The 135,845-nt window shown below is 43.8% G+C and overlaps 4 protein-coding genes and 1 long non-coding RNA gene across 6 annotated transcripts; 2 read left to right on the forward strand and 3 right to left on the reverse strand.

Annotated features, from left to right (window-relative positions):
* Window positions 1-29,387: 29,387 nt before the first annotated feature.
* On the reverse strand, window positions 29,388-38,452 carry rraga (Ras-related GTP binding A). Its single transcript, XM_037540611.1, has 10 exons — window positions 38,351-38,452; window positions 36,509-36,608; window positions 35,438-35,504; window positions 35,014-35,236; window positions 34,564-34,659; window positions 33,567-33,689; window positions 32,132-32,223; window positions 31,885-32,000; window positions 31,515-31,655; window positions 29,388-30,140 (listed from the first exon to the last, which is right to left on the reverse strand). Exons 1-9 carry the CDS (start codon window positions 38,375-38,377, stop codon window positions 31,552-31,554), a joined length of 948 nt encoding a protein of 315 aa, XP_037396508.1. The 5' UTR covers window positions 38,378-38,452; the 3' UTR covers window positions 29,388-30,140; window positions 31,515-31,551.
* On the forward strand, window positions 38,404-39,995 carry LOC108443110. The gene is made up of 2 exons (XR_001859110.2): window positions 38,404-38,543; window positions 39,701-39,995. It is a non-coding gene; the product is annotated as an uncharacterized LOC108443110 (long non-coding RNA).
* Window positions 39,996-42,539: 2,544 nt separating this feature from the next.
* LOC108443111 (fibronectin type-III domain-containing protein 3A-like) lies at window positions 42,540-80,894 on the reverse strand. 2 transcript variants are annotated; one of them, XM_017723537.2, is made up of 26 exons: window positions 80,717-80,894; window positions 73,537-73,666; window positions 65,609-65,684; window positions 65,444-65,520; window positions 65,079-65,280; window positions 64,488-64,766; window positions 63,035-63,093; window positions 62,766-62,935; window positions 61,518-61,577; window positions 61,257-61,395; window positions 60,757-60,810; window positions 59,996-60,120; window positions 59,706-59,889; window positions 58,853-58,939; window positions 58,087-58,225; window positions 57,683-57,745; window positions 56,814-56,932; window positions 56,581-56,686; window positions 56,293-56,468; window positions 54,280-54,393; window positions 54,036-54,185; window positions 53,656-53,942; window positions 53,361-53,573; window positions 49,705-49,871; window positions 49,468-49,589; window positions 42,540-48,734 (listed from the first exon to the last, which is right to left on the reverse strand). In XM_017723537.2, the coding sequence occupies exons 2-26, from the start codon at window positions 73,633-73,635 to the stop codon at window positions 48,423-48,425; spliced, it is 3,579 nt and encodes a 1,192-aa protein (XP_017579026.1). In that variant the 5' UTR covers window positions 73,636-73,666; window positions 80,717-80,894; the 3' UTR covers window positions 42,540-48,422. The 2 variants fall into 2 exon arrangements, with proteins under 2 accessions (XP_017579026.1, XP_017579027.1); XM_017723538.2 differs by lacking the exon at window positions 80,717-80,894 and adding an exon at window positions 80,025-80,682.
* Window positions 80,895-83,381: 2,487 nt separating this feature from the next.
* On the reverse strand, window positions 83,382-87,294 carry cysltr1 (cysteinyl leukotriene receptor 1). Its single transcript, XM_017723525.2, has 2 exons — window positions 87,041-87,294; window positions 83,382-85,822 (listed from the first exon to the last, which is right to left on the reverse strand). The coding sequence occupies exon 2, from the start codon at window positions 85,810-85,812 to the stop codon at window positions 84,772-84,774; it is 1,041 nt and encodes a 346-aa protein (XP_017579014.1). The 5' UTR covers window positions 85,813-85,822; window positions 87,041-87,294; the 3' UTR covers window positions 83,382-84,771.
* Window positions 87,295-117,910: 30,616 nt separating this feature from the next.
* Window positions 117,911-119,438, forward strand: LOC108443104. The gene is made up of 2 exons (XM_017723529.2): window positions 117,911-118,112; window positions 118,554-119,438. Coding segments are annotated over exons 1-2 (678 nt in total). The 5' UTR covers window positions 117,911-118,110; the 3' UTR covers window positions 119,230-119,438.
* The last annotated feature ends 16,407 nt before the right edge of the window (window positions 119,439-135,845 follow it).

Consider the following 135,845-nt stretch of genomic DNA (forward strand, 5'->3'; position numbering starts at 1 on the left):
TCTGAAATTTGTGTAAAGACTTCAAAGTTTCTACTGCTCTGAAAGTGTTTCACTGATGTGTAATCAAACAAATTGGGATGACATTAGAAAAGAATGTAAAATAAAGCATTTTCATTAGTGCCTGTTTCTGCAAATATAAACCAGATATATCTCCACAGCAGGGTAACTGTGGGAGAAAAGCCCCCCAGAGTAACATGCACCCCCTGCCCCCCCTTTCTCTCCTGAACAATGATGGAGAGAGCAATGCGTTTGGCTTTAAAAGAAGAAAGAAAATGTTATGAAGTGAACAGGGTTAGTAATCTGCCGGTACAAGGGAGCGTATCCAAAAGTACTGTTGAGTTAGACTGTATTTAGATGTGTTGTTGTTTATTAATCTAATTATTATCTGCTCTTTTTGTGCAACAAACAGTTAAACTCAGCAATTCAATTGTCCCCATGGATTCATGAGGTTCTGTCTGACAGTTAAAATGGACTTATTCACAGTTTCTTAATATTTTGTGAGTCGTTTTTTCTTAATTTGTGTGTTGAAGTCGTTTTTTGACTCTTTGTCCAGAAAACAAAAAGGTTCTCCAAAGTCAAACTCGAACGAGAGGCTCAATCAGGTTCTGCTTCTTTGTGACGTTGCTGCTGTAATCGGTGACGGCGGGAAAAGTTCATAAAACTTTATGAAACATGAAAACATGCTGCTAAAACTCTGCCTGTCACCTTATGGCTCTTCAAAAAAGTCTTATTGCCTTTCATTGTCTGGACAAAAGTCTCAAAGGCGATTAAACAGTGAACATTTGAATTAATGACCGTATAAACTTCATTTCATTCAAAACTAAAACTCGCACGGCCGTTAGACTGACCCGCTACACTGACCCGCTACACTGACCCGCTACACTGACCCGCTACACTGACCTGCTACACTGACCCGCTGGGACAGTTTATTCTAGTAGCTTCTGTCTGACCAAAGGAAACAAACTAATGGTTCCTAAAACTGACCTCTGCACTGGACACAATATTAGCACTGACCTTTATACTTCATCTGCAAAAGTTTTTTTAATTAGAAAAGGATAGTTTTTTTCCTGAAATGAGAAATAAATGTTATAAAAAATAAACAAATAATAAATAAATGCCAAAAAATGTAAATAAAACGTTCTGATAACGTCGACGCTCTGGCCCAACACTAACTTATCTATATAAACAGTTTGTCTCCCTTAAAATCGTTGCTTCTTTTCATATTTTGTCAGACAGAGCCTTAAAACTCTTAGCAGAAAGTGAGTTCGTAGGAGAAGATTTGATAGGATTTGATAGGATTTGATAGGATTTGATAGGATTTGAATTTCATAGGTTTAGAGTAAATTTAGGATGTCGGTCATTTTCGCGCGTGAAAGTCCCACATATCACTCAAAATCTCAAACCTGCTCAGAACACAGAGAGAACCTCATCATTTGAAGGAGGAATTCTAAGCATTATTATTATTATTATTATTATTATTATTATTATTATGGCTACAATAAAAGAAAGTAATAATGTGTTTAATACGATTCCATAATTCCATCAGGAAATTCATATAATCACAGATGAACAAGCAAAGCTAACGTTTCCATTCTTTCTCTTCTACTGTCATTTATCTTTCATCGTAGCTCATTAAGATGAAGTGAAATCAGGACACTGGCACATTTAATATGATAACATCATAACATTGTTACACTGACTGATAAAAATTTGTCGATTTGACATATTCAAGGTTTAATTTGCGTGTTGTTCCAGTTTATTTGCTGTTACTGTGTGCAGGTTTATGCACTGTTATCCTCTAAATGCAAAACTCACACACAGATATGATTTAGCTTTATAGGAAGGACATTGTTTTTAGGGGCCTCCCGCCATCCCCCCCCCCCACCCCCCCCACCAGTCATGAGACACTGTACCCTTAGAAAGCTGAAGGAAGTGCACTCTCTCTCTCTCTCTCTCTCTCTCTGTCTCTCTCTCTCTCTCTCTCTCTGTCTCTCTCTCTCTCTCTCTCTCTCTCTCTCTCTCTCTCTCTCTCTCTCTCTCTCTGTCTCTCTCTCTCTCTCTCTCTGTCTCTCTCTGTCTCTCTCTCTCTCTCTCTCTCTCTCTCTGTCTCTCTGTCTCTCTGTCTCTCTCTCTCTCTCTCTCTGTCTCTCTGTCTCTCTCTCTCTCTCTCTCTCTCTCTCTGTCTCTCTCTCTCTCTCAGAGTAGGGATACAATCGTTTTACTCCTCCATATCAGTGGCTCTCCACCCTGAGGTTTTTCCTGCTCCCAACACTCCTGACTCAGCTAATCAGCTAATTAATAAGCTCTTTCTGCGTCAAAGTTGGTGTGTCAGAGCAGGAAAACACCACAATATGCCAGGTTTACTCCACGACTCCGGCTACAGCAGAGGAAGTGCAGCGTTTGTCCTGGGAAGCTCCGTTTGTATCACAGTGTCTAACAGATAAAGCAGCTTCGTCACACCATCTGAATGCTAGTAAGCTGGCAGGCGATGCGCTGATGTGGATTCATGTAATGTGGCAGGTGAAACATTCGTCTGTTTGAAATGCTCAACTCATTGAAAGCTTTTGTGCCTTTCAGACCCTGCATTCAGTTCACGCTCTCAACAGACGCACAACTAACACTAACGTACTGCACAGCTTGGCTCAGAGAAAACGTTTCCACTGGCTTTACGATCTTCTTATGATCTTATCTTGTCCTGCAATGGACTGGCGACCTGTCCAGGGTGTATCCTGCCTTCCGCCCAATGACCGCTGGGAAAGGCTCCAGCACAATTTTCTTCTCAATCTATTATTGAGCCTTCTTGGGCCCAGTGCAAGAGCCAGCCTCCACCCCTAGGCAAGCTGGAAAACAGGATGCTCAGGCCAGCCTAACATTGAGCACGGAGCAGCGCAGCCCTACCCATCCCGGCTATTTGTTTAGAAACACTTGGACAGGACTTTATTATTCATTGTTGGGAAGGGGACAAAAAGGTCAGTTTTCCCATCCAGCAACAATATGAAAGCAAAATGAGTGTGAATCAGGATAGACGAGCAATTCCTTTCTCCTGCGCTCTCCAGGAGGAGCTCCGCACATTGGAGAGTAAACAAGGGCCAAAAGAGAAGGCCGACCACGTCCAGAGAAAGACCTGAAAGGACGTCTTATTAATATGAAAATTAGGAAAACTTGGTACCATGCCTGTACAAAACTTGGCAGAATGGGTGGTATAGCATGTGATGAGAGCATGACTAGAGAAATCAATCCCACCAGCACTTGAGGCAGCATCAACAGAGGTTTTGAAAGGCCTAGTTTGCTTATCTCTTGCTTTTACTGCTGACTGCCATTATTATTTACTACCTTCCGTTATTACGTTTGAACAAGTTAATATCAGGGATCTTGGAATGAGGTCATCTTTTTATATATGGAAGTCGTTCAAACAAAACTGCACACATTATATCAGTAACTACAGCCACGTCCTGAAACTAACACAATAGTGATTGTTACTGTTGCCAATCACGTCCACTGCAGCCCAGTCACAGCCACATCGTCGAGAACGTGTGACTTAACAGCCACGTTATCACAAACAGAGAGGCAGAGAAAAAGCAGAACAGAATGGAGGAACGACAAACGTCCGGACACATAAACCAAACCAGTAGACAGTTTAAACTGAAGTTGCCAAGAGCAAATTTCACCTAATTCATATCATCTTGATTAAACCTTTCCTGCCAGTGCCTAAGCGTATAATCCCCAAACAGAGGCTCTTCAGAAGGAAAAATGTCGGGAAAGCTGGATAAATTCAGATGTGCTTCAGCCAAGAAGGAGTCGTCTTAGCTTCTAGAAGAATGACATACTTATGGGCTGAGCACAATATTCTTATCTTCCCAGTTTAAGACTCTAACATTAAAAATGAGGTTCAGTTTTTAGGCCTGTTTCCATCCACAGACCTTTCTGTGTTTGTATTTGTCCCTGTTGGTTCCATGGTTTAATGCGCACTCATTAATTCAATTTGTCTCTGGCAGACGATTTAATTTCATTGGAGTCACAATTCAAACAGTCTGGAGACTCACTCCACAAACATGGAGCACTGACCAGCAGAGCCGAAGTCACTTGGAGAGGCATTTTTTCTTCATCATCACTTTCAAACAAATCCCTTTCAAGCCTGTTTCTTAAGGCATTCCTTCAAATAAAGAAAGGTTGTTTAATACGTGTCCCAGATTAATTAGAAGCTTCTATTCAGGCAGATAAACGCATTCAGAAGATCTGTGACAGATCATTCAAGCGTTTGGGGTGTGACATCACCAATCATTAAGATTAAGAGACCCTTATTAGTCCCACAACGGGGAAATTCCACCTCCGCATCAATCCATGCAGTGAAACACCACACACACTCTAGTGAATACACACACACACTAGGGGGCAGTGAGCACACTTGCCCGGAGCGGTGGGCAGCCCAATCCGCAGCGCCCGGGGAGCAGTTGGGGGTTAGGTGTCTTGGTCAAGGACACCTCAGTCATGTGCTGTCAGCTCTGGGGATCGAACCGGCGACCTTCCGGTCACGAGGCCGGTAACCTCCAGCCCACGACTGCCCCTCTGTCAACCCATGTCAGTGGTCTCTGCTTATAGCCAGCTGTATATGTTGCATCTGCTCTCCAAACAGGGAATGGCAGATAGCCTGGTGTGTTGAGTCCAGCTGGGAGAGATTTTAATGATTTATTAAACAACACAGCACTTTTATGAAGGAAGTCTAGCAAGACAACATCAAATTTCTGAGGATAGACAAGAGAAGCTTTACAGGATAGCAGGTTGGAGGTCAAGAGACATCTGCTTCTTATTGTGATTCCTCTGATTTATCGTGAGGAGGCTGTAGTCCCCTGATGGGAGTGTTAGGAATGATCAAACCCCCTGAGGCCTAAACTCAAAGCAGCAGAAGGCCAGAGGTGAGATTTTGCTGATTATGCTGATCACCTTCATAGAATATAATGCATGAAACAGGAAGACAGATCAGTGCACAGCAGGGTTACAGGGTACAGTGACCACTGCACGTTATGTGGACAGCCCACTGTAGATGTTTACCTTTAGCTCGCATTTGACTAATTGTGTATTAAATTCATCTTAAATTAAGGCTAATTAGGTTTAATTAACACACTTTACCCCAACTCTAAAACTAAGCCTAACCCGAATCCTTGTGCTAATCCTAAACCTAACCCAACCGGGTTTCAGCAGATAGTGTGTTATTAATTTGAACATCTTTAGATCATCTTCAGGGGAATATCCAAATAAAGCAGGATGCAGTGGTTTAGTACATTCTCTGATGGTTCTGACCTTGGCTGTGCAGGTCTGACCTCTATAAAAACCTCTATAACACTTTACATTATGTAGAGGATCTTAAACAGTAAAAGTTCTTCACATTTGCCCGTCTCATTTAGAAAAAAAGAGAATTAAAAGTGGTCTTTTTATGGTTTCAATCATATTTTTAAGAGTGCAGTTCCAATACTGCGGTCACCTCATGCTTTAAATAGAAATTCCACCGATTTTTCAAAACGTCTCCATAATTAAACCATTAAGATGTAAACTGTGTCCTTCAGAGTGATTTGATGTGAAATGTGCCAAGCTTGAAACACTGTTTTATGGTAGTTTTGAGAAGATTTTCACATCGAATAGATTTTTATGGGTCATTCCCGGCGGAGGGCCACGCGCAGTGTTTACCACTCTTATGCTGTTAACAACATTAGATACAACAACTCAGAAGAAATGTGTAGGTTCACTTGAGGTTTTGGATAATAAATAAAATGGAAAAATCAGCATTGTAGAGACGGCGCCCCCTGGTTCCCATCACCATCCCTCTAAAAAAATCTGGAGTTGGTAAATTTCACTACAACATACCATTTCACAACGAACCACTCGTTTACCATCTTAACAATTATTTTACACTGAAATGACCCTTTACTGTAAAAAGAAGCTCCTCCAATACGGAACATGGGAAAGGAGCAGCACAATGCCTCCAAATACTGGTTAAAGCCAGAGAGGTCAGTCAATGAAATGCACATTGCCAGTGTCAATCAACACCCTCGTCAATAGTTGACATACAATAGCAAACAGCTCCCTGGAGCTCGGGATGAGGCGCTGCTGCAGGACAGAAAGGCTTTTTTTCTACAAAACCGTTTTTCCCCAAACTTGATTCAGCAAATCAGACAATGGGGTGTTTTTGGATGACCGGATGGAATCGTACACGGTTTCCACAAAATGTTGAAAGCGCAGGTTAAACAAAAGGAAAGAAAGGCTGACTAGGATTTTATGCCAGGAGAGAAGTCAGTATTCTCCTGTCGGTTATTCTGGCTCCAGGATTTCCTTTCCACGCCGATCACCGTTGCGTGAGGAGATTTAGCGTGACAGCACCTCGACGACCTGTCTATTGCATCAGGAATAATCTGAAACAGAGAGCATGTTTTAGAAGAGCTGTAACGACTCAACTCTAACTCACTGCAAGGCAGTTTGACTGTCAAACACAATTCCACAGTTTCTCCTCTTATTGAAACACTCAGATTCGAGTCGGCGTTTGATAAAAGATCTGAACTTCTCCGTCCCAGAAGGCCAGGTAAGCTGAGCCCACATGAGTGTACTGTGTGGTTCTCTGTTGTTGTTGAGTCCACGCACCCAGTTCAGTTCATATAGCGACGCACACTTGTTGTCATCCAACTTTCTGATGTGAACATCTGGTTTAGGTTTTCTTTTTTTTCACTCTTTATATTTGGGGTCCTTGGAAATTGGCCAGTAACACAGAGTCCGAGAACAACAGTCCAGACCATTTCATATACGACAGAAAGGAGGAAGGAGCGAAATATAGGAGATACATAGGAAGAAAAAGAGGAATGACAAGAATCAGGACAGCAGGAGATGCCTGACTCTAACAATAAGACAGCAGGAGATCATGTGTTGCATGTGTAAACATGTGATGAGCAGATGTAGCAGAGCGAGGCTGATGGATAAGGAGCTGAATTTAGAGTCAGTCCTTTGTGCAGTTCTACTGTCCGCTGTCTTTAACTGACCTAGTAGAATATTTGGTTACACCGTTAGAAATGAAGGATCTGGTCAGGAACATTTTTCCTTCATCAAGGAACAAACAGTGTAGATGTTCCCTCAAAGCTCCAGCAGTGGTTCTAAGGTCTGACTGTGGAGCTTAAATCAGTTCCTCCAGGTGAAAAGTTGGTATTTGTTCCTTTTCATAACCGAATGTTTTAAAACAGAGCAGTAGAGTAAAAGCCTGGAGGTGAGGCGAGGCGGGGTGTGTGGAGTCAGTCCAGCTTAGAACAGATCATTTCAGTGGATTACGGTTCAGTTATGTTCCCTGACTGAAGATGCTGAGATGGAGCTTTGAGGGTTCCACCCCAGTGACAGTTCAGTGCCTTTATTTCTGAGAGCGCACCGATACGGAACCTCGGTTATTGGCTGATGCTGATGCTGGGAGGTGCTGGAGCCTATCCCAGCTGTCATCGGGCGGAAGGCAGGACACACCCTGGACAGGTCTGATGCTAATACAGATATTGACATTTTTTTACAAAACAAAACCACTGAGCTCCAAAAGGAGCCACTTAACTGCAGCTCTTCACTTAATCAGGCCATCTAAAAATACCAACTACTGCTCACAAGTCACTTCATGCGACTCAGAGTCAAGTCCTGAGTCTCGGGTATGTGGGTTGATGTCCAGTCTCAAGTCCTTAGCAGAGGATTTTAATTAGGTCTTGTTATGAGCTGCAGGCATTAACCTGCCTTCAAATAACAAGTCTAGTACAGAACAGTAGAAAAACCTTCAGCTGCTTTAAAGCAAAAGGCAAAATAATCTGAAACGGCCGGTTAGGCTGCAGTTTATATGGCCTGTCAGCTGGCTAGTTGGTGTGAGCGCTAGATTAACTATTGTGCTAACTGGCACAACTGCTATCCAAACCTCATGCTGGTCAAGTTCTTTTGCTTCTTTTCCTTTAAACATCTTATTTACTGTGTGCAGAGCTTCAGTTCCATCATTCCAGCTGAAGAGTTTCCTACTAGGCTCAGTTATTTGAAGTTATATTAAACCTGACGCCTTTCCTGTCCTTGAGGATCTTTGACAGTTGATGTGTTTTTGGTCGTGTCTTATTACATCACCACTTTTAAAATCGAGCAATGTCCTTGGTGTTAAATTGAAACTTTAATCGTAACTTTATTGGAACGCAACATTGCTAATGAAATCCTACTGTGACACAGAGACCTCGCTGTTCTTCTCATTACTGTCAGTATCTCAATCTCATCTCAATTTATGGTGTCATTTATTTATTCATTCGTTTAATGCCAATCATTTGACAACACCAGCTGCTTTTCAGAGGGTGTCAAATAGAAATGATCCAAAATCACTTGTCTGAGTAAAATCTTGCTACATGACCTTCCTTGAGGTTTGTGTGCCTCCTGTAAAGTTTCTGTTCTACAGATATGAGTTTGTGTTCTGACAGCGGAATTTGGCCAAAAGTGAATCAGAAATCATGCAGTTTCCTTCCAAACCAGGATGTATTTTGGAGTGAAGAGGGTATCAGGGAGGGTCTCTGAGCTGATTGACCAATCAAAAAACAGAAGCTGTTTTAGAGACGGAAAAAGACACGACGCTCAAATTTTATAAAGAAACAAATCTTCAAATCAAATTTATTTGTGGCAGTTTTTACAACTGATGTTGTCACAAAGCAGCTTCACAGAATTCCAGTAAAGCCAGAGTTTTAACAGGAATGTAAAACCCCCAGGTGAGCAAGCCAGGGGCAACAGAGGCCAGGAGAACCTCCCTCAGAACTGAGGAAGAAACCTTGGGAGGAACCAGGCTCACCAGGGGGACCCGTCCTCCTCTGGTCACACTACCTACAGTTATTACACACAGGTGGGCAGATGTTTACTCGGAAAAAGGTATCTTGACCTTTAAATGATGGTGAATCAGACTTAATATGGCGTGTGACATGTCATGTCTTCAGCGTTGGGTTACACGTTATCATGCTCTCGTCTTCACTTTGCCAGGCGATGCCGCCACACAGGCAGATCTGTCTATTTCAGGCAAGATCTGTCAGAATTCGATCGGGTTCTTTTCTTTCCTCCTTCTGACACCCAGCCCGGCATTTTCTGCTGGAATCTGTCCGGCACTGATAACAGGTACGGGATCAGTGCCATGTCCGGCTTGGATGTTTTTCGAAATGAACAGAATCGCATGGTCATCTGAAAAGATTCTATGGTCAAGTTTTCCACTGATGCTCAGGCAAGGCGACATGAAATGCATTTTTATTTGCAGAGCTGACAAACGTCCAACTAATCCATCCAGCTGGCGATGCTGCTGACCAGCTGGATGAGTACAGATACACTGGCATGCTAACTTCAATATTTCATCTCCATCCAGGACAGAAGCAGCTGCCACGGCTTCACAAATGCTCTATTGTGAAAAGACATTGTGAGGTTGCTGGATAACTCTTATGAAGACTGAGTGACCAGGTATCATGTGATGGGAGGTCAGAACACAATGGACACTCTGTGAGAAAGAAGCCAAACAACTACAACCCCGGCTAGATCATCCGTATGGAGTTTACAGCCACCAATTCTGTGTGATTTTCTGCCTGTGAGTGAATTACTACTAACGTATCTTGCGTAGTTAATATTCAGCTGCGTCCCAGTGAAAAACGAGATGTCAAGCTCACTCAAACACTCTGAGGAACCTGACCGCTCTAATAAAAGCTGATTTAATTAGTATGAAAGGATAGTTTAAATGGATCATACAACTCAAGTAATTTATACAAGCTTGTTCAAAGATACAGTACAATCACTTTCATACATCGCCCCAATTTCTAAGAGCTCAAAAGTAAATGGACATAAATTTTTAATAATTCACTGTAAAACTAACTGCACATCTCAATGAAAGAACTAAGTTAACACAACTTAAATACTAGAGAAAGTTGGAGTAACAATCTGAAAAAATCTAACTCAAAGATGAATGGTTGAGGTAGTAATTGGGTCATTTTGAGTAAGATTGTTTATTTTGAGGTAGTTGAGGTAGCTTTATTTAAACATATTATATTCATTGTTTTTATTTAACTTGACTTTCCATGCAAATACAAATCGGCCCGTAATGCGTTGCTTTTACAGACTGTTGAAAATTTAAAGTGGCTTAATTTGATAAACAGCATAAATGTTTACATTTAGATGATTTGGACTTTTGTGCTTTTTCATAACTTTATTTTGATGATTTCAGGCGCAAAGATTCCATCAAACGGGATCTTTGAGTTGAATAAATGATTGGAATTTAGTTTAGATTCTCAGCTTTACTTGATTAATGGTCAATGCAACCTTCTTGAGTAAAACTCATCATTCCTATTGGTTTAGTACCATACATTTACAGAAGGGGGGTGGGGGGGGGTGTTCACCATCTGTGGTGAATGGTGAATTTAATTTACAATTAATTATATTCAGAGGGAACAGCTCAAATATGTCATTATATGTTTGAAATAATTCTAGTATCAACAAAATAAATGGAGTTAGTACAATTTACTCAAGTTAAGTGTAAATGAGTTACTGAACTTCAAACATTTGAAGTAATCAGTTTCCTCAAATCATTTAAGTTGACTGAACTCATCCGGTTTTACAGTGTTAGTTGCTAATATTTCCAGTCACTGCCCGAAGTCTAAAACCCACAGACATGATGATGAGTTTCTTCTCTAAAGACGATGGCGAGGCCTTCACTGCATCTTCAGTTCCTGTTTGTTCTTATAATGTTTTACTTCCATTTTTCCTTCAGTAAGTGAAACATGAGCTCAGCTGGACTGAGGTCAGGTGACTGACTTGGCCATTGTACATTATTCCATTTCTTTGCCTTCAAAAAATGCTGAGTTGCATTCACATGCTTCAGTGTCTATCTGCACCATGAAGTGCTGTCCAATTAGTTTTGAAGCATTTGGCTAATGTGGAGTAGATCATTTAGCCATGAACACTTCAGAATTCATCCTGCTGCTTTTGTCAGCAGCCACATCATCAGTACATCCAAGGGAACCAGTTCCACTGGTGGCCATACTTGACCGCGCCATGATACTACCTCCACCATGCTTGACCGATGGAATGAAGTGCTCTGGATCGAGAGCTTTTACTTCTCTTCAACATACTCCTCTCATCCATCTTTCTGGTAGAAGTTCATCTCTGACTCATCGTCCAAAAGATGCTGTTCTACAACTGTACAAGCTTTTTTAGATGTCTGGTCTTCCTGTATTTGAGGTTTGCCATCTTTATATCTTGTGGTAAACACTCAGTATTTATTGTAATGAAGTCTTCTCTTGATTGATCTCCTGGACAGTGTTCTTGGTCTCGCCAACTACTGTGAAGCAGTTTTTCTTCCAGGAAAAGAATTCTTCTGTCTTCTACCACAGTGGTTTTCTGTGGTCTTCTGGGCTTTTTGGTGTTTCACCAGTGAGCACTTTCTTTTTAAACATGTACCAAATAGTTTATCTGTCTACATCTAATGTTTTACTATGTTTTGGTCTTTCAGTGTAATGATGGATGCCATACTTGAAATCATCTCCTTTATTTGCTGCATTTTGAGCTTGTATTCTTTGTTTAATTTCAACTCCAATGCGCAACAATAACCATGAATATTCAAATATTTATACAGCTATTTAAAATTGCAAAGTTGCTTTAAACCAGCACTTTAGAACTATTTTATAAATGTGCATTAAGTTAAGTGATACTTTTTTAATCCCACAACTGGGGAAATTCCACCTCCATATTTACACACTAGGGGGCAGTAAGCACACTAGCCTGGAGCGGTGGGCAGCCCTATCCACGGCACCTGGGAAGTAATTGGGGGTTAGGTGTCTTGCTCAAGGACACCTCAGTCATGGACTGTCGGTGCTGGAGTTCGACCCGCCAACCTTCCGGTCACAGGGCCAGTTCCCTAACCTCCAGCCCACGACTGCCCCACCAACCAAACTGGTTTTACACGTTTGAAAAACGTGTAAATAATGTGGAAATAATGCATTTCCTTTCAATCAATTAAATTCAGTGCCTCACGTTGCTCGGTGTCTGTCTGAGCTCACGGGAGGTCCTGTTAGGACTTCAGTGACATGCCAATACATCCCATCTCTCAGCAGGGGCTTGTTCTCTCTGCCAGGCATGTACAAAAGCTGCCCTCTGATGCAGTCCAGGCTCCCGGGAGAACTGACTCGAGGGGCTGGCCTGACCTGGCTGTCAATCGCTACCTAGTGCTAGTGAAAGATAAACTGTGACACAACATGGAGTGTCAGCCCGGTGTCAGAGGTTACAAAGCTTCCAGAAATGACATCAAAGGCCATATAGAGCATGTACGGAATGTGCCCTCGGGATCTGAGAATTACAATGGAATTCACACTGAGAACCGGCTAATTAAAGACAATGTCTTTGTTATAAAGAGGAATTTTTACCTGTGCGATATTTAATGGTTGGCGTATAATCCTAATAATCTGAGTGCAAAATGAGCAAATGAGTCACTGCAGCTCATCTCTGACGTCAAATTCACCAGAATGTTGTGAAGATTTTCCAGAATGAGCAAATTTAAGTACTGGCGAGAGTCTGTTTTAACAGCTGCAGAACATTAATGAACAATGATATTTCTGACCAGATAGCAACAAATATCTTCACTAATGCAGCAGGAAGGAAACATGAAGAGTCAGTGTGAAACCGACAGAGCATCTCTGAGGTCATCCACTGTTCATTTATGGGAAGTTGGGTGACAATGCACAAAATAAGAGTATGCACTGGTGGCTTTTCTTAAATAAGCAAACAGCTCTATAGGAACAGGACATGCTTTGGCCAGTGGCAGCTGGTGTTAGATGCTAATCCATGTGTTTCAGGTCAATTTCCGAGCAGGAAGGCATATGAGCCTGCGCTGCTAAACTGGGAAATAGTTGCCTTTTGTTCCTTTACTGAAAGCCTTGCTCATACAGCTCTCATCACGGGCAATAAATACCACCACCAATTACCCGAATGGTCTGCCTGGGGCGGCATCGCAACTTTCCTTCTTCCTTGGCCTCGGGGGAAGCGTGGACTCTTGACTTGGACAATGACTGAAACGATCTCTGTTACAAAATCACACTCGCCACTATAAGGCTAAGGCTCCTCTCCATTTGGGATCAGATGGAAAAACAAACAAACAAGACGGGGCACTGATAATGTGGAACACCATGCTCAGGAGGAAGCCCCTGGGATACCATTAAACATGAACACGGCTCTTTGAGGAGTCCGTATGGATCAGCATAGAGCTGAACTGTAAAGTCACATGAGCCCTACCTTGTGATCCATTAGTACAACCCAAAGACATCTTCCACTTTACAGAGACCACAGTATGCAAACTGCTGGCAGTAACACGCTGAGCTCCACTGCCTCGCGGCAAAGATCCTCATAATCACTGACATACTTGTTTTAAATGACTGCCTTGGTAAAACCCTAACAATGCTGGAGAACCACGCTGAGCTCTGCCTTCTGTTCAGCTGGTGGGTAGAACTTGCTGATCAGTCGGTCAATTTCACCCCAGGAACCCCATCAAAAACATATCTGCTCCCATGTTGTTGAGTTGGGCCAATATCTACATTATATATTACATTTATCTACTTACGCTGGTCAGGCATAACACTCTGACCACCTCCTCGTTTCTACGCTCATTGTCCACTTTATCAGCTCCACTTACTGTTGCAGTACCTGTGCAGGTACTATTTGGGTGGTGGGTCATTCTCAGCACTGCAGTAACACTGACGTGGTGGTGGTGTGTTAGTGTGTGTTGTGCTGGTGTGAGTGGATCAGACACAGCAGTGCTGCTGGAGTTTTTAAACACTGTGTCCACTCATTGTCCACTCTATTAGACACTCCTACCTTGTTGGTCCACCTTGTAGATGTAAAGTCAGAGACGACAGCTCATCTGCTGCTGCACAGTTTGTGTTGGTCATCCTCTAGTCCTTCATCAGTGGTCACAGGACGCTGCCCACAGGACGCTGCCCGCAGGACGCTGCCCACAGGACGCTGCCCACAGGACGCTGCTGGCTGGATATTTTTGGTTGGTGGATGATTCTCAGTCCAGCAGCGACACTGAGGTGTTTAAAAACTCCAGCAGCACTGCTGTGTCTGATCCACTCACACCAGCACAACACACACTAACACACCACCACCACGTCAGTGTTACTGCAGTGCTGAGAATGACCCCCCACCCAAATAGTACCTGCTCTGTGAGGGTCCATGGGGGTCCTGACCACTGAAGAACAGGGTAACAGAGTATCAGAGAAACAGATGGACTACAGTCTGTAACTGTAGAACTACAGAGTGCAGCTATACGGTCAGTGGAGCTGATAAAGTGGACAGTGAGGGTAGAAACGAGGAGGTGGTCATGATGTTCTGATGTGTGTAATGAGCCCTTGTCCACTTGGCCTCGTCATTTCCTGTCAGGGGAATGCCCAACGCCATCTTCAGTGCCATTCTATTACTTTATTAGTGAGATGATCCACTACAGGGCAGCTCAAATAAACACAAGTGGCAACTTCAGCAGCCGGATTTGCCCAAAGACCACTATGACCTGAGACTTTCCCTTTTCAAACCCCAAAATAAAGGCAGACGAAGCCGTTTAAAAGCCATAACAGTAACTTTAGGTTCCAAAACACTCAAACTGTTATACACGGCGTCTGACACAACTTCATTCATCAGGCTCTACAGCACAGCTGGGAACGCAGTTATTTACCAATTTTATGTAAGTTATGCATAACTAGCAAAGCTGCCCACTGCCCCCTCCTTCACTTCTGCTGCAGGTGTGCCACACATCCGAGTGGTGGGTCGAAGGCGTCGAGGTCAAATTATCGTAAGTATTGAAACAGGACCATAGTTAATGTTTTCCTTCTTGGAGACGGAGTTTGTTCTTATAACAGAGACGATACGCACACACAGTTCTGACCGCAGGAACAAACCGTCGGCCAGTCAGTCAGGAGGAAAGATGACGTGTGTCAAACTCCACTCAGGCCACACAGGGGATGAGGTCATATTAAACATGTTACATCCAGTTACATCTTGCTTAGCTATGATTTCATCTCAGTAGATTTGATGATATATGAAGGAAAATGAGCCCCTAAGGGGCCGTGGTTAAAAAAAGCTACTGACATTGTGTTCCCTCGCAAAATACATGGTCATCAGACAGCAACCAAACCTGAGCTCGTCAGACAGCAACCAAACCTGAGCTCATCAGACAGCAAGCAAACCTGAGCTCGTCAGACAGCAAGCAAACCTGAGCTCGTCAGCCAGCAACCAATCCTGAGCTCGTCAGACAGCAACCCATCCTGAGCTCGTCAGACAGCAACCCAACCTGAGCTCGTCAGACAGCAACCCAACCTGAGCTCGTCAGACAGCAACCCAACCTGAGCTCGTCAGACAGCAACCCAACCTGAGCTCGTCAGACAGCAAGCAAACCTGAGCTCGTCAGACAGCAACCCAACCTGAGCTCGTCAGACAGCAACCAAACCTGAGCTCGTCAGACAGCAACCAAACCTGAGCTCGTCAGACAGCAACCCGACCTGAGCTCGTCAGACAGCAACCAGACCTGAGCTCGTCAGACAGCAACCAAACCTGAGCTCGTCAGACAGCAACCCAACCTGAGCTCGTCAGACAGCAACCCAACCTGAGCTCGTCAGACAGCAACCCAACCTGAGCTCGTCAGACAGCAAGCAAACCTGAGCTCGTCAGACAGCAACCCAACCTGAGCTCGTCAGACAGCAACCCAACCTGAGCTCGTCAGACAGCAACCAAACCTGAGCTCGTCAGACAGCAACCAAACCTGAGCTCGTCAGACAGCAACCCAACCTGAGCTCGTCAGACAGCAACCAAACCTGAGCTCGTCAGAGAGCAACCAAACCTGAGCTCGTCAGACAGCAACCAAACCTGAGCTCGTCAGACAGCAAGCAATCCTGAGCTCGTCAGACAGCAACCAAACCTGAGCTCGTCAGACAGCAACCCAACCTGAGCTCGTCAGACAGCAACCCGACCTGAGCTCGTCAGACAGCAACCCGACCTGAGCTCGTCAGACAGCAACCAAACCTGAGCTCGTCAGACAGCAAGCAATCCTGAGCTCGTCAGACAGCAACCAAACCTGAGCTCGTCAGACAGCAACCCAACCTGAGCTCGTCAGACAGCAACCCGACCTGAGCTCGTCAGACAGCAACCAAACCTGAGCTCGTCAGACAGCAACCCGACCTGAGCTCGTCAGACAGCAACCCGACCTGAGCTCGTCAGACAGCAACCCGACCTGAGCTCGTCAGACAGCAACCCGACCTGAGCTCGTCAGACAGCAACCCGACCTGAGCTCGTCAGACAGCAAGCAAACCTGAGCTCGTCAGACAGCAACCCAACCTGAGCTCGTCAGACAGCAACCAAACCTGAGCTCGTCAGACAGCAACCCAACCTGAGCTCGTCAGACAGCAACCAAACCTGAGCTCGTCAGACAGCAACCAAACCTGAGCTCGTCAGACAGCAACCCGACCTGAGCTCGTCAGACAGCAACCAAACCTGAGCTCGTCAGACAGCAACCCAACCTGAGCTCGTCAGACAGCAACCAAACCTGAGCTCGTCAGACAGCAAGCAATCCTGAGCTCGTCAGACAGCAAGCAAACCTGAGCTCGTCAGACAGCAACCCAACCTGAGCTCGTCAGACAGCAACCCAACCTGAGCTCGTCAGACAGCAACCCAACCTGAGCTCGTCAGACAGCAACCAAACGTAGGACCAGAGGTGCCCAACGCCACTGCCTACATTAGAGCTTTGCACTAACGTTAAAAGCTGTTTTCCCGGCTTCGCCGGTCTGAGCTGAGCTTATTCAGCTATTGTTCTCTGCCGTGTCTGTAAATGTAGCTTTCACTGTGCGAGGACCCTCGACCTCAGTCTCAGTTTGCGTCACTGAGAGCGTGATCCTGTTTGATTTTGAGAAGCGACGCCATGTCTTTATATTTCAGTCCAAGATCAACATAAAATTCACTGAGCTGCTCCGTGTCTGAGCTTAAGCAAAGCACAGCTTATGCAAGTGAACACAAACCAACGCATCGTAATGCAAAACATTTGAGAGGGAACAGCATTTTATTTGAGAGGGTTAGGGTTTTTTTAAGATAAGATAAGTTAATCCTTTATTAATCTTTATTAGAAAGAGTATAAACATTACAAACATTATAAATAATAAAAATTAAAGTTAAATCTCGACTGTTTACAACAGAATAACAATAAAATAAGAGTTGCATAAGATCTGTGTTGCACTTATGAACATATTGCACAATGAAAACTCTTTGCATTCTGGGTATAAGTGTATAAGTGTAGGTGTGTATTAACCACGGCCCTTTAGGGGCCCCGTAGCGTTCTGACCTGAATAGAGAAATAAAAAATCTTTCCATGTTCATAACATTTAACATCTCCATTTCAGTAACTCTGGGTAAAGCCCTGTCAAGGTCAACTAAACTAAGTCATCGTCCCTTAAAGGGGAATTCCACAGATTCTTCAAAGTTTCTGCATAAATTAGTCACTAAGATGGTGAAGTCATTCAGATGGTTTGATGTGAAGTGAATATGGACTCTGATTTACAGTGGTGGTGATGCAGAGATCTGCTATCCAAAATAATGTTCCTGTCCACAAAAACACTAAAAATCTCCATTTTTATTTCTCCATCATTTGAGCACAACAGCTACTCTACAGTGTGTGAGAATGTCATGATGATTGGACCAACACAAATACTCCACGACTGTCTGGAATAAAATCTTCACCTGTAAGATTTGGAGATTTTTTCTAACAACAACGCGTAATGTTGATGATGGTAGAACAGCGGCAAATCTAAAAAACTCGCCTATGGCTTTGTTTAACTTTCCCTGGCAGGCACCTCTTCACCAAAAATGTGTTTCATTAAAGCCCAAAGCTTCTCAGAACTGTCACACAACAGTGTCTCAGGCATCAGGCCCTGTATTTCATATACTAACGTTCTGTAGTGCTGACGTCTCTGTGGCTAACATTCCCGTTCCACCTTAAATGGTGCAGCAGTTACACTCTGGCATCACAGGTGTCAGAACTGCTGCTCCATTTAAGGTGGAACGGGAAAATTCTCAAGAATCAATTATTCCATTCTTTCCAAATTGGTTCTTGGACAACAGGCTCAAGTTTCTCAACCTTCACTGAGATAAACATTCAACAGAACAAGCCAGGGTTTCTGATCTCCGCTGAACCCACACATATGGCCATGCTATCCTTACCGCGCTGCAGTGATGAGGTAAGTCACCAAAGTCAGAGATACGTGAGAAAACAAAAAACAAACCCAGTGAAACGGCACATGTTTCTAATAAAGCCCTCCTCTCCACCGTTATGTGATGTTCAGTCCACCGAGAGAGAGCAGCCTGTATAGCCCTACATTAAAGCCCACGTATGCTGCTTTCGTCATGTGTTTGATGGGTCAAAAGATCATGGGAATCCAAAAGGGACCTGGAAGGCAGGCAGATGTGTGAAATAGATCCCAGCAGTCTTCCTTCAATCTGTGGAATTAAGTCATACCGCTATTATGGGCAGTTCAGCCCATAATGGCAATGAAGACCAGCGTTTACCGCACTTTACACTTTCCAGAGCCATCAGGCAGCAGCACAGTTATGCCAAAATGATTCAAGGACTTTGTCGTGTGACAGTAGGCAAAGCTTTGTTGCAGGCAGAAAGCATCTACTGGAAATACGGAGGAAACAGTCACAATAAAACAGTTAATCGGCTCCTCCAAGGCATAAATGTGCTCGGTGTCCTCAAAGACTTACCAAACAGTATTCCTCCTGGGAGACAGCGTGATCTCCCAGTGATCTCTGCTGAGATAAAGATGAAAGCCTGGAGGTTGGGATGAGAACGACGGCAGGTTTCCAGGCAGATTATGAAAATAAGTAAAATGAAATTCTGTTAATGTCTATTATGAGTGACCTACTCGCAGGACCCAAAGAACAGAAATAGAAGGTACAGAATAAATGATCTAAATCACAGGCCTCAACTTACCGCCTCCTACCTTCACCTCAGTCTCCCAGTGTGACGTCACAGGCTGCCACAGCTGGACACTAAACAGGAGGAGGGACCACCTTCGCGTAACTGAATTGCTTCCCAACTCGTTTTGGGATATTAACCTGATGCGACTTCTTTAGGCAACGGTTACTTATTATTTCTAATGACTAATTACAGATTATAAATGAACTTTTCTTGTACAGGGAATAAACTTGGATATAGCACGTTTGTGCAAATTTACTAAATAATTTCTATTTATTTGTTGAATTAAAAAATAGAAAAAGCAGGTCCACTTTTACACACGCATTTTATATTTCATTTTTTATATGATTAATTTTGTAGTTAAGCAGTAATTGTGCATTAAAATATGCAGGAGTGTGCTTCCTGTAATAAAACGTTCATTTAATTAAACGTAGGAACCTCGACTTAATTAACAGATCCTTTGATCCAGATGTTTGCGCAAGACTGAACGTATCTACAGTAACTGTGGATGGAACAAACATCACTTTTAAAAGATATACAACAGAAAAGACGCGACTCTGAACATCAACTAATTAATACAATCAACGCTGACCTCTCACAATAACTCGACCGGCAGCTCACGCTCTGGTCCTGAAGATCCCCTGCACTGCATATTTTAGTGTTTCTCACAGCTGATACAAATAATCGGCTCATTAACAGGCCCTTCATGACTGGCAGTGGAGGTCCCTGGACAAAAAAGGACCAGGGATTGGGAACTGCTGTAAACGATAATCGTTTGTCTAAATTATCCTCCAGGATCAAGAAGTTCAAACTTCTAAAAATGGTAAGACATAAAAAACATATCCACTGATAAAGGCTTTGCTTTTTCCCTCAGACAGCACTAACATTCACTGCCACAAGGAATCCAGAATCACACGTCAACCTTTCCCTAACAAAATTAGGAATTTCGTCCACTACTTTATTCCCTGTGATTTTTGCAGTAGGAAGGTTCTACACAGTTTAATGTCCCATTTCTAATTTCAAACAACCGACTCATTGGATTTCATTTCCACGGTGGCTAAGCTAGCAATAAAGCAGGCGTTTCTCACATTAGCAGGTAGAGCCTAAATAAACTGCGGTTTTCCCACGCCTGCTTCAGGCCCGGTCTGCACATTCTGTCATCCTCCTCTACCGTAATCGGATTCTTGGTGAGCTTAGTTTGGTATTTGGGATCTAAGAGTTGTTTTCAGCCTTTTGCAGGAGTTTTGACAACGAGCAGACAAATAGACCTCATCACACGACGCTTGGCCAGCAAGTCTTGGTTTATGAACCTACGGGATCTTTGGGACTGAGCCAGGCCAGCACCACACAGGCACGTCAGTTATGGCAATTTCTTGCTCGTTGTTGTTTGAACCCCTAAATGACACTGAATCACTCAGTAACACCTCAGATGTTCATCCAGAACTCAATTTGAGGTTTAATCTGTTCAAATAAGCACCCAAACGACACCACTAATCACACAGTCTTACAAAAATGATTTTAGTGAAAATGTGTATGGAAATGCATGAATGGCCATGATGTGCCTTGTACTGTCCACAGTCCCTGAACCGGCACCACATCCAACATTTCGCTCTCGATCGAACTCCAACTCATGACCCAAAAAACCAAATGGCATCAATCTCAGTCTGTGCGCCTGCACAGCGTCCAGGCCATTCCCTGGGTAAAGACGGACAGCTCCGGCTCCCAGCACTGGCGTTAGCCATGCACATAAAATCAGGCCTCAAGAACGCAGCCCAAACCACAGCAAAGCGTTCTGAATGCAAGGAAAAGCCACATCAGTGCTGCATATGACACACATCCACACACAAAGCCCTGAAAAGCAATCACTGCTTCATAAGACACGGTGTGGCTTGATACGATTTACCAAAGGATTCAAACAAGATAACATTTTCACTGGAGGGTCTGATACACTGTGGGTTCTTTCTCTTTCCAGGCGGATTTGCGTCACGGCCAAACATTCAAAGCACCAGAAATACACACACAGACAAAAATACTCTTCTTCCTGGTGGCTGAGAGGCAGCGGGAGTCAAATAATTAGTCATGAGTACCCATTCAGTCTCTCAGCAGCACTGCAGACTGTTTTTATACGCTTTCACAACTGGCTGCATCTGAATTCACTATGGGAGCTTTAGCAACACTGCAAACACCGTTTTATGTTTATTACTGTAATAAAAACAAACTATGCATATCCTTTACTACACGATGATGTAAACAGGCATTGTATCTATGCATATCACAATGTTATCATCAGACAAATTATTGCCAATTCATTGAGAAGGTGATGAGTTTCTAATTTAATTGAGTGATCATAACAGCTCTACATCCACTACGTCCCACTACACTCCACTACTGCCAACACGGGAAATCAAACATACAGCCAGGCGCTCTCCAAAACATTTTACAGACAAAACATTTTAGTGTTTCTTTTAACACAAAATATGTTAAATATGTTTTTGTGCCCAGTTAAGTAACACAAACTGTGCTAAAGCAGGAAACAGAAGCAGGTCTGTTGTAATATAACACATCACTTTGCTAGAACTGCCCCAGTCAACTGTAAGTACTGTTATTTTGGACACGTCTACAAGCAACATCAGCTCAGACTCAAAGCAATAGGCCACACAATCACAGACCAGGACTAACATGAAGTGCTGAAGTGCGTAAAAACAACTGTCCTCAGTTGAAAGACTTGCTGCTCCGTGGCAAAAGCCTCTGTAAGGAACGGGGCTAGAACTGCTGATGGTCTGGATTTCCTTCACTGAGCCGCAACACGCAAGCCTAGGATCACCTGGCACAATGCCAAGCATCAATTTGAGTGGTGAAACACGCCACCATCAGACTTGCCAGTGGAAATGCACTTCTAACACTTCACTATATGGCAGTTTAATAGAAGCACCTGACTTTGGTGAATGCTCAGAGAAAGGCTGCCCAAATGCATAGTGCTGACAGTAGTTTGGTAGAGGAGGAATAATGAGTTGGGACCCTCAGTTCCAGCTATTGATAATGTTAATGCTACAGCACATGATGACATTCTAGAGATCTGTTTACTTCCAAACAGTCTGGGAAAGGCCCATCACACTGATGTCCATGAAGAACTGCCTTTCCACATTTGGTGTGGAAGAACATGACTGGACTCATTTCAGCCCGGCTTTACATGGCCAACATCACTAATGCACTAGTGCAGGGGTCGACAACACATGGCTCCAGAGCCTCATGCAGCTCTCTTACTGCCCTGCTGTGGCTCCACAGCTGAATCAGATCAGCAGGTAATAATAAAATAATCCTCCTCTACAGTAAAATAAAGCTCTGCTGATCCTTCAACACAGTTTAACAGTAAATGGGCTTAAACGCTGGAGTTAATGTAGAACTGCTGATTCACCCTTTAACCCTGAAGATCAGTGCAGACGGCTGGTCACCATAGCAACACAGACAACAGCCTCGCCCAGCTAGTAGCTACGAAACGGCAAAGAGAGAGATTTAAGACGAACATCGATGATTTGGAGATGAATGGGTTTGGAGAATGGAGTGGCATGTATAATCAGTCCAGCTGGTTTCCTGATACATTTAATCTGCAGTGAGAAACTGACAAACACTAAAAAGTCAGTTTCTCAATCGCCAGCTTCTCATTCTAATTGTCCCGTTCCACCTTAAATGGTGAGGCAGCTTCATTCTGGGCCTCAAGCAATTTAAGGTGGAACGGGAAAATTTGAACTATAAGCTGGTGAATGAGAAGTGACTTCAGCCTTGTAAAAAGTCAAACATTGAGAGAAATTTTACAAGAAACTGTTTTACTATTGTGGGAAAGTTTCGTGCTGGAGATGCGAGAAAAGTGGCTACAGCTGAGCTTAAAGCAGAAGTGAGTCTGAGCTGTTGTTTATATTTTTTAGTCTATACTAGCACATCAGCACATACCGGGACATATTTACAGCCAAGATCGTAGAATGGACATAACACTTTGTGGCTTCCAAGGTGGTTTGTTTTTATTGAAAGGACAAAATGTCTTTTCTGAACATTTAGGTTGGCGACCTCTGCAGTGTCATGTTCCAAAATTCAGCAGGAAGCCTAGAAGAATGGAGGCTATTATAGCAACAAAAGGAAGGACCAACTTCATGTAAGGCTCATTCTTTTTGAACATAGATGTTCAAGCAAATATGGATGTGGCTCAAGTGTAATTTCACTATTTACGTGTCAAAGTTACTGTGCAACATTTTCAATGACAATGTTTTTTCAGTTAAGTCGTCCTAGATAGTAGAACAGGTGTAATATTAATGCTCATTATGCTGAACAGATTATTATTCAAAAGAGAGTCAAGTACATTCACTGCATTGTTTGAGAACAAGCTTAAATACACAACCATCATATGTAAACTGCCCTAAAATCTATACGTTAAATTACGTAATTAATCTTGCATAGATTAAAACCCTGGAGGGTGTAAGAAAAGCTAACTGGGACACACTGTCTACGTGAGCAAAGCCAAAATATCTTCCCGGTAGCATTAAGGAAATCATTAGAGTCGTGACACACCGCCTCGTCATGTCCTAAGCTATGGTCACATTACAGTGCTGAAGTGTCAAGTGTGTGTTGGTGGACATTTGATTTGCATTGTGTGGTCACTGCCCAGTGCTCACAGCACGTCAGCTTAACCTGATAAAACATGAGCCCCTATCAGGGCAGAGGTGGATTCCCCTTAATGACCGAGACGGGCCGGTCTGACATGCAAAGGAAAACTGTAAAGGAAAAGAAAGACACGATGTGAACACGGCCTTAAATGCTGAGAGACAGACTCCAATGAAGCGTTGGAATGAAACTCTATTAAGACTCCTGGACAGTGTCCAGATGTTGCTGGCTCCACACCACAGCCGGCTGCAGAGTGGCTCGCCGGGACATTGCTCTGGGGACAGGAAGCGATGGGAATCAAAAGCTCATGCAGAGGAGAGGTCATTACCGCTGAGGCTGCCTCTGACAACTTGGAGGATCACTGAGGTTGGAGGATCCACACTGAGCCACAAGCACAACAACTCCAAGAAAACTGAGAAATGACTGGGTGAGAGCATCAAATGTCTCCCTTCATAAAAACACCACAAAGTTAATTATCTTCACGATGCCACAAACAATGATGTGTGAGGACGAGGGGCTGGAGGGAAAGGCGTGCTGGAGTATAACGCAGAACGTGTCCATCACGCTCTCGTATCTGCAGGGTGCCTGGGGTACGTGCTTTGCGGTAGCTTCCTCTTGACTTTGCCAGTGTGAATGTCCTCTTTGTTATTCCCTCTGCTTTTGAGATGCTTTGATTTTCTGGAGGGAAACACACACACACACACACACACACACACACTTCACTGCCACATTATCGCTGTGGGTAAAGACAGCTGAGGATCCTCAACTACATAAGAAAGAGGTACTTGATCAGTCCAGATGCTGATTTCTGGAAGGCAGAGGCAGGAAACTACTTGGTTGTCCTAAACCTTGAATTCACTGTCAGTTGTTGTGTCTGAAGCACTGAAGACTCTGAAACAGAGTATAGTGAGTAAACTATGTGTATGTGTTCGTTGGGGGTGGGGAGGTGGGGTCTAGTGTGCCTGGATCACATGCCTCGGCTTTAAGGAGCAGCTGCAGATGGGCGGTAAACTGTAGATCTTCACTCCATTAATGATGAAGGTAAACCTTGGAAAGTCCTTTAATGGTTTACGATGTTAGTTTAAAAAAACGTGAACCAGCTACTTTATCAGATACACGTACCACTTACGTAGGGGTGGGTAATGATGTCATATCTCATTACTGTGATAAAGAACATCACATAGCAATACGCTTTTCAGAGACCAGCCTTTCATTTACTGACTATCCAGTTCAAAGAACCAACAAGTACAAAATGTTCATTTTTCAGACTATATGCACAAATCGGGCAGAACTTTCTGACCACCTCCTTGTTTCTGCGCTCACTGTCCACTTTATCAGCTCCACTTACTGTATAGCTGCACTCTGTAGTTCTACAGTTACAGACTGTAGTCCATCTGTTTCTCTGATACTCTGTTACCCTGTTCTTCAGTGGTCAGGACCCCCGTGGACCCCCGTAGCCTGACTTTTGCACAATACTGAGTTTATTTAAAAAACAAACATCTCAGTGTTCTCCTAATTAATGATGTTTCCTTCTTTAAGATAAGGAATGAGGAATTTCCCAAATATTTACTGTCTCAGCTGTTCTGTATACAGTGTTGGTGCTGCTCTGAGACATTTACCAAACTCCAGAGCCCTCAGGGTCTAAAAGCACATTTACAGCAGGGGATAATTTATGTGATATAAAAACGAAGCCATGCTTGTTGTTTCTGTGTTTGAGTGTTTCAAAATCTGCATATTTTGGTTTCACAGCTGTTAGAGGATCCCATTTTTCTTAATCAACCATAACGTTTGAAGTTGAATCACTATTCATTAAAAAGTATTCATACTTGAACAGTGATTTTATTTTTGATAGTTTCCAAAAGTTACGCATCTGCAACCAATAACAGCCCAGCGTGGCTCATCACTGTGGAGGCTGTGGAAAAAAGTACATTTTTCCTCAAATGAAGTTTGTTCTTTGATTAGACTTTATGATCAAAAGTATCTTTTCCATGTGTGGTTTTGTTTATACAGTTTGGTCAGTACTTTTTATAGCTGTAAATGTCCAAGAGGAAAAAAACGCTCAAGGTTGATCTGTTTTGTCCAACAAAGCACAGAAAAAAATCTAATTTACAGGAATTGCATGACGGAAAACTGAACACTGAAAGGCAACACATCATAATCACAAGTCAGTTTCAGGCAACATTAGATCATTTTACCAATTAAAAAATATACCAAACAATATTTTGATCAAAGCCAAGTGTCTGCAAGTAACGTTCAACTACATGCCACTAAATCAGGAGGATTCTGAAGCACTCCACCCTCCCAAGCCACCGTCTGTTCTCACAGCTGCCGAGCGGGAGGAGGTACAGAAGCATTAAGTCCAGAACCGGCCGGTTCCGAGACAGTTTCTTCCCCCGGGCCGTCAGGCTGCTGAAGCCAGTAGTGCTGGGGTATCGGTCTACAGGCCCGTCACTGCACCTCAGAGTCACCATCATGATGATCCCCATGGACAAACCAGACCTCATCCACACCATCAGACTCACTCTGATCTTCTGCACCTTCAATCCAGCACATCTGTACTCACACATACAGACTGACATCTCGTACGTCTTCTATCCACATCCTGGACAGTCTGGAAGATTCTCTATCAGTGTCCTGTCCCTGAGAACCTGCATCTCATCTATCATCTCCCTCAGACTGACCGCACATTCGGAACGTGAACAGCAGCACATTCCATAGTTTTATTCCAGAACTTATTACTGTACAGCTGCAACCTGGAGTAGTGCAGTACTAGTGTGTGTGTGTGTGTGTGTGTGTGTGTGTGTATATTTCTTTTTCTTCTTAGATATTTCTATATTTTTGTATTTAAATTCTATAAGGGGGCTACACACCTCAGATTTTCACTCTTTCCACCACCTGTGTAAATGTGATGTGACAAATACGATTTGATTTTACCTGATTTTTTACTATTATTATTACTTTTCATATTTTTTCAATTCAATTCAATTCAAGTTTATTTATATAGCGCTTTTTACAACAAGGTTGTCACAAAGCAGCTTTACAGAAAAAAACAGGTCCACGCCTCTTATGAGCATCACCACAGTGAAGCCAATTTTGTGGTGACTACAGTGGTAAGGAAAAACTCCCTTTAAGAGGAAGAAACCTTAGAAGGGACCAAGGCCCAGTCCGAGGAACCCAACCCCCGTGGGTCGACCCGCACAGAAGAAACAGAACAGAAACAAGAACAACAGTACAAAGAGAGTGCAAAAAGATGGCTGGAACGCTGGAACCACGAATGGGGCACCTCCAGACAGGCCAACGGGGCATCTCGACACATGTGAGAGAGATAGAGAGAGAGAACGGAGTGGGAGGGAAGAAAGATAGGTTAGAAGGGTTGTGTTAATCCCTGTTGAGCGGGACAGGGCCGATTCCAGAGTGCTGCAAACACGAATCGGCACCTCCAGACAGGCCAACCGAACATCTCGACGCATGCGAGAGAGACAGAGAGAGAGAACAGAGTGGGAGGGAAGAAAAAGAGGTTAGAATGGTTTTATACTTTGCTGAAGAGCGGGGCACGCCTGTGAAAAAGCACAGGGACCCTGGATGGACACCTCCAGACAGCAGCTCAGGACATGAGGGGAAAAAGAGAAAGATAATGATTAGAACAGGGTTTGTGTTTGGTGTGTGAGCTGTAAGAGAAATCGTTAAAGGGAGACCAACAGTACAGACTAAGTTTGTGTGCACTGGACAATAGTAGAATAGCTGCAGGCTACAGCTAGAGAGAACCGCTATGATAAATTTATCTAAAAGCTTGTTCAAAAAGAAATGTTTTGAGTCTGGATTTAAAGACTGAGAGTGTGTCTGAGTCCCGTATATTAATAGGGAGATTATTCCAAAGTTGCGGAGCTTTATAAGAGAAAGCTTTACCTAATGCGTTGTTTTTTCTAATACGCGGGACTGATAATAAGCCGGCCTCTTGCGAGCGGAGTGTACGTGGCGGGTTATAAGGGATAAGGAGTTCCGCCAGATATTGCGGGGCCAGCCCTTTAAGAGATTTATACGTCAAAAGGAGTATTTTATAGTCTATACGGAATTTAACAGGTAACCAATGTAGGGATGAGAGGATTGGTGTAATATGATCAAATTTTCTAGCTTTGTTCATTATTCATATTCTGATTCATATTTTACTTATGATTTTTGATCTCATCTTCCTTTTATTTCAATGTATTATTTTGTTTTATATTTCCTAGCTCATTTTTAGTCATTTGTTATTAAATGTATTTTTATTTGATCTGTTACACATTATGAACCCCTTTTCCTGCATCAACTGGGTAACACTGTAAATGAGGTTCACCCTCCATGTCCTCTGAGGGTAAATAAAGATTGTGTATTATGTTTTTGCTCCGTCAATATTTTGTCTAGACTCCAAAGCAGGCTCGTCACACTGGACAGCTCTCGGGTCAAAGCAATGCAGATTAGTGTTTACCCTCATTTAACTCTGAGTAAAGGCCTTACTAATTACCTGATGAGCTAATTCAGGTGTTTAATGAGGCCGTGAGCTGAAGTCTGCAGTGTTTTGACCTGTGAGGATTGGATCCTGACACATGCGTCACAACCGTTGAAGGCTAATAAACTCTTGTCAGTCATCAAATAAAATAATGATTCTCTTTATTTAAACACAAAATGGACACGAGAGATTTTACCTTTCCACCCAGAGAAAAGCAGCCCAACTGAGGAATCTAGAGAGTTAACGTTCTCCTCATTTCTTGTTCTAGAGATCTGCCTTCCTGGGGAGTCTGGCACCAACTCCTGCTCCAGCTAATTAACTCGTTCAAAAGTCCTTGACTGGCTGGACCCGATGCACCAGTTCTGGGATAGAGGGGCATCGCATGTCAGATGTAGGTTGGAAGGAAACACTGCAGGAAAGATGATCTCCAGGACAGTTGGAGACCACTGCTCACCATTTTGCTGCATCACGTCGTTTAGGACAGTTCAGAATTATTTAGAACGGCCTGATGACGCCAAAAGTCTGTCTGCTCAAAAGGAAAAAGTCTTTTACCATTTTTTTTGTTAAGCAGCAGTTTTGACAACATAAACAGTCAAAAACGTGCAGCATCAAACTGTTCCTCGCATCACTACTGCACCATGAAATACAGCGTGAGGGCAATTCATTTTCTAGACAAATTAAGCCTGGTAGGACCTCCAAATGAGATTTGCTACTGACAATGTGACTTAACACAGGACTAGGCCAAATCCATGTCCAGAAAACCAGATTATTTACCCCACAGTGGTCAATTCCCTAGACAACCTACCAAAGCGCAACTCGCTGGGAACCCAGCCAAGACACTTGCAAATTTATGGCGTCCAACAGCGCTGGGAAATTAAAAAGGCTGGATGACCCTGAAAAAGGTGAAATCTCTGTTTCTGGCACTCGATCCAAACGCTTGAATTCCACAGTCTGAATCGTTATCAATTAAGAGCCGAGGAATGAGACTCAAACGTTAGTTATCCAAAGCCTTTGACGCAAGCAGCTCAGACGGGGCTCCATAAATCTGATCCATCGTTCTTATTCATGTGAAGTCCAATAAAAACACAGTACTCGCCGCGTTTATCAGACGCAGTGCTTGTGTGAACTGATGTTTAAAAGCATAGGTAACCAGGTCGAGTCAGATTTCACAGGAGAGCCTCATCGAATTCAATATTCACAACCATATTTAAAAGCAAACATGGACTCAAGGAACATGCAGGACAGGAGTTCATTTCCGAGGACAATCATATTTGCTTTGATTTTATTTTGTTTTGCAATCATCAAGATAATAAATATGGAAATACGAACAGTAAATCCTTTATAAAAAGGAGAGATGTGACCATGTGCTTCATTTGAGACCACTTTTTACCAACATTATAGTCTTGCAGGTTTCCTTAGACTCTTCCTTAGACTCGTGTCGCTGTTGTCTTGTTCGACGTTCAGTGGAACAGACTGTACTGTGAAAAGCGGCAACACATGCAGCACTTAAACAATGCAAAACCATGAAAAACTCGGTGAACAGAGGGAACAGAAAAACAAACAAACAAACAAAAACAAAGTGAACGATATGCCCACTGCGTTTGTTGGGGGGGTTGAATACAGGTTACTGTATGGCACTAATTCTGTGTTAAGGGGACATTTAATTGTGCTTCCCCCTCCAGTTTTTTCCGATTTATATCCCAAACCCCAGGCACCAGCACCCCCCGCAACCCAGAAAGATCAGCGGCATAGATACTGTGTGTGTGTTTGAGATCCCAAGCCCCACCCACTATCCCACCTTGTAGGTCATGATTTTGTACTTGTGGCCAGATCTCCTTTAATCCCAACCGATATAACGTTCAAAAGTTCCAGGACCAAGCCGGGTCAAAGCCTTTCATCTTAAAGCGGGAAGAAAAAGTCTCTAAAAAACACCCTGGATGCAGTGAAGTCAGCAGATATGAGGAATTCCCGAGGGTGTCATTCCCCTGGCACGGACGCCCTCTAGTGGATAATGGAGAAAAGAAAAGAAGTCATCAGATATATTCCCAGATTTTTATAGGGAATACGAGTCAACATATGCAGTGGACACACTGGTCTTAACTTGTAGGACGACTCAGCACAACACCACCAGCGTAACAGACGTCAATGAAAGGTTTAATTCTGATCAATACATTAAAGAACACTGAACCCTTTCCTGCTGGACGATTAAAAGACCCTCCATTTTTTTCCTTTTATTCTTCAACTTGAACAACTGATGCGCTGGTTTCTGATCATCATGAGCTGAAGAGAGCATCATAGATTCAAGGTCTGAGGCCGGATTATAACGTCTAAACGCTGATTAAATTTGAATTTATTAAAGTAAAATTTGAAGCGTCACCAGATGCTAAGGCAGCCGCAACCACCTTACCCTGTTTCACATGCTGTCTACTGCAAAGATCGTCAGTGTCAATTAAACACGATGATAAAATGTGAGCAATCATCTCATCATGTAACGCTTAAAAGGCGTGGATGTAACAACGTTTGGGGGCTCTTAGCTTAGCTGTTTCTCTCAAGCCATTTCTCCTGATGAACAAGAGCTGAGATGTGACTTAGTCGTCTTCAACCTGGCACCGCGATGTGAAGATCTCCTGAATTAAACACCAAACCATATCGGCATCTTTTCGTACAAGGACGTTATCTGCCTGCAACACTGAGCGCGTTTAACCCTTTGTTACTAAATGAAGGCTAAAGCAGAGTAAAGCATGTCTGCAGCTCAAACCGCTCTCGAGGTTTGAAGACCAGAAGCTACTTATTATCTTTGGTCCTGAGGGTTAACACAGCGTGGTATTTGAGTAGGATATCAAATCACAGGGCATTCATGGAGGTCAAGGAACTAGCCTTGTGACCGGAAGGTCGCCGGTTTGATCCCCTGAGCCGCCAGTACGTAACCCCCAACTGATCCCTGGGCACTGCAGATAAGGCTGCCCAAGTGCCCCCTAGTGTGTGTGTTCACTAGTGTGCATGTATGTGTGTGTTTCACTGCAGGGATGGCTTAAACGCGGAGGTCTAATTCCTCTGTATACAAACACAGCTGGCCAGTGGTTCTGAATTCTGAATCATCACGCAACGTTTAAAGCTTCAGTTTTGTTTACATGTGGGATTACGGCTGACTTGCTATGGTTTAATTACGGCTTAAATAAATTAACCTTTTTTTTTTTTTAAAACTGGTGGCTTTTACAGGAGCAACGTGATTGTTGATCACCAAGCATGCACCAAACTGTAATATATATTTAACTAACACAAAAACGGTACAATCCCACAACCACAGACTGAAACTAACGTCCAGACATCATACCAGTCGCGTCTACAGTCTGGGAAGCGCATTTATGGTCTTACCCGTTTAGAGAGCACCCACGTAGGCAGGGTCAGATGTCTAGCGCATGCGCATGTGCAAGCTGTGTTTGGGGCCGTCCACCCTCTCCAACTTCTCAAAATGCTTCCTGGCATTGCGAATGTTGATGAGAGTGGCAGCAGAAGCTAGAGGGCAGAATGAAGAAGAAAGGGAGTAAACAGTCTGACGGGAAAAATCCCCCCCATCAAGACTAAGTGATTTAAAATACTGGAATTATGCGCAATTTCAGAAAAATAACAAAAAGAAACGGAGAAGAAAAAAGTTCAAACAGAAGACATGACTCCACACGCACAGACACCTACAAAGGAAACTGCCCAACCGGAACCCCTGATAACCCTGCAGAGCGGTTCTTACGTATGGAGGGGTCAGACATGATCACCATGACGTAGGTGTTGGAGGTGAATACGTCAATGAAGGCCGCAAAGTTGGAGTTGCGCACTTCCATGCTCTGGAAGGAAGCAGCCAACTTACTGTGGGGTCAAAGACGAAGACTAACTGAGTTTGGCACCAAAACAGTTTTGTGTTTCATAACTGCTGAGTTTACACAGCAGCTCAGCACCACAGTGTAGACTATAATATCCAAATGGGGAAAAACCATCACCTGCAGCTTAGCTTGAACTGTTTAATAATGTTGCTGATCTTCTCAAAGCGATGGGCATCTCGTTGCTCCTTGCACTGATAGTGTGAGATCACCTGAGGAACAAAGACATAATTTAAACCTTCTGATAAACTCAGACAACAAACTACAACAGTAGAGACGATGGCTTTTCAGTTAAAGCTCCACTATGTAACACTGCTCTATTACAACTGGAAGACCGCACACATGCTGATCATCATCTATATAAACACCCCACAGTGCGAATAAACAGGTACACAAGACAGCCGGACACGTCAGTCAGGCCTTAGTTTTGTGTTAGCTAAGCATATGGAGCTGCACTCCGATCTGGAGTCAGACAGCTGTGCTTATGCAGTCTCCCAGGAAATGGCTTGGCGACATCCCATTTCTCTATTGCTTCACCATTTGGATCAATGCGTCACGCCAGATAACCGTGAAATAAACCAGGACCGAGGATGTTCCGTTCCGGATGTTCTGCGCCATGACGGCAGTAAATGTCAGGAAAATGTACAATGTTGGAGAAACTCGCAGCCTGTGGTCTTTACTGAGACTCAGATTTTTGTGTGAAGACTTTTATTACCAAGTGAGAATATTGATCACAAATGTACACAACTGTATACACAAGCCCAACATGTAGCCACAACAGCCATAAGAGTTATTAATTAATATTGGATACTAACGGTAGAGAACAGTAATGACGGATTATCATGCCAGTCAGCATTACACTCATTAAAAAGAAGACATACAAGACAAAAAATGAAGTAAAAGACCTCAGCAGGAAACTATACTGCGTATCCTGATGGTTATTCAGCTTACAGGTCATCAAGCTCTCATTACTACTAACAGTTCTCTTCCGGTTTTAAAGCAGGAGCAATCACTCCGGCTCCGTACGTATTCAAGCAGTCAGAAACTCTAGAAGGGTGATGTGTCGAAAATAAGCAAGCCAAATAAGATGAGCAGGAGATTCTAACACAACTTTAATTATTCTGACAGATATTTTCATCGGCGCTGCCCCCACTGACAGAATGTGCATAAGTGGTCAATACTGGCCGATAACAGAGCATCACTGCGTGTAGACGGTACTGCAGTGTCACTCACTTGGTTATATATATTGTGTGCAGCAACGGTGCAAAGGCAGTGAACTGAATGTGGTTAAAAGGTAGAACAAGTGGAACTTGTGACTGGGAATGATCCCGTTTGCCGGATCTACTGCTCAACTGCAGCTGCACTGCGATTTCAATCCAATCAAACCACCAGTCCTTCTTTCTTCATCGCTCTGGAGCTGTTCAAGCCTTCATTTCCTCACTGCGTCTAACACCCAACCTGCACTGCTTGATTCAGAGAAACTGTCAAAGTGACGATGACAACTAACAGTAAGCTACCAATAACATGACGGTGGTCTGGTTTTATTCGTACTTACCAGGAAAGTGGCTCTTTCAAAAAGCAGCACCTCGTCTGCCTCAATGATCTGGGCAAAATTGCGCAAGTTGGATTCCAGCTGTTGCACGTTGGGGATGAGCTGATACACAATGCTGGACCAGGCCTAAAAACACAGACAGACAGTCTTACACTGAAACACTCACAGACTCAGACAATCACATCATTTTAGATCAGCTTTTGGGCCCTTCTGACTCTACATGTACAAGGCCACAGTTCTCCAAGGCTGACCCAACTTAATACAGCCTTTTATTGCAAAACCCTGAATCTGGGCATTAGGGAAGAATGTATGCAATGGGCCTTTACATCTACTGCCTGCGCCAGGACCTCACAGGAAACATTACTCGTTAATACACCCATTATAGATGAATCACTACATCATGCATGTCTTGGAACTGGCACAGTTGAGTTGAGTAAACTGCTGGACTGTTTGACTGCTGGACAGGCCTGTTACTACCATGGTAACGCTTTTCTGAAGCATTTACTCGTTCACAGACTGCTGGGTCACAACTACACATACCCAATAATATCCGTGTACCACTAGTTTGAAAACGTCTTTCAACCAGAAAATATTGTGGAAAGTACAATTTATCTTGTGGTCTTAATATAAGCTCTGATTTTACTCCCTTCACTCCATAACATTCTACTCATACGCTAAGACACGGTCATACCTACACAGCGCACACCGTCCTGTCTTTGATTTGCAGTATCATAATGCATTGTACACCCCCATTATTAATTATATTAAATAGCTAATAATAGGGGTGTAAGTGAAGGACGTCAGTTTGTGGCAGGGGGTGAATGTGGCAGAGCAGTAATCAATTTTAATTCATTAATTAATTAGAGTAATTAGAGTAATTACAGCCTTTTCTGGCTGTTTAGACTCCCGGCTTTAGGTGCGCTCTCTAGCGCGGTTTCAGTTTCTGATCTTTCCCCCAACTTTTTCATGCACACAAACACAACCCAGCCCTTACGCTTACCTTATAAAGTGTCTCGTCCCAAATAGAGGTTCTAAAACAGGTGCACGCGAGTGGGCGGGACAATCTCTTTAGGTCCTCTTCACGTTCTTTAAAGATCTGTAATGTAAATGTTGTGAAACAACACAAAGTTGTGGTCTGAGACATAAGAAGAATAAAGAGACAGGGAGAGCGCGCCAGAGAGAGAGAGAGAGAGAGAGAGAGAGAGAGAGAGAGAGAGAGAGAGAGAGAGAGAGAGAGAGAGAGAGAGAGAGCAAGGGAGAGCGCGAGAGGGAGAGCGCGAGAGGGAGAGCGCGAGAGGGAGAGCGCGAGAGGGAGAGCGCGAGAGGGAGAGCGCGAGAGGGAGAGCGCGAGAGGGAGAGCGCGAGAGGGAGAGCGCGAGAGGGAGAGGGCGAGAGGGAGAGAGGGCGAGAGGGAGAGAGCGAGCGCGAGAGCGCGAGCGCCTTTTCTCACCAGGTCCCTCTGGTCTTCCTGAACGAGGTCCATTTTGTGCACCAGGCAGAAAACCTTAGCATCAGGCGAATTCTGAAGGATGGCTTCCAAACAGGACTGGTAGTAGTGCATGTCTTTCTCCAACTCTCGGCTCTCCACATCAAACACGTAGATCAGCACCTCCACGTTGCGGAAGATGTTATCTCTCTGACTGGTGAAGTAGTTCTCCATGAACGTGTCCTGTCTGAAGAGAGTAAAGCCCCCATATCATTACCTAAAGATGCAGAACTACATGCTGAAGAGGAAAAGTAACGACAGAAGAGTTCAGAATAAAATGGGCTGTTTTTTTAATGAACTCAAAGCTGGACAGACGACGACACAAAATCATAGATTAGGTTGGAAAATGGTCTAAAAATCTGTCGTGATTCTGAAGCAACACACTCACCCTCCACAGTCCCACAGGTTCAGCACCAGATTGCCCAGGAAACGCACGTGGGAGTGCTCCACATCAACTGAAAGGAACGCAAGCATAGCTGTTACGCCTCTGCTGTGGTTGGTAGGTGACGAACATTTAACCAAATGAGGAACAGAGGCGTTGATGCTGCATCTGCACTTATTATAAAACTGAAATCACTCCAGGCAAAACGGGAACTAAGCAGTGCGCTGGATCATTAGAGCCCATGTTTCTGATCTCCTTCTCAAAAGCAGCAGCCTGGACCAGACACACACACACACACACACACACACGACAGTGCAATTGCATCTGCAAAGATAGTCAGACAACATGCGCTTCTTCTTACTGATAACACACCTTTACATTTTCTGATTATGTAGGGATTTAAATAAATGAATTAAAATTTGAATAAACAGAAGAATTATAGAGTAGAAAGCTGCAAATCTAACAAGCAGAACTGAAGTTGTTAAAGACTCAATGTTATTTCCAAGAATATCTGACTTGGGCGTTTTGATTAAGACAGGCCTACAGAACTCAACAGGCTTCATTAAACATACCACTGAATGTAATTAAGTGGGTTATCATGTTCTTTAGAAGGAGTTGCTGATAGACCAATAGCTCAGTACTAATTACCTGAAATTAAAAAATAAAGAATCTCTCTACAGAGCATTTTTTAGTTTAAGCTGTTTTTTATGACAATGCTGCTAATCTTGTCCTACAAAACCAAAGGTGACTGCACCCCCTGGTGGCTTGTTTTAACCTCAACAAAAACAAGACATTAAAATGAACGATTAATGACACCAGGATGTTGAGAGGTTCTCCAATTCTAACATTATAGCTCCACATCTCTACACATCGTGTTACTTACCTGTACAGGAACTAACGTTCAACACTGTCTGTGGTTTCATGCAGATTTTTGCGAATCTGACTGAATACATTCCGATTGTAGATTAAGACTGAGGTGTTTATTCTCACTCAACACTGATGGAAAATATGTTTATATTCACACAAGTAATCCGATCCAAAATGATGTGCATGTGCGGAAAATCTAAGTCATCTTACTCGTGGCTCCCAGTCGCCGAGTGTCTCTGGCAATATAATTGGCGAAGATGATTGATCTCATGCTGGTCTTTCCCGACCCACTCTTTCCCATCAGCAACACCTACAAATAATGATGAGACACAGAATTTAGTGAGGTACCTTCAGAACTCCGGTGCAACAATAACTCACATTCACAAATAATATTCCCTGCAACTTAATTCTGTTAAAAGAAACGGACAATATGCCTTAAAGCACATCTCAAAGTGCACCGATCAGACAGGACATGACGCCCACCTCGTTTCTACACTCACTGTCCACTTTATCAGCTCCACTGACCGTTTAGTTCCACTCTGTAGTTCTACAGTTACAGACTGTAGTCCATCTGTTTCTCTGATACTCTGTTACCCTGTTCTTCAGTGGTCAGGACCCCCATGGACCCTCACAGAGCAGGTACTGTTTGGGTGGTGGGTCATTCTCAGCACTGCAGTAACACTGACGTGGCGACAGTGTGTTGTGCTGGTCTGAGTGGATCAGACACAGCAGTGCTGCTGGAGTTTTTCAACACTGTGTCCACTCACTGTCCACTCTATTAGACACTCCTACCTTGTTGGTCCACCTTGTAGATGTAAAGTCAGAGGCGACAGCTCATCTGCTGCTGCACAGTTTGTGTTGGTCATCCTCTAGTCCTTCATCAGTGGTCACAAGACCCTGCCCAAAGGACCCTGCCCACAGGACCCTGCCCACAGGACCCTGCCCACAGGACGGTGCTGGCTGGATGTTTTTGGTTGGTGGACTATTCTCAGTCCAGTAGCAACACTGAGGTGTTGAAAAACCCCAGCAGCACTGCTGATCCACTCAGAACAATGGATTGGGGGGGGGGTCCTGATGGTATCGAGGAGTTACTGAACTCTGACGTTCCTCTTCACCACATTTTAGATGTGACTCCTGTAATTCACCAACTCACTCACATTTAGCCAGTTAATAAAGATTCTATCCAAGGGGAGATCATTTCACCTTCATTATGTGGTGTTCACACACATGTGGACAGTTACATTAATTAACAAGTGTTAAAATGCCCTTTGATCTCTTTGATTAGCTTTGTTTTTACATGTACGGCATTTGGCTGACGCTCTTATCCAGAGCAACTTACAATTTGGTTATTTTACACAGGTAGGCGAAGGTGGTGTTGGGAGTCTTGCCCAAGGACCCTTATTGGTGTAGTGTAGGGTGGTTACCCAGGTGGGGATTGAACCCCAGTCTACAGCGTAGAAGGCAGAGGTGTGACCCACTACACTAACCCAAACACCTAATGTTTAAAGGCTGTAAAAGGTAACACAGCACCTGTGTTAGTTTATTTATCCAGACCTGTAAGCGTAACCAGACCTTATTAACATTTCTGTTAAATGCACAGTGATGTGAGAAGCTGTGCGCCAGTTTGCTCAGGGAAACGTGTGAGAACCTTCAGATCCTAACGAAGGCGATCCCACTTTCATCCTCAGCTTTTACACGCTATGAATATAGTATAATACAATACACTAATTCAGCTTATTCAAATATTAACACCTCAACATATAAACACAAACTACAAAAAACACACTCTAAAAACGTGCCTAAGACTTGTAAGACTACTGTGTGTGTGTGTGTGTGTGTGTGTGTGTGTATCAGACTCTCAGACTTGCTGTTTTTTAACTGGTACATGTTCTCAGACGTTTACAGACTTGTGGACGGACTGCAGGTGAACGTGATGGAAGGTTCTAGACGTGACCACATGAGACGGGACTCTAATGGAACCAGACAGCAGCGATTACAGGAGAACCGTGTAAGGAAACGGTCACTTGCGAACAAGACAGGTAAAAAAATGACCTTTTTCTTCATGGCTGTGCTGGACATCTCCCCGTGTGTGACCGAGTCCACAATCTCAGGAAAGCGCCCCGGGCTGCAGCGCTGGGATCTCACTGGGTTTAACAGCTGCGACAAAAGGAGAAACAGGGCAGCTGATCAGAAACACTGGACACCGAGGACCGCGGCACTGTCCGCCTGACCACAGCGTGCGGAGGTTGGAACACACACAGGGCACTCACTCGGTATCGGGAACAATAACAACAATGATAACAATGGCGTTAATTATTATTGTTATGCTTTTTAATGATGTTTTCCAGACTGTTGGTCCACTTTCCCCACACAGAAACAACATGAACCCAAACAGCCCAGACCTGAGATCCAGTCAGGTGACTGAACAATCACAGGTCGTCGTGTCAAAGTTGCGAAAAGAGGCTTTAGACTCGTTAAAATGGCTTGTGTAGAGAATCAAAATATAAAACCAAATATTCCGAATATTTTCACGCCTTAGTTACAAATGCAGCGCTTATAAACGCCCCGCTGCTACAAGCCGCCGCGGCTGAGGCGAACAGCGGGCGTTAGCGCGCTAGGCTACCGCTAGCTTAGCGAGCCAGCCGACTAACGGCGGAAACACGTCCAGCGAACAAACTGAGAAGAAACACGATAAACCGGGGAAACCGGGGGGGAACCGGGGGAGGCGCCGCCGTGCGCTCGGGGTTTAATCCGACAAGTTCTGGTGTCGATCCGTTTTCTCACAACTATGCTAGCCAGCTAACGCTAACTCCCAGCGCGACAGGGGAGTAACGCTAGCTATGTTATGCTATGCTAAGCTAAGCACCGTCCGTCTTGTTACGCGAGCGGCTTTAGTTACTGACTAAACTCACCCGCAGTCAGTCCTCACACAAACTTAGGAGGCCTAAGAAACGAACCGTAACCGAACCCGCACATTAAAGCCCACAGACCCGCCTGCCCGGCTGAGCTTCTGTGCGCAGCCGAGTCTCTCCTGGAAACAAACCGGCCGACTTCCCTCTGAAGGAGCCCCACCAGCACCTGGAAGCCGAACCCTGGTAGTTCAGCGAATTATAAGCCCATTCAGACAGACCGATACCTATTAGGGCCGCAGAGGCTTTAACATCCTCGTCCCGTGATCTGCTCAGTCTCGGAACCCGCCGCTCCAACAAGCCCCTGAAGAAGCTGCTCGTCAGGCTGAGCACGTGACCGGCTGTAAACACGGGCTGCGCTCAGACGTTCAAACACGCTATAAACAGCAATGACACCGATAAACAACAACAAGCGTACGGATAGTGTATATAAACACCCGAGGCGCTATGGAGCCCCCAGGTTTTGTTCATTGTCTTTCTCCTCGCACCACAGATGCAGCTGTAGAGCAGCTCTGGGCCTGGAGGCCTGGTGTCCAGCAGTCTGGAGGATCCCTCCTCAAACACACCCTCGACCTGACCGCTCACAGAAGACTGTAACCAGGTGTTCTGGGCCTGGTAAATCACCGACCTGTGCTGGACAGGACACAGAGCTGTGCACCCCTGATCTAGAGCCTTTCCGAGCCATTGTTGTGTCCCTAGCATTTACAGATCTATTATATTTGAATAACATGTCTGGGTTACAACTTATTAATACGTTACAATAAAACAACACACTATTTTAACAATTACACCTTCCTGAGCCTCAATTTATCAATATTAGTTTTTAAATCAATCATATAGAATTCCAGTCACCACAGAAGAGCTCGTCCCCACAGTCGTGTGTGAAGCCGAGGCCGCATTTGGAGGTAAAACACGGTTTTCTGACATTTTAACTACAATAATCTCTACATGACTGTGGAATATATGCTTTAAATGATAAAGAAAACAAACACCACATAAATATGATAAAATATGTAATGAAAGTCCTCCAGGAGTCGAGTCTCTGGTGTTACCGCGTAACTAAAACTCTCTTATTCTGAAATAAGAGTCACACCGATGACGTCACTCGACCCCCTTCGACCGGTTTTCTGAGGATCTATGGAGAAAAGCTCATGGTGAGTCCACTGTGTCTCTCAGTTCTCAGAGATCTTCTCATTCAGCTCATGATCTCATATGAAGCTTCTAGCTGACGTCACTGGTGTGACCGACTTTATTCTGAGGTCATTATGTAAAATAATTAGAACACAAATGGATTAAATTCCATATTTTAGTGGACGTTCCCTGATTGACAGCGTGTGGTTTGATGCTCTGTAGCAGTTATTTAGTAAAATGCATTGATCATTAAAAACGTCTCTGGTGTTTATTTTGAGTCACACCAGCGAGGATCGATAAGACCAGTGACTCCTACAGAGACAGAAAGGTGGACGTTTCTGTGGAATGACCCCTGTTAACCGTAGTCTTTTTGAAGGTGGAACACTCAATGTCTTGGCAGCTATACTGGTAAACAATCACCCAACAATAACATGTTATGAGTATGAATCAGTGTTTATTTTATCTTTGTCACATGGAAGATATACTTCATTAAATGTACATGTGAAAAAGATTAAACAGTCAGGTGTCCAACCTCACCCTTGAAGGGCCGGAGTGGCTGCAGGTTTTCAGTGCAGTAAGGCAGGAACGCGCGTGATCAGGTGCTTAAAGACTGAGACTGACTGATTAAATGAGTGGAATCTTGTCTGGCATGAAAACCTGCACCCACCCCGGCCCCCAGCGGATGAGATTGGTCACCCCTGCTTTAAACCGATGTACTGGACCTTATTCTGGTCTTCAGTCACAGCCTAATAGATTTCAGGTGTGAGTAAAACCAGTTAAGGAGTGTTTTCATGACTTATTCATAATAAAATGGACGCAGGAACCAAACTACGTTCTTCAGTTAAAGAAACCCAATCAGCTCCCAACCGAAGGGCCTGGCTCAGGAGACACCCATTCCATTTGAATATACGCTCATTAACTCTTCAGAGGAACCTCCGATTCCATCTCGAGGGCTGTTCCGTTACTTTATCAGCTCAGGAGGAGGTTGTTAGATGAGCCCTTGGAGGGCCGAGGGCGAGCAGGTGTAGCAGAACCTGCACAGCCATGATTCTGATTCTGATTTGATGCATTTCCCTTTTCAACAAGCCCAAAAAGGCAAAGATGTTTATAAAAGCCAATGAAATACTTCACAAAACATCATATTTAAAAACATCATTTAATTTATGTTCAACCTGGGATTTACACAAGGCTGCTCGCTTGCTGGTTAGCAAGCTAAATGCTGCACAGCCAGACAAGAAAAATAAATACATCACTGTCCAAAACCAAAACGCTCACAGCCTGACGAAGCAGTTAAATGTATGCAGGTCTAGAATTCTCAAAATCAAAATCTTATTTCTTTCACTTTTCTCCCTCATTTCCACACGGCAGCTGTCCTTCACACTGTGTGGGGTTTTCATGACGAATGGACCAATACAAATGCTCCAAAATCTGGAGCCTATCCCAGTGGTCATCGGGCGGAAGGCAGGATATACCCTAGACAGGTCGCCAGACAGACAGACACACTCACACAGAGGGGCAATTTAGTGTGTCCAATTAGCCAGACTGCATGTCTTGGACTGTGGGAGGAAACCCACGCAGACACAGGGAGAACATGCAGACTCCACACAGAAACGACGCCGGTCACCCGGCTGGGAATTTATCCTAGGCCCTTCTTGCTGTGAGGAGACAGCGCCACCCACTGGACCACCATGCCACCCTGCCCCAAAATCACTTGGGATAAAATCTCTTTACATTAACTTACACTGACAGTAAAGAACGTTTCTCTCTTCTTTAAAGTTAAACGACCCTTTATAGTCCCACAACGGGGACATTTCACCTCCACGTTTAACCCATCCGTGCAGTGAAACACCACACACACACACACACACACACACACACAACACCACTAAACACACACACACTAGGGGGCAGTGAGCACACTCGCCCGGAGCGGCGGGCAGCCCTATCCACAGTGCCCGGGGAGCAGTTGGGGGTCGGGTGTCTTGCTCGGGACACTTCAGTCATATACTGTCAGCTCAGGGGATCAAACCAGCAACCATGTGGTCACAAGGCCGGTTTCCTGACCGCTCTACTAACTGAAGATTGTGCAAAAACACTACTTCTGAACACTTTTGGCATGAAAACATCACTTATACGTCAATGCATCAAAGTAAAAGACAGAAACAAACAGCATAAGATAAACACACGTCACACTGAGGACATATAATGACTATAATTTATTTGCCATATTAAATATATTATCTATGATTGTTACAAGTCAGTTATGACATACAGTACATGGCAGTCTTTTAATGTGAGTTTTAAAAATAAGAAAAACGTTGATGCAGATAAATAATTTTTGGAATGTATAATATTTTTGTATTTCAAAATAAAATGTTCAGTATCAAAAAGTGTGGTCTAAAAATACTGGCATGACAGGTAACCTAGAGCCTCTAAAACAGATTGACATCAGATGATTACATGTACAGGCAGGCATACAGTAAAGGCTATTGAATGCTTTTGTCCATGTTGCCAATCTATTTCCTAGTTTCTATAAGACGATAACACAACGCGACGCTAGCTAGGCAGTTAGTTTAGGGAGCTAAATTAAAAATCATAATGCGTTCATTACAATTCGTTTTAGTGTGACTTATTTTAGCAGCGAGCCACAGAGAGACGCGACGGTCTGAGTCTCCTCTTTATGGCTTTAAATGCTTGGTGACCGTCTTCGTTCTGAACTGACAGCAAGTTTAAACTGACCGAGACGACAGGAAGTCAGTGTGAGCACAGTAACCTCGGTGCCTGGTAACAGTCTTTCCACTGGCTTTGGTTACATTTCCGGGAAACATGACATGAGAGCAGAACCTCGGGAGTTTACGCCCAGATTTAAAGCTCCCAAAAAAAAAAAAAAAAAGACTCAGCAGAACTTTTGAAAAACGCCGGACGCCCCCTGGCTTAGAGCTACAGCACCATCTACGGGGGGGAAACCTAAGTGGGCCGCTTTAGAGAGACGTTTCAGGTAATTGACTGTATATCACAGGTTCATCATACAGAGTTCAGCTGAAAAACGCTGCAGTATTGAGTTCTTTTAAAGGAGCATTCCATGCTGGTGGTCTACCAGCTCCAGTCCTGAGCCTTATTTTGCAGTTTTGTGTTTTTCCAGCTCCAACACCTGATTCAGCTCACAAAGCCGGACTCAGAGAAAGTACAGAACTGTGGATCAGGACCGGAGCTGGGAGTTTCGTATGTCCTTTGACCTGGAAGACAGTTGGGAAGGTTCAGTCAGGGGCTGTTTGGATCACGGAAATGAGCTCACGGAGTCTTAACAGTCTAACAATCAGCTCTTCTGCTTGTGTCCTACTGACGGTCTGGGAACGTTCACCGGCAGAAACCAATTCAAAATGACCGTTAGGTCAGTTACGCATCAGTCATATAGTCCACCTGGAGGACGGCCTTAAAATGAGTGATCTACATGTCCTGAATGTCTTTGGTTCTGAAGTCCATGTGTGTTTCCTGGTCACTGAATGACTTCCCTGTATTTTACAAACTCAACGCGGTTCAATTGCAAAGATTCTGACAAATCCGGGCTGTTTAAAATAAAAGTCTAGGCTATTTCCTGTTACGCTGTAGATCCTAAATATGTTCTACTGTTGCCATCAACTAGACGTCAAAAGGGTTCTAGCTATGTTTGGTAAGGGTGAGGGGACAGTTTCCTGAAACTACAGTGCTTTGCCAAAGGCTTCATTTCTTTAATTTCCAATCATGTCTTTAAGTACAAGGCATTCCTTATTCAGCATCAGGAAAAAAGGAAACCTATTCAACAGAAAATTACGCAGGAGCCTCAACAGCTACACAGAATATCAGAGATTTCGGTATTTCGTGTCTTCACTTTGGCTTTATTACAGCTTCAATGCTTTTTTGGAGACTCAGTTCTTCAAAAAGGTCTGCTGGGATATTTTTCACATTTCCGAAGTTCTGCTTTTCAGATGATCCCAAACAGTGATGTCCGAGTGATGCTAAAGTCTGGACTCTGGGGTGGACAGTCCATTGTTTTAAGAACATCAGCAGATTCTTTGTTTAATGTGCAAATTGTCTTAGTTTTTGTCTGTTTCCTTTTCCCTTTCTTTGACAGTGACCACTGTTTTCAGACCCACAGTGCTGAGTGGTCTTCTCACAGTGGAAGGATGGACAGAAACACCTGTGGATGTTTTCAGATCTGAAGCAGCTTGATCTTCTCCTCTCTCTCAGAGATCAAAGCTTTCAGTGCTGTTTATCTGACGGGGGCAGTTTTGGGGTCGACCAGCTCTGATGTACTTGTTAGGTGTCCTATTTTTCTTTCAATCAGCTTTTAAATCCCAGTTCAGGAAACTCCAGTTTTTTTCCTCCCTTTTCTTTAACTTTCCCCACATTTATACAACTGGATTATTTTACATCTAATCTCCTCAGAAATATCTCCTGACAAAGTGTATCCCTGGTACTCGGTGGGCGAAGCGACTGCAAGTAGAGCTAAGCGAAGGGTGCTCTCTGACTTTGGCACGGTCAGGAATTACAACTTCATGGTCAGGAATCACATGAAAATATGAATTTTGCATGATATGCTCCTTCAATACAAACACATACTGTACTGTTAGCTCACCATGGACAAGCTCTGATTGTTTGAGATATTATGCTGCCTCTTATTTGCTAGTTTTAGTATTTTTTCTTGGCATAATAAAGGTGTTCTAGACCAGCAGGTGTAGAAAGCATTCGGAGTGAACTAGACGTCTATTAGGTACAAAATATAAGACATTCAATATGTCAGATACACTGAAAGAGAGATCTGCAGTTATTGGATCCAATAAAAAGCTTACATGTAAATATGAAAGTCCCCAAAGCAGAGCCTGATGACCGTCCCGAAGGTCAGTGACAAGCTGAAGAAAAAGCAATGACCAAGAAACAAACACACACGTTGGCCAGGCTCGGACTGGCAGCATTCAGCCTGATCATGAAGATGAGCCAGTCTAGAACGGCTTTTGCACCATGAAGAGGTATGAAGAGCAAAGAGTTTACACTATAAAGTAGAAAAAGACAGCAGCTTTTCTCCGTAACCCAGAACAGACGCAAGCAGATCTATAAGGATGTCAACAACTATAACCGGTCAGAAACAAGCTAGAAAGGCCTGAGCACATGCGCATCAGTCCCAGCAGATCTACGATCAACTCTACATGGTATGTTTAATTTCACTCATTCAGATTTAAAAGGCAATGATTCTAACTCAGCACTGTGACGGATTTGATACACGACCCCGGTCAGATAGAGGCACTTCACTCTGGTTCTATTATGTCCAGCTCGATTTACTACCTTCTGGATGTTTAACAAAACCACTACTAATAATGTCGGAGTACAACGGATAGTTACTCTTTAAAGGGGAGGATGTGAAATCACTAAACTATTCCTTGTATTTGCCATTTCAGGTCGACGGTGCCGCCTCAGCTACACAAACAGGGCCCAAAAGCTCAGATCAGCTAAACTACTAATATGGTCACGATCTATAATCTGACTGGAAGTGATGGTAATGTAAACCACATGATGCTCAGATAAAACTGACTACTCTTTTAGTGCAATGTTAAAAACGGTTTAAAGCAATAGTTCAGCAGAAATGACAGCTTCTCCTTTACCCTGATTGTAGTCGATCAGCAAAGACATGAGCAAAGTTTGCTTTTTCAGTTTTGTTCTGGAGCTCCGACGCAAATGTAGGTAACAAGCAATGGAGGCTTGTACTTTACCACTTAGCATTATTAAAACTGTATGCCTAAACACACCTGACACACCGGCTTCACGCCACAGCGAGCTCTATAGTAAACTCATATAGACCTGCTGATGTGGTGACTGACACTCTGACATGCAGTTACAGTTACTGCAAGCACTTGAGCTCCAAAGCAAATCGACAGAAGCAAACTTCAGACTCCGAACACGTCCAGGCTAATTTAGTACATTTTGGCTGAGTTGCCAACTTTGGTGTAAAGACTGGAGTGAGATTTTAAAATCCTGCTGAAGGAACTTGAGTCGGTAGCTGATCCGAGGAATGCCTACTTTGTCTACACTAACGATGTAAAAAGGTGGGGCTGCGAGGGATTCAGCCCATCTCTTCTTAATGGGCTACGATATGAGCCAATCAGATGTTAGAACACAAAACAGCTGGTATGAGTATGCATGCAGGTTGGCTTTAGATTTCGTAGAGATGGAGAAAAAAAAAAAAACTAAATGATGAGTCTCATGCCAAAACTTTGAGATTTGGCAACCCTGAATTTTGGGTAACAGGAAAGTTGGATACATTTAATTTTTCACCAAATTACTGAAGCTACCAAAGACCTGAATCCCTACTGTGCCAACCTCAGTACGTGGCCATGGGTCCATGAGAACACAAAGGTTTTCCACCGCTGCATTGCTAAGTATCTACATCAGGGTGGGTAACTGAGGGGTAGTACAGTTCCGTATTGCTCTTCAACTAAACCTGACAATTAACTGATAAGATGAAAGAGGTGGTTTGAACAGGGAAATCACTAAACGGAGGAGGAATCCAGGAACAGATCTCCCCACCCGGTCGGCATGGCGGCATGGCCGAGCTTTTATCTGAGCACAAGGAGTTTCTCGACAATTCCGGGCTGCGAGTCGTTATAAAGAGCGGCAGGTTTTGCTGGTAATGGAGGAGGCGTGTGCTACCAAATCAGTAGTGTTGGGTGAAATGTGAGACGACAGAGAATTCACTACGAATATAAAGTGTTAAAGCACATAGTAAAATAAAACTCTCGATCAAAAGCTTCTCTAAGACTGCAAAGGGACTACTATGCTCAGTTTGAGCTAAATAGAGAGACATTTATAACAAATGCATATCCATACAGGCTATCTACCCAGTACTGCCATATCTGTATGTACATGAACATAGCTAGAATGTATGTATACTCTACTGTGTAAGCACACACTGGTGATAGCAGAACATAAACATCTAGCTCTCCCAATGTCTCAGATAAATGGAATATTACTCACGTTGCGATTATGATGTTACAGAGCGGTCATAAAAATGTGAAAATATTTCTTATCTGTCGATGAGAGAACGCTGAGCTTTAGTCCTGTATGAGGGCGCTTTTTACTATATCTATGAAAACTTTGGCACTGTCTCCCTTTTGAATTGTGATAAAAACAGGAAAACTGCCTGAGAGATAAGCAACAAGCTCATCTCTGTGTGAGGCAGTGAGTACTCAGTCCCCAAGACTTACTTTCCATCAAGGAACAAAAACCCAGTACAGCATCCTCAGGAATGTCCTGGCTGTATCCCATGATGGCCAAATGATGAAGGAGGCCAAAAAAAAACAAAAAACAAACTACTGTGTACCAAATACCAGCCAAGGTCATCAAAGTACTGAGCTTGGCCTTGTCTAGACGCAATTCATAACAAATGATCTAAATCCATAGGAATATATAATTTGGCCACCACCATATACAGTAACCCTCTACAGGAACATAAGGCAGCAATCGTTTTGTCCCATTTGTCACAGTTTATGTTGGTCATGACAGAAAATGTGTTGGAAAAGTACTGACTGGCATCAAATATAAATGATCTTTCTTCCATGCAATACTAGTAGAAATCATAACAAAACTAAGCTCAGTGTTTGTTGCGAATGGGTTACGTATCTGTGCTAGTCCACGCGAGCGTAGCCTCTTTCCCATTGTAGAGTGAAATGGAGCCAAAACACCGAACCGTGTTAGACTAGGAAGAAAAACGATGGTGACGACAGTGGACCAGGGCTCCTCGTTCAGTTTGGAGGACGTGGAATTACACTGAGCTCTTACTGACCATTTTTGGTTTTGATGAGCCGTCACACGTGTGACTTACAAGAAAAACCAATCAATGAATAAATATGTCATTACGCTTACAGTTCTGCTGAAACGAGCACGGGTAGCAAGCCGTAACAGGCACAGTGAGCATTCTGTGCCAAACCGTGTCCTTGTGGAAATGCCACTGGAAGGGTCACTCTCTGTGCTCAGAACCACAGTGAAAAAGAGGCTAATGTGCTACGAGGCCTGCTCTGCTCTAACACCGCTCCCTCCTTCCCCTCCCGCTTCCTTCACTCTCTCTCAATGACGAAGTACTGGATGAGCACCGCAAAGAGGACGGCCAGTACGACGAAGCCGAGGAGCAAGACGGTGGCAAAGGGCTCGTCGGTTAGAGGCCAGCTTCTCCTGGGCTGAGGCTCATGACAGCTGGAGATCCTGTGTTCCCTCGGCGGCTCAGTCGCAGGCAGGCCTGTGCTGAGGCTGCACTGACCCCACAGCTCGCTGCCATCCTGGCTCCGGCGTCCAGCGTAGACTCGTAGCCGACATGCGACACCGGCCGATGTGTTGTGCCATGTGTAGGAGGTCACTGGGCCCTTGTATAGCTAGAAAAGAAACAAGACAAGATGCTTTTACTCACAGAACGGAAGGAAACAAGCAATCAACCAAACATTATTCACACACTACCATGAAACTAACGTGCGAGTTATGAATTTATGAGACTGAGTAAATCTCTGGCCAGTAAAGAACATTCAGTTCATACAGCATTTTGTGTTGCTTTGGGGTGATTTGCGTCGCCGATCAAATCCTGGTCTAACTGATGTTCCCACAAAGAACATCTGGACATCCGGTGGTCCAATAAGATTTTTCTCTTCACTTTTTTCTGAAAGTGACACTATTAAAAATTAAGCTGTGAATTCATTATAACCAATACTCTTTTAAAAAGATCTCCATGGTGTAAAGACTTTTTGCTGTTCTATTTATAGTGTTTATATTGTTGACTCCTCCCATGTGTAATATAAACCAGTACCTCGGGTGCAAGACAAATATTAGTGTAAATATTTGAGCTTTTATTTATTTATAATCCTTTATATTGTTCATTTTTGTGAAGGATAGAGTTTATATTTTTGTCTACTGTCTATAAAGTAACAAGTAACGAACTGTAAAACCTTGTTAAGTAATTAATAAGTATAATTAATTGCTTGTTGATTCTCTTCTTGTTACTCTTGAGTGTCTTCGTCTGACTTTGCTGCTATAACACTGAGAATTTCCCCAATGTGGGACTAATAAAGGATTATCTTATCTTACAACTGCATGATTAGGCAACCTCTTCCTTACCTGTTCCACTTCACGCCCCCTCAGCATCTGCAGTTTGTACACAATCAGGTCTCCTTTCATTGGCTGATGGGCCTCCCATGTGACTGCATACTTATTCCGCTCAATGAGTTCCACCTTTGGGGCTATCAAAAGTACAAGGCCCCAGGTATCATTACCAACAAGCTGAAGGGCAGCTGCTTCAGAAAGATTAGTCAAGATTCAGCCACAGAAAAACGGCTAAAGGTAATTAAGTCTTACCTTTGAGCTGTGGTGGGGGGGAGCGGGTGGTGCTGAAGGTATAGGAAGGGGAGAGGGGGCCCATTCCTGCCTCACTGTGAGCTTGAATGCTGAACTGGTAATCTGTGGCCTCACACAATCGCTGTACTTTGAACGTATGGCTCGGACCACTGTAGATACAAATCGACCTGCAACACAGAAATTCAGAAAATCTACTCTAGTGCCTGCATTGTAATGCGATGCTGTAGCTTTAGATAAGGACTAAAGTGATCTTAGAACTTTTACACCTTAAAAGATGAATCCAAATTTCATCACATAACATTTATTCTGTTTAAAGACCATATATTGTTTATGTGCTTTGTACATATACAAATGTATTGGGACACCTACACATTATTATATTTAATATATAACTATACTACGTTATCATTAATAATCACAGCCGTGATGTTATTGGCGATAACACACTCCGAGTGATCTATTGCATTTATACCACAGTTAAATAAATAAAGTAATAATTTAATAAACGTGAAATTATAGTTCCTTAACAAGCAGCTTGTTCCTACGTCAGAGTAATGACCTCCACCCACTCGCTGCTAAAAACTGACCCAATATCAGGTTCAGCTCAGTTTGGTCAGTTTGTCCAGATCAGTAGATAGATTAGATAGATAGATTCAACTTTATTGTCATTACTCAGTATAAGTACATGGCAACGAAATGCAGTTAGCATCTACCAGAAGTGCAAATAGTAGCAAATAGTGCAAAAAGAGAGTGTGCAAGTGTGCAATAAATAGGCATAGTGCAACATTACAGTATATAGAATAAATTACTTATAGATATGCAAAAAAATAGATTATAGATGTGTAGATATATACATGAACATGTTGGAGATGTACACTGTATAGAATAACTGTTGCGATGTGTTATTTACATGGCAGTAGAATGTTACATTTGTGCGATGGTAATAATGATGAATAAAATAAAATAAAACAACAGCTCTGATTGGTGAGTGTAGTATGAAAGGCAGTGTTCATAGTCCGCTGTGTGCAGTATGAGTGGTAGTGATATCAGCGAGGTGTGGAGTTCAGCAGAGTGATTGTGGAGGGAAAGAAGCTGGTTCTGGCCCGGATGCTCTTGTATCTCCTCCCGGATGGAAGTAGGTTGAACAGTTTGTGGTTGGGGTGGGAGGGGTCCTTAATGATGCTGTGTGCTCTGCGCACACAGCGCTGGTGGTGAATGTCTTTGATGGCAGGGAGCAGCACACCTGTGATGCGCTGAGCAGTCCTTACTACCCTCTGCAGGGATTTCCTTTCCGCCACAGTGGAGCTACTGTACCACACGGTCACACAGTTGGTCAGTATGCTCTCGATGGTGCATCTGTAAAAATTTGTGAGGATCTGAGGAGACAGCCGGTCTTGTTTTAGTCTCCTCAGGAAGTAAAGACGCTGCTGTGCCTTCTTGATGAGAAGGGAGGTGTTGAAGGACCATGAAAGGTCTGCCGAGATGTGGATTCCCAGGAACCTAAAGCTGGACACACGTTCTACCTCTGCTCCGTTGATGTAGACAGGAGAGTGTGTGCAGCCCTTGGTTTTCCGATAGTCCACGATGAGTTCTTTGGTTTTGCCTGTGTTCAGGATGAGGTTGTTGGTGGTGCACCAGGAAGTCAGGTGCTGGATCTCCTCCCTGTAGGCCGATTCATCGTTGTTCCTGATGTGGCCAACCACTGTGGTGTCGTCTGCAAACTTGATGAAGATGTTAGATGTGTGCAGAGGAACACAATCGTGAGTGAACAGGGAGAAGAGCAGAGGGCTCAGCACACAGCCTTGCGGCACACCAGTGTTCAGGGTGATGGTGGTAGACATATGACTGCCCAATCTCACAGACTGGGGTCGGTCTGTCAGGAATTCCAAAACCCAGTTACACATGGGGGTGCTGATTCCCAGGTCGCTGAGCTTGGTGACCAGCCTAGTTGGGATGACCGTGTTAAAAGCAGAGCTGAGGTCGATGAACAGCATGCGGATGTAGGTGTTCCTTTCATCCAGATGGGTGAGGGCAGAGTGAAGAGCAGTGGAAATTGCATCCTCAGTCAACCTGTTTGCACGGTATGCAAACTGGTGGGAGTCCAGGGATGGTGGGAGCACTGTCTTTAGGTGGTTGAGGACCAGTTTCTCAAAGCACTTCATCACAATGGGGGTGAGTGCGACTGGGCGGAAGTCATTAGGACATGCAGCAGATGAGCACTTTGGCACCGGTATGATGGTGGATGTCTTCCAGCATGCCGGAACAGCAGCCTGGGCCAGTGATAGGTTGAAGATATCGGTGAAGACCTTGGCTAACTGTCCAGCGCACGCTCTGAGGACACGTCCAGGGACGCCATCTGGACCAGCAGCTTTGTGTGCATGCACCTTGCTCAGTACAGACTGTACATTATCAGTGGAAAGTGTGAGGGGGCTTTCATTGTGGGGAAGACCACTCCACGTGCTGTGTTGGTCATTCCTCTGGTCGAAACGAGCGTAGAACTGATTAAGCTCATCTGGGAGAGAGGCACTGCTGGCTGAGGGGGTCAGGGATGGAGGCCTGTAGCCGGTGATTGCCTGAATGCCCTTCCACATGCGGCGGGGGTCAGAGTTGTGGAAGTTCTCCTCAACAGACAGTTTGTAGGTGTACTTGGCTTTCCTAATCCCTTTTTTCAGGTTTGCCCTGGCTGAGCTGTAAGCCTCGGCATCACCAGATCTGAAAGCAGCATCACGTGCTTTCAGCAGTAGGCGAACCTCTGCATTCATCCAGGGTTTCTGATTAGGAAAGATTTTCAGTTGTTTGACGGAAGTGACGTTGTCTATGCATGAGTTGATGTAACTCATGACTGCTGAAGTGTACGTGTCCAAATCTGTGTGAGATTCTGTGGTGGCTTGAGAGGAGAACACACTCCAGTCAGTGTTTTCAAACTGACGCTGTAGTGTAGAGATGGCCCCCTCTGGCCATACCTTAACAGTCTTTGTTGATGTTTTCACACATTTGATGAGTGGCACATACTTCGGGAGCAGGAACAATGAGAGGTGATCAGACTGCCCCAGGTGGGGGAGGGGTACAGCCTTGTATGCCTCTGCGATATTTGTGTAGACAGTATTAATGTTGTTTTGTTCCAGCCGGTCTGTAAAGCTTCTTACAGCCCGTTTAGTTTGGTGAATGGTGTTGGGTTCATTTCTGGCTGATTCCAGGTTGTTCAGCTGTTCTTCTGTCACAGCTGCCGACTGAAAAGCTGCTCAGTGGTGACGGCAGTTTGGGAATTTATTGTCGTCTCGTCTTCAGAGTCGGACCAAATCGGCTGTCGGTCAGATGTGACCTTAACAGTGTCCGTTTTCTGTTTGTGTCAAAGTGAGAAGTAAAAACGTTCAAATGGCTCGAGCGTCTCCTACAGCGGTCAGAGTCGTTGCTTAGCAACAGCGTCTCAGCGAAGTGATAGTGTTTGTGGAAAAACCTGTGAACGCAGCTCAACCCATCAGCTCGCGCGGCTGGAACTAACTTTATATTATATAATACTATACAAACGTATAATTGTTTGTTTTTTTTTTTTATTTATTTGCAAGAATTGGTTTTATATTTGTGACCCTATCATGTACATTCCAGTTGCCACTGATAAGACTGCTGTGGAAGAAGGTAGTAACTAGTGTCCATACCTGTCAACGCCAAGCTGCATGTGCAAACAGTAGTGCGTGCCTCGGCTGGTCTGTGGCCTGATGAGACCCTCTCCCCATTTCAGCTTCAAGCTCTGAGGACCTGCCACCGCACATTCTAGCACTGGGGGCTCTGGAGGCAACGCTCGTGTCCTGAGCTTCAGCACTGAACTAAAAGGACCAGCACCCATGCTATTCACCGCCTGCACCCGTATCCTGTTGGAGGATTTCAGCTCATCAGTCAAAGCAGTAAAATCGATACGGTTTCTAATCATACTCATTTACTATCTGCTCATACCTGTATGTGGTGTCTGGTTGCAGATTTTCCAGTATGTGGTAGCTGGTCCTCCCTGTAGATAGAGGGAGCTCCTCTCCAATGTCTATGTTATAGCTAGAAATTTCTGCTCCGTGGCAATTAGGCTCCTTCCACCGCAAGGCCAGAGTGGTAGCCGGGCTGTGAGCCATGACGTCACCCAAAGGACCCTCCCTCATCTCCTCAACATGCTCCACAGCTGCTGGGACTGAGGCTGGTGTGGTTACCGTGGCAACATCGCTGAAGAGGCCCGCCCCAACAGCACTGACTGCCTGTATTCAGAGAAAAAGGGGCCATTAGTCACTACATGTGACATTTATGAAGTTATGAAGAATCAGCAAAACCCCTTGAATAAGAGCTCCTACCTGCACCCTGCAGCGATATTCTGTGGCTGGCTGCAAGTCACTCACTTCATACTGAGTTAAGGGGCCAGAATACAGCAACTCCAGAGCGCCTTCCTGTAGCCCCCACTCCATCCTGAATGCACACACCTCTGCCCCATTGCCCTCTGGGGTCTGTAGTAGGTGAAGGAGAAAATAGATTTAGTTTAACATTCACTTTTTCATCTAGAAAGAAATACAGGCATTCCGATCTGGCTCGCTTCCTCACCTGCCAAGTAGCCAGTCCGCTAGTAGACGTGTTCAGTATAAGCTGTGGGGCGCTGCACTGCTCTGGAGGTCCTGGGGCTGTGGAGGCCTGGCACATTTCTGACAAAGGACCCCACTTTGGAAGAAAATACACAGCTGTTCATAACAATGCAGAATGACAGCTCTATACAAAATTAATTTCATGTGCAACAGCTTGAAATGGCTATGGAAGAAGCCTGAAACGCACCGAAAATCAAAATCAGAAATCAAAAGTTTTAACAGGAAGCAACAGCCTCCAGACAAGGCGAGGCTATTTACACACTGTGGTTATTCAAAGTGCTTAATGGAAATTAAAACATGATTAAAACAATGGAGAATAAATGAATGAGAGAGAGCTGAAAGCTGCTCCAACAGGAACGTTTTCAGGCTGGTTTAAAGTGTCCAGTTGTCTAACGCTCTCTGTCCACTGGGTCCATTTAAGAGCGGCACAGTGTCTAAACGCTGCTTCTCCATGTTTAGTCTTCACCTTCGGCAGGACTGACTGACCAGTTCCTAATGATCTGAGAGTTCTGCTCGGCTCATATCGCTCATCAGATAAATACACTGCTCCTGCACCAGAAAGGCAGATAGTCTGTGCCTCTCACTGGCCTCTGTTTTATCTCTTTGTTCAACTGCAGAAATTTTTGTTCCATCCAGTGTTGAGCACAGAGTGGGTCAAGGGGACTATAGTTGTTTGGGAAGAGGGTGGAGTAAATCTGAGTATCATCTGCATAGCCGTGGTAAAGCATCCCAAAGTCTGGTAGTATTTGACCAAGAGGAAGCATGTATAAATTAAATAAGAATGGCCCAAAAACTGAACCCTGTGTCACCACAAAGTAGTTCCTTCCTTGTAGTTATGAACTGAACCATTTTAGGGTGGTTCCTGAGAGCCTAACCCAGCTGTCCATCTATGAGAATGTTATGGTCAATGGTATCAAAGGCAGCATTTATATCGAACAGCAGTATAATAAATAATTTTCCAGAGTTTGGATTTGAATAAATGTCATTGGTAATCTTATTAGAGCAGTTTAAGGACTATTATTCGGCTGAAATCCTGAATGAAATTTGTCTAGAGAACAGAAAGCCAGTAAGTTACTTTTCAACAAAAAGCAGATTTAAAATGGGTCTGTAATTATTTAATAGGGTTGCCTTTAGACTTTTCTTTAAGAGGGGCTTCATAACTGCAGTTATTAATGTGTTAGGAAACAACGTCCAACAGGAGTGAGGTGTTTACTACGTGAAGTACGTCCGCTGCTATTGAGTGAAGCACATGCTTTGGAGAGATGGAGAGATGTGGGTCACCGTTGGCTACAGATGTACTAATGGCTTGTCTACTATGGATTTTGGTGTTAATAAATATGCAAACTCATTACATCTCACAGCTGATGCTAATTCAGAGGCCATTTATGTACGTTGTTTCATTAGTTTGTCAACCACGGCGAAGGATATTGTGCCTTTGTTTATTTTACTGTTGATAATGCTAGAGACACACTGATTAAGATGAAGTGACCCTAATTAGTCCCACAACAGGGAAATTTCACCTCCGCCTTTAACCCATCCGTGCAGTGAAACACCACATACACACCAGTGAGCAGTGAGCACACTTGCCCGGAGTGGTGGGCAGGCCTATCTGCAGCTCCCGGGGAGCAGTTGGGGGTCAGGTGTCTTGCTCAAGTGCACTTCAAGTCATGGACTGTCAGCCGAGGGGATTAAACCAGCGACCTTCCGGTCAAAGGACTGGTTCCCTAACCTCCAGCCCACGACAGCCCCAGTCATTGTTGTAATTTATGTTGTGCTTTTCTATGATGATTTTACAAGCTGTGTGCTCAGCTGAATGTTGGTGTCAGCAATGGTTTTACCCAAAGAAGCTGAATTCACTGCTCAATAGAGACGTCTGGATACCTTTAGGCACATAGTGTAGCTACTCTGCAATCAAATTTTGGCCACTCTTTCAACTCTTATGTGGAAACAGTTAACCAGACTAGTTGGAACTTGCCCCTGCTGGATTGCAGGCCTTCACCCAGAAGAGGTAGGTTCTTCCAGGTAGCAGCTGGCTGACAGTACAGCAGCGATCAGAGCCACAGAACACTTGCTGTTGATACTCCTCTGCTGACTGGGTCATTTCCACGCAGTACTGGGACACTGGTGCCCCACCATCACACACTGGAGGGTCTAGAAAGCACACAGAGGTAGTGCATTTTTATATTAGAGGCCCACATGCTGTTATATTTTATTAAAGTTCTTGGTCCTCGTGGTTGTTATATTTCGAATGACCATGTCTCACCCCAACAGAGTGGAATCTCTGAGGTTGCGGCTGCACCTGCGGTGCGCAACGCTTGGCACGGCCCAGGAGGCAGAGGTGGCGTCTCAACAGAGAAGATCTCTGACACCTGAAGAAAAGAAAAGGCTTATCCGTCGCTCAAGCAGAAAACAAATGGAAATAAATGTTTCTATGTCACAGGATTGAGCTCAGCTCCAAAATCTTTTACTGAAAAAGCCTTTCCGTGCTGCACTTACCTGACTCTGCCCTCCCGAACTCTGGCAGTGCACTCGGAGCTTGTACCACGTCCCTTCCTGCAAGCCCTCACACACATGCTGCCTGAGAGACCCGCTGTACACAGCTTCCCACTCATCTCCTGGGCAGACACATACGGACGATTATACTGAATTAGTGCAAACTCCAGTCTCACACTTAAAAAATACATGTTTAAAAAACAACGATTCAGACCTTAGATATTAATAAGAATAAGATGAAAATTATGTTCTGATCTAGTCAGTTCACACACAATGGAGCTCATAACATCAGCCTCAGTACCATGAGGTGCAGTGGATACAGACACTACAACAGTTATGAGCTACTAGCACCTCCAAATTTTAACTTTACAGGAAAAGGCAAAACTTTTATTTTTAATAAGGCAGAGCCTTAATTTTTAGATAAGGAACTGAGACTGCACCTCATGGCCACATGGTGAACGATTAAATTCCACTGTAAATGTGTCCCAAAATCTGAAAATCAGTGTGTAAACTTAAGAACTGTCACTACCGAAAACAAATCTTTTTTGTGTTTTAGTGAAAAATATGATTTCATGTGTGGATAAGTGTTCACAGCTGTGTTTGTTAGTCATGTACTGACTAGAACTTTTGAGTTTTGTGAAAATAATCACTACCGAAACATTTGGTAAAGTTTCAGCAGAATTATGGTTGTTTTGATCTAAAGTACAAGTCAGTTAAAAAATCTGAAATTTGTTTTCAACTCTGACTTTGAACCAGTTCAGTAGAATGATCCCTATAGGAAAACAAGGTACATCATCAGCATGTTTAACATCTATGATGGTAAATACACTTTGGGTCTATGAGGTGTAATTCAGGCAGAAGCCAACTCTCACCACTGTGACTGAGCTCCAGCACATATTGAGTGACTGGTGAGCCCCCATCATCCTCTGGTGCCTCTGAAATAATAGCAGACACTAGTGTTTACAGACAGAGATATCACAGATACATGACGCAAGCAAAAGTAGGTTTTGTTAAAATTCATACTATTGTTTTCATACTAATTGTATATATTACAGTCTACTGCAAACTCAAGCCTATGTTGCCTAAAATCGACTAAAAAGAAGTGTTAGGATTTTCTAGAGGACAGTATTAGACTTATTTACACTACCCAATTACACTGTAAATTAGGATTCTGCCAGCTTTCAACCAAAAACAGGGCATAAGCAATGTCTAGAAATGAGTTATGATGTTAAGCACAACCTGCAGTTAAGCCTCGTATCAGTTAGACGTAACTTACCCCAGATAACATGCAGGCTGTGCGGCTCTGCAGGACAGCGCAGTGATGGTTTGCCTGGACTACCAGGTTGGGCTGGTTGGGTCCTGTACTCCACTGCTGAACTGGGCTGACTGGTGCCCTCTGAGCCAGCCACCAACACCTGCTTAAACATGACACTAGCATGTAGTGCAATAACCTTCCAGGCAGACACCTGCAAAGACTTGTGTAACAATAACTACCTAAATAAACTGTAAATCTGTTTCTGATGGAATCGTTTGTCATTCTACTCCTCAGTTTGTCAGCAAAAACTTCAGTAAAAGCTGCATCTGTACACTAGGTGGCGATGTCCACCTATTGCTTGCTAGACAAGGCGTGAGAAGAAATCCCACATCATGCTGTAGTCAGCGTCAGGCCCATATCCATCAACTCTGGGTCTAAGCTGGTTTTGACTATAAGAAAAATGAATGCCGTTTTCCAAAAACTGCTGCTGTTGCATCCAGTGGAAAACAAAAACGTTCCTCAGTAGACACATTTCTCCAAATATCACCTGATACTCTGAGAAACGAGGCCGTAGCTGAAATACCACTGCTGCTAAATACAAGCCAAAGCTGCTGCACACTAAACTGACATCACTGCTTCATCCTAACGGGAGTCACCACAGAATATTCGGGGCCTCTTTCGAGTGAATCTCCCTGTACTTTCATGAGCTGTATTAATAGCAGAGCTAATGAATTTCTCCCTTTTCCTGCACGTACGTTCAGTTGGCCTCTGCACTCCCTTCACTTACCCTGAATTGGTAGGACGTGAATCTTCTGAGCTCCTTCACTGTACATGACTGCTCCTCTCCTCTATGCTTCAGCTGAAAGCCACAGTCCTGTATACAAAAAATACTAATTCTGCCACCATCTGATCAGTTTTTACATATTTCATAAATGGAACGGATACAACAACAACTTTCTGGCTTTCGCTCAAATAAACAGAAGAAAAAGTCTTAAAGCTAGTGCTGCTTTTCCCTTAAGGTCTATGCGGCTGTGGAAGAGTGAGATTGCTGTCTGTGGTCCACAGAGACTTTCAGAGTCTCAGAAACAGATGCAGAGCCTCAAACATCTGCATCTAATTAGCCCTGAGCAGCAGCCACAGAGCAACATCTACAACTCAGACTAACACTGGACATCTGCGCTGAGCTCTGGGCGTTTGGGAGTGGCGCACTAAAGGCCAGGGTCAAATACTGCCCTGGAAATGTACGCGGTACTGGTCATCTCCAATAAAGATCAACAGCGGTTTCATTCTCTTGGCAACAAGTGGATTTTTCCTTAAATGTTTCATTTGGGGAAAAAAAAAAAGTATGACCATAAAGATTTCTGTGCTGTTTTTAGTGTGTCATTGAACTGTTAATATTTTTTAACTGTAACAAAAATTGTGTGAAATTTTAATTTACATTTTTAAACAACAGCAAAAATAGTGTCATAACGTATCTATGAATTAGTGCACAGGGTCACGGACGCCAAGCTCCTATTATGCCTGTTTGAAAACAAGTGAAACGAGCAGCAGCTCCTCAGCCTGTCCACGGCGACGTATCTGACGTGGAGCCACAGTTACTTTCCAAGATTATATCCTTTTACTCCTTTCTGCCCACTTACCGATTCCTTGTCCTCCATCTCCAGAATGTATGTGGGTGTATCCCGGCTGGCTGACCCACAGGGGGCGCCCCACTCCAGACTCAGCCATGTGACTCCAGCCTCCGTCAGCCGAGGGGGAGATGGTGGTGCAGGAGGAGAGGCAGAACAGCTGGCTGTGCAGCAGCTCAGAACAGCACTGAAGGCACTGGAGAAAACAAACAGAAACATGCAGTGTTCAACCAAGGACTAAAACTGGGACTAAGAAATATTACAGTGGCCAGTTGAGGACTAGACTTAGTCCTGATACGCACCTCATTCCCACATCGTTTTTAGCAGCAAGTCTGAAGGCATATTTTGTTGAAGGCATGAGTCGCATGACTTTGTACTGCTTGGCAAGGCCACTGTAAACCTCTTTAAATGCACTTTGTTTTCCCTGCTGATAAGATCAAACACATGTTCATGAAGATGCAAAATACATTACATTAGGAACAGGGATGCAAATTTAGACCGATAACCGACCATCATCAGTCAATCATTCACTGCCGACAGGCTTAAAATCACTGACGTGACCCATCAAAATATCAGTTATAAAACGGGTTGTTGCAGTTCTGCCTTTGTAAAATGGTAAATATGTAAACACTTATGAGAGCAGACATCAACTGAATTCTGTATTAACTCATGTAAAGGCCCAGAATCTGAGGATGAAATAATAATAACTTGCATCATTTGTTCACATTTATATGACCTAAAGTTTTATATGACCTAAAATTGTGGAATTACAATGCACTTCAATAGCTCCAGAAAGCTGTCGGCATCCTCTATATCCTCATATATGACTCTGCGCATCCATCACACTTTCTCTAGGAGAACATGTCTCGGCAATTTCCCTCTGGGATCAATAAAGTATTCTGAATCTGAAAACATTGAACTTGACTAATAAACCTGCCTATTCAAATAAGAACTGTTGCTTATTTGAGAACAAAATAAATGAAGGTTTATTTCTTCTAAACCAATATCATTGGATTCGCTGCCCGTTAACAGTTAATTGGCTAATCATTACATGTCAACTTACCTCATGGTATTCCAAGTAAAATCCAGTGATTTTGGAGCCATTGTCATTGGGTGACTGGGATAAACAAGGATAAACATATGAAGACTTTACGTTAAGATTTTTCTCATTTCTAGTTACAGAACGAGGACATACAGCAGGTTAGTCATGGTTACTTAAATAGGCTTGACTTCCAAATAGAAAAAACACTGAATTCTAAATCACTGGAAACGATCAGTTGTAATTATTCATCTGCACGGGAACACATTTTAAATTCTCCTACTGGTCTCTGAACAGTAAGAAAACAAAGCCTGATGGACTCATTTCTACGCATTAAAGTTTGAATTTTATACAATTTTGATATGGTTTATTCTCCAGCTTCAGCGCAGGTTTTAATTATTCCCCTTTTATAAAAACTCTGATTACTGGATTAACTGGGAAAATAAGCGGTGGAATACTCGGTTTCTAACACGGTGACAGCTCTAGTCTGGAATAACATCACTGTGAAAGTATAGCACTGGTACCGTCCACTGAAGGCTGATGGAGCTCTTCGTGCGCTGGATGAGTCGGGGGGCTGCAGGAGCATCTGGGGTACCGCACAGAGTAGTGAAGGCTACGGTCTCAGAGGGAGCTCCCTTCACCGAGCTACACGCCACACAAACCCTTCCACATTCAAACCCCAGCGTTAGTACAGTGAACCCACAGTCTGCTGCACTACAACTACATTCACAGACAGGCCCTACAAATCTGCATGGTAGGTCAGGAAACGTGAGCGTGAGTCTCACCTGGCGTAATAGTGCGCAGCTGGTCTCAGATCTCCCACCGTGCATGTAGTGTCTTTCCCTCTGGAAGAGGATTGTACATTAGAGATGGGCCTTAATGAGCCGACACTAATCAGGCTATGAAATATGAGCATTTCAACATTTCCATTAGCGCTGAATGAGCGGTGTACCTCAGGCAACTTAAACTACTTTGTGTGTTTATTTGTTGCTTTGTTTGCTTTTCGAAACAAAATTTCAAGAACATTCTAAATAGAAAAACAGGTGCAGTTTACAACGTTCGGACCAACGAAATGGCCCATGGCGGTTTGGCCCCACACAAAGTTTTTCAACCCCGACTACTTTTAGAATGAGGTATAATACAGGACAGCCAAGCAGCACTGAGGTCAGGGCTCAAGTGTTTAGTCCTATTCGGACGGGATTGGCCTTTTAGTCCCATCTGGATGTGCTATTTTATTTACTGTGCCAGTAAAGATTATGGTGTGTTCTACCTTCTTCAAAACAAGTGGTAAAAAACATTATATTAAATTAATAATCCCGTTAGAATCAACACTTTAGAAAAACACCATTTCTTTCGTATTCAAGCACTCAGACAAGCGTTATATGTTTTGTTTTGTTGAACTGATGTGACTGTCTTTACATCAAACTCACAAATCACATCAAATCACAGAAGAACGGTTTGATATTTGTCTGTGAATTGCTAAGCTAACGACAACGCTGATGACTGATGGTGACGTAAAGAAAATTACAGCTAAATTAAACGACTGTACATGTTTTCTGCTCATGTCTGGAGTAAAGGCAGTGCGGAAATTGAGCATCGACTCCCTTCTTCGTCATTTATGCCAAGATTTCTTATCCCACGCAACCTGGTCATAAACATTTCATACATCCTGTGGTAAACTGGCGTTACCCTACCTCCTTATAGAAAATGAATTCTGCCCAAACAGGACTTCAAAGACACAATAACAAAAAGTCTGTTTAATTTAAAAGGTAAATAGAGGCTTCGAAATGGCCAAGTAATATAGACGTATAGGTTTTTGGTGCTTGGGGAAAGTTCCCCAAAGTTATTGGGGAAAAAATTAAACACAATAAATTCAACATATGGCCTCTTTAAATTTGGCAAATAATGTCTTTAAATTCTCAAAAGCACTGATTCCAAACTTCTGAATGGTAGTGTGTGAACCCGATAACCTGACATCAGATCAAATACAGTGTGTGTGTTTATGTGCAGTGAAGAGGAAGGCTGTTGCTCACTGGTACACAAGTTTGAAATCTCCCTCTGTGCCACTCTGGGACAAGGCCAGCTCGTAGCTGAGCAGCAGGGCAGTGTGTGCGCGTGTGTTTGAGTGTGTGTCCACCTCCGACGGTAAAGGGAGCGGCGGACGCCAGGACAGAACAGCCGAGTGGGACGTGAGACTGCCCACCTGATTTGTAGAGAAAAAGCATGACGCAAAAGAATGAGATGAGATCTGGACGAGTGCGTTTGAAATCTGACAGGTACATCATGCGCGTCGGTCACTCACAGCGGGTTTGCATACGGCAGACAGCAGCTCCTGCACCCGTCTCACTTCTTCCTCTGGGTCTGCAGAGATAACAACCACGTCAAATGTCAGCACCGATCACTTAATACACACATGAACACATCCAAGCATCTCTGTAACTGTGCCATCTGAGGCTTGTGGGCAGGTGTGCCAGTATGCTGGCTTCTGAATTAGTAGAAACACTGATGACGTTGTTTGTAGATGCTGTAGTATTAACTGGGACCATCATGAGGGACAGTTTAATGAGTTCACATGTTATAATCCAAGTCCATGTGCAGGAGAATGTCTCAGACTGATTTTAATCCACTCTGTGGGTCCAGAAATTGGCTGGAGTGTGCTCAAATTTTGGCTGTTGGTGACATAAGCAAGAGTCAAAATGGTTCAGCTTCAAACTACAAGTGGAGGGCAGTAGAGGTCACTGTGTCCTACCCAGAGTTCAGGGGTGAGATTCTCAAAAAACAGAAACCTGCGCCTCAAATGTTGTTTCGGGGGTCGCCGACAGGCAGACATACACATGCAAGTAACTACCATGAATACTGTCCTGCACAGAACTTTTAGGGAACAATAACTAGTTAACAGCTTTGGAGGCGCATATAAAAGTCTGTCTGAACATGTTTGGCCAGAACACAGAGCTACAACACTTCATGGCAGACAGGGGAGTGAGAAACGAGTCTAACCAGGCAGAATTTATTATTTGCTAGCATTTAGCAGTTCTTGACATCAGGGGTTAAAAGAGTTTCCACTGCTCGCACAAAAACTTCACTCATCCACGAAGTACGTCTGTTTTTCTAAAGTGTCTAATGCACATAACGTACACAGAGATAATCTGCTGATAAAGTTAGGCAGAACAGGGAAACAGCAACCTGAAGGTCACAGGTTCAAATCCCAGGGCTGTCTGATTTTGGCCTTAAGCAAGGCACTTAACACCCTGCTGCCCCAAGCAATCCTTCACATTCAGGAAAGGATATGCCAAAATATAGAGAACACACCAGGACGTTTTCCATAAGATGAAAACCGCTGAAAAGAAAAAAGCCTGTAAAGTTTTTAGTGCTGAGATGAAAATGAACAACGAATGACGTAGTGAGGAAAACGTGGAGAAGTAAAGGAATCTCTTCATGATCAAAACATCTTATTTATGAAACACTAAAGTACTGGCATGTAGGACTGTTAGTGGCGCAGTTCAGTTAAATGCATATAGTTCAGGTGTCTTGCTAATGACGTGACCGTCGACAACAGCGTTAGGTTGAATTTTGAAGGGTACAGAGACACTTTAACTGCTCCGATCCGGCCATATGCCTCAAAACTCAGTAGGCACTGCTGCACCTTGTAGTGGATGAACGGTCAGATGATATATATATATATGCACTTCACCTAGTGAAGACGAGGCAGAAGGTAAAAAACACCACCAAACAAAGCAGAAGCTGAAAAGGCTCACCTTTCACGTCGAAGCTGGATGTAGGAGAGCCTCTGGTCCGGCCAGAGTGTTTGAGTCGGGGGGGTGTGGGAGAGGCAGCTAAGCCTGTCCGGCCCTTGCTGTTACCGTTGTGCATGGCAGCCTGACCCCCTTTAATAAAAGGTCCAGGGGAGTTGTAAGAGAACGGCACACCATTAGCGGTGCCCAGATGCCCGCTCTTCAGTCTTCGCTGCAGCTGCTCCTGCATTTTCACTGAGCGTTCCTCGTGGATTGGCACCGACATGCTGTGACACATCATGTCTGGATGGGTGCAAAACACAAACACACACACTTTCAGAGTCACAAAAGTGTTATGGCGCTGGAGCTTCAGCATGAAGTTGATAATAAATGTCAGTCTCGTATCAAGCCCTGGCTTGCCGCGCTCCAACTTCTACAAAGGTGGTGTGTTTAACTTGGGTAAAAACCCTACACTACACCAATAAGAGTCCTTGGGCAAGACTCCTAACACCACCTTGGCCTGCCTGTGTAAAATGATAAAACTGTAAGTCGCTCTGGATAAGAGCGTCAGCCAAATGCCATAAATGTAAATGTAATGTAAATGCTCTCGCTCACCCTGCTCCGAATAGACCGGCAAGGCAGGCAGCTGGTGGACGTAGTGAGGGAGCTCAGTGGGAAAGACGTGTGGGTGGTGTAGCATGGCTGGGTGCGGCGAAGCGTAGAGGGGGAGATGAGGCGGGACAGGCGGTAGAGATGGGTGGAACTCCATAGCATGGGGCAAAACCAGCACTTTCCGCATGCCATTTTCCTCCACCACCTGTAGGGGGCACAAAAGAACATAAATAGAAAGCACATGTCTAATTACTAAAGAATAATCAAACATTACACAAATAAACAATTATGTTTATGACCTTTACAGCTAAAGGCATGAACATGCACTATAATCAGTTATATGATGGGAAGAGATGCATGTGCACTACCTGAGAAACGTAACCAGGAGGAACAAAAATGGGAGGCATGGTGCCGTTGGGGGAGACCATGGGCACCTGCGCTGGACCTGTATAAGCACAATGTTTGGAGGAGCCCATTAAGTTCACTGGAAGGTCGTGAAGACGCGAGTGCATGTCTGTCTCTGAGTGTTTTACCTGTAATGCACTGAAAGTGTCCGTCTTCCGTGCGGATAGTGAACGTTTCTCCCGGATTCACCTGCACCAAGATCATCTGGAAGAAAACAGAGAAATAATAAATAGTCTAATACAAAGGATATAAATGCTCTATAGATAAAAAAAGATATCGATGACAAGTAGCCAAACATACTGCACAGATCGGTTTCAGCCAAATCTACAATTAAACTTTTTACAGCTTCTTTTGAATTTTTGAAACCTTTAAACTTTAAACATTAGAATCATATTAGAATAGCTTTTATAAGCAAATGTTTTACAGCATTTTTAGGGTATAGAATATTTGATAAGGAGGTGGAATAGGAGTCAGTTATGATGTAACCCAACTAAATGCTCAGCCATTAAACTCAGTTTTATGAAATGACGGTGGAGTTGAAGTTACAAACAGATACACATGGCTCAAAAATCCCAACTCCTGCAAGTCACAGTCTGAGCCGAATGCTCCTCTCAGCAGCCTGCGGCAGGGAAACGGCCCAGCCGGGGTGAGATCCAGCGCTGTGCAAACACCCAGCCACACTCTCAAAGAGGGAGTGTTTGTTTCCCCCAGCCCACAGAGTGTGTGCACAGGGCTCCTGCTACGTTTGACAAACACTATGCCTTCATGGGAAATGTACACCAGCCCTGATGCGCTGGTTCCCCACACACGCACACACACACACACACACACACACACACGCCGCTCTTAACGAGAGCCAATCACAGTCCTGCATCAACACGGTAACAGTTTTATATTCACATAAAACACAAACTGTATCCTTAAAAATCGCCTTTTAATGCACAAAAAACTGGATCGTATCTCAGATCAACAGGCACAAATATCACCTACTGCCACTATAACGCATGAGAGAAAGTGCAGCGCGGGACGGAGAAAGAGGGTGAGAGCGAGAGATAAAGTGAGCGGAATGAAAGAGGGGGGGGGGCAGTATGTGAGGAATGCAGGATACAGACTGTGGAAGAGGGGCAGAGGTATGCGTGGTATGTACCGACCAGCCCCCAAAGCCATTGCCATCCCTGGGAGCCGGAGCCAGAGGAGGAGCAGGGAAATGAGGACAGAGGAAGAAGGAGGGAAAAGAAGAGGAGGAAGAGTAGGAACACTACAGTACCGGTGCCACATTATTCTCGCCTGATGTCTCTTAAAAATGATGGTGGGCAACGTGAAGAAACACCACGTCTTAAAACTGTGAACCGCAGTCATAGAGAGCTACAGCCACCGGTTTGCTGAGAAACCAGAACAGCACAGTAATGGAAGCCGATGAGCACATCGGAGACGCAGATGGGACTCCACATCTACAGGTCTTCTCTTGCCAGTCTGTGATGTGACACCACGTACACACACACACGCACACGCACACACACACGCACACACACACACAGTCAAAGTCAGTCAAAGACTAGTCCAAGTCGAGTTGCGAGTCAGTCAGTGAGCGACTCAAGTATGACTAGAGCTCGAACTGCTATCTCCTGCCCCATCTTTTATATCAATGACACACAGATGCTGAACATCTAAGAGGAAAATACATTTAGACACTATTAAAAATAATGTTTTACTGGAGCGCCGTGATTTACTGGAGTACATTTTACTGGCTCCATTAGCTTTGAGGACGCAGTGTCTCCCAGGCCAGGAATCAGACTAAAGACGTCGCCAAATGTGTGACCAGGCTTAGAGTCTGACAACAACCATCCAAGCAGAAATCCACTTTCAGTACTACAATAGAATACATGCACAGCAGCTGGGAAGAGTCCACCTAGTAGGAGGACATTAAAGCTCTGACCAATCAAAGAGCAAAAGCCCAAACGCAGCCGCCTCTTCCACAGAGAACAAAAGAAAACAATCCCACGATGTGTTTAGGCTGAGGAAGCAGTTTCGAGGGCACAGGGTAAATATTTTGACTTCTCCAACGTCAATGGGAGTGACCAAAAAAACTGAGTTGATTGGTCATCGGTAGATCATGAGCACACAGCAACTCACCAAGCGCATCGCAGTGGCACAGATGCACGACGGCTTTGGAACAGCACCAGCTTATGATATAATGACTGTTCCCTGTAAACCACAGGTCTACCAGCTACAGCATTACAGGCCTGTGTCATTCCAAAGAAATCTTTCCCAAATGTCCCAACACTGGCAAGACTCAGGAAACTGGCAGGCCCTGGCCGACACCTCGACTAGTCAGAGCTGGAAGCAGTCACTCTGCCTGCGGCGTGAGTCATTTACCAAAGGCAACGAGGCAGAAGGAGCATCAAACCACCACCCTGCCCCCCCCACTCTCCCCCCCTCACCAAAAAAACCCAAAAAAGTACAGATTTTTCCTCTAATTCTGTCTGAAATGTGGTCAGAAAGCTGAAACATGTTCGGTGCACAAAGTTTACTACTTCGGGTTTGGCACTGGACCTACGAGGCTAGCAAAGCTAGCAAGGAAGGAAAGCTTACACCCTAATACTCAGCATTCCAGCGCAAGTGCCACAGTAATTTGGATTTAGTACGGATCCATTTTGATAGAAAGTATTAATACTCTACTATTTATCCTTGTGGATTTCTGACACCTCTTCAATATAAAAGCAAAATCAGGAACAGAAATCATCACAGAGCCATCAGCTCAGGACTGAACAGGCATTCTGAGTGAGATACTGAAAATACAGAATCTAAAACTGAATTCCTAGAAATAAAGAACAGGCATATGAAACAAACTGAGAACAGCTAAACTGGAATTCTTCATCAGCGCTTCTTAAGAATGAAACTGATGATTAATCTCCTTGTCACGGCCATATAGGAACTGAAGACTGACGTAAGACCGTGAGTAACAGATAAACAGACCGACATGAAGGGAAATCGTTGCGTGAATGGCTGCTGAGCGACACTCAGCCTGAGGAAGCTGAACGCATCCTCACTGCCGTACCTTTCGTGCTTCAGGAGGATTGATCACAAAAAGGAAAGTAGAAATGTGCAAAAGGCTGGAAACTGGAAAACTAATGAGAAGTTGTGTGATTATCATGCCTCTCACCAGAATTCAGTAGAGCAGTGCAGTGGATAACACGCTCACCCTCACACAGAACAACAGGGTTTGGTCCTCCTCCCAGACGGGAACCAGAAGCACTAATATTCCACACCAGTAGGACAGAAAGGCTCCTAACGTTACATCCACACGTCAAGTTTGGATGAAATCTGTTCTGAATGTTGTTCATACACTTCACAAACAAAAGCACCTGTTAAATATGTAAATGTAGGGGAATGTTCTGTTTCACATCAGGAAAAAAAGACTGAAGTGAGCTGAACAAGGACGTAAAGTGCATTAGATCAAACAGAATGCCAGTCTGGAGGAATCATCTGCAATCTAAAGTGATAAACTGCAGCGTCATTGCCTCACAGCGCTTAGCGCCTCACAAATCTTTAATAGCTACATGCGATTTTTCTGACTACTGCTGTGACGGCGACTTCAGCTGTGTTTATTATCTGTAAATTGAGGGTTCAGGCCAGTTTTTTTATCTACATGAGGCTCGAACCCTGAATGTATCGAGCCAGACGGCCAGGGAGTCGTAGTTTTGATGCCACAACACATGGAGGTTTGGTTGCCTCTGACTGATCTAACTCATCTACAGGCAAATCTCCCCAGTTGTAACCTAAGGCAACACTGTTGACAGTGTAAACTATAAATTTAAAAACCTGCAGCTCTCACAATTTGAAAACTGCACTCTGCTAAATATAGATTTTAATATAAAACAAATAAATATTTCAGCCAGTAGTGATTCCCACCCCTTCAAACCACACATCTGCCTCAAACCACATCGGGGTTGTTAATTCATCTCCAGCAGACTTGATCATGCGATTCCTGACAATATTCTTTATAAAAACAGACAAAAATACAGATCAAAGTTAGCATGGCTGCTCCAAGCGGGGGGTGGGAATCATTAGAAGCTCTAGGATACGACGTTATCATGAGGTGTCTTTGTAAAATCCTGCAGTGGGAGGGAACGTATTGGGCAGGGGGGTCGTTGGGGGTTGGGGTACTTAGTGGAAAAGTACAGAGTCTGATGGCTGAAAAGGTGACAGAGGGGCGATAGCAATCTCTCACCCCCCCCATACCCCTCCACCCCCGCGGAAAAAGCGATGGACTCCACAGTGGGACGCAGTGACCTGGACTCTTCAAGGGTAATTTGACGTTCGCTCTCAAGGAGATAAAGTTGCTCAAAAGCGAAGTCCTAACTTGAGCTCTCATTCCTGCTCTTTGTGTGGCCTTTGAGTGCCCACCAGGCTTTGATCTAGCAGCCAATCGATGGGAAAAAGGCTTGGAATGTGGCTTTCTTCTTCAAGGGGAGACATGAATGAATGAATAAAAGAATTAAGCAGACAACCTTCTTTTCTTCCTCATTGCTGTGTAAGAGCACAGCTTTCCGAATCCAAAGAACTCACTGGGAAAGCAGGTCCACGCGTGCGTCATGCAAATTCTGACACACTAAAGAAACGAACTTAGAAATTGTTTTGTGATTATTTTTTAGTCTCAGTTAAGGACTGACTTTTCAGCATGAAACCAACATCCTGTGGTACCTTTTACACTCAAACTTATAACTTATATAATCAAATATTAAAAGGTGTTCAATTCCTGACTGAACTTTGTTTTTAGTGGTGTCAAAGTTGTGTTAATAAGGCGTTAATGGCATTTTTACATTTTCCTATTTTTGTAGTTCCACAGTTTTCAAATGATAAGTTCCACTGATGGCTCTTTTGGTAAAACTGAAGTTACTTCCAGCTACAGCAGCACCATGAATTTGTTCCTGAAGGGCGTAAAACCCAAACTAAGCAAAACACAGCGCTAAAGTTTGCAATACCAGTAGGTACCTTGAGGAAGCCCTCAGCAGACTACGCTGGACAGTGGTTGGCGGAAGAAGTATGGAAACATTAACAAGAAGCAAACTAACAAAATGGAAATCGCCCATTTTCCCCGAAACAAGACCCAACGTACAGGTACAAAAGCGGAAGAACTAGAAGTGCAGCTAAGTTGGAACGTGCAGCCACTGTTGCTCTCACTGGACACTCATGATGATAATGTTACTGAATTAATGAAAGCAATAAACACTTTCAGGTGAAGCTTATTTTGTCCACTAACATGAAAAAAAGGACTAAATCTGTCCAAAAAAGAATGGGATTAATCACAATTAACTGTGCTGATTAACTGTTTTAACGGTCCTACTTCTTTCCAGCAAATTTGTCTATAAAAAGTATTTTCATAGGTATAAATATCTTTCTGTAAATAAATAAACTAACATACAAACTGCAAACAACCTCCACTTCCCGATATTAAAGTTTCACTTTCACATGTTGATAAGTGTGAAAAACACACAGGCAGGGAACAGCACACACACACACACACACACACACACACACACACACACACACACACACACACACACACACACAAAGTCTCAAACACCCTCCCATCAGCGGAGACTATCAGGACTGAGTTCCGGATGTGTACACTTCCAGCCCCCTTCCCCCTCCACACCCGCCCCATTTCGCCTCCTCTTACTGGAAATGTTGCTGGCAGAGCGCGGCTGTCAGGAATGCAGACGCTTCACTCTTCTCCTCCAGGCTTGGCTAACCCCAAAACCCTGAGCTGCGCTTCCGAGATTTCTGTGCGTTTGTCCCTCTCAAGAGACCTGAACCCTCACAACTAACCCTCAGCTAAAACCCAAAATCTCAACTCACCCCAGGCACCCCCCCCACCCCCCGCCAGTGTGTGCCTGCAGACACATCTCCTCCAACCTTCAGCAGATGGGATTTCACTGGGTCTGACGAAAAAGGTTATCTGTTTTAGTTCCAGTTATTAGCAGACTGTTAATAATTAATATGTTCAAACAAGTCTGAAAAAGTCAGACAAGGCACTGGAAAAGTTAACTACAGGGAAAGAATGTCCACTGGGAAGAAAGAGTTCAGAGAAAAGTCGGCGCTCTGGTCACACAGCCGTCAGCTGACGGTGATTTTTTAGCTACAGGTTGGTGCATCACTTCATACATTCCACACAGTCACAAAACACAAATCCATCATTTCAGCCTCAGAAGTCTAGGAGCTTTACTGAAGCTCCAGCAGGACTGCTGTGTCTGATCCATTCGCACCAGCGCAACACACACTAACACACCACCACCACGTCAGTGTTACTGCAGTGCTGAGAATGACCCACCACCCAAATAGTACCTGCTCTGTGAGGGTCCATGGGGGTCCTGACCACTGAAGAACAGGGTAACAGAGTATCAGAGAAACAGATGGACTACAGTCTGTAACTGTAGAACTACAGAGAGCAGCTATACGGTCAGTGGAGCTGATAAAGTGGACAGTGAGCGGAGAAACGAGGAGGTGGTCAGAGTGTTACGCCTGATTGGTGTGTGTAGGTGCAGAGTTACATGATGAATTACACTCAGTTTACATTCCGTATCGACAGGGTTGAATCTGCACTTCTGGCTTTTTTCCATTTGTTTCAACGTCATGAAACAATAAAAATGAGGCAAAATGTCTCAAAACTACACTGTGCACAGAATAATAACTTCTCAAATTCAAACCACAAGAATGTATCTCTTCTTATGCTGATGAGCACAAATGAGGTGCCGATTAAAAATCAAAAACTTGATTTCTCCATTAATTAAATCTTCCAATAATTAATATAAAATAACATCATGCTTTTAGCACTGTTGGTGATGACTGCGACTTTTAAGGGTTAATGAACTATTTTAAGAATGCATTTATGTAAATTAGGAAACAAGTACATGCACTTTACATAAAGTACATTTTGATTAAAGCCTCTAATATTCTTGATGGCCTTTTTATGTCCGACCTCACCGTCACTGAGTGCCATTTAAAGCTTGATTTGTGAATGAAAAGCTGCAGATGCAGAATTCGATGGTTTCATCTCATCATTTTCAAGGCTGCAAATGTGACGTGACTAATTTGCAATTAAAATCTCCACCTCAAATCAAAATCTCCACCCTCACGATTTGTTCTTAGCACTAATGCATCAGAACGGTTCAGTAGCTAGACCACAATGTTAATCTGCGCTGGGTTAAAATGATCCAGCCCCTGTTAGAAGCTTTAGTTTGCTAGATTACAGCAGCGACAAGAGCCAAATCAACTTGGAGAGGGTATAACGCCAACTATTTAAATCTGCATTGCTTCTGTAATCAATATCAAATCAAGATCATGATTTATTTATGAAGCGCTTTTTATAACGGCTGTTGTCACAAAGCAGCTTTACAGAAAATTCAGATCTAAGCCCCAAACGAACAAGCCAAGAACCTTGACAGGAACCAAGACTCAAAAGGGGAACCCATCCTCCTCTGGTCAACAGCAAATCAGCAGCAGAAAAAGAGGAACATTAATAAAAAGAGAGATTTGACAATTAATATACAATATTAACTGCAGACAACAGAAATCAGTCGGTCAAGTATTCACCACTGATGACCGACGACCACTGCCGAACATCGATCAGAGCCACAAACGAGAAACAGATGTATAAAAACAAGTGACTGCCGTAGAACCACCAGCACCAGTATCATTACAGAATACGTGCAGTCTATATGAATGGTTATGAAGGGGTATCTACAGCAACGCGCCAGTCTCGCCATTATCTCTAAACGTTGATAAACTCCACTCGTCCACAAGCAGCAGCCTTTCCCCTTTGTGTGTTTTCCCATGCGGCTTGACTTCACAGTGGTCTGACTCTTTGTGCCTGTTCCTTGTCTGTTTCTCATTCAGCTATAAGACTGAAAATGGACATTGTTTTTCATTAGATTATTATAAACACTGAAATTCCTTAAGATTGATCCAGCACTAGTGACGTAATCTATTATTTCTCTATTCTGAGGAGATCACGGCCTGTTATTTAGACTTCACCCCAGTATGAGCCACTCACCTGCTGCATGCCATCTCCACTGATCACGTGAGGGAGGAGGGGCACCTCAGCCAGCATGGGCGTGGCCTCCAGAAGTGGGAGGTGCTGATCGGTCATCATAGTTGAAGAGAGCTTTCATTGACAGCAGCTCCTGTGGGACAGTAATGAAAATCAGTAAGATGTGTGGCAGAACCATCAACGTACTGCAACACCCGAGACACACTGAAAGAACAAAACCTTTCACTGAGGTCAAATTACCAGGTAAGGTGGGACCGGACGCATATCACATTACAGCGACGTCTAAAATAACACAACTAAAAATATCACCTGCATGAGAATCAGGATCATGATACTCCTCACATCTCACTACACCTGCTATCCTCTCAACCCTGCATGGTACTGTCAACACCACTTCAACTGGAAAGATCACTGACTTTCAAATATTTGAAGCTTTAAAATGATAAGAATTCAAATATTTACCCCCAAAAGTGTCAGCCAAAACAATATCACATTTTGAACATATGACTGACCCCAGTTTGACGATTAATCAGAGACTGAGAACTCAGATGACTTTCATATCTGAGCATATTTAACCTCGACACAGTCCCGGTACGTCTTCTGGGAAAGTCAAAGGTCTCATTACGGTCCTCTGACACAAAATGAGCTGACGGACTGCAGTGCTGTGGTGTGATGTTCTCTCTCCTCTCACTCTCTCTCCGTTGGTCCGTACTTCACGCTACATTTCCCATCTGGAGTCAATAACCCCTCACTCCTCTGCACAAACGCAGGCCAGGCTGTAAACAGGAAACACGAGGAACACATGCGACATGACAGAAAACCTCGCTCAACGCCAGAACACGACACCAAACAACCTGCCCTTGCGTAGAATCAGCAGCCAAAACTACAGCTGTTCTGACCACACGCTTCCCCTGTGGACATCAGCAACGCACAGCATGCCACGCAACATACAGGCCTACAGGATGTCACGTCGCGTATAGTGTCTACCTTAAGGCTTCATCCAAGACAGCTGACATCATCAGCCTCAGCACTGCTCAAACACTTGTTAAGACTCTGAAGGGCCCTGAAGGCGACCAACAAATAAAAGCATATGAATGAATGACATTTTAACACTCTACACAATATTTGACCATATTTTAGCATTTCCCCTGCGTTTCATCACACAGACTACTGGCACCAAATGGTCGAGCGGTAGACTTGAGCTGTTTAACGACAGTATCGTCTGCCTGGAAGACGCATACGAGCGACTACATTAGTCTCGCAATCCATCCATCCATCAATCCATCCATCCATCCACTTTAAAAAGTTTTCTTTTAATGTGATTCAGCCCTGATCCGCTGTCTGGCTTCAGAACATTCTGTGGAGCAGATGCGTTTTCATGCCCATTTTCATGCTAAACCAATAAAGCTGTGCTGCAGCCTTTCACACACACAACGCCTTCCCTTACGAAACATTAACAGGGCTTAAAATATCTATACGTTATGATTACATCCGATAAACATAAACAAGACAACACACAGCTACGGTAGCAGCCTTCAGACAACTTCACACAAAGCTTTAGCTATTTTACAATTAAACCAAAGAAGTGAGCTTCAGATAAAGAATTAGGTTTGTGAGCAGTAAGCGTGTGTATTTTCTCCACTTCGAGCAAATGTGACAGGTAATTCATATTTATAGCTGCATTTTGGCTTGTGCACTAAGATCCTGCTGAGCTGCTGGTGCAGGAAAGCAGCTCTTTTTGTTTGTTTTTTTGGAAAATGACCTGCGCACCACCCTGGACAGGATCATCCATCAGCAACGGACCAGCAGCACGACTAGATGATGGTGCACTGCACACAGTATCTCAAGCCTAGCATGTGGCTGCGTTCAGTACAGCCGAGGAACAAACTGGCAAAATACACCAGCAAAACGTCGGCTCTCATTCACCAAACGTTCTCGAGGAAATGTATCACTTCTGATCAACCCAGTTCTGACGGAGACTCTGACTCAACGATGTTCTCTGTGTGGGTTTGTTCTCAGGTAAGAACAGAATCTACACACACTCAAGGGCACAAAGGTGAGAACCGTTCTGAGCTTTGAGAACACGCCATGAATCTGACGGAGACTTTTTCTCAGGATCTTTATCAAGAACACACTTATGAACAAACTTAGGAAGCTACTGGAGAACGAGGCCCACTGAGTACTATGATTACTCAACCCCACTGTTCAGACTAAGAACACAGCACGGCCCCTCAAACTCATTTCAACCTGCCACCAGAAGAGTTAAGGCACATGCAACGTGTGTGTTGGCAGGACTCAAACGCACTCGTGTAGAATCAGTGCTTTCTGTGTTTTTAGGCCTCCACTGTTTCCCAGCGAGAGCGTGAGCTCATTCAGAACACAATTCAGGTCATTAAGCACTTATTATTGCTTTGTTTCATCAGAGTGACTATCAGACACCACTACTGTGTCTTATATTCTCATTCACGTGCATGACTGTTCACAAATGTACACAAACTAAATAAAAATCTAAGAACTGTTGGCTTTGTTAGATCACATCTTCACATCTTCACACACCAAACGAACGCAGCAGCTCTGAGAAATCACATAATTAATGCAGAAAATCTACTAAATGACAGAATTAACCGAGATTTGGGTCTGCCTTACCGGGTTCAATAAAGCTTTACTAAACACTAAACAACTGAGGGAAACTGAAATAACTGGTAGAAATAAATGAATGTGAAATGAATAAATAAACTGTGGGACTGTGGGTGAAGAGCCCCCGGCAGTGCCAGGCACCCCTTAGCCAAGGGCCCCTGTGCCACACAATGACTCTTTGACATCGGCGGCTGCTGGCTCCTTCCACTCTCCTCCATTCAACAGCTGCTACAGCGTGGGGCGCCCCCCAGCCCCGCTCGCTGAGCTGGGACCCTGCCAGGCCCCATCCTCCACAACTGCTCAAAGGCTGGGACACTCCACCAACAGGAAGTGACCGCGGTGCCTGCTATCGCGGCTTACCTTCCCTGACGCAAGGGAAACACTGTTCCAAAGTTTCTCTCAACATCAGGTCTATCTGAGCTCCGCTGCTGGCCAGTCGTGTTCCACAGTCGTGGAGTTTACACTACAGACTCCCACTGTCAAAATAATCGAACGTCTACATTTTTAAAACGTTAGGGTAGAACTTTAGACCGGTGTGGACTGACTATCTGACCCACTCAGTGAGGTCGGTATCACTGCTGGTTCGTCTCGGCGTATTGTCTCGGAGCGTCGGTGATAACGGCGCGGCCGCGACACAGAAAAGCCGCAGGGCGGAGGAGAGAGACCGCGTGGAGCGCTAAAATGCCCTCGGGCGTCCTGCACCAGCCCAGCCTTTGAAAGGGTGACACAGGGTGTGGAGCACAGAGGAAACTGAACCCGACCAGGACAAAAGATGCTGAAACAGTGAATCTCATTTTCCTGTGACCACTCCCTCTCCTCTCTTCCCTCTCCTCTCCTCCCTCCATACTCTCTTCCCTCTCCTCTCCTCTCTTCCCTCTCCTCTCCTCCCTCCATACTCTCTTCCCTCTCCTCTCTCTCTTCCCTCCATACTCCCTTCCCTCTCCTCTCTTCCCTCTCCTCTCTCTCTTCCCTCCATACGCTCTTCCCTCTCCTCTCTCTCTTCCCTCTCCTCTCTCTTCCCTCCATACTCTCTTCCCTCTCCTCTCTCTCTTCCCTCTCCTCTCTCTTCCCTCTCCTCTCTCTCTTCCCTCCATACTCCCTTCCCTCTCCTCTCTTCCCTCTCCTCTCTCTCTTCCCTCCATACGCTCTTCCCTCTCCTCTCTCTCTTCCCTCCATACTCCCTTCCCTCTCCCTCTTCCCTCCATACTCTCTTCCCTCTCCTCTCTCTCTTCCCTCCATACTCCCTTCCCTCTCCTCTCTCTTCCCTCCATACTCCCTTCCCTCTCCTCTCTCTTCCCTCCATACTCTCTTCCCTCTCCTCTCTCTCTTCCCTCCATACTCTCTTCCCTCTCCTCTCTCTTCCCTCCATACTCCCTTCCCTCTCCTCTCTCTTCCCTCCATACTCTCCTCCCTCTCCCTCTTCCCTCTCCTCCCTCTCCTCTCTCTTCCCTCCATACTCCCTTCCCTCTCCTCTCTCTCTTCCCTCCATACTCTCTTCCCTCTCCTCTCTTCCCTCCATACTCTCTTCCCTCTCCTCTCTCTTCCCTCCATACTCCCTTCCCTCCATACTCCCTTCCCTCTCCTCTCTTCCCTCCATACTCTCCTCCCTCTCCTCTCTCTTCCCTCTCCTCTCTCTTCCCTCCATACTCTCTCTTCCCTCTCCTCTCTCTCTCCTCCATACTCCCTTCCCTCTCCTCCCTCTCCTCTCTTCCGTCCATACTCTCTCTTCCCTCTCCTCTCTCTTCCCTCCATACTCTCTCTTCCCTCTCCTCTCTCTCTCCTCCATACTCCCTTCCCTCTCCTCCCTCCCGTCCATACTCTCTCTTCCCTCTCCTCTCTTCCCTCCATACTCCCTTCCCTCTCCCCTCCATACTCTCTTCCCTCCATACTCTCTCCTCCCTCTCCTCTCTTCCCTCCATACTCTCCTCCCTCTCCTCTCTTCCCTCTCCTCCCTCCATACTCTCTCTTCCCTCTCCTCTCTCCTCCATACTCCCTCCATACTCTCTTCCCTCTCCTCTCTTCCCTCTGCACTCTCTCTTCCCTCTCCTCTCTCTTCCCTCCATACTCTCTTCCCTCCATACTCTCTTCCCTCTCCTCTCTCTCTCCTCCATACTCCCTTCCCTCTCCTCCCTCTCCTGTCCATACTCTCTTCCCTCCATATTCTCTCCTCCATCTCCTCTCTTCCCTCCATACTCTCTCCTCCCTCCATACTCTCTCTTCCCTCTCCTCTCTCCTCCATACTCCCTCCATACTCTCTTCCCTCCGCACTCTCTCTTCCCTCTCCTCTCTCTCTCCTCCATACTCCCTTCCCTCTCCTCCCTCTCCTCTCTTCCGTCCATACTCTCTCTTCCCTCTCCTCTCTCTTCCCTCCATACTCTCTCTTCCCTCTCCTCTCTCTCCTCCATACTCCCTTCCCTCTCCTCCCTCTCCTCTCTTCCGCCCATACTCTCTCTTCCCTCTCCTCTCTTCCCTATATACTCTCTTCCCTCTCCTCTCTTCCCTCCATACTCTCTCCTCCCTCTCCTCTCTTCCCTCCATACTCTCTTCCCTCTCCTCTCTTCCCTCCATACTCTCTCCTCCCTCTCCTCTCTTCCCTCCATACTCTCTCCTCCCTCTCCTCTCTTCCCTCTCCTCTCTCTCTCCTCCATACTCCCTTCCCTCTCCTCTCTTCCGTCCATACTCTCTCTTCCCTCTCCTCTCTTCTCTCCATACTCTCTTCCCTCTCCTCTCTTCCCTATATACTCTCTTCCCTCTCCTCTCTTCCCTCCATACTCTCTCCTCCCTCTCCTCTCTTCCCTCCATACTCTCTTCCCTCTCCTCTCTTCCCTATATACTCTCTTCCCTCTCCTCCCTCTCCTCTCTCCTCCATACTCTCTTCCCTCCACACTCTCTCTTCCCTCTCCTCTCTCTCTTCCCTCCTCCCTCTCCTCCATACTCTCTTCCCTCTCCTCTCTTCCCTCCATATTCTTTCCTCTCCTCTCTTCCCTCCATCCTCTCTCATCCCTCCATACTCCCTTCCCTCTCCACTTTTTCCCTCCATACTCTCTTCCCTCCATCCTCTCTTCCCTCTCCTCTCATCCCTCCATACTCTCTCTTCCCTCTCCACTTTTTTCCCTCCATACTCTCTTCCCTCTCCTCTCTCTTCCTTCCATACTCTCTTCCCTCCATCCTCTCTTCCCTCTCCTCTCATCCCTCCATACTCTCTTCCCTCTCCACTTTTTTCCCTCCATACTCTCTTCCCTCTCCTCTCTTCCCTCCATACTCTCTTCCTTCCATACTCTCTTCCCTCCATCCTCTCTTCCCTCTCCTCTCATCCCTCCATACTCTCTCTTCCCTCTCCACTTTTTTCCCTCCATACTCTCTTCCCTCTCCTCTCTCTTCCCTCCATACTCTCTTCCTTCCATACTCTCTTCCCTCTCCTTTTTTCCCTCCATACTCTCTCTTCCCTCTCCTCTCTTCCTTCTGCTGTCTTCTGTCTCCTCCTTCTTCCCTCTACACTCTTTCCTCTCCTCTCTCTTCCTTCTGCTCTCTTTTCCCTCTGCTCCCTCTCCTCTCTCTTCCTTCTGCTCTGTCTTCCCTCTCCTCTCTCTGCTTTCTCTTCCCTCTCCCCCCTCCTCTCTGATCCTGTGATGCGCTATCTAACCAGGCTAACATAGAATAGCCGAGGCTCTAAAGGCCAGCGTGAGTCTGCGGCAGGATCTGTGGCCCTTTGCAGAGCACCTTGTTGTGTGTGTGTGCGTGTATTTCTAGGGTGATGAGCAGCAACGTGCACAGACACACACTCTCTCACTGCACACACTCCTCATATTAGACCTGCTAACACCCTCAGAGCCACCACACCAGCGCAGTCCTACCCTCGCAGCCAGGGGTCGTGCTGTAAGACAGTGCCCTGTATCTTCTCTCAGTCTGATGGATGGTTTATGAAGTCCTACAGCTCTCAGATCATTTTTCACCACAGAATCATCTCAATGTGTCATAACTGGAAAGCCCAGCTCTAAAGTGAGCCGCACAGCGCATTCTGACCGTGTGGCTCCTGTGTAAAGTAAATTCAACGCCCTCCCAAGTTTGTTTTCCCCTCAAAAGTCGAAGGGCATCCAAGGCTCTTATCGCGATTACGTGGCGACGCCAATGAACGTTTTCCTGCAGAGGAAATAACACGGAACCCGTCCGTCCTCCTGCAACCCAGCGGTGCCACGTCCTCCCGCTCTGCTGTGGTTCCGAGGGCGACGGCCGACAGCGACTGCGCCGTCTGCGCACTGAGACGCCGCGAAGCCTGTAGCCTCCGAAACTCGCGGCGCCCTTTATGTTCGTCTTCAAGTTAACCTTAAAAACCGAAACGCAGCTCGAAACGCCGACCAAACACGCGGGTTCCTGAAGAATCCCGCGGGGGCACCGCGGAGGGAATCCTGGGGGAAGGGCCGGTTCACGGCGAGCAGGGCGTAGGCTAACTCGGTCAGCCCCGAGGAGGAGGAGGAAGCGTGGACGCCCGACGGATCGGCGAGCCGCGGAGGAGAAGCGGCGTTAGCAGAAACGCAGGAAAACCTACCGCGGAGAGGCCGAGGCGGAGAGGAGAGACGCGGCCGAGCTCGCATGTGACCAGCTGGAGAGGAGGCGGCGAGGAGGAGGCCCGACAGCGGTTTCCCTTTTTTTAATCCGCCTCCGAGAGACTCGGTCCTCCCAGACGCTCGGCTGCATGGAGTGGCTCCGACTGAGGGGAATGCCCAGCTACGGCATCGCCATCGGGCTGCGCGGGGACATGCGCAGTGGCCGCATTCCGGAACACGGGCGCTGAGCCGCATCAGCCCAACGCCGCGTTCCCCGCCTTTCAAACAGAACCACACTAGATTCTCGGACTCGCCACTAGAACACGTCGTCTCCGAGCCTAGAACACTCCGAGGAGAGCACGCGCTCAAATAGGGTTCTGTTTAGAACCACGAGTCCCCTACAGAGGAATGTCTGAACCTTTTTGAAAAGAGTTCTATGCAGCACCCAAAGGGTTCTGCCCATTTTCAAAGAAGTTCAATATACCGCACATTCTCCATCAGTCTGCAGAACCACCTCCTCGGTACTAAAGAACCATATACCACATTCTACATCAGTCTGAAGAACCACCTCATTACTAAAGAACCATATACCACACATTGTGCCTCAGTCTGCAGAACCACCTCCTCGGTACTAAAGAACCATATACCACATTCTCCATCAGTCTGAAGAACCACCTCCTCGGTACTAAAGAACCATATACCACATTCTACATCGGTCTGAAGAACCACCTCATTACTAAAGAACCATATACCACACATTGTGCCTCAGTCTGAAGAACCACCTCATTACTAAAGAACCATGTACCACATTCTCCATCAGCCTGAAGAACCACCTCATTACTAAAGAACCATATACCACATTCTCCATCAGTCTGAAGAAGCACCTCATTACTAAAGAACCATATACCACACATTCTCCATCAGTCTGAAGAACCACCTTCTCATTACTAAAGAACCATATACCACACATTCTCCATCAGTCTGCAGAACCACCTCCTCGGTACCAAAGAACCATATACCACATTCTACATCAGTCTGAAGAACCACCTCATTACTAAAGAACCATATACCACACATTGTGCCTCAGTCTGCAGAACCACCTCCTCGGTACTAAAGAACCATATACCACATTCTCCATCAGTCTGAAGAACCACCTCCTCGGTACTAAAGAACCATATACCACATTCTACATCAGTCTGAAGAACCACCTCATTACTAAAGAACCATGTACCACATTCTCCATCAGCCTGAAGAACCACCTCATTACTAAATAACCATATACCACATTCTCCATCAGTCTGAAGAACCACCTCATTACTAAAGAACCACATATACCACATTCTCCATCAGTCTGAAGAACCACCTTCTCATTACTAAAGAACCATATACCACACATTCTCCATCAGTCTGAAGAACCACCTCATTACTAAAGAAACATATACCACACATTATGCCTCAGTCTGCAGAACCACCTTCTCGTTACTAAAGAACCATATACCACATTCTCCATCAGTCTGAAGAACCACCTTCCCATTACTAAAGAACCATATACCACATATTCTCCATCAGTCTGAAGAACCACCTTCTCATTACTAAAGAACCATATACCACACATTCTCCATCAGTCTGCAGAACCACCTCCTCGGTACCAAAGAACCATATACCACATTCTACATCAGTCTGAAGAACCACCTCATTACTAAAGAACCATATACCACACATTGTGCCTCAGTCTGCAGAACCACCTCCTCGGTACTAAAGAACCATATACCACATTCTCCATCAGTCTGAAGAACCACCTCCTCGGTACTAAAGAACCATATACCACACATTCTCCATCAGCCTGAAGAACCACCTCATTACTAAATAACCATATACCACATTCTCCATCAGTCTGAAGAACCACCTCATTACTAAAGAACCATATACCACACATTATGCCTCAGTCTGAAGAACCACCTCATTACTAAAGAACCACATATACCACATTCTCCATCAGTCTGAAGAACCACCTTCTCATTACTAAAGAACCATATACCACACATTCTCCATCAGTCTGAAGAACCACCTCATTACTAAAGAACCATATACCACACATTCTCCATCAGTCTGAAGAACCACCTTCTCATTACTAAAGAACCATATACCACACATTCTCCATCAGTCTGATGAACCTTCTCATTACTAAAGAACCATATACCACACATTATGCCTCAGTCTGATGAACCACCTTCTCACTACTAAAGAACCATATACCACAAATTCTCCATCAGTCTGAAGAACCACCTTCTCATTACTAAAGAACCATATACCACACATTCTCCATCAGTCTGAAGAACCACCTCATCACTAAAGAACCATATACAGCACATTCTCCATCAGTCTGAAGAACCACCTTCTCATTACTAAAGAACCATACAGCACATTCTCCTGCAGTCTGCAGAACCTCCTCATTACTAAAGAACCATGTGTATGATGTAGATATATAGATGCACTGATAGCATTCTGAGCTAAAGCTAATACCCAGGATTGTTCATGCAGGTCTGCTGAGGCCGATGCTGATGCAGCGCTATGCAAATGCCAATATTCCAAACAACCCAGATCAAAGGACATTTTGTTGATTTTCTAAGTGTAAATAAGTGAACGGAGCCTCTACAGACAACAGACTTATATAAGACATTTTACTGCATATATTAGTGCACAATTTATATTCATCTGAGTTTAACATTTTGGGGAAAAGTCAAACAGAAATGATAAAATGTACATAAACATTTATAAAACCAAGAAATTATAAGTAAATCCACCCAAATCAGCTCAGAGAAATCGAACATGTATTTCTATTGGGTGACGACTGCAGTGAAGTGAATAAGATGCAGATGTTTTAGCACATTAGACCAGAGTCGCGTGAACCTTCTGCTCACATATAGAACACATATAGAAAAATACACTGATATAGTTTTTATATATAACATACATTTCAAATACATTGTTTCAATCCAAAATGTATTCAAGACAGTAAAATACATTAAACAAAAAAAAAGGTTTTGGGCTGTTTTCATACATTTATCTAATAAATTAGAGTTTACATATATTTTAAACTATAAATATATAGTTTTGTAAGTATAGTTTTGGATTAACAGTAATATACAATGTTCATGTGGACACAAATAAACCCGCAGGACTTAATTCAACCCTGTAGAATTGGCCTGTGGAATTCATATTAAATAGCTCTGCAAATGCCTTAAAATGAGCCAATGTCCACCTTAGGCCTGGGTCTCCCAGTTTACTGTTCCCAGTTTAGTTTACTGCAGTTACAAAACGCAGTCACATGATGGCGCAATAACACCACGAAGATACCAGGATGAAGGACTCAAGGTAGTACATGAAGACGGTGACCCAAAACATGAAGATGTAAGCCTTTAGATTTTAGCACAAAATGAAGATTGAATTTTTTTTTTTTTTACGTAGGACTGTCTTTATAAATACGATCCACTGAATTTACAGAAACAATGTGTGCTATAAATGCAGCAATATACAATAACTATATACTATAATCCTACACTTAGTAATGCACAGTACATCTGGCCTATACATGCATTACCACCGCACAAGAACAACGTGAGTAAATGATACAATTCTCATATTTAAATGAGTGGCACACATTACAAAGGTTTGGAAGTGTAGATCTCTAATGTTTCACTGAGTACATTAAATGCAGTAGCAGTATAAACACAACACACACATTCTGGCACAAGCTGCTGCTCTGCACTGTAGTGCGCGTACTAAAGTGGTTGTAGTATGTTGTCTGGAATCTGAATAAAGCTTTGTCTTCTCCACCTGTTCTTTATGTCAATATTTAAGATTGAGCCATCTACACTTCCATTTCTTTGTTCATAACTTTTACCCTTGGCAAGCACACTGGGCTCACCTCCTACCCACTGGCCATCCTCCCTTTCCTGTCCTTCAGGTTTGGCCTGATCTTCAATAACGAGCCACTGGCACTTGTCTTTATCCCCTAAGGCAACTCTTCAGCAGGAAGACCTCATCCTCTTCCATCCTACCCAAGTTTACTCGGGTTGTTGTCTTTATTGAGCTCGCTCTCCTCAAGGGGGTAGATGGCTGGTGGCAGGTGCCGGCTGCGCTGGTTGTTACCGCTGTTCACGGATGCCTTACGGAAGGTGGACAGGCGGTGGCGGAAGTTCTCCCCGGAGAAGAAGTAGAGCATGGGGTCGAAGCAGGAGTTGGCAGCTGCCAGGCAAAGCGTGATCACCACCGACTTCTGCATATAGTTGATCTCCTCGCAGGAGGTGTTCTTCTTTTTGAACTGCAGATGCACGGTGCGCTGTATGTGATAAGGCATGAAGCTGATCAGGAAGGCCAGCATGACCACGACGATCATGCGGATGGCCTTCTTGCGTGTGTTGCGCTGTTTCTTCAGGCCATTGGCGTTGCGCAGCAGAGCTCTCACGATGCCCGCATAGCACAACAGAATGACCAGAAATGGGATGGCGAAGCCCACGACCAGGGAGAAGTAGTTCAGCATGACCAGTTTCTGGATGCTGCCCCTCTCCTCCGGTGGCTCGAAGCATTTGGTCTTGTTGGTTTTTGGGTCGAAGTGCTGGCCGGAGAAGAGGAACGGCGAGCTGGTGGTGCAGATGAAAATCCAGATGCAGGCGCAGACGATGCGTGCCCGGCGCTCAGTGGCCAAGCGGAGGTTCTGCACTGGGAAAACGATGGCCATGAAGCGGGTGAAGCTCATGGCCATCATGAAGAAGATGCTGCAGTAGAGGTTGACATAGAGGGCATAGGAGCTCACCCTGCACAGGAAGTCGCCCAGGTCCCACTGGCCCTTCTTGACGTAGTAGAGCACGCGCAGCGGCAGAGTGCTGACGCACAGCAGGTCCGCCACGGCCAGGTTGAGCATGTAGATGTGGAAGGCTGAAGACTGGCGGTAGGTCCGAAGGAGCACATACAGCGCGAAGCCATTGCCCACCAGGCCGAAGACCGTGATGATGGAGTAGACAGTGGAGTAGACCTGATTGCGAAAGTCATCAATTGAGCTGCAGTTGCTGCTGAATGTGCTGTTTGGCTGGTCCATCTTCTGGTTTCTTCAGAAAGATAAAAAAATACAATGCAGCATTTTAGATTGAGGGAATGGATGGATTTACACATGCACTACAGGTGAAAAGCAACACTAACTTTGTAAAATAAATACATTAAAAACAATTCAGTTTGAGTTCTTTTGTTTTAAGAGTTAATATGAAGTAATTTGAGTATTGATAAAGAACAAAAGGCTTTGGCTGAATGTACATTCACCTGATTCTCACGCCCAGAAGCTCTGAAAGAGCTGAACTGAATGAAATGCGCTAAGTTAGGAGTTTGTAAATTAAAACCAGTGTAGTTTTCTGGGAAAAGGTCTTCTGTTAAATTGTCAGTGAACAAAAACTTTCACTGTATATCATTGATGCATTCTGAGTCCTGGCGTCACATGTAAAACATACACCAAAAACTATAAATACAAACATCTGCATTCAACATTTCACATATCACGCCGCACTGAATCCAGTTAAATATGCTGTCCAGTTAAATATGCTGTCCAGTTAAATATGCTGTCTTTGTGATGAAACACAGCTGGGAGGTGTTTCTGAGTACTGAGACTGTCCAGCATCCGCCGAGAGAAAACACATTTAGACAAAGTGCTGTAATTTAACATGATGAAGATGTTGTGATGTTGCCCAGCCCCAAATAAACAAACAAACAGTTTGCATTCTTTTGGTTGTTAGCAAATTAGTGTGTGTGTGTGTGTGTGTGTTTAATAAAGGCTCAAAGAATCACGCACGGTGACGTGGTTCTTCTGACTGGTGGAGAACGTGCTGTATGTTCTGTACAGCAACACCGAAGAGAGTTCTGCTGCTGCTACAGCGTCAGGCTGGTAACAATAAACAGCCTGCATGTTCTCCATCAACCTGAAGAACCGTTTCACCATGCAAAGAACCATTTAAGCACGCAAACGAGTGCTCATGGTTCTGTACAGACCTCCTGTTTTTACTAGAACACTTGAAGAACCATGTTTTTTAAGAGGTTGAATTTCATAAGCAGAATTCATCTGGAAGGAAAGCCCCACTGACTTCCCGCAGTTCTGGACCTGTGAGAACTTGTTTAGACGTCTTAAAGCACAGGAATTCAACACGACACGCTTTTAAGGAGCTATTCGTCTCAGATTTGCCTGCCACAGGTTCCAACAGCGTTCAGCAGCTTCCAGCTGCACGTTAACCTGGCGGAGGAACCTGGTGGAGGAACCTGGTGTCCACGCAAGAAGGTCTTACCAAACTGCGCCGCCGTTCCGCAGGTAGCTCATCCAACGAGGTCCTGGAGCAGCTGAGAGGAGATGGAGTTCAAAGAGCAGTCGGGAGGAGTTTTCCCCTCTTCTGCGTGAAATAAGCGAAAGGTCTGCGGATTACAGACGCCTGCCCGGAGACACGGACACCAGCGCGTGCAGCGATGATGCTCAGACTGTGGACTGAGCGCGCGCAACAGTTCACTCCAGCAGCGATGACCGTCTCCTGAAAGAATCGCTCGTTTGAACCGATTCCAGCTGAATCGAACTTTTTTGGCAGCATCTACGCGGCGTGAGTCCTGGACGGGACCCGTAATATGCTAATGACGTTCCCTCCCATTGTATGACTTCATACAATCACATGATGCAACAGCCCACTGCACAGGGAAACCGACACTCCGAAGGAATCGGTTCGCTGATCTGAATCACCAGATTAACCGGCTGCTTCTCAGATTGATCCACTCCGCAGGGTGATTATAACAGTGCTGACCACTTTCATTACTGCTGTACAGTGCTGTGAATAAGTATTCGCCCCCACACGATTTCGTCTGTTTTACTAATTTGTCATATTTGAACGTTTCAGATCATCCAACTAACTTTCATAAGATAAAGACAGCAGAGTAAACACAAAATGCAGCTTTTAAATCGATTTCAGATAAAAAATTATTCACCCCTTGTGAAAAAGAAATTACCCCCCCACACATCTCACAACTGGCAGTAACAACTGCAGTCCAACGTTTGTGATAACTTGCAGTGAGACTCTCACATCTGTCTGGCGGAATTCTGGCCCACCCTTCTTTCTTTAATTTGACTAAACTGGAGGGATTTCAAACACGAACTGCTGATTTAAGGTCTTGCCACAGCATCTCAATGAGATTCTAGTCAGGACTTTCACTCAAAGCCTTAATATTTTTTTTTTTTGAGCAATTCCGAAGTGGGTTTGTTTGTGTGCTTTTGATCATTGTCCTGCTGCATCACCCAATTATGCTTTAGGGCACAAACTTACAGGTGGACATGCTCCTTCAGGATTTTCTGATCGAGAGCAGAATTCATACGACAGGTCACCCAGGTCCTGCAGAAGCAAAGCAGCCCCAGACCATCACACTACCACCACCATGTCTCACTGCTGGTATGATGTTCTTCAGCAGGAACGCCGTGTTGGCTTTAGGTCAGAAGTAACAGTACCTACATCTTCTAAATATTTCGACCTTTAATGAATCAGTCCATAAAATATTATCCTAAAAGTCTTGGGGGTCATCTAGATGTTTTTTTTGACAAATGTGAGATGAGGCTTTGTGTTCTTTTTGGTCAGCAGTGGTTTGTGTCTTGTGGCTTTTTCATGGGTGCCAGTATCGCCGAGCGTCTTTCTGATTAGGGAATCGTGTAAATTCACCTTAACTGAGGCCAGTGAGGCCTACAGTTGTTTAAACCTTCGTCTGGATTATTTATGTGGTAGGCCGACCACTCCTGGGAAGGTTCTCCACTGCTCCAGGCCTTCTCCTTTTTTGGATAATGGTTCTCACTGAGGTTCTCTGGAGTCCCAGAGCCTCAGCAATGTCTTTGTACCCCTTTCCAGACTTGTAGATTTCAATGACTTTGTTTCACATCTGTATGTTAATCTCTTTAGAATGTGGCATCATGTGCTGCTTTGAGATCTTCTAACCAGCTTCACCTTGCCAGACAGGTTCTATTTAAGTGATGGTTACATCCAACAGGTATGGGTTAGGGTTAGGGTTAGGGTTAGGTGATCATGTCTGGGTATGGCTGTGAAATTGGACTAGTAAACTGGTTAATAGCTCAGAGGGCAGGTAGAGCTGATTGAAATCTAAACAAAATCTTCATTTAAAAACAGCATTTTGTGTTTGCTTGAATTGTTTTTGTCTAATATTAAAAATAGTTTGTTGATCTCAAACATTAATAATAAATTTGGAAAATACTTTTTTACAACACTAAACTTTTCTATTTTTATTAATTAAAAGTAATTTTTTATATGGGGGCATTTTTCATGCTGGGGTCCATAAAATCCTAGTTATGCCACTGATAATAACGTGTGTAAAATCTAGAGCCATTTACCACCAAATATACTCACCGTTACGGGCAGTACCTATAGGTGGACCTTTGGTCAATACGCTATGCTAAGTGATAGATATCAAGAACACATTCAGCTGGACTTCCCTTAGATCTCCAGAGTCTTCAAACCAAGTGGTTCACTGGCTGCCAGCTTCTCCTTGTTGGGTTTAGTTGCTGGATCTCAATAAAAGACGTTTCTTTACTCTGCACCCAACTCATCTACTAAACTGACATGACGCCACTGTCTGAACATGAAGCTTCTACACGACTCAAAAGTCTCATGTTTCTTTCATTACTAAGTTGTGACACTGTGCCAACAGCAGACACTGGACAGAAATGAAGCCTCTCTCTGAACACAGCTGACTGTTCGTTCCACGTGAATCAGTGAGTGGTGAACACGCTTATTTGCTACAGTGGAACAGACTCAAACACAGAAACACCACATCAGAAACCAAGTGCCTGAAAGTGCACTTGTTAACAAAACAGAGGAAATTGCAGATTGAAAGATTATTCTTTTAGCTCATCTGCAGGCTCAGCTGTGTAATGCATGGTGGACTGTTAGTAATGAAGGTTCTGGGCAGGAACATTTTTCCTTCTTCAAGGTACGAACAGTGTAGATGTTCCCTCAAAGCTCCAGCAGTGGTTCTAAGGTCTGATTATGGAGCTTAAATCAGGATCTCCAGGTGAAAAGTTGGTATTTGTTCCTTTTCATAACCGAATGTTTTAAAACAGAGCAGTAGAGTAAAAGCCTGGAGGCGAGGCGAGGCGGGGTGTGGAGTCAGTCCAGCTTAGAACAGATCATTTCATTGGATTATGGTTCAGTTATGTTCCCTGACTAAAGGCGCTGAGATGGAGCCTTGAGGGTTCCACCCCAGAGACAGGAGGGGAACTGACCCAGAGACAGTCTAGAACCTGAGTGGACATACTTCATATGTTGCCATAAGTTTACAGACATCATTTGAACCAAAGCACCTCCACTGTGCTCAAAGCGTGATACCTGTGTTTGTTTTGTAGTCACGCCAGTGCTAATGAAAACCTTCTTCTCCACAAAGTCAACATGGATGTCTGTTAGTCTAACATTGTTAACATTCTCTTACAAGCGCATTGAGCCAATAACGTCGTGTCCACTGCAGTGGCTGGCTTCACACGACTTGGAGGAAGGGTGTGGTAGTCTTCACCGTCCCGGCGTGGCTGCATCATGTGATAAAAGACACCTAACTAGTAGGTGGGAACTGGATGGTGCTCCATCAGTCCTGAGAGCACATCCCACTGCTGAAGAGTCCAAAGCGTTCTATCCCTGTAGCTGAAGGCATTGGGCGTGGTGGCTAAGAGCATGTTAGGCCTGTTTTACGTAACATGTTGTCTGGGCTTAATTAAAGTGTCTCGGCACATGGATTTGGAGCTTTCTGTGTGCTGAGGAATTTTATATGACTACACAGAATAAGCACAGCGCTGCCTTTATTGTCGGATGAACCCTGATAGTTCCTGAGCCACGGAATGGAATTCCGACTGCTAATAGTTTGTTTCATACAAGCAAAAATAAACGGAGACTACAGTGTGAAATATTATCATATGTGTTTTTTAATAATTTTTTGAAATGCGTATTTTAGGGTTTGTTAGATTTTCTTGGCAGATCAGAAATAAACACAATGACATTGTAGAGAAATGATTATTATTACAGGAGAAAAGTACATAAAAAGGTGAACTTCATGGAAATGACTGCACCCTGAAGGAGCTAATTAATGATGTTGAGGAGACCAGCAAATCATGTCACATCACATTGCGGTAAAACTATCTTGAAGTGAGTAACACCGTGAAAGGTGGGAGCGTTCCTGGCAAATACTCTGAAACTTTCACACAACCGATTTGAACTGCAGTGAAAGGCATTTCTGTAAAACAAGAACGCCCGCATCAGGAACGCCCGCATCAGGAACGCCCGCATCAGGAACGCCCGCATCAGGAACGCACGCATCAGGAACGCACGCATCCGGAACGCCCGCATCAGGAACGCCCGCATCCGGAACGCCCGCATCAGGAACGCCCACATCAGGAACGCCCGCATCCGGAACGCCCGCATCCGGAACGCCCGCATCAGGAACGCCCGCATCAGGAACGCACGCATCCGGAACGCCCGCATCAGGAACGCCCGCATCAGGAACGCCCGCATCCGGAACGCCCGCATCAGGAACGCACGCATCCCGAACGCCCGCATCAGGAACGCCCGCATCAGGAACGCCCGCATCAGGAACGCCCGCATCCGGAACGCCTGCTTACCATTCATTGGCCGATACGTCTGCAATATGGCTTCTCTCATTGGTGATGAGACTCAACAGGGAAAATATGTCAGTATTTATAAAGATGTTATTAACGCTACAGTAATATTGTTCCTACATATTTACACCACGAGCGTTCGGCATTAAACACAGACACGCATGAATCTGAAGCCTTTATTTACATCACTGTGGTATTGGACTATAAGGTTAACGCCCCTCATGACAACATAGAACCAGTCAGAGGTTCTGTTGGTTCTTGCGAGTTTGTAACACCTTTGACTTTTCTTGATGGGGTGATGATGTAAAGGAGTGATTTAGCAGGTGAACTGTGACTAATCCCAGATACATCTCTAATTCTACTGGGAAACTAGTGGTCTCTAATGGTAACCAGGGGTTACTGAGGTGCTGCCAGCCTGCACAAGGAAACTGTCTGTCTGTGTAGTTGAAGGAGGATCTCAGGCAGGGCCGTCTACACGCTCCCCCTACAGTTAGCCCCCTACAGTTGGCCCCCTACAGTTAGCCTCCCCGGTTTTACTCTCGTAATTTTACGACTTTAGTCTCTACTGTTTAAATTTTTATGAACAGCGGCCGTGAAACGCTGTTGTAGTTCTGTTTACTCAGCGTTACTGTGGCTTTTACTCCAAAGCCCACCTGCCCCTGACTTCACATGAGGGCCGTTCCAGGGGGCGTGTCTGAGTCCCACAAATGCCCTCATATAGTGCTGCAATTAGACGCTCCTCAAAACTGCACTCACCAAGAAATCAATGATTCAGCCAGTCAATGCGTTAAAACCCGCAAACGCCATCAACTCCAGATCTCAGTTAGCAGGAAAACATGATAGCGCTCGTTGTGGCAACTTAACGACATTCAGTCTTTCAGAACCATCATCACATCCTCATTACAGCTCCCCACATCAACAACCCATTAGGAAGAGGATATTTTCTGGATCATTTCTCAGGAATCACAGCTCCACGGCGTGAATGCTCTGACGCCCCCCAACAAGAACAGAGCGATCTTAAGTTAGGGGTTAACTGGCAAGACTTTTCCCAGAAGTGCATAAGCAACACAGCCCACTTCATCTTACATTGCAGTTGGATCTGTTAACATTCCAAATAAGCAGAAGGAGAAATAGTCTCCTGCCAAGTTTAAATAGCGGCCCTCGCTGCGTACAGTGATGCTGATTATAAGGAGCTACATTTTTATTTCATTTTACAGGCTGTGGTTAAATCAAACAGGGAGTTTTGTTCCTCCAGTGAAACACAGGCCGCTGAATTCCTCCTCATGTTTCACCTGATTGTTTGTTGTTCATAAACGTCACGCTATAATGTACATATGCATAAGGATTAATCAGACAAGGGCCCAGTCCCATTTCTTCTTTTTACCCCAACCCCTTGTTTTCGAGTATCACCCTTTGGACCTACAGGGCATTGGTTGAGATCTTCCTCTGAAATGAGACCCTTAATAAAAGAGCATCACTTCATTAACAGCTACTAACTTCCCGTTCCACCTTAAATGGAGCAGCAGTTACATTCTGGTGCTTCAGGCATCAGAACTCCTGGGCTATTTAAAGTGGAACGGGAAAGTTAGCTAGTGAGCTACCGAGGCATTAGCATACAATTAGCATTTTTATACATTTTTTATGAAGAAAATTCCACCGAGAATTCTCACATTTCTGTGTTTCTTTGGTCGCACACTTTTTCCTCATAACTCTCCGTTTGGAGGGTCATGTAGCCCCAACACTTCACCCCACCTCTCCATCTCAACATGAATCAGGACCCCCCACCCCTAGACGTGAATGGGCCAAACCGAGGGGTAGGGCTGAGTGATAGGGGCGAGGGGTGAAATGGGACAGGGCCTAAGCCTGTAAACCAGGGTGAAGAGAGAAAGCTGAAACTGAATCTTTTGGGTTTGGAAAGCTGATAAGTTGAACATATTTCATAAATTAGACCTCAGTTCTCTAACAGACAAATAAACAGTAGAAACATAAACAGTAGAAATGCACATTCTGTGAAATCCTAAAGGATATAAATATTAATAAATGAATTAGCTCCTGTCTCTGTTAGTTCAGTTCGGTTCTCTTGTCTTTTTTTGTCATGTTATCCTGATGCTGAAGGTCTTGGGTGCATCACAGTGTTTTGTGTTGAACTTTACTACTTTATTGTTCTAATAATGATGAACATCACATACCTACAGCTTTGACTCTGTATAAACAGTGGTGTAAGATATTGTTGATATTGATATTGATTGTTGTGTTTGCTATAACAGAAAAGCAGCAATATCTCTATAAGCAGCATGTTTGTACACACAGATAAATCTGTGGAACCTTAATATCGGCTGATTTTATTGGCCAGATGATACGTCCATCAGCTGCTACACTTTATTAATAACTGATCTGCTGCTTAATTGACAGAAAATAAGTGTGAGTGTTCTCAAAGATGCAAAGCCGCGAGGCAACAATACAGCGGAGCAAATTTAATTGGATTTGCTGTTTGTTTCTTTTGGCGTACACGAACAGGATGAAGCATTTGTCCGACCTTATTACACCAACCACCATTCAGGAAAAAGAGGAAGCACTGGAGCACTGAAAGCTTGGTTGATGTCTGTAGAAGTTGATGGAAAGATGGGAGTTCAGAGAACGCATCGGCGTGTATGTTGATAGTTGTGCAGCTTCTGCTCATGCAGTATTTGCTTTATTGTCAGAGTTGCTGCTGATGCCTTTACCGACTCACAGAAGCAGAGATTTCAGATCTGTGGAGAACTGCATTGTTAATTGCTTTATATTTCCTGCAATTTGCAGAGTTTCCACTCGCTCTGCCCTTCATGCCGGCTACTCGGGTACTTTGTTGGAAATGTAAAACCGAGTTTAAAGTTTGTGAGCAGACTGAGCTCAAACTCAATTAGAGGAGTCTGCATGCAGCAATTAGAGGCCTGATATGAAGTGGAAGTCTTGTGGTACCACAGACTTAATGATCTCGGTAAGATATCCAGGACTGGGGCAAAGTGCTCTGATCACATATTAATAGTGAAACGATGGAGTAGAAGCAGTGCATTAAGCTGTGTGCACTTCTGATGAACTTTCTGCAAAGTGATGTGTCTTAATCAAATTTGCGGTGGCATTCGGCGCTGGCAGTGGGTGTAACGGCAGCATTGCAGAGGAAAATGATCTTCTATTCTAATAGCAGTGAAACAAGACTGATCAGCTTCCAGTAGGTCAGCCGTATGTGCTCTTCAGTAATGTGCAGCAGATGGATAAAGACCTCATGACACACAGTCTGTTGGGCAGTCTTTCCACTTATCTGTGCTTCACTGATCCTAATGATTAGAATAAAGAGCCACAACATTTAAGTTTCTGGTCCACATGTTCATCTTCACATACAGACACAGTGCAGTGTAGACCAGCAACGTAAGGTCACATCACACAACAGCAAACTCCTCAGATAGTTTGGTGTTAGAGGCCTTCTGTGGGCAAAGTGGACCATATGCTTTTGTCACTAGAGAAAGTTGGTCATTTAACTAAACTATCAACAATATTAACATTCATTATTAACAGATAAGCTGTATGCTTAAATATGTACCATATCTAAATAGAAAATATACTACTTAAATATCTATTTGGAAAGTATTTTTATTCTCAAAGTACTGTAAAATGTAAGGATCAGTACCATTAGTTAAGGTAAAACACATGTATATAGACTTTTTTTTAACACTGCTATTGTTTATTCACATAACCAGAATGCAAACTCACAAAAACTAATGATCCCCTTTGTTTCACATACATTTGCTGCATGGTTGTTACTGCTACCATTACATTATTTTAAATGCCTGTCATCATCAGCATCATCATCATCGTCGTTAACCGCTAAATCCAGATAGGGTCACGGTAGCAGTTGGGAGAGCAGAGAATCCCAGACGACACCTGTTCCCCGGCAACTTCCTCCAGCTCATTCCCAGGGACCCCAAGTTGCTCCCGGGCCAACTTGGAGATGTAATCCCTCCAGGGGGTCCTAGGACGACCCCAGGGTCTTATCCCGGTAGGCCGTGCCTGGAACATCCATCCATCCATTTTCTAAGCCGCTTCTCCCTCAAGGACGGGGGGGGGTGGGGGGGTGGGGGTGGGGGGGGGGGGGCGTGCTGGAGTCTATGGAATTTTTTTCCATCACTGAGAAAACACTTTTACTGTTAATTATTTTTTTGCCATTTGTCTGCTGCAAGTTTCAAAAGTGTGCATAAAATCTAGAGAGTTGGCAACTTTCACCACCGTTAGCTTGAAGCTAACATAACAGGCAAAACCTCTTTACCAATTTGGTGGGAAAAAACTTAGTATAACGCATTCCTTCCGATTGTTCCTATAACAGCTTAGGGCAGTGAGCAGAGTCACACCCACCGACTTCCCTGCTACTTTCAGTATTCAGGCCTAAGCTAACACTGTGGGTTAGAAGCTATTAGGCAGCGCTCCAACATCAGATTTGGAGGTTCCGTAACAAGTAATGGACATAATGATGTATAATCTATTTAAGCAATAACATGGCCATGGCCTGCCTGTGCCATGAGATACACCAGCCCAACTCCAAACGTTGCAAGATACTAATAAAAAGAATGAAAAATTAGTAAAGTTCACTTGGATTAACCCTAACCCTAAATCTAACCCTAACTCTAACCGTAACTCTAACCCTAACTCTAACCGTAACTCTAACCCTAACTCTAACCGTAACTCTAACCCTAACTCTAACCGTAACTCTAACCCTAACAGCACAAAAACACAGTATTTGATTATATGGTATTTGTTTATGCACACACTTGTTTCAAATTTGATGCCTGCAACATGTTCCCAAAAAGTTGGGACATTTTTTCTTTTAACATCACTTATAATAATTGTTTGAGGACTGAAGACACAAATGGGTCCAGTATTGAAAACTGATTTTTTCCTTTCGTCTGTTATACAAGTCTGCAGTGTCAAATGTGCAACCATACAAACATTTTCTGGGCCTAATAACATCTTCAGTAGAGACAGGTGGGCCAGTCTAGCACCCACACAGACTATGCAGCCCTGTTGTTGCACCGTGCACTTTGTTTCTTGGTGTTGTCATGCTTAAATAACTAAGGCGGTCCCTGAAAACAAGCCACATAAAAAGCAGCATATGTTGCTCCAAAATGTGCTCAGTGTTAATGGTGCCTTCAGAGATGTGCACTTTACCCCATTAATAGTTCTACATGGCATGGTACCGCCTGGCTTTGGTAACAACCTGCTCGTTTTATTATGTCTGGCACAGGTGGCTGTGGCATCGCCAGGATTCAAACGCACAATCTCTTGAGACCAGGGCAACACGAGAGCCCCACTCCAATTCTTTTGAACCTAATCTTTATCTGTTTCATCTGTGGTATACGGCCGATGACCATAGACAAACACTTTTATTTGTTTCCCTGAACTTAGGAAGACAAAAGAAAACTCAAAACACACTTATAGGCCGCTAGCATTTCACTGCTGGAGCAAAAACTCCTATTTCCAAAATGGTAACTTTACAGGAGAAGAAATAAACCCTGCTTTACTTTCAGTGTAAGTCAATGGAACCAGAATTTTGTAAAGAACAACAGGTATTTTCAAAGTATGTAAAATAGTAAAAAAACAACAGAAATAGAGATACGAGGTTTTGTTCTGACTGCTCTTCAATGTGTTTAGCATTAATGGTGCCTTCAAAGATGTGAAAGTTACCCACTAATCCTCTCTTCATACCAGGGCAGATCCTGGCTTTTGAACCTTGGTGAACACTGGTGAACACCGGGAAGGTTCTTTCCTCCTTTGTGTTGCAGAACACTGTGCCCACTGTTTCCATAAAGAATAAAAAGGTTAACTCAGTCCACAACACACTTTTCCACTGAGCATCAGCCATTTCAGAGGAGCTCCAGCCCAGACAAGTCTGCAGTGTTTCTGGATGATACTGACAGATGACTTCAGCTATGCAGAGTACGGTTGTAACTTGTTTTTTTGTGGCTGCACTGATGAAGAGTGTTTATTGACAAAGGTTGGTCAAAGTATTGCGAAGCCAATGCAGCGATGTCCATCACAGCAGCGAGCTGCTTTTAATGCAGTGCCATCTGAGGGGTTGAAGGTGATGAGCCTTCAGTTGTGGTTTTGGCCTTTGTCCTTTACACACAGAGATTTCTCCAGAGCCCCTGAATCTGATTGTTATGTACTGTGGAGGGTGGAATACCGGAAGGCCTTGCTTACTTGTTCATTAAGGAATGTTATTTTTAAACTGTTGGATTTTTGTCTTTATATTTTTGGTGAAGTGGCAGCGTTGTCCCCTCCATACTTAAAAAGTACTCGGCCTTGCATCACCTGATAAAGACGTTTTGGAACATTTCTCACGGACCCTGTCCCGGCCTTTTTGGAATGAGTTGCTGGCATCAATCAAGGTTAAAAAATTTCACACATTGCCTGTGACTGGTTTTGTTGGGATACAGGTCAAAGTCGATCTATAAGTTAAGTGATACTTTTTTAATCCCACAAACGGGGAAATTCCATCTCCGCATTTAACCCATCCGTGAAGTGAAACACCACACACACACTAGTGAACACACGCACTAGGGGGCAGTGAGCACACTTGCCTGGAGCGGTGGGCAGCCCTATCCATGGTGCCCGGGGAGCAGTTGGGGGTTAGGTGTCTTGCTCAAGGATACCTTAGTCATGGACTGAGCCCCACGAGCAGAGACGTAGTAAAACCGCTGTAAATATTAGTGATGCATTTGAAAGATGGAGACAGTTTAGTGCTCAGAAGGATTTCAGACGGATGCCGAGTTGACTAATTTTCTCCAGGTAAACCCTGAGCTTCAACTAAAGTTAGCTAAACTTAGCCTCTGATTTCCTGATTATCTCTGATGGTCATGGTCATTTTATGATTTGGTACAGTAAATATATTACATATGGCTTCTTTAAGTGCAATTGCCTTTTATATTGCAATAAAGCATGTACAGTATAGGCTGACCCTGTTTGACGGGACAGAAATGTGTGGCATTAAGTTCACACAACGATTTTATTTGAGAGTAAATGTGTGTTATTGTTCTTTCAAAACAGTGTAACAGAAATATGAACCTCCTGTTAACAGCCCACGGTGAAAATCTGGGTGGTTCTTGACCACAACACACTTTTCCACTGAGCGTCAGTCCATTTCAGAGGAGCTCCAGCCCAGACAAGTCAGTTAATTGCCCAGTTTTGTTTATTTGTTCAGAGCTTTTATGTCAAAATAAACGTTCAGAGATGTACAGACACCCTGTTTACAGATGATCAGCAGCCAGAAATCTCAAACACACGTTCAGTACTCGGTGTTCAGAGCTGCACATAGAGATTACGACATTTCTGAAGATGTGCTGGACACTTCAGATGTTCAGGGAGGGTGCAGCTCATTACATTTCCAGAAACAGCAGTGTTAGTTTAAAGTCTGAAATGTGTTTTGATCTTTGAGTGATCCATCTAGGAGTGAATAAGGAGGAGTGATACTGTGAGAAATGAGGTCAGAGTGCCAGTATCTGCTGATAGAACACCTCTAAGCCAATCACATTGCAAGGAAATCTAACAGCAATATAACGACTGTAAATTAGCTTCCTGTTTACAGGACATCTCAAACCTGACATCTTAAAATAGATTTTCATGTAACGCAGGTAACTCAGTGAAAATGTAACTGCAGGTCGATTCCAGTGATTTCCCCACACTGTCTGTATTCATGTGTTAGTAAAAAGTCATGACATCTGATCGGCTGTTACTCTTTAAAGACATAAACATCCATAAAAGGAGAAGAATAAGAGAAAGACTTGCTGCTTTCTTGCCAGACGAATTGAACACTGAATTTATTCTGGCTCCAACTGCCAAAAGAGAAACAGCAGCTTTACGTCCCACTGCAGTCATACTCTTGATAGGGAAGATGCCAAAAGCACCAAAAGAAACTTTTTCAGTGGTTTCTAGGTTTTTAAAGAATTATTCACTCCAAGGTTCTTTGTGGAACCAAAAGTGGTTCTTCTGTTGCTCCAGTGGTGCCCCTTATATTAAAGCAGCGGAAGACAAAAAACCAGCGTGCCAGAGAGCGCGAAGCAGTCGGAACGGCTTACGGCTCTGAAAGCAGCTTCGTTGATAAGATCAATGGGGACAAAAGCATCAGAGAGAAAGAACAAGGCTATTAAAGTATGTCATGAAACCCGACTGAGAGTGAAAAAGAAATCGACTGCAGATCTGTGTACAGATAAGCTGTGTGGCTTTTGCTATGATAACCTGGAGGTCTCAGTCCAAGACATGCTCTCTGACACTGTGTAGAGTCCTTTGCATGCCTTTTCACTGAGGTGCAGTATTTTAGATTTAACACAGAGTGGGTCCAGCTGCAAACAGAACCAGGTGACTTTTCTGAAAAGCTAATCAAACTCTCATCAAGATGGCTGTAAATTCATAGAGTGAGCATCGCAAACTCTTTTCAGCATCACCTCAGCCTGGCAGTACTTTACAGAAACTGGTGCAGATCAGAGGAAGATAAGAGGAGCTTGCTCTTCTTTTTTCGTGTTGATAACATTTAAAAGGGTTCAGACCTGTTGAATTTGCTAATAGCACATTAGGTTCTGGGTGCTCACAGGAGGATGTGGTTTCATGCTGAGCGTTTGATTTGGTGAATGTAGCTTCCCTTCAAGGCGGAACCTTTACAGTTCACAGTTACCGTGTCCGGGGTACTGCAACTGCCACGTCCCCTCATACAGCCCAAAGTTTGGGGAGCCCGTGGCTTCTTCTGAAATGTTCTGAGTAATATTTGATTTTCCATTACTTTTCAATGAAGTGAGGTAAACAGCTATTTGCTAATACTTTGCAAATATTTCACAACACTAAGAATGGGTTTGGCCTAAACTATAAAACTTCAGCCCAGCGGAAAAACAGCTGAAATGTTTGAATGCGGTTGAGAGCCGACGTTGCAACAAGTAGGCAAAATGCGTAGGTGTTGGTTTTATTCCTAATGTAGCATTTGGCACAGATATCAACACACATACTGTATATCATCTCTGCCCCAAAAAAACTAGTATCTCCAAAATGAACTTGACTAGAATGTAAAAATGTTCTTTAATGTACAATCATAATTCCAGAAAAGCTTAGCCAGCCGGCAAAGCGCTTATAAAACAGAAAGCAGTGGTTTACAAATCCTTTTTGGCCTGTATTCAATAGAAAATGGAGATATTTGTGTTTCAGCTGATGAACTTTTTTCACATGTATGCTGAAGCTCCAAAGCTGTGAGAGGGGCGTGTTTACCACACATTAGCTGTAGTAGCCAGAGATCGTTTGGGAACTGAGGTCACCAGTTGCTGATTTTCTTCCATTAATACTTGATGTAACAGCAGCTGTTCAGCTGCTCAGCAGTGCCGGCCCATCGTTGTATATTGCTCTTTATAATGTGCTGCACATTTAAGCGGCAGACAGGCTTGTGAAGCCACGTGAAGCCACGTGCAGAATGTGGAATGATCGTCTTGCTCACACAAGCTGGGGTGTCCCAGAAGAAGACGTGGTCTAAATGGCTGAGGGGTTCCCACAGCGTTGAAACCTTAACGTGACTGGTTTTAATTAACAGTCTGAAATGTGAAGAGAGAGTGAACGGTCAGACAGTGAGAGGAAGCCTTGTGAGCAGCAAAGCTGGTTACATTTTCACTTCCTTCAGTAGTTTTTGAATGAGGTATACGAAATGTTAATATGTGTAAATGATCAATATTATTAACTAAGATGAGCAGGTACCACTTCGTGCCTGTTATAATGCCTATTTAATCTAGGAATTCTGTGGGTAATTTTCCTGTTAGAGTCACACTTTTTTTTCTTGGGGAGCAGAACTTGATTTCAGAACTTCAAGGTCAGATCTGTAAGTTATCCACACCACTGGCCTAACGAACCCCCAGACCAGTACAGGCATGGGATTTTGAACTGTATGTTGGTAACAATTGGGAAAGTCCTTTTCCTTGCCATTGTTTATTCAAAGTATGCTAAACTGATACAAAAATAAGCTTTGAATATTTGAACTATTAAAAAATTATTTTAATTATTTAACTAAATTTTTAAGCCTGAATATTTACCTGAACTAGACACCTGGCATCTGTTGTTTTTGTGTAACTGCTGGCCTCATAGATTGTTGCTTGATGTTAGAACCAAAAAACATGGTTAGTCTTGTTATTACTATGTTTATCACTATGTTATTACAAATTGCATCCATAACATGATGAAACTGTGATTTCACCCCTTATTTTTGTCTTGACTCTGAATTATCATTTGAGTTTTATATATGTTGTCTTTGCTGGACAAAGCGTTTTGAAAGTAATTCAGTAGAGGATGCATATCATGGGAAACTGAACTTTCCACACTTTTTTAAAATAACGTTGGTGTAGAAACGTACCATCGACCTCGAGTTCATACAGTCCATATCTGAGAAATAATCAGCAAAAACATCCTGTTTAGTAAAACGTTTCCATATGCACCTGCTCAGCGTTTACTAGCTCAGCCCAGCTCCTTCACTCATACGCTGTAAGTGATATTTCAGCTTGAAGTGCTTTTTCAATGAAGCCCAATACAGAGCAGCCAATCAGAACAGAGTTAATTTGCATATATTAGACTTAAAGCTGCAATGACAAAAACATTGTGTCATTTTAAGATGATCAATTGTCACAATCACAATAAATTGTGGTTACTTCAGTGTATAAACCACACTAACATCACTGGACCTCAGGGATAATATGAAATGGTGAAAATCCTAGGATATTAGTTATGGACTGGTTGAGATGTAAACAAAGTCATCCAGAGTGGTTTTGATGTGAATAGCTGCGTTCCAGTAAAACTCACCGACAGCGGTGGGTATAGGAACCAGATGTCATGATGACCACAACTCAAATACTGACATTTTATTTACTTTCCAAAACCATGAATGAACGTACACAAGCCAGTTTTATATTTAATGGTGATGATGGTAAAATAGTGGTAAAAACACCTCAGTGTCGCTGAGCAGCGTCCTGTGGGCAGCATCCTGTGGGCAGCATCCTGTGGGCAGCGTCCTGTGGGCAGGGTCCTGTGGGCAGCGTCCTGTGGGCAGCGTCCTGTGGGCAGCGTCCTGTGGGCAGCGTCCTGTGACCACTGATGAAGGACTAGAGGATGACCAACACAAACTGTACAGCAGCAGATGAGCTGTCGTCTCTGACTTTACATCTACAAGGTGGACTGACAAGGTAGGAGTGTCTAATAGAGTGGACAGTGAGTGGACACAGTGTTTAAACACTCCAGTAGCACTGCTGTGTCTGATCCACTCAGGCCAGCGCAGCACACACTAACACACCACCACCACGTCAGTGTTACCGCAGTGCTGAGAATGACCCACCACCCAAATAGCACCTGCTCTGTGAGGGTCCATGGGGGTCCTGACCACTGAAGAACAGGGTAACAGAGTATCAGAGAAACAGATGGACTACAGTCTGTAACTGTAGAACTACAGAGGGCAGCTATACGGTCAGTGGAGCTGATAAAGTGGACAGTGAGTGTAGAAACGAGGAGGTGGTCAGAGTGGTATGGCTAATTGGTGTATGTCCATTGTGGAGAGGTGACCGCAGGGTGTTATAAGGCAAAGTAGCAATGATTCAGAACCTCATTTCCAAAAGCGCCTTCCCTGTGGGGAGAGGCTGGTGAGCAGTGTTTGTGTTCGTTTAGTATTTGTGTAACTAAGTAAAGATGCCCGGCTCACTTTGCTTCCGCATATTAATCACATCATAAGAGCGTTCACTTTCATCAGCCACTTCCCAGCTGTGTTTTCAGCTGTAGTGTGACAGGCATGTTTTGGGACGCTGTGACTGGTACAGCATGATACTAGAAACCACATGTGAACCACACTGGCTGAGTTATGTCAGCATGTGGCTCGTTAAAGTCTATGAACACTGAGACAGAGGAGTGTCTGGTTTGGGGTGGCAGTAACTTCTGTGGTAGGAGCTCTTCTCACGTCATTGCACTCAGGTTAACTTGATATGGTCAGCTGTAGCGAACTGTCAGGAACCACAAGCAAAACAGCCTCGCGCTGCACACGTGAGCCGGAGGGGGAGAACAGAACGGTGCTTAGCACTTTCTCGTGAGGCTGAATTGTTTGATTTTCCATGTAGAGTGTATGCAAAACAGTGGCGGGTGCATGTTTCGCTATTGATCCATGCAGCACATCTTTAAATTATTCATCACAGGTTTTTATTGTACAATGCAGGGGCAGCACACCGGGAACACACACACCTAAGAACACATCCAAACCACTGATGTGCCAACAGGAATTAGAATAACAGAAGGTACAGATAATTTGGTTTGTGCAACCAGACATGGGAAAAGCTGCCCTGACACTTTTTTAAGTAAACAAGTTGTTATTTCAGTGACGCAGTGGCTCAGGTAGAAGTAAAAGTGGCCTAGAAAAACACAGCTTTACCTTTTTAGGACTGGTTTGCTTTTCACATTTAAGCATTATAGAAGAAATTTTGCTTTGCTGAGCAAAGAAAACAAACATTTACAAACATGAGTACAGGTAAATACCAGCAGCATACATGCACAATCATTGGAGGATTCCTAGCTTTAATGCAAATGAACTAATACGCTTTCAGAATTTGGAAAGCTATTAATATTCCAACGACTGTGCAGATGTTCTGTGGTATAAAATGATGAAACGGTGGATTTCACCCCTATTTTTGTCCTTGTTGAACTGTTATTAATGTTTTTAGCGTTAGTCTTTATTGTGCAAGTCAACACCAAATAATTTCAATAAGTGACAGTTGGACTTGCGAACGTACTGAAACACTACAACACAACTAGCAGCGTCCTGGTGGTGTTTATGGGTGAAGATTCAGAACCTCATCACTTATCTGCATCTCTAGTGCAGCCTTTAACAGCACCTCTCATGTGGGGAGAGGCTCGTGTGCATTTTGGAGTGAAGCTTGAGAAGATGCCACAGAGAGATATCTCAATTTCCTTCCTCAAATTAATCATGTGCTCACTTTTCAACAACCATTTCTGTTGTGTGGAAATAATGTGACAAAAAGTCCAATAGAAATGTTCCGTTCTACTGGAAAAGATCAATTTATTCAATTTTCCACTTTCCAGATGGAGTCAATCAGTTAAGACATGTTTAATGTCCAAATTCTGCTTCCTTAGTTCAGTGCTGGAGCTGCAAGGCTGGCATTGCTGACAAACAGTCAGTAATCACTAAAACCAAAACTGCTAACAGCCCCTTCAAACCACAGCCAGGCCTTCATGATGTCACGCACACTGACCGCTGTGGTGAAAGGCCTATTTACAGTCAGTTTTACAGACAGAGAAACGCTCGTCAACTTTTACAAAAACGAACCTTTATTAATGCGGATTTTCTCATCGACTGTCAGACTGCGATACTGCGCACATCAGAAAAATCAGGCTGACCTATAAGAGCTCAGCTGTCGTGCATCTTGCTTGCAGCAGAGAACAAAAGCTTGCACAATAAGCAATACGCTGCCTATAAGAAAGCAGAAGTCAGAGAAAATACATGCAGACCAGCTGAAGTGCTGAAGAATAATGAGCAGTTTCAAGTTTGTCATTTGCACAACATGTTGGGACATTTATGCATTGAAATGCTTGTGGTGAGGCTCAGATAGTCACTCAAACACAGTAAATAATAAGTAAAATAAACAAATTGAAATATATTAAATATACACAAAATATACAGACAATATACATTTTAAAGTGGCTTAAGTGACCCAGTGTTATTGTTCTTTAAAGTGGCTTAGTGCTAACGTGTTATTGTCCACAGCAGAGATGATATGATATAGTAATAATACAGTGACTGTCTACGCTCTTATTTTAGTTTGTGTCTTATTCTTTTCATGACCTCAAAGAGCGGCGTAAGCTAATAAAGCCTCCCTTGATGAAGTTTTTATGTTTTTTGTAGCTCTTTGGGGGGGAAATGAAAGAGAAGAGATACTGTAGTTTGTAGTTAGTTTGATCCTTTTTAATGGGAGGAGCAACAAGCAGCAGCCGAGCCTCAAACGCCCCACTGACCTATGAGAAGACTCTGGAATCGCTCGTTATACAGCTTCAGCTCCTGTATTGTGACAAGTCAGCAGAATCCAGATGCGTGCGGATTAAACGGATAAGATTGGTCTTATTATCACATGGAAAAACCGTGGCCAGAGAACAGGCATGGGTCAAAACCAGACAACGGAGGGGGTCACACTGGTGATCATAACGCCAGGTGGACAAAACCAAAAGGGCAAGGCAAAAGATGTGGTCAAAAAAGCAGGAACAATCAGATATCCAGGGAAAAAGCCGGGAGTAAGGAAACAAGGCACAGGTCAAAATTCAGGAAAATGCGATCAGTATAAACGCTCAGTAAGTTCTCGAGGAAGCAGTGCCTCACCCTGAAGCCAGCTAAAGCCCGGGCTTCTACCCTGAGCTGTTCTAATCACCTGATGACGATGCACAGGTGAAGCCTTAGTACTCCGGAGACTGAGAGCTCTGATAGGGCTGTGAGACAGCGTCAGAAGTCACGTGACCCCCCAGTGGAGAGTGGGCACTGGGGTCCATCTTGAATTCTGATTCAGAAGGAAGTTGCGATGTCACATGATCTCCCAGAGGAGTCTGGGAAATGTAGTCTGTCTCAGTCTGAGAGACCATCGAATGCGTGACACGTATGAGGTGCCGGTTCTCCTCATGTTGTGTGTCCATCGTTTAGTTGCAGTGCTTAAAAGAAAAAAGATTCTTCAGTCACTTCTTCCTTCACGTTCAGAGTGTTTAGACAAAACTATCTAGGACCTGGTATAAAAGTCCCTGTATGTTAAAAATCACATCCGTTTGTCTGTCTGTCCAAACTGTACTTGGTGTTAAATGTTCTTTATTGTGACTATACTATATACTATATATACCATACTATATACTATATATACCATACTATACTATATACTATATATACTATACTATATACTATACTATATACTATATATACTATACTATATACTATACTATATACTATATATACCATACTATATACGATACTATATATTATATATACCATACTATACTATATACTATATATACCATACTATACTATATACTATATATACCATACTATACTATATACTATATATATATATATACCATACTATATACTATACTATATACTATATATACTATAACTATAAAAATGGACAAAACTTCACCGTGTGGCCAAAAGCAGCGGGCAGTCATATTAGACGACTGCGATTAATATTCTTCACCAACACCTTAAAATTCACAGCTCTGTATCTCAAAATGTTGTTTTTCTTTGTTTCTTTGGTCTTGACTTGATGTGGGTCTTTAATATGTATAACCTCATTTACATGTTGATTTTGATTGGTTCTTGCATAGAATACAACTGATAATACCACAGCGTTGAAAGACACTACTGTGCTAATTAACACCACTTTGACTTTATTAGTAGCTCTTATTTTCACCGACATTTTGCATTGATGCTCTGCCGGGTTTTATCAGTTTCATCAATCTGGCCCACCACGAATTCTCAGGATGTTCCATATCAAGGCCCACCTGTTTACCCTTAGAAAGCATGAAGGTCCACAGGAAAGCAAAAGGGCTTTTTATCCATTTGAGGGAATTTTCTGCTCTTGGGTAAATGTGGTTTTTCACCACACCATTCCTTTAACTTCCATTAAAGATAGAAATGTTTTTCTTTTCCTTCTGTATTTTTACCATATTGGAGATATGAGGTTTCGTTCTGACTGAGTAAACGTTCCTCTGTGTGTACGTCTGTCTAGCCTGTACTAACTGATTCATCGCTGGCCATATTTGCATTTTTGGTTGCCGTTTTCCTTCTTCCCAATTTCGCCTCATCTCCTAATATAGGTCTGTGGGAAGGTAAAGGCCCCTGGAGTTTAAGTCTCACACTGATCCGTAACACTGACTGCAGTTCATCAGAAACCGAAGGCAATTTTCATTACAAGGAAGTGGTGATTTGAGGAGGATGTTTCTTTAAGCTCTGACTGCGTGTCCACATGTCCACACTGTGGATGGGAATTCACCAGAACAGAGAAGAGTGTTTGTTTTGGCAAGTGTCTAAAAAAGTTTGGCATCTGCTGGAACAGCAGTTCTTGGCCTCCTCTTCAGCGTGAACGGCTTCATCACGTTCGCCTGATGTTTGACAACATTGCAGGGAAAATATACAACAACAAATATGGTGTGAAACTGACCATGTACAGAGATGAACTGAAATCTAGAGACAGACGGCTTATGAGGAGCAGTGCTCTTTTGCTTTGAAGCTGAAGAGGCCTGAAGAGCAAAACCTGGGTGTGATCTTCTCAGACTCTGAGCTCTGTTTTATCTGCATGTAAAAAGCCATTAAAGTAGCTTTTCATCATTTCAGAAAGTCACTAAAGTCCAGCCTTTTCACTCTCAGAGCGACGCAGAGAAACCTGTACATGTGGTTGTTCCAGCAGAGTTGATCACTGTAATGATATTCTTAAGGAAACAGTACCTCCTTTACAACTCGGACAGATCACAGCAGCATCCTAACAAACTCAACACAGAGAGATCAGATCAGTCCCGCTTTAATAGAGCTGCACTAGCTGCCTGGATCATTCAGGATTTCAAAGTTCTGCTACTAAATGACCTTAAAGCACCACTTACATCGCAGAGTGTCTGTCTGTTTATGACCAATGTCACATCTGCCGCCTGCCATTCTCCTCCCCACCACAGGAGGGCGCTCTCTCCAGAATACTAGATATCTCTTGATCCTTCGACCTTTTTATGTTTTATGCTTATGTTTTGTATATATACCCTGCATTTGCACATGTTCTTTGGTGTTTCAACAATTTTATTAAACAATCTCATTTGAAATATTTTATCTCTCTTTAATCAGAATCAGAATCCTTTATTGATCCCAGGGGGAAATTGCAGCTGTTACAGTCGCAACCATTTATGTAAAAGAATAAACGCTTTAATGATTTAAAACAAAGATAAAGAGAAATTTGCAATATGTTCATGAGATTTAAGTTCTTATGAATGCAGTAAAGTGGCAGTGACTGATAATAAATATTAAACATATATTAAATATTAAAATATAAAATTTATCTAAAATTATTATTATTACACATATGAACAGTTTGGTATTGAGTTTTGCGCAGATGACCCAAAGTATCACACACTGAGGGAGGAGTTATAGAGTTTGATGGCCACAGGTAAGAATGACTCAACTCGAGAAAATCAAGAAAGACTTGTGACTCGACTTCAACACCAGTAACCTGGACTGTGACTCGGACTTGAGCATCATGACTATTTAAAGTGGAAAGGGAAATTTGGATGCAGAACTTCAGCTTCGTACATTCATCATTATTTTACCGTCTTTCCTATAAACTTTTTCAGCTGTTCTCGTCTAAATTTAACGACTGTATTTAATTGGCAGGCCTAGTTTCTATTTTAACCCTTTGTGCTCAATGTTCCCCAAAATCATCAAAAAGTATCTTCAAATATAAATTTTTTGTTTGTTTATTTTAAATTAAGCTCAGTGGTTCTTGTAATAGTGTATAATCTTGTAATAATATGTAAATAGTTTTCCATACTATATACTATATATACCATACTATATACTATACTATAGACTATATATACCATACACAGATCCTGCTCCGTCTCTGTAGGGGCCTTTGAATGCAGTGGGCTTATGTCTAGCAAAAAGCCTTTAGGTGAGACCTTCATCTTGGCTGTGCGGCAGCAGAAACCAGCTACTCAGCTGTTGCGCAGTCTCACCCTGTAGATGCTCTCGGCGTAAGAATTGGAGTGCATGTGCTGCCATATCAGATTTGTTATCAGGCAAATAGCTGACCCACCTACCAGCCAAGGAACCTCTCCCGAGCGGCACGCTGCTCTTGCGACAGTCATTTGTTGTGTGAGCCTATTTACTGGTTGAGGGAACATCTGTGGTGCTGTGGCTGTTTTCGCTCATATCTGTGATTAGTATTTACAGCATGTTCACACTTGAGCTTTTATGAAAGCTGCCAGTCAAAGCTTTGTGATTTGATAATAGAATCATTTTTCATGTTTCACCCTCAGGGCGATAGAATTATTAGGTGTGTTTTGTATCTGTTTTTGTCAGTTCCTCTTTCAGTTGTTGTAACTCTAGAAATAATATGAGATAGCCACGTGCTATATGCTATTTATAATCACCTCAGCTGCAAATGCCCACAGAAGTTTGATATTTTGATCAAACTGGACATGTTTTGATCAAAATTTGACCAAGCGCCTGTTTTTCTTTACTTGTTTACTCTATCAATTCAAAACATCAATTCACAGCTTAGATGTCAAATAGAAAGTTTTAGAATAAAGTGTTTATGAGCTGATAATATAAGAATTGTGATGATGGTTCATTACATGGCTCATTACTGTGACACAGTGTATGAGGAGCATCAGGTGGACTTCTTGATATTCTCACCTGTAGGACAGGTTGATAAACCTGCATGTGACAGACTGTCACAGCAGCCAAGCCTTTGAGATTCTTATTCAGGGCCAATGTGACTAATATTCCAGCTAATAAAGCTCTGTCACACTGAGTGTTCACTATCTGCTGCTTATAATAACCACTGAGACGCACATGCAGCTTCAGAGCCGGCTAGTTGTTCTTTGAATGAAATAGTTTTGTTTCTGGGCTTAATCCCAACTGTGTTTACAGATCTTTTGTTCTGGAGGACTGGGTTTGTTCATCAAACAGCACGTTTAATGTTTTTCACTCAGTGATGCTTCCTCTGTCTGTGATACGTTAGAGTTCAGGACATTACGGTCTTCATCATCGGACTTAGTGAAAGTGAAACTTTTGCCCTGAATTGCCAGGAAGCTTTGTTTTCCCCTCCTGCTCACTTTGACCCTGATCTGACAGCCTGTGTTTCACTCTTTGAGGAAGGTGTGAAACATATCTTTAATGTACTTTTCACATCCTTCTGTATTCTGGTGCTATTGGTGTCTTTATTGCAAAAAAAGCTGTAATGAAGCTCAATAAAAGCCCTCTGGAGTCGAATTGAACCCTAATAATCTCTAAAATGTCTATATATATATATACATTCAGAGGAAGCAGAGGGCGTCAGTGGTCTTAGTGTTAATAAGGGTCTGTCTTTCAGTTTACTGTCTCCCAGTGAGAACCGTTTGCTTCCTAATCAAAGTCTTTATGATTATGAAAAGGAAATTTGGGCTACGAGAGGTGCCGCCATGACCTGGACCTTTGTTCTGTTAATGATGCCACTGAGTGCAGCAGTTAAGCCTATCAGACAGCACATTGGGGTTCAACACTGTAATTCTTACAGCCGTAATAAAATACATGTACTTACTGTACTGATGTGTTTTTTTAAGTATCTGTACTTTTACAAAGTATTTCCTTTTTTGAAATTTTTTACTTTCACTCTCCCACATGTCACAGTAAAATATCCTCAGCCTACTTTTTACCTTCTGTAAGACACTGTGAAGTAAAATCTACGCGCCGTATTTAAAAATGTCTTTTAATTAGTTCTTTTTTTGGGAGGTGTAAGAACTGATGAATGGACAACTGCAGGGAAGGCCAGAAACACCAAACACTAAAGATAAAAGCTACAGATTTGGGCCAAAAATGAATGGAGAGCTGTGGGTTTACCGTTTCAGCTGACCGACTTGGTGTTACACAAACAGGTTTTGTGGTTTTATTAAAAAAAAACCAGCCAAATCAGCACATCAGCAAGTCTGGATGGATAACGGAGGTGCTTCACAGGTAACAGAGCTAACAAGAGTCTCACTGCAGACTGATTAGGATTCATCATCTTCTACATGAGGCAGTTTCTCCTGGAGCAGCTGGCATAGCTAATGATCCAGCCGCACCTCTCACTCACAAGCTTAACGAAGCGTAATGAATACCCAAACAGTGATTACAGTATTTGAGAACCGGCACCTCTAACAGTCACCTGAGTACTTGAGTGTCTGAGTCGAATTTCCATAAGATTTAAAAAATGTGATGCATTTTCACGAGAAAGTCTAACCTCTCACTGTGCACCTTCACTAAATCCCTCCCCTAAATTCAGAATGTCCAATCATAGGCCATCACCTGTAAGTAGGCCTGGGAAACCCTGTGGGAAAAAACAAAAAAACAGGTCAGCCAGATTTGTTTGGGTTTGATGGATAAGTTGTCTAACCAGCATGACCAAGTTGGCTGACCAACATAATAACCTTGATCAAGCTGGTCAACTAATATGACCATTGTGGTTGACCAGCTTTGTTCAGCTTGTCATGCTGGTAGACCAGCTAAACCATTTAACTCTAATTAAAACACACTCTGTGCTGGTCAACTAGTTAAGTTGGTCTACCAGCTTGACCAGCTAGTTGATCTTGTTTGAGCACCAGGAGCTGGAAACATTCACAGGAACGGTGCTGGACTATATCAAGTTCTGCATCGGAAATGTGACTGTGGACAAAATCATCTGGATTTACCCAAACCAGAAACCATGGATGACCAGCCAGGTCCGCCTCTGCTCAGAGCCCGTGACGCTGCCTTCAGGTCAGGTGACAGAGCTATGTACAGCGCCGCTCGAGGTGACCTGAAGAGAGGGATTAAAAAAGCCAAGGCGGACTACAAGAGGAAAATAGAGTCCCACATGTCCAGCAACAACTCACGGGAGGTGTGGCGGTGCATACAGAACATCACAAACTTCAGAGGCTGTGATGTGACAGCAGGAGTACTGAGTGCACCGTTGGCAGAGGAGCTGAACTGCTTCTTTGCTCGCTTTGATGCATCTCAGCAGCACTCTTCTGCTCCTGCCCGACCTCCACCCCCACCCGGCTTCCACACCACTCCACTCACTGTACAGGAGTGCAATGTCAGATGGGTGCTCCTGGCAGTGAACACCAAAAAGGCTGCTGGTCCTGATGGAGTACCCGGCAAGGTGCTCAAAACGTGTGCCCACCAGCTCGCCCTCACCTTCACCAAGATCTTCAATCTCTCCCTGGCCCAAGCCATCATCCCGCCCAGCCTGAAGTCAGCCACAGTCACACCAGTGCCGGAAAAGTCTACCATCACCAACCTTAATGATTACTGCCCTGTGGCCCTCAATCATGAAGTGCTTCGAGAGATTGATACTTCAGCACATCAAAGACTCTGCCCCCAGACTTCGACCCCCACCAGTTCACATACCGTGCAAACAGGTCAACAGAGGACGCCATAGCAGCAGCTCTCCACTTTGCACTGAGCCACCTGGAGCAGCAGCACAGCTACGTCCGGATGCTCTTTGTGGACTACAGCTCTGCTTTCAACACAATCATCCCGGACATTCTTATCACCAAACTGGGCACCCTCGGACTCCCCCCCCTCACATGTGCCTGGGTCAAGAACTTTCTCACCGACTGGCCCCAAACTGTGAGACTTGGCCCCCACCTCTCCTCCACCTGTATGCTTACCACCGGCTCACTACAAGGCTGTGTGCTGAGCCCCCTCCTGTACTGTCTCTACACCCATGACTGCAGTCCGGCCTACGACAGCAACCTCATCGTCAAGTTTGCTGACGATACCGCAGTGGTCGGACTCATCTCAGAAGGAGACGAGACAGCCTACAGGAAGGAGGTCCTGAAGTTGGCAGCTTGGTGTTCAGAGAATAACCTGGCTCTGAACACCAAGAAAACAAAAGAGATCATCGTTGACTTCAGGAAGCACAGCACTGACCCAGACCCCCTGTCCATCAACGGCGAGTGTGTGGAGAGGGTCCGCACCTTCCGGTTCCTCCTTGCCAAATCTCAACCAACATCACCTGGACAGACAGCATCACAGCTGTCATCAAGAAGGCTCAGCAGCGACTACACTTCCTGAGAGTCCTCAGGAAGCACAACCTGGATTCCAACCTGCTGCTGACCTTCTACCGCTCTTCCATCGAGAGCCTGCTGACGTACTGCATCACAGTGTGGTACGGCAGCTGCACCATGGCAGACAGGGAGAGGCATCAGAGGGTAGTAAAGACAGCACAGAAGATTATTGGCTGCCCTCTCCCATCCCTGATGGACATCTACACCTCCCGCTGCGTCAGCAGAGCGAAACGCATCACAATGGACAGCTCGCACCCCGGATCTGTACTGTTTGACCTGTTGCCCTCAGGAAGGCGGTACAGATGCATCAGATCAAGGACAAACAGACTTAAGTACAGTTTTTTCCCAAAAGCAATAACACTTCTCAACTCACAGACGCACTGATAGTCTATCCCCAGACTTCCATCACCACCTACATACCAGTCTATTCCCAGACTCCATTACCAGCTACTGTGCAATACTCTGCATACGGAAATGTGCAATCATACTGTACATGTGCAATTATACTGGAATATGTGCAATATTTAGTGACACACAATACAGCTGTAAATATCTCCATATTTATATCTTATAAATACATAGATTTTTTTATTTTGTTTCTATATTTATTTCATATACATATATACACATATATACAAATGCATAGAACTGTGCACAACCCCTCCCCATTCTATTCTGTGTCATTTGTTTACATTGTGTGTTTGCACTGAGATGGAGTTGCTTTTAATCTCATTGTACTGTGTATAGTGACAATAAAGGCATTCTATTCTATTCTATTCTATTCTATTCTATTCTATTCTATTCTATTCTATTCTATCAGCATAGGGTTTGTGTTTGTCTTGTCTAGCTGGATGTCCAGCTTGTCGACCACCTCATCTCAAGTGGCCTGAGATGGATTCATCAGCACTTTGACAAGTTTTCAGAATCAAAGAAAATGCTGTGATGGGATTTTACCCATTTTTAAACTAAGATATAAAAGTTCAAATGTTGGATTGTTAGAATTTCTCACAATTCTTTACTTTTGATACTTTAATACATTTAAAATCAAGTATTTTTGTACTTGAACTTGAGTAAAAAGTAGAAATACGGCACTTAAATCTTCACTTTTATAACATTTACCAGGGGTCTCTCTACTTTCTCTATGGGTTCATCTACTTTGTCCACCAATTAAACTTTATATCCTGATTTGTTTATATAAAGTGATGTAAAGACATCAGGATGCTCTAAACGACTTGATGAATCAATCATGAGCAGCTGTCACTGTGATGATTGGTCAAAGAAGTAAACAACCATGCTAACCTCGTATTAGCCCAGAAGGTAGAAAGCAAAGTAGGATTCACGACTCAGCTTAAGCACTTTGCTCAGCTTTGTGTGAGACATGAAATGTTCATGGTATCATTTGATGTGTCACTGTTTGGGCCAAGTCTGCCCTGCGATGGACTGGCGACCTGTCCAGGGTGTATCCTGCCTTCCGCCCGAAGACTGCTGGGATAGGCTCCAGCACCCCCCGCGACCCTGACAGAGAAGCGGCTTAGAAAATGGATGGATGGATGGATGTTTGGGCCAAAGCCCCGGGCGTCCGTTACCAAAACAAACCCAGCGTGATGAACAATAATTCATCACAAAACAGATACAATCAGACACAGCAGCTTTCAGGAGTCAGTCTGATTACAGAAATGACTTTCCTTACACCTGGAAATGGACCTGGAACCTCAGAACTCACATCTCAGTTCAGGTCAGTTTAATGGCCCAGAATCTCTGACCTTCACAGCTCACCTTCTCGCATATTTAACGCCGGACCCCAAGCTGACTGATGCATGTTTTCCGCCCACATGGAGAGTCGAAACGTGAGAAACCCAAATGTTGAACTTTAACATTTGAAAATGATGAAAAACCTGGTCTCAGATCAGATCAGCAATGTCAGATTACACATCGGGATGATTTACAGTCCGATTCACACGTTTCAACCTGTCACCTGCAAACTCTTCAACACACCCAGACAGTTATGCACCTGTCATGTTGACACATCAAATACGCTGAGGTTTCTAAAAATCGACTCGCTGGGCTAGTCTTGGTCCATTGGCTCAGAAACAGAACAAAAAATTAATTGTTTTCTCTGAGCAAAATATCCATAAACCGGCCACGTTAAAATGAAAATGAAAGCATTTGTTATTTATAAACTTCCAGCACATATTTAATTAACACACATAATGTCTTTAGTCTTCTTACCTATAATAATGAGTAAAGATTAAAAAGCATAAGCATAAACAAAAAATACTGATGGAGAAACACATGAATAATATTAGCACTTGTTGAAAAGCTGTGGTTGGCAATTACAGCCAAAAGAAGAATTTATTGTAGGATTGTGGTTCATTTTTGGCTCAAACCATCTTCCGTTCCCAAAGTTATGAATGTCCATCTGATTTACTCACAATTTCAAAATGCTCCAGAAATTTTCAGTGGTTAAAGTCAGACGACTGAGCGTTAAAGCCTCTTCACTTCCTTTTAGAAACCCATCTTAAGTTATTTTGCTATCGTGTCTTGATGAAAAACGCTTCTCCTCCCCAAACTCGGTTTCTTGGCTGATGAGATAAAATTTTCCCCTCTCCCCATCTCCCGGTACATCGCTCTGTTTATGTTTCCTGCAGGGCTGTTTGAGAGATGCAGCCCCAACTCAGGATGCTCTCTCTTCCATTCTCCACCAAAGCAAAGACACAAAGGCCATAGCTTAATTTAGAAAGCAGCTAAAATCTAAAGTGGAGTTTCTTAAAGTGTGAGAAAATGCCTGGATCTACCCTAATTAATAAGATAAGATTAATGAGATGCGTTTATTGTCATTGCACAGTGTACAACGAGATTGAGCAGCAATCCAACGGCACTTCCTACATACAAAACAATCTAAACATAAGGCTAAAATATATAAAGTGCAGATTTAAGGGGAAAAAAGATCTTAAATATAAAGAAAATGGACTATAAAACTATATATTCTAAAACAGTCAATAGACAATAGACGGGAGAGGTAGCAGTTGTAGTTGCACATTCCTTGGACAGCTTATAGCGCTATATAATACTGCACATACTGCACATCGTAATGGGGGTTAATCTAAACTTAAAATTAATTCATTTATGGGGGCAGCCGTGGGCTGGAGGTCCGGGAACCAGCCTGTGACCGGAAGGTTGCCGGTTTGATCCCCTTGGCTGACAGGATGTGACTGAACTGCCCTTGAGCGAGACACTTGACCCCCAACTGCTCCCTGGGCACTGTGGATAGGGCTGCCCACCGCTCCAGGCAAGTGTGCTCACTGCCCCCTAGTGTGTGTATTCACTAGTGTGTATGTGGTGTTTCACTGCATGGATGGGTTAAATGTGGAGGTGAAATTTCTCCTAATAAGGGTCACTTAAACTAGTCTAAACTGTAGGTTTTTAAAGCTTTTAGACCTGTCAGTTGTGTAGATATTGATGAGGACATGTTCCCACATAAATAGGATGTGAAATTTTATTATTTGTGAATCAGTAAATTGCTAAAAATGTGGGTACCACTTACTAGAATACACAGCCTTATCTGTGTAGTGTGGTGTAACATCAAGCAGGCCTGTGAAGCGATGATTCCTGGTCCTGGTCCCAGAAAACCCCTGAGTTTTCCCTGCAGTAAAACAACCGTTCCAACTAATGAGCTAGCTAAGTCAAGTGGCTGTGTCAGAGTACAGAGAACCCTACAGCCTTCACTGCAGAGGTGTTTCAGACCCAGGCTTAGGAATGAATGCAGGGCCATATTTACTGAACAGGTTTGCTTGTTATAGTCTGTGCAGATTTGAAGACATGATGCTTGAGCATTTCTAAGGCTGCGTGCATGTCCCACACACACACACTCAAATAACTCTCTGAAGAGTTCTACCTTATTACTACACTTCCTGTTTGACTTACAGTATCCGTTATCTGATCGGTCTGATAAGCACATTGTGAACTGTTGGTGCAAACAGCGCCTTATTCTCCCTTTTGCACTGTGGTGAAGACGGCAGATAACACCCCCCACCCCCCCCCCCCCCCCCCGCCCCCCCCTTGAGTTCCTCACTTAACCTTTGAGAGATAAAGAGTCATCAGTTTTGTTTGCCGTTGTTTTTCAATTGTAATTTCATAATTGTATTTTGCTGCTGTTAGAAGGAAACACTGTATGTCCATTTTTGTAGTTTTTCAGTTTTTGACATAATTTGAAAATGCATTGTGTGTAAATTTCCTGATGAATGGACAAAAAGAAACAGCCCCAAAAGTCCGGTTCCATTGACTTACATTAAAAGTAGTTTTTTCCTTCTCCTGTAAAGTCATTATTTTAGAGTTACAAGGTTTTTAATAACGAACGTGAGATGATTTCTCTGTTTTAATAAGCTACATGTGAGAAATCAAAGATGTAAAATAGCAGATTATGGCACGTTTTTGTCATTGTCAGCTAATTCTATGGGTTAAACAGGAAAGAAAAGAAGCAGAGATAAATACAGATAAAGACTCTGTTCACTTCAATTACACTCAGCACAGCATGGAAAAGTGCACGTTGCCCAGGGCAGAGGGGTCTGAAGTGATGTAAGCAGACGGATTGGCTGGAAATTTGAGTCACAGCCAGGGAGATGACGGAGCTAAAGAACATAAACAGAGAGAGAAAGACACTCGCAGTAGCCCCGTCCGATCAACACTGCTGTACTTATCTCAGTTAGAAACTAGAAGTTCCATGTGAGGATAATTAGAAACATGTGGAGAACCTCATGAGGTGAGGAACACTTTGCTGAACACTTAAGATAAGCAGAAGAACCTGGGAGGACACTTAGCCACACTACAACACCACACAAGGAAACCATTACCATAAACAGAGTCCTCGACCTGCTGCCGATGTAAGTAGTTCAGAGTTTTTTGAATGTGTAGGTTTGGTTACATTCAAAGAGCATTTACTGTTGTGTCTCCCTTTCATCCTTCATCTTGGATCATCTGCTTCTTTGTTCTCTGACTTCACTTTATATGTCGTGGCACAAGAGTCACAAAGCTTCAAATCGATTTCTACTTGGAAAGTTCAGTCATAAAGTTTCTGCGGTCTTTAAAAATTAAAAATGCCAAAACGTTTCTTTGGAGCAAAGACAAAGACGAACCTCTTCTGCTTCCCTAAAGAACCTTAACGTAGATGTTTCTTTGATTAAAATTAAAAGGAAACCATCTGTTCTTTAATGATAGTCTATAGTGCTGCTTGAAAGAACCCTTTCAGCATGTTTAGTGCTTGTGAACTCTTTGGGATCTTGAATGAACTTGAATGAACCATGTTGTGCCTGCTTTCTTTACAGGAAGTCCAAAGGAGTGATGATGAGCTGGCCAGACCCTCACAGCATCCTTCGCCACTTCGTCCTGCTGAAGTACCTTCAGGTGATGGCGTTGCCTCTGATGAACGGGCTGCTGTCGGGCATGGGGGCTTTGGCCAGTCTCTACACAGCCCTGCTCCTCAACTCTCCACGTGCTTCGCGCAAGGCTTCCAGCGTACTGCTGGGCCAGCTGGCCCAGGCCGACAGCCTGCTGCTGCTGCACTGGGGCCTGGGGGCGGTGAGACCTGCCCTGGGAGTCCCCCAGGAAGCCCTAGAGGGACTGGAGCATGGCCTTCTGGCCTCCCACCGTCTGGCCAGCCTGCTGCTGCTGGGCTGCGTGAGTCTAGAGGCGCTACTGGTCTGCAGGAGGCCCGCCGAGACACGCAGCCTGAGGACAGTGCACTGCGCGAGGCTAGCGAGCACTACAGTCTGGGCAGCTGTGGCCCTAGAGTTTGTAGTCCTGCGGACCTCGGAGTACGAATCTGCTCTGAGAGATCGAGGAGGTTTTATCACGCTCCTCGCGCTGACCTGCACTTTCCTAGCCCCTTTTATTCAAATCCTCTCCTTCTGTGTTACACTAATGCTTTGGTTGGCTAACACATGGACATGCTACACAATATTCTGCTACAAACCTCAGAGACAAACCAGCTGCTATCACTAACACAAAGAGTGGGAGAACATTTAAAATAACTGGGCTGACCTCACACTGACGGCTCACTCTGACCTCTGGTCGTTTACCACAGACAATGTGCTTGGAAAGAAAATTTGGTTGCCTGAAAATAAACTCATAGTAGGCAAAGGGAAAGTGCTTCTGTTAGAGTTTTACTCTGTTAAAAGCTTTTAACATTTTGTCTGTATGTGAAACTTCCAGATAAAGATGTGTTGGTAAAATGCTGCGCTGTTGTTTTTTCATTTATTATTTATTGTTAATATTTAATGTGAGGGAGCCAATGTGCTTGGCTTTTAATAAAGGCACTGAAACTACAGTGTATTACAGTCTGTTTCTTGTGAACAGGGCACAGATGGCATTACTGTAGTAATGAAGTGCTGCTGCCAATTCTAGACTTCCTTCTGGATGGTGATGTCATTAATATGGAATTCATGAATCATCGACTCATAACAGAACTCAACTCAGATCAGAGTCATCAGTTATCGTGTATTGCTACACAATAAAAGCCGACATTTGGGAAACACATAATGGTGTCATCCATGATTTTAGCAGAATAATTCCATCAGTCAAGCAGGGACGCCTGTTTCATCTTAAAGGAAAGCCGGAATTACTGCTGAAGTCCTTCGGAATTACCTCTTTCTAAGAAGCAGCACTAATGCTGACGCATGGTGACATGGCTCATGACTCCATTTGTGGACAGGATGCACTGGTTTAAGGGCCCAAGGTAATAATATACTATAACAGGACTACAATGGTTTGTACAGTCGTACACAAAAGTTTGTGCGCCCCTGGTCAAGTTACATGTTTTGTTGACATTCTAAGTGAAAACGAGTTCACATCCTGCACAGAGCACAGGCGTCTGAACCACAGCCACTGTTTGTGTGCTTATTTGGAATGAAATAAACGGTAGTTTTATTTATTTTGCAGTAAAATAAAATTGTGCCCTGACATTTGTAGAAAAAAAAGACTCAGTAATTTGGTTCATTCCCTCATTTTCACGTCAAAGTCAGTAAAACATATAATTTATCCAGGGCAGCCACAGTTTATACAAGACTGTACGACTCAAGCCACAAAAAACAAGAAATACATTGTGTAAAAATAATAGAATGTGTAAAAATCAAATGTGAGAATAGCCATAACTGCAACCACAGGACTTTGGCTGGCAGCTTATATGACAACATTATCTAAAGCACCACTGAGCTCATTTTGAGCTTTTAGTATAAAAACTCCTGAAATATGCTTGTCAAATTGATAAGATAAGAACATTCTGGCTTTCCTGAACATTCAGAGAACTAGTGATTAATCAAAAACTACCGCTGAGGACGTCATAATCAGCTGGTTACTGTTTAAAACCACTCCATGAGAAACATTAGAGGGAAACATTAGACACGTTAATGACACCTGGGTCTCGAGCTGCCGGAGGAAAATCATACAGGCCTTTCTTAGCAGCACAAGCTAATCATCCGAAGCTTAGTAGCTTCTTAAATAACAAAGAGACAAATCCAGAACCGCAGTGTCCAGCGGTGTCCAGCGGTGTCCAGCGTGCTGTTTGCTGTCCTCATTATTTAGTGAAATTTTTTTTAAATACCAAGATTCTGGGAAATGTAAACATCAGCCAACTCAGGTGACGTATATTCACGAATCAGGCGTCACGCTCTGACCACCTCCTCGTTTCTACGCTCACTGTCCACTTTATCAGCTCCACTGACCGTATAGCTGCACTCTGTAGTTCTACAGTTACAGACTGTAGTCCATCTGTTTCTCTGATACTCTGTTACCCTGTTCTTCAGTGGTCAGGACCCCCATGGACCCTCACAGAGCAGGTGCTATTTGGGTGGTGGGTCATTCTCAGCACTGCAGTAACGCTGACATGGTGGTGGTGTGTTAGTGTGTGTTGTGCTGGTGTGAGTGGATCAGTGAGACACAGCAGTGCTGCTGGAGTTTTTAAACACCTCAGTGTCGCTGCTGGACTGAGAATAGTCCACCAACCAAAAACATCCAGCCAACAGCGTCCTGTGGGCAGCGTCCTGTGGGCAGCGTCCTGTGACCACTGATGAAGGACTGGAGGATGACCAACACAAACTGTGCAGCTGCACTATCCGCTGCACCACCGTGCCACCTGAGCCTCATCCATTCTTAGCAAAAATGGTTCTGTATAGTGTGTAAGGGTTCTTTGGCTTGTGACAATAGTGAAAACCCTTTTTTGGTGCTATTTAGAATCCTATCCCCTTAACAGCCATATCCAGGGAGAGGAACATGCTCTTCATAGCTGAGAGAGCTCAGCAGAGAACAATCTTCCTGAGAGAACTGAAGAAATTCAACCTGCAGGGACTGATGATCCAGTTCTACACCACTATCATCAAGCATGTCACCCACAACCTCTCATCACATCTCAAATCATCCATAACCATCTGGTTTGGTTCCTCAAACTCACAATAACAAGCTAAACACCAGCACATAATCAGGACAGCGGTGAGACCTACTGAATCTAGCCCGTCAGCACTTCAACAACAGCAGGGCGATGAAGCGCGCTGACCCCTCTCATCCTGGACTTAGTACCTCCTGGACCTCTTCCAAACACTTCAGGATTCAGACCAGGGTGGGGGTTGGCTTTAGGTTTTGGGTTGAGGTTAAGGTTAGGATTAGAGCAGGTTTGGAATTAAAGGAAACGATGGTCAATTTAGTAGATATTTAGTTAAATATAACTTCAAAGTAAATTAAGTATCTACAAAGTATCTAAAGTGGACTATCTAAATAAAGTGTTATGGAGTTATGGAAACAGAATTAAAGAGATGACATTAAACATCAAACAGAATCACTGAGATCCAACAGAAGTGAGATAAACCAATCACTGAGGAGCTCTTATGAGAATTAGAGCCTGATTACGCTTTGCATTAACAGGTGTTTCGTGTCCAGATCGTATCTAGAACCAGATTCTGTTTACACTTTTCACTAAACTGCGTCCCCGGTGTGACCAGATGAGATCGGACTGTACTTTCCCTGTGGAAAAACGGAAACACGTATGCCGCTTCTGTTGTGCTTTTGCTTACTCTTTCCCTCATTACGATACGAGTGGACAAGCTTGGCTTGGACACTTTCATCAGCCTGGAGTGCAGGAAGGCGCGCCTGCTTCACGTTTCCTCCACCTTTGGTTTCGTTGTTTATCCTCTCACCTGCCAGTCAGAGCTCAGCAGAGGGAATTCTGCATAATTACCGAAAACTCACTCTGTTTACTTCTGTGTTAAATTTGGCCAGATCCGTCTCTGACCACCTCCGAATGCCATTTGAGTGGTCTTCCTTTAAATGGTCTGACTGTAGTCCAATCACGATGCATCATGTGGGTGTTTACACCTGGCTCTTCTGGCAGTCTGATGAACTCTAAACTGATCAGAGCACCAAAAGTGCATGTTAATGCAAGGTGTAAACAGGCTCACAGATCTGGTGTGAACTATTTATCAAGTTAAAAATAAAGAAATGTATGAGGAGATGTTCCCTGATAGTGAGAGGATAGTGGACCACAGCTGGAGGCCCACTGACGTTTTGCTCAGTGTTTTCTGGGCGGCCCACCGGTTCCACTTATCGCTTATTGCCTACTCATAGTCTACTTTACATTTTAACAGTGTCAGCAACATTTTCTATAAAATCATTTCACATCAGGCCTAGTCATTATTTCTGTCTCTTATTATATTCATATTTGTCTTAGTTTATTTATCTAAAATGATTTTAAAATCTGTTTAAGGAAATTAAAAACACACACAGATCATCAGATCTGCAGCATCGGTTAATGGTCACTTTTTGTAGCCCTTAAAGTGACCTTTGGCTTCCACAAGGAAACATTTGGATGCCATACTGTGCCTCGTTACGCTATAATGGCTCATATGCAACACGTCATTCTGTTCGAAGTATACCACACAAAACCTGTCAGCCATGGAAACACAAACAAAACAAAACAAAACAAATCAAAACAAAACAAAACAAAACAAAACAAAACAAAACAAAACAAAACAAAACAAAACAAAACAAAACAAAACAAAACAAAACAAAACAAAACAGACTGTCTTGGTTCACAAACGCCCTCCAGGTCTTTCAATCCTTTCACCGCTTGTAAAGGTTGAGAAAGCGCCCCGACGTCAAGACGGAGCGAAACCAGACCTTATTAAACACTTTCAGTGACAGCAGCTTCTACAGAAACAAACAGTCTGACTCATCCTGACCGAGTCTGTCGGCAGCCGCCACCTTCACGAGGAACCTTAACGTTTCTGAGGTTCCTTCCTCGCCTTCGAACAAAAAACAGACAAGCTGCTCATCAGAGTCTTTATGACACCAGAGGATTTTCTGAAATGCATTAACTGAAATGTTTATCACTGATGGAGATCGATTCTCAGTTTTCACTGCTGCTGAGCTTTTTGGAGGAACCATCAGGGCTGCAGGCCTATTAGCTGTCATTTGTGACACGCACCCGCAAGTCGGCAAGTTGCGCCAACAAATGCAGGCTGGTTGTTGGAAGCAGAGCTAAAATGGATGTGGGCTAAAATGCTTTTAACACATTCTTGGTCAGATAAATTGCCAGGAGCGCGTGGATGAGGTTTTTGGTTTTATGGCTGGGCTTTTACTGAAACATCAGCTTCAGACTTTAATTCAGGGCATCTAATGCAGCAGGTTTTCCAACGCTGTAGTCCACTATTAACATAACTGCAGGTTGCTGGTTGTTCATTCTGTCCTCTTGTATATGAAGTCATCCGCACATGCATGCAGTGCAACATGAGGGGAAATTCCACCTGTTGCTCATAATTCTGCATAATTCAATCGTTCAGATGGGAACAAAGTCATTGAGAGTGGTTTGATGTGAAATGGTTGTAAAACGTGTTAATAAAATCCAGGGGTCACAATGTCCACAAAGCAAATGTGGCCACATTACATTTACTATTCAAAACACCCTGTAAACGTATCCCTTTTATTATATGTAACATTGATCGTGGAAAAATATTGGTGAAACTGGATATACCTCTGCACGTAACTCTCTGCTATAAATTCATTTCATATATATATATATATATATATATATATATATGTGTGTGTGTGTGTGTGTGTGTGTGCGCATGTATACAGTCAAGTCTGTAAGTCTGAGACTAGAAAAATGTCTATTTTGCATTCCTTTGTAATTTTTTACAATTTACTGTAAAGTTATACGTGACAAATTCTACCATAAACCATCCATCTGTGTCTGGTTTGTCCCCTTCTTTCTGTGGAATTTGTATAAAAGCCTCTGATCAGCTGATAAAATGTAGCTGAGAGTCGTCTGAAGCTGTGAGCGAAATCTTTAATATCTCTTTTTTTATTATCTCTGTGTCTTTGTTTAATTTTTTTCTAACACTGTTGTTTTTGTCAGGTTTAAATCAAAACAATCCAATATTTTCAATGTGGTCTCAGACTTGTGGACCCCACTGTGCTTTAGGTCAAAACGTTTCTCAAAACTATCATAAAACAAAGCCTCAAACAAAGTATTTGTGCCTGTTTCCTGCAATAGTTCACTGTGATACACACCCTGTGATCCAGACACCTGGTTCCTATGACAGCGTGAGCTCCTGGGCCTGTGTGCTTCTCTAAAACAGGGCATTTCACATCAAACCGCTCTGAATGAATCTGCTCGCATTTTAACCATTTAGTTAGAAACTCTGAAAAAACTCCACTGACATCCATCACCAAGAAATGCTTCACCAAATATAGTCATGGATATCAGAAGAGATCAATAGATATGATTATTAAATAGCACTCCTCTTCTTTAGCCACATAATGCAGTATTTCAGTGAAGCATTCTTTTAGTCTGGGTTTCTAGCTTTGGTTACTCTTTACCGAGTAGTTTTCTGGATGAATAGACTCTCAACTAAACACTGAAGCTGCTTTTCTCATTTGAATTTGAACACATGCCAAAGCGAACACACCAAAGGCAAATGCCTCCAGTTTCTACAAAGACAAAAGAGCATGTTGCCAGTCATGCTGTCAGAACACGCTGTCTTACTCTGAAAGGACTGGGCCCCAGTTTAGACCAAAGTGCGCCACCACCGCATTCATGAAAACCCATGCATGCTCTGCCCCCTTTTGGACAACAGAGGCACATCACCATTACGGGATATAAAAATGATGAACTCTGAACCAGCTGGTCCACTCTGTCTAACTCAGGCTCATTTATTTACAGTGTTATAACTAATCTAACCCTGTATGTGCGCGTCTACACAGCGTCCAAAGGTTTGTAGACAGCTGTTCATCCAGTGGTTTTTCTGAAATCTTGGTTATTGATTACTGTTAAGTGTCAGTTGGTTATTTCACTCACATACTCACATACCACATGTCTCTCATAGATATGCTTTATTTCTGCATAGTGTATGTTTTTTGTGAAAATCATTTTTTGTGAAAATCATTTGTTCTTTCTTTCTGTCTGCCTGTCTGTCTGTCTGTCTATTGATAGGGACTGTGTTCTCTCTTTAATGCACAACCTTAAAGAAACTATATGCACTAATTAGAAGGGGTGATACATCCCTGCACATGCAGTGCCCTTTGGACAGAATCATTGTGACCTTTGAATTAAGCTGGCTCTGATGTGACAGGGAGCAAAGCCCCCCAGTGCCGCTTAGAACATTTCTTCAGGGATGCTGTAAAGGAGGGATGCCAAGAGGACAAGAAGAGCCCAGAGATGATCTAAAAACAGGAAGCCAGGGTCGCCTGTGATGACCCAGGGGAGGAGAGACAGATGAAGGAGACGGAAGGAAGGAGACGGAGGGAGGAATGTTGTGACAGAAAGACTTAAGACACGACACGTAAGTGAGCAGCAGGGTTAAGCTCCAGAGAGAGGGACTGCAAACAGTCTGGTGAACAGACCTGGAAAGACGCTCTGCTTGCAGTCCTATCAACACGGTCTACATTCCAGTTGTCATGCAGTCGGCAGACGTAGCTGGAAGCAATGCAGTGAAGCTTTTGTTGCACATTCGCAAAACATCATCAGAGCAGACAGACAAGCTCAGGAAGACGGCAGTCAACTGAACCACCGGTGAACAGGAACACAAAAACAAGGAAGGGTTAGGGTCAGTCAACGTCCTCCATAGTTTCCACTGCATTTTGTTCCCACCTCATCAGTCAGATTCAGATTTTTGTGCAGAATAACATTGAGAATTATTGGGGGTGGATGTAATGTTTGATGGACCCTGTTAAGATAGGAAAAAACAATAAACTATCAGTGTTCAATAAAAACAAAGTGCCCAGCTGTTGACTTTATTGTGACTGTTATGTTTGTGGTTGAATAGGTTGGTTTGCAGAGTGGAGAGCAAAACATACTTTTCACCTAATAAAATATTTTTACACGCAACTGCAAACTTCTGTCTCTGTTTTAAGGCATTGAGTGTTCCGGAGTCAAACGACCTGGACCCAAAGAGAAAAGGAAGAAAATGCTGAGACACTAAGAAGATTAACAAACACACAGAGACTCTGAGACTCTGTTCACCTCCCGGATTATACAAACACCTGCCTTTAACAGGCAGGCTGAGGCTGTGGCTCCTCTGCTGAAGCACAATTCGTATTGGCGATTCTCTCGTCCTTCTTCAGTAGTCAGCGTTTGACCACAAGAACCACCTCTAACTGGACATTTTTGGGTTGTTGATCACGAACAACCAAGCAGTGAGGAAAACCCAACACCACTGTGTCTGATACACTTGTCCCAGTACAACACACACACTACCATGTTACTGTCATTACAGCGTTACTGCTGGACTGAGGATGATAACACCCAGGTAACATCTGCTCAGTGATGCTTCTGTGATCAGACACTGACCAATGATGAGTGAAGTACATCCAACAAATGGTTCTTTCATGGTTCAGTGCTGTAATAAAGTATTTTCCCTTCTTAACGTTCTTTTTTGCTCACTTGTTCACAATAAATGGCTTCAGATTCTCAACAAAAAACAAACAAACAAACAAACAAACAAATAAACAAACAAATAAATAAATAAATAAAAACAGTTTTTAATGATCATTTCACTTATTGAAGGAAAAGTTTTCCAACAGTTAGACCAGAGAAAGTAATGGGCTTCCTAAACGTAATGACGCTGTGTCATTTAGCAGCAACAGCTTCCTCTGGTCTTTCACATCACTGTGGAGGAACTGTGGATCAGTCTATCTGGCAGAACTGCTTTAATTCAGGCACACTGGAAGGAGTTTGAACCCAAACTGCCTGGACTTTGACTCTGCCTCTCCAAAACCTCAACTTTGTTTCCTTTGAGCCAATCAGACGTGGACTTGCTCTTGTGATTCAGATCATGGACAGATAACCGGACATGCTCCTGCAGGATTTCCCGGTAGAGAGCAGGATTCATGTCAATGGCCACTCGATCAGGCCCTGAGGCAGCAAAGCATCCCAACACCATCACACCTCCACCAGAATGTTTGTTGGTCTATTGTTCTAATTGTAGAACCCTGTTCCACTTTTGACTCAGTCCAAAAGGTTTTTTGGTAAGTGTGAGATCAGCCTGTATGTGTGGTATCAGTGGTCTTCGCCTTGCATCTCTCCCATGGACCCCTCAGTCATCGCTGTGCTCTTGGAGGAATTTTTGTTGGCTGACCACTTCGAGGAAGACTCAGCCCTGTTCTCTGTGTTAGGATATAATGGCTCTTATTGTGGTTTGCTGAAGCACCAGAGCCTATCAGACTGTTCATCAAGGTCAGCTCACTTCATGTTGCTGGAAAGGTTCTATTTAACAGATGCTTAGATTCAAATGGACTGAAACAAGCCTGTGTGTCTAGTTTGATTGATCCCAATTTTTCTTCAATAGATGCAATTCCTTTGAAAAACTGTGTTTTGTGTTTACTCGGATTGTCTTTGTCTTATATTAAACTTAGTTTGAGACAGTTTAGCCTGATGAATGTGCAATGCAAGAAATCAAGAGGGGTAAAAACTTCTTCATGGCCCTGTAATTCCTCCTGCGTACACTCAAAGAGCCATTTGAATGCGTGAACGACGCTTTGCATGGCTAAATGGTTCATGTCTATGATGGAAAACCTGCTGTATGAACCTTTTAAAACACTGTGTTATAGAGCATTAAGGGTCCCATAACAGAACAGAACATTTTTGGGATTATATGGAACCCTTTCTCTGAAGACTGTAGAACATGGTCACCAACGCTGCTCCTGGAGATCCACCTTCCTTATGAACCCTAATAGACCCCCCTGATCAATCTAATTACTGTCTTCAGTATTACGGTCCTCGTTTATTAGCTGAAGGAGGTGTGTTAGAAATTGATCAGAGGTAAAACAGATGCTAGACTCGTATAAAGCAGGTGGAGCTCATGAAGTGGCGAGAGAGTGGAAGAACATGAGATTCAGATTCAGATTCAGATTCCTTTATTGATCCCAGGGGGAAATTGCAGTTGTTACAGTTGCAGCCATTTATGTAAAAATAAACACTTTACTAATAATTTAAGACAATATAGAGAATTTACAGTATGTACACCAGATTTAAGTACATGGTAGGTGCTTCTATAAAGTGGATGGTGAGCGTATTTATACACAGAAGATGATTGACGTAACGCAGACGGTCGGTAAACAGGTGGTGAGGACGGTGAAGCTGCGGTTTGACTCTGACACAACATCACAGTAAACGGTTCATGAGTAAAGTCGTCTGTCTCGTCGCTTTGTGACAGTGTGTTTGATGTGTGGGTGTGCAGGCAAATTCACAAGGAAGTTGTCGTGCTCTGACTATACGGTTGGGTGGGGACTGATTGTCTGACGTAAACACTTTGTCGGGCACCAGAAAAGTGAAGTGTGCCTGCCGGTCATCTGTCCAACACTGAGGGGCCAGTTTTATGTTTTTTGGTATCTGCTGAACACCGGAAACAGCAGGAACTCAAAGGTGTTCTCCTCTAGTAACACTTACAGCTGATTAGCAAATTCTGAACTATTCCGAGTGAATCATTATTACGTGACTGATAAGTTGACCAATTTTATCTTAAATTCAGATAAAATGTTGATTTTTTAAAGAATTATTACTTTGGGAAGAGTTTGTTAACCTCTTATTCTCCAGGGTATTTTGGTTTGTCCATCTGAATTTTTGTGACCAAGTTGTAAGGCAAATTATTCAGTAACTGCAAGAAATAAAAGTCATTTTTTGTTTTTATAAAATCCCCAGAAAACAGAACGTGTGTTTTCTGATCTCCACATTTCACTATATCCTCACAATTTACTGCTGAGAGCCAAAAATCTGCGCCGCTCTTTGTGTTGTTCTCTAAAAGTGATGTTTCCAGAGCAGATCACTGAAGAGACGCCGTCTGTTTATAGTTTAGAGCCCAGATTTGGGGAAAAACGGGTCGACTTTCAGTAGAAAAACAAACTGAGTTCAGCTTCTTTTATTATAAGGGTTTAAAATGACGTCACCGTCTATTAGACTGGAGAGAAGAGCTACAGCCTCACACGACGCCCAGCTTCTGAATGGAGCTTATGAAATATGAACGTTATGAAGAACATGACCGAATGCGGTTTGGGACCACCGGTGGTCCCGAGGAGTTAAAAGGTGACCTAAGATAGGAAACTAATGTCAATGTTATTAGCATTTATGCTAACTTAGAGCGTGTTTTTGATCATATTTTCACACTTGACAGTAATAATGTGACGTGTCTTTTATCTGCACATGATTTTGTGTAAGAATGCAGACGAGTGAGTGTGAGCGCTGAAAGGCTAAAACGCTCAAAAATAGCTAACGCGTCACATTCTCGAGAGAAAAGCCTGAGGTTTGCTGGACTCTGCGCACGAGTCTGAAAATGTAGACTTTCATACTTTCATAGACAGAAAGTAAACGCAGCATTTAATCTACGCAGAATATCACAGCTGCTACGCTACGAGCAGCGCAGGACACTGTTTTCTCTCATTGTCCGTGGACTGCAGGACACTCAGCGTGTAACAGGTGCCGCTGGGCCTCTCTTGCATGATCGAGAATGAGAGTCATTTCTCATGTTCGTTCAGACTCAGATTCAGACTCAGCACTCTCAGCCACTCAGGTGATAATCCTCAGGTGGCCGTTCTGCAGGTGAATGGATGCAAAGCTGGATTCCTTCTGTAGAACCCAGGACTGTAAAGCTCTGCGTTTATCTACAGGCTCTTCCTCAGTCAGTTCAGAAACACATCACCTTTTATTATGCCTGCCTCCACTAACTGCCTCGAGGAGCTACAGCGCTGAGGAGTCAGTGTACTCGTCCATTCAGCTCTTGCTGCTAGGCTACCGTGCCAATTAGCATGGCCACCACAGAGCAGGAATTGTTCAGGAGGTCCTGGAACAAATCAATTAAAGCAAGGGCTTTTGGGGGGGGGGGCTTTTTTTGGGAGGGGGGATTCCTGGGCAGAACACTGCTTCCCCTTTATGCTCTCAGAGCACAATAGCAGCTTAAATAGTGGTGCTTTAATGGCTTAAGTAGCACAAACCCTGAAAACGTCTCCTGCTGGACGGATCTGACGGATCAGACGTGACAACACGGCGTAGAAGGAAATTTCCTTTTTGGTTCACACCTTTTCAACAAAAGGGGAAATGATGTTAAAGTTCAGTAACGGATTAGTAAGAATAGATGTTCCCTGACTGGCAGTGATGAACAGATCAGCCCGGTGAAGACGAGCGAGACAGGCTATGAAAGAACGTTCTAGTGTTTATCACCTTAATCTCAGACTGAAATCTCCTCACTGTCAATCCTACAGGGAGTGGCTAATCTTCGTCGTTCAGAGTCAAAATGGTGTCTGACTAAAGAAACAACAACATTTCTGTTCATGAGCCAAAACAGCTCCTTCGCTACACAGCATGACAGCGTGCATCATCTGCCTCTCTAACAAGCAGGTGGTTTGCACATCTGGTCGGCGAGCGTGGTTTACAGCTGTTAGTCACGGTGCTGGACATCCATTATGTTTCTCTTGCTCCATCACATCTAACACAGCTCAGCAGAGGCTTGACAATTACCAGAGAGTTGAATCAGATGTTCTAGAGCGGGAAAAATATAAAAACATGCTGTAAATGTCGAGGATTGAGAACCAAAGCATTACAGCCTTAACAGGGCTGAATAACATATCAGTGGTTATAGTGTCATACAAGGTTTCCGGTAAGAGGGACAGTTATATGACAGAATAAACAACGATCCTAAATCAGCTGTAATCTTAGACCTTGGAAAATCTAACAACAGCCCAACTGGCAGTTCATGTTCTGATCATTTATTTATAGGCATAAAGAAAAATTATTCATACACAATTACAGTATGCACTGGATAAGGTTCCTGTCAGATTCGCCTGAAGTTTTCTTAGTAAAAAGAGCTTAAAATATCATCTACAAATAATACACTTCTACAGATTTTAATGACAAACAACTGTTTATTTACTGAGTTTAATACATTGGGAAAAAATTAAAACTGAACTGTGGTTTGTGCAAATGTGGCATATTTTATATTTTATTTATTCTTTTTAAATAAGTTAAACCACATTTAATTTTAAATGTAAAAATATAAAACTTTACCAGAGTTATTTTCTACTATTTTACTCGTTTGCTAGTTGGCTTATACCCCTTTTTCACTGAAGCCACATTTATTTTGACAGTAAAGTATTCTCATGTAGTATTTGCCTAAGTTCTGCAACTTTGTGCCCTGTATGGTCTTACATTTCCTGCTGTGACAGTGAGAGGGCGCTACAGAGCTAGCACACACAGAAGAAAGAGGAAAAGTTAGACTCTGCGTCCACTGGGGCAGCCCGCTAAGCTTCCTCATGTTACTCATATCCTTTTCTCTAAATACAGTTCTCTGTTATGACTACACACAGCAGGGACGTCTCCTTTTAGAGCAGCGTATATATAGACGCTCGGTAACTCATGATAGCTCTGTGGGCAGGACTTCACACCAGATGACCTGTTACCAGATATGCACAATTACATAAGAGTAACAGGTCATATGCAGCTTCGCTGAAGACCCTCTGAGGCCGCCTGACAATGCCTTTGTATTTCATGGCATTGTGAATTGTTTTCAGACAGTTGGTCGTCCTTGAGCGGGTCAGAGAGCATGCCTTAAAGACAGGAAGAGGGAGAACCTCCCCGAGCACTGGGGAGCACACGGGATGGGCTGCGGCAGCCACTGGTTAAAAATACGTTCTAGCCTAGTCATGCAGACGGAGCAGAGAGGAAAGGGTAAAGTGGGAAGGCATCAGTCAGGACTGCTGCACTGCTGTGTTTAAAGCAGGAGCTCACAGCGTCTCTCATCTCCACCTACAGGCCACCTGAGCAGAGAAACTAGTTTCAGTTGGTTTGATAAGCAATAGAATCTGTCGTATTTTGGAGATCAGTTTACTTTCATAACACACCGGCTGCTGGTCAATATCCTGTTTCACCCTCTCTAATCTCTACTATCGCTGCTACTGTTAGCTGTGTGTCATGCTTTTTCTGTTTCTGTACATAAAACCATGTAAGCAGCTCTGTTTACCAAATTCATTCATTCATCACAGGACTGTTTACCAGCCTCTCCTCATCCCTTACAAATAAACGTCTGGTCATGTTACTCTGATATTTGTAAATGAGCTCTGTCCTGATTGGCTGTCCTATATTGTGCCTCATTCCTCAACATGGGCGGGGTTACAAAAGCAAAAAACTCCAAAGACGATATGTTTACAGCTTAGTTTCACAAATATGTCTGTATGGACTGTATATATACATACATGCGCGGACCGTATGGACCGAGGAGTGACCCAAACATTCTGAGACTGTGTTTACATGCAGTTAGCATGATGCTAAATGGCTTATTAACTTCTATTACTTGCTAACTGGATTTTTGACTGAGCCATGGCTTTAACCACGTTCCAGTTACATATATTATGACAACTGAAACAATTATTCTGATCCTCTCCTTTGATCTTCATGGAACAAAGGCTTGTTTCCGCAGTGGCAAATTCCTCTTTCCCAGACAGAAGGATCTCGACTATGACCAGCTGGCTGATTAGGTCTGTTTTAGGTGTTGGTCCTGGGGTCCTGGTCAGGCCAAACTGAGACTGGAATTAGCTGTTGTGTGGTATAAACAGTAGCAGACCAGGCTGGGGAACATCAGCGGCAGGGACTGGGCCACGGGCCAGCGATGACCATTGTGGGAGGCCACTGAAAGGACACCATAATTGAATGACCTCACATGACTAAGTAGGTGGCAACAACTAAAACTAACAAAACATCTGCTGATTCAGGTGGAGGGTGGAACAAGAAAGGGCTGCAGGAGGGTGGAGCTGTTTTGGAAGATGGCTCTCTCTTTTCGCTGCAGCCCTGCGGCTCCTATTAATGCACATAAAGCTGTGGCTGTTATGATGCACTTTAATGTTTCTTAAAGACTTACGTGAATGAATTCAATTCACTTTTATGCTGTAAATACAGTGACATAAATCTATTTATCTATTTTAAACCACAATCCTACGAGAAAACTGTAAAAGTAAGAAAGGAGACGAAGCCATTTTCAGTCCGTGGATTTAATCGATCTGCCGATGATTATAAGTCATGAATTATAACTTATTAAAGGAAAGCTCTAATTTACACAGTTTTCCACTCACCTTATAGGTAGTTGATCAGTAGCTGTAGTTGGTGTCCACATTTGGCTTCTCTATGTTAGCATTTGAGCTACGATGCTAAAGTTGCTAACAAACACTAAAAGTCAACAGAAACCGGTTCAAACTGCATCCGGCCCTTCCTCAGCTTATGAAGACCTGTCAATGCTGTTGGACAGAATATGAATAAATATGAAATAGAATATAAAATAAACTTGGAGCAATCAGGGAAGTTTCGTGTCTTCTCAGTCACACTAAATCATACCTAAACCACAGTTACCTGGGTGGGTTTTGAGTCAGTTAAGACCAGTTTTAAGGATGTATTTACAGAAAAGTATTTGGGTGACTATTGACTTCTACTGTTTGTTGGCAACGTTATCTTTGTACCTGCAGCATTAAACTAAACTGAATCTTGGCTGATCACCTACAACTGGGGTGAGTGGAAAACTGTACATTAATCATTTATCAGGTTTTCAGCTGCATTCTTATGTTGGTACAGCATAACTACGAAAAAGCCTGAAGCAAGTCATCCCCAAAGGGTCAGCGTGGCTGCAGGCTTTCATTCCAACAGAGCAGGAATGCCCAGTGATCTGAAGACTGAAGCCAACTGAGTAACGAGGACAATAAGCTGAGGTTCTGTTTGTCTGGAACAAAGTCCAGCTGCAGTTAAGATCACACACCCCTGGCCGGAGGGGGTGGCCGCATCGTTAAACGATTGCGAAGTCAATTCCCAGCGATGCCACAGCCATCCACGACTGGGCATCCACGGCTGGGCATCCACGACTGGGCATCCACGACTGGGCATCCACGGCTGGGCATCCACGACTGGGCATCCACGGCTGGGCATCCACGGCTGGGCATTCACGACTGGGCATCCACGACTGGGCATCCACGGCTGGGCATCCACGACTGGGCATCCACGGCTGGGCATCCACGACTGCGCATCCACGACTGGGCATCCACGGCTGGGCATCCACGGCTGGGCATTCACGACTGGGCATCCACGACTGGGCATCCACGGCTGGGCATCCACGACTGGGCATCCACGGCTGGGCATCCACGGCTGGGCATCCACGACTGCGCATCCACGACTGGGCATCCACGGCTGGGCATCCACGATAACATAACTGGCCTCACTCTCTCTGGACGGGCAGGACAGCCACCCTGCTTCCCTCGTCGCTCGGAGCGATTCTAGCCAGCGTGGGTGTCGGTGAGCCGAAGTAACAGAATCTCGAGTCAGCGTTCACCTGCAAGGTAAATGTCTCAGAGGCACGTGCCACATTCATCCCCAGCGTGAGGGCACTGTGGGACTGAGGGAGCCTGAGTGGGGATAAAACACTAGGCCTTAATCCTCCAGAGAGGTCGGAGGAGTTCAGTCACTCAGAAATGAACCGTTTACACTGGGATTTCTTCAATCAGTGAAGCTTGAGCGCCGGACGGAGACTCACAGTGAGCGCTTACTGCACCTTCACAAACACGCGCTGTGACCGACTCGCCGGTCAACGCCTGAACTGGTCACTCACATATCACCTAAAGACTGTGCAGGGTTTTCTTTATAAACTAAATACTGACAACCAACAGTCTGTTTTTAACTAAACCTTTTTAATATCTGAGCAGTGTAAATATATTTTAACTGCAAGTCTTTGACACCAATGACCACATTTCTCAGGACAAATGCTTGTTTTGTTAAATGCACGAATAAATACGGCATTTTCCTGTACAGTAGTTAAACAAGGGTAAATGTAAAGCTCTGCACACTTCAGTCAGTAAATAAACACGGAATTATAATGTGCAGACGTGTTAATGTACCTTCACTGATAAAATAACAAAGGTGCAAATTTTTATTTTGGTCTTAAAGTAAAAAAGCAAAGCCCAGAATAAAAATGGAAATATATTTTAGCTCAATTTTTAATGAATCTGTGAATAAAAGTTTATTTGTCATTTGCACGTCAGGACATTCATGCACTGAGATGCCTGTGAGGCTCAGACAGTCACTCCAAACTCAGTAAATACGTAATAGTGAAATCAAC

This window comes from Pygocentrus nattereri, chromosome 8 (assembly GCF_015220715.1).
Source record: "Pygocentrus nattereri isolate fPygNat1 chromosome 8, fPygNat1.pri, whole genome shotgun sequence".
NCBI classification, from domain to species: Eukaryota; Metazoa; Chordata; class Actinopteri; order Characiformes; family Serrasalmidae; genus Pygocentrus; species Pygocentrus nattereri.

Coding starts and splice junctions, on each gene's coding strand:
- rraga (XM_037540611.1), bottom strand. CDS start 38,377: ATGTCCAGCACAGCCATGAAGAAAAAG. Junction 33,690..34,563: donor GGGACGAGACACTTTATAAG/GTAAGCGTAAGG, acceptor CTGTGTTTTTAG/GCCTGGTCCAGCATTGTGTA. Junction 32,224..33,566: donor TTGAAAGAGCCACTTTCCTG/GTAAGTACGAAT, acceptor TTTGTTCCTCAG/GTGATCTCACACTATCAGTG.
- LOC108443111 (XM_017723537.2), bottom strand. CDS start 73,635: ATGATGACCGATCAGCACCTCCCACTTCTGGAGGCCACGCCCATGCTG. Junction 60,811..61,256: donor CCATCAGCCTTCAGTGGACG/GTACCAGTGCTA, acceptor TGTTTATCCCAG/TCACCCAATGACAATGGCTC. Junction 59,890..59,995: donor AAAAACGATGTGGGAATGAG/GTGCGTATCAGG, acceptor TGTTTTCTCCAG/TGCCTTCAGTGCTGTTCTGA.
- cysltr1 (XM_017723525.2), bottom strand. CDS start 85,812: ATGGACCAGCCAAACAGCACATTCAGCAGCAACTGCAGCTCAATTGAT.